Here is a 144,179-nt window from a genome sequence, read left to right as displayed (position 1 = left end):
CCACACAGGCTGTGCAAGTTACTTAGAAATTATTCAGACTGGAAAGTACTTATGTTAACTGCAGCAAAGGAGGTGGAAGCCTTTGCTGTGTTATCCTGTAAAGCTCATGTCCATTCAACAATAATGAAAGCAATGCAGTCCTTTACCCATTATACTGTATACATTAGTCAACTTCTAGACATATTAACCTAACAGGCTACTTATAATATACAAACAATATAGCAATCAATAAATTTTGTGCCAAAAGGAAGGAAAGCTCTAATTCTTTCCTCTTATTTTGTCTATTTATAAAATGTCACTTACTTAATGAAATTGCATTTATCACCACAATTGTTAATAACATTTTCCAATCTTATATCCAGAACTGAAGACATCCAATGTGGGGGAAAATATAGTATAGATTTCAATTACATGATTTTTCTTAAAAAAAATAGAATGCATGGTAACTTCAGATCATCATCTAGTTCAGATTTTTAATTATTGAATTCTAGTGATAACATTACCAGAATAATGTGCTTGACTATCTGTTCATCTAGCCTTGCTACTCCTAACTCATAATGGTAATGATAAGTAGTTGACATCTGGTCTGAGCAGGTAACTTTCTATTTTGCAAAGGACTTCATCTCAGTTTTCTGGAAAAAGAAGATAGTGAAAGGGTATTCTTAAAAAGCTTCTCTGAAAATCATGTGGAATTATTGTTATCATAAATTATTGTCTTTTTCAGAGATGCTCATTTGGATGGTTGCTACACTCTGGAATTTCCTGGACAAATTTTTAGTTATTTTAGTCTGATTTCTGGCCTGAAATTTAAACATCTTGGATCAGTCTTGGGCAGTCAACAGTTTTATTTTTCTCCACTGAGTAACTGTAACTTTGATTTCAGTCTATTATGCCTTAATAGTTTCATTCTGATGAGAATGATTTTTAGATGGAAAACATGCTTCAATCTACAGCAAATTCTATCAAATTAACTTGTTAATGTTAAATGCTGACGTGAGTTGCACAAAACAGCTATCATCAATTGAATCTTACGTATCAACTGCAAATCACCTAGAAAGATATAATCTTACTCTTTTAAGGCAAACATGTTGTCAAATCTGGTTTATCGGAATTTGTATGTGAAGCTACCTTTGGAAGATCATTCTGAAATTAAATTTATTACTAAATTTACAACAGGTGTTTACAACAATGTTTAAAACTGCTTCCAAACCTTTTCATCTGTAAATCTTTAAATAATAATGAAGAGAAGGGACTGGATAAAATCACAAAATACAAAAACCTGCAAATAGTAGAACAATTTTGGCAAAAGAAAGCAAAATAATACCAATAGTGATAGGCGCCTTGGGTGCAATCCCAAAACATCATCAATCAGTTGCAAAATACAGTTTTACTTGGAACAGCTTACATCTTGGTCTGATACCTTTAAGATCATCACACATTGGGAAGGATTTGCTAGGTGGATTAAAAAAAATCAAATCCAGACTTCCAGTTTGCCATTGTGGCCGCCGCGGATAGTGGAAGGTGAGCTCCATCTTCCGCATTCGGTTTCGCTCCACTGGGGGACCCTGGAAAGGGTCGAGAGTCACCCTGTAGGGATGACAAGCAAGGAGGGGACCCCTGCTTGATCGTGGGAGGGCAGTATCCCTTCCGCTTGATCCGGGGCAGCCCTCTAAACTGGCAGACAAAAGACTGGCCATAGAAATATAGCTTGCAAATTTACCACCAGGCACTTCTAAAGCAGCACGGATGAGACTGGGTGAGATCTGAACCTCTCTTCAGTCCTAAGTATTTTCTTTTCCTGTAAAAGCTTCCCAAAGTATCTTCCCCCCTGTGAGGATAGAGGGAAGGGAACTTCTATCCCACCCTCTAAGAATAGCGGTGACTGACTTTCTAGAGGAGTTAAAATACTGAAAGAATAACCTTAATCTAACTGGATTTATATGCTTCTAAAATTTGGGGACCAAAAGATTTCTTATCTTTACTGAAGACTTTGGTTTTTATTTATAAAAAAGAAATAAAATTGAAAAAAGGATTATAAAAATTTTGGATTTAAAAAACCTTAAATGGCATTGGTGACATCTTGTCATTGTCTACAGGGGGCTTGGCTTGAAGCCCAGTCTACAGATAAGACTTTTTCAACCTTGACAAATATCAGCTGTGAGAAGCTCAGCTGTGTTCTATACTCAGCTATAAAATTATTTAACACACCATTAAGAGAATATGGATGAAGACCAGGAACAGATTCCTTTCATGCTGAAAGCAATACATGAAACCATTTTTTCAGCTTGTGATGAAATAAGATGCTACAGAAAAGAGCAAGATGTCAGCCTAGATATATGAACCCAAATTTTGACTACAATTAAAGAATCAACTACACAGAAGATAACAGAAGAAGAAGTGGAACAATTAAATACTATGATAGAGGATTCAACTGACCAACAAATACAGCCAATGGGAAATCCAGAAAAGGGACTGACAACACTGAAAATGGAAAAGACTTTCCAGAAGAAGAAACTTGAGGAGCAAGAAGAACAGACCAAAGGGAAGACAAACGTATCAGGACAACTATGGGGATCTGGAATAATAGAGAGACAATTCACTAGCCCTTCCAAAAAAATGGTAACTGGATGGTCTCTTTTATTTCAAATAATATATATAACAACAGAGGGAGATCTATTTGATGAGTTAAAAGCACTAACATGGAAGGCGATCTGGCAAAGGAAGAAAGCCAGAATAAGGCTGAAGAAAATTGAGGTTTTGATTTATTGGAGAGGATTTTATATTACTTATTAAAATAGATATATTCAAATAGACAAGATATATATTTTGAATAATAGATTTTGTTATGAATTGAGATAAAGAAAATTTTGGTCACTTAAAACTTGGAAGTATAAATATTAAAAGTTAAATTTGAATATTGATGGGAAATTAAAAATTGGGGAGAACAAATAAATAGGATATTGATTGTCTATAAAGACTGAATGTAAAAGTAATTAAAATACGTATAAGCTAAAAATTTATTGATAAATGTAATAAACATGTTTTTACTTAGTTGATATAATAAGAACTGTATTGGCTTAAATATGAGACATTAGATATTAAGGGAAAAGAGAGGAAATATTTGATGTTGAAGTAGGGGAAATTTTGGTCATTAAATTTAAGACATTTGGAAATTATTTGAAAATAAGGATGCTATACTGTATTATTAACTAGATGATGTAAGATGGTGGGAAATAGAACATACTCAAATAAATAAGTTGTGTACTGTATCTTGAATATTAGACTTTGTTATGAATTGTGATAAAGGAAACTTTGGTCACCTAAAACTTGGAAATTCTATCTCAGATGGTGTTTTTGCCATACAGCTTCAGTTCATCCATGTAAAGGAGGTGGAATAGTCTGGCAGATGTTTCTGATATTTGATAGCCATGGCTATCAAAAATAAAAAATAAAAATAATAAAAACAACAACAACTAAAGCTGGTCACACAGTCAGTCACATGTTCAGACTGGATTTGATTTTTTTTGTAATATTTTATTGATTTTTCTAATTTTACATTTCAGTATTTAAAAAGCAGTGTGGTGGCTGGGTTAATAGATAATTCAATAACATACAAAATCTTTAGCACAAATCTCATGTTACCACATCAAATATTTCTTCTCTTTTTCCCTTGATATCTACTGTCTCATATTTGAAATAATACAGTTCTTATTATATCAATTAAGTAAAAATAACATTGTTACATTTATCAATAATTTTTAGCTTATACATATGCTAGCTGCTTTAACATTCAATCTTTATAGAGAATCAATGTCCTGTTGTTAGTTTTTTTTAGTTTCCTATCAATATTTAAATTTAACATTTGGTATTTTTATAGGTGCCTTGAATCTACAAGAAGCAAACTGACAACCTGTGCAACTTGCAAAGTAAAGATCTTATATGGCCATACCGTGGAAAGCCCATCACTGCTCAGGTTTCAGCATTCTGGCCAGCTTCAGCATTCTGGACCAGCTGAAAGTTCTAGGTGGTCTTCAAGGGCAGCCTCAGGTAGAGTACATTGCTGATTGAGCAGCCATCATTTAAAAGTATTTATACAGAGGGACACGGTGGCTCAGTGGGTTAGGACACTGAGCTTGTCGATCAGAAGGTCAGCAGTTTGGCGGGCCAAATCCACTCATCCCAGCTTCTGCCAACCTAGCAGTTCAAAAGCACATAAAAATGCAAGTAGAAAAATAGGGACCACTATGGTGGGAAGGTAACAGCGTTCCATGTGCCTTTGACGTCTAGTCATGTTGGCCACATGACCACGGAGATGTCCTTGGACAAGCACTGGCTCTTTGGCTTTGAAACGGAGATGAGCACCGGCCCCTAGAGTCAGAAACAACTAGCACACATGTGCGGGGGAACCTTTACCTTTACCTTTATACAGAGCAACTTTCCCCAATCTGATAGTGCCTCCAGATAACATTTTTATTATAGCTAGGCAGCATCCATGATATAAATACTTCTTGAATCTTGGTCCCAAACATGTGTGATTTCAGGACACTTATGAGTTTTATCTGTATATGGATGAAGCTTAAAAAGAAATTATTTTTAAATAAACTAGAATACTAATGGATGTGTTCTAAAATATCATAGAAAGATATAGCTGACTGCTGCTGCTCTGTCTCTGAATTTCTACCAGGTCATCTCCTGCTTCCACCCTGATTCTAAATGCTCAGATCCAACATAAAAAGCTAAGATTCAGTTAGTTCCGGCCAGAGCTGCTATGTTGTCATGAAAATTTAATTATTAGATCACTGTGATTTTTACAGAACATATCATGCAGAAGCTACTGCTTTTATTTCAGTTTATTGACATGAGATCACCTATAACCTATCATCTATTGCTCTAATAGCCTGACGTTGTTTAAATAATCCCATTGTTCATAGGAAACATGCCAGCAGAAATAAGCATACAGACAGAAAGTGGTGTTTTGAAATAAAAAAGTATGGATATATTGCACAAGTGTAATACAAAACAAATAATTTGGAGCAAATCTATGCTTTTTTGCCTCCTCACTTTTGGAAAAATCAAAATCTGAAATACATTTAAAGTATACACAAAATTACTGAACATCCAATTAGGTGTCTAAATTATGCTGAAACTCTTGCACTAACTAATTTAAAAGATTTGATAAGCAGAAGTATCCCAGCAATGAGTAGTGGAATTTGTTTTCAAGTATTTCTTTTGAATTCTTTGAAATTGCAGTTGCTATAACTGAAGATTAAAATATGTGCATCTTTTAAAATACTTTTTAAAATCATAAAAGCATACTTTTATCAATAGAACTTTCACTTTCAGATATATATTTTTTTAAAAATCCCATTTCTGATAAATGCCACAGAAAGGGTAGCATTTTCTATTTATGTAAGCACAAAGAGTACTATAAATTCCTTTTTGTCATACTTTCAAATGAGTAACGATCTGCTAGCCTTTTAGGATGTAATTTAAAAATCATTTGTCTTGTGTAAATAATTAGAACTCTACTTCCTCTTCAGGTAAAGTACAGTCTTCAAGAAAAGAAAACTGCTAACTGTAGCTGGGTTATACTATTTCACTGAGACTGAAAATAATGTAATCTAACACCTCCTATTTGGCACATTCATAGTTCAAGCTAAACAACTGTTGGAATTTTACAGATGGTTGGATCATTTAAATGGCATAATGTTGCTAAGAATATAACCTATAAGGACATAATAGGGGAAAGGTTCTTTGCAAAAGTCCTTGCTTATTTCTCCACAAGTTATATGGATGTTCTGTGAAAGACACATACCATGATTTATTGGTTTTATTTCAGTTTTAGACCACCCTTCACTCAAGCCCCTGAGTGATGTTCCAGGAACTTTAACACTAGTTTGAAAATGGAATACAAGGACAAAGAACCCCATTCTAGTCAGCAAAGGGAGGCCTCTCTTCTGAAAGCTCATATCTCATGGTGTGGCTCTTAAATATCCGTCATTCCTTTATTCTTAGAAACTCCATGACTTCTTCTATAGTTACAATTCATTCCTCTGCCCTCAAATTCTCTCCAAGTGTATAAACATCTACGACTGGTTTAACACATGTCTAAGTTAGAAATTTCTACTCGGGGGAAAAAGAAGTGCAATAAATAGCAAGAGGGACAGGTATGTACCTGCTCCTCCTTCACGGTTTTACTACAAAAGGGGAAAGCTAGGTGCTTGTACTACTGTCTTACCCTGGCCCCTCTCATATTTATTTCTAAATAGATGAGAGAGCAATTGAAAGTCTCAATGTCTCTTCTGTGGAATTTTTGGTATAAGATTCGAGGCTGAATATAGATCTTGGCCTATCTCTCAATTAAGAATTTTCTCTCATGAGATGGCATATTGTTAGTCTTACTGTCTCTGGATTTTGTTATTTTTAGTATGAAATTCTTATTGGGACGGGTTATTTCAAGATGCATCCTGCTATATTCTGTAGGTAAGTGGATCCATTAACCAGCAAAAAAGGTCACATCCCTTGTGCAGCCATGGACATGTCCTTATTGCACCTATTATTCTGAACATGATCAAGCTTTGAGTTCTTCAGGGCAAGAGGAAGAAAAAAGGTTTAATTGCTTGTATGGTTTTGATGTTCAAGCATCTAACCTGTGGAATGAATTGGTTATAGTAATATGAATGGTGCTCCTCCTAGCCTTGTCTTAAACTTGCTCTGTCTTTACAAAAGAGATGAGAAGATGTGTTTGAATTGCCAGATAAGAGACTTCAAGTTCATGGCTGCAGGAATCCTTTGCTCTCTTTTTCTAATGAACTTTCTCTCTAGCATGCTGGATTCACATTATATCTGCTCTTTGGGTACTGTGACATGATTTAATTATCTTTGTACACACTGGTGGTTTTATTGCAAGGATATTCCGGAGACATCACTGGCGAAATCCAACACTTTTCTATTTTACAGCTTTGGCAATGGTTACTAGTATAATAGCTAAAAAATATTGCATAGTGGTAAGTCCCTCTTGTAAAGGATCCACTCTCTTTATTTTGAAGGGGTAGGATTTAAAAAAAAATTAAAAAGGAATTGATTTTAAATAGACTTTATATTTATGCACACAGAAAGTTAGCTTGCGAACCGTGGGTGAGTACTGTAATGGAGATATAATTGCGATAAGCGGTAAGGCTGAGCCTTAAAAGAGTGGAGTCCTGCCAAAACCAAATTGTCATCCATCTGGGAGATAGATAATATCAACCTGAGGCTTGGGACTTTTTGGAACCTGTGGCTACATAGTTTGTTTCTTCAAGAATGCTCATGTTTTGAAAAGGAAAAGACAGCGAGACAGAGAGATTTCGAAAAGAATAGAGGACCAGTTCCTCCTGAGTTTCTTTTGGAACCTCTGCAAATGACTCTTCATAAGGGTGGTGCCATGACAATATAATTAAGGAATAAGACATGACAGCCAGCGATTTCTGGATTATTGCTGCATGCCTAAGGTGGCATTATAGGCACAAAGCAGAGGGAGAGTGGCTTTAATCACACAGTAAGTGCAATGATAATCCCTTTGAAATGTGCTGTCTGAAGTGCCTTGTTGAAATGGAATTCAGAAACAAAATGTATTAAGGAAAACAGACAGACTGGTAAATTCACTGTGCATTAATGCTGACAAAGCCTGAGCTTCAGCATCAGCCATTGCAAATGTTCCATTTGGGTCAGGTTTCCATAATTAAAATGCCTCCACAGGCTGATATGTGCGTTTTCTTTAAGTGAAGCAAAATTCCCTTCCATAGCTTTTGATAATTTCAAAACTAGTTTTGTCATTGTTAAACCCTTTAATTGAATTTCTTTTAACACTTATTTGCTTCTTTGAGATCTTATCTACTGTTGATGTGTGAAAAGATTAAAATAAGCTTGTGTGATAAACATGGTGGTAAAAAGGGAGTGAATTGTATCAGTAGGGAACTCTGATCTGGGGTTGAGAACAGACTTTCCAATATGTAGGACTAAATTTTCTATTATCCCTAACCAGCATGGCTTTTTGAAGGGAGAATCCAATTTATTTACCAGGAGTGTAAGGTATAATTGGCTCTTAAGATTGTTTATTTTTTAAATTTTATTTATTTGCTTGTTTGTTACTGCCAACGGCCCTCCTCTGGAAATTTGGAATATTTTTTCTTCTTCCCAGGCCAAGAAGGGATTGTGATCTTTTTAGAGACCAGTAAATCTGTCACTGTTTGGCAACAGTCCTCTATTTTTGGAAAGTTTATGTGCATCAGTTTCATAGCCCATTGTCAATGAAGATGTCTGCTAACTGGTGCAATTGTGGTCTTTGTTTCCTTCTTAACCACCAGAACTGGGAATTCAGGAATGATCTTCAGGATCAAGAAAACTTTGATACCACCAGAATGCTGAACCACTTCAGTAAAATATTTGGTAACTGCTACTAAAATATTTTCCTTGGTACTGAGAAAGGGGCATGAAATGAAGTTGTTTTCTTATGAGAATGGCTTATGAGAAAGAATAACTCTAAAAACAATGATTCTTTGAGTTTTCCTTTACTGTTTTGTACTAAATACTGCATTGCCAGAATATATTTCTGCAAAAAGTTTCCATGTGCTAAAAATAATCCTTCACTGTCTTTCTTTCTTTGGAGGGCTTTATTTTACTTAACATTAAATTTGACCCTCTAGATTTTTTGTCTGCTTGTGAAAAAGAAAACTCTACTTGTAAGCATTTTAAAAATCTTTTGGAATTTCTTGTATTTTTTTTTGTATTTTTAAAATTTATCTTACTTGTTGCAAAGTGACTGCTTGCTTCCTTGATTTACAACCACAATTGAGCCCAGGTTTTATGTTGCTAAGTGAGAAATTTGTTAAGTGAATTTTGCCCCCTTTTACAACTTTTCTTGCCACATTTGTTAAGTGAATCATTGTGGTTGTTAATTTAGTAACATGGTTGTTAAGTGAATCAGGTTTCCCCTGGGCTTTGATTATCACAAGGTTGCAAAAGGGAATCACGTGACTCCGGGACATTGCAACCATCCTAAATATGAACTAGTTGTCAAGCATCTGAAAGTAAATCACCTGATCATGGGGGTGTTGCAATGGTTATAAGTATGAAAAATGGTCATAAGTCACTTTTTCAATGCCACTGTAACTTTGAACAGTCCCTAAATGAACAGATGTAAGTCAAAGACTGCCTATACTGTCTTTCCAGATCTGAAAAAGCAAACAGCCCACAACTTATTCATGATAAGAGCCTTGGTGGAGCAGTGGGCTAATGCCTCCTTAAGTAACACCAGCTGCCTGCAATTAGTGCAGGTTCGAGTCCCACCAGGCTCAAGGTTGACTCAGCCTTCCATCCTTCCGAGGTAGGTAAAATGAGGACCCAGATTGTTGGGGGCAATTAAGCTGACTTTGTAATAATGCCGCTTGGGGTGTGTGTGAAAGCCCTAACAAGCAGGCATATAAATAGAATGAAGGCTACTGCTAAGCTTGTAAAGCCGCCCTGAGTCTTTGGAGAAGGGTGGGATATAAATGGAATTAAAATAAAATAAAATAAAATAAATAAGCTCTCCTAAATTTTCTACATCTTCCTTCTTTCCAATTGAATGAGATCAGCCTCTCTCCAAAATGTACTATTTTTTTCTCTCTGAACCATAGCATTACTTTTCCTGTACCAGTTACCTCTAGGTCTAGGAGGTAACTTTGGGGTCAATGCTTGTCTTCAGTTTTTTGTTTCTTTGGCTTCACCTTGAAGCATCATCTTTCCTTCTACCCTTAACGGTGTCTCTTTAACACACTGTTTAAAACCTTTAAAGGACTGTATTTTAATATGGTTTCCACTTAATGACAGTATTTAGGTTCCTATCAGAGGACTGTATTTATTAATGCATATGCACTGGTTTGCTAATCCAGCTAGACTGTGATAGATCCTTTCAGAGATGGATTTGAAAACCCAGGAGTGGATCTTTTTAAACATTTCCCCCCCCCCCAAAAAAAGAGCTGACACTGAAAAGTAACATTTGAAAATGCTTACCTCTGGGTATACTGTAAGTTGGATTCACTTGTTCCTTACTGATATTTCACCCCTTAGTTCTAGCATCAGAATTGACCAGGAATAGAAAAAAGATTATTTCAGACGGTTCAGAGAAGAAAACAAATGGTTCCCTTACCTTTTTTTTTGCATAAGCTTTATGGAAATGTAGGTGTTTAATTTTCTATCTCTCCACCTATATAAGAATAAAGCTGGATCAGAGTATCCATAGGGAAAGTCAAAAGCAGTTTATGTGTGCAAGAGGACTTTTCTGCTTGTTCCCTGTAAGAGCTAAAAACATTCGAAGCTTTTCTGTTTGTGTTTCAATATAAACACATCTAATTTTGCATTTTAAACAATATATTAGCTGAAACACAGCCCTCTTTTAAAAATGCAAGAATATAAGAGTTCTCCAATTGTATTTATAAAATGCAGATATGCTAAAACTTGTAAAAAAAACCTGGAGAAACTGTATACAAAAATCTTTATAATAAGAAAAGCAAATAGACAAAATCTCAATGCAAAAACAGAATTCATTGAATTTTTGTAATTAATATTTCCTCTTTTTGAACTTCTTGCTGCATAAATGGTATCTTATACTTTGTAGTTGTAATGAGATAAAAGTTTTTAAATATAATTTCTTAAAGATTTTTTAAAATAAGATAAAAACTAATAGAAGCTAATATAAAGTGAGAAAAACAAAAGAGAAATTTAAAAAGAGCTAAAGTATAATAAAGAAGCAGTAAAATGAAAACAGAAATGAAAGAAAAAAATATACCAAAAATAGTTTCTGCTCTTCTTTATAGCAGTTATAAGTACAGTTATAAATTTAGCTCTTCCTCTCTGGTTGCAACATAACTCTTCTTTTTTCTATAATCTATTCTGTCTAATCATTAAAAACATAAATGTTCATTTTTTTTCTGTTTCACACAAGAAGTTTATAAGGGTCTTCCAGTGCACAATCAGTGTAGTGTGTAAAATTGGACCATGACAGATTATTGCACTATTGTCTTTTTGCTGATGAAACAACTCATCGGGTTCCACCATTTTCACCAACCTTTTGTCCACTGTGGGTAGTATCAACTTTGTGCAGCAAGGGATTCAATTAATTTTCAGTTGGGAAAATTACAAGCAACTGGGAAAAACTGAAATTGACAGAGTTACCTCTCTTTGCTGAAAGGCCAAATGTCTTTTGTATTAGATGTAATATATTATAAATATGCAGGTAGATTCCTTATGACTATAACAGTGATGTACTGCTTTACTGTAGTGGTGAAATCTTTCACTGCTAAGCTATGGCACCAGATCAATTCCGAGGAGGTTTTGACTCACATTCAAAAGGATTCATCTTCCCTTATTTGTCTAAGCTATCCAAATATTGCTAAACTGCCAAAGAACTTGTAGAAAGTTAAATAACCACCAAATGTACTTGGTAAGAAGGGCAAGTTACATGACAGAGTAAATGCTGCACTCATCAGGCTTGGTTCTGATGAGATGGGCACCTACATTTGATTACTAATTAAATCAGATGTTAGTTTGAAGAGAGAACCATGGACATTCCCTAAAATTTGAAAGGTAAAACATCCTTCTTTATAAGGAGAATGATGCCCAGAGCACTTAGCAGGCCCAGAATGCTCAGAGAAAAGGGGTGAACAAAGCTTTCTCCCTGATTGTTGATAGGAAATAATTGATAATCCTTCCAGTTATTAAGTCTAGGTCACCTATAAAGTAGATACTATTTCACATTGTGCATAGATAAATTGATGGAAGGAATCAGCACAATAATACGGTTAGTATGTAAATTAAAAACAATACATTAGTAAAAAAAACTTCTCAAAACATTTCAACTTTTTAAAGTTTTATTTCAGGTTTGGTGGGGAAAAAATCATTTTACAATGTTAAAATGAGCTATGGGACAATGAAATAGTTTCAGAAGAACAGTCACCACCAATTTCTTGTAGCCAGGATAGTTAATATTCAGACAGAAACATTATTATTCTAGTAATAAGAGAATCTGACTTTTTTAAATCCTATAACTTTGTTTTTCATAACTGAGCTATCCTGTCCTTGAATCCTATTTTTATTTTTCCTGCGGTAGTGTGTGAGAGACTGAAAAGGGCTTCTGAAAAAATGAATCTCTAACCAATAGCTGGCAGAGCAGAATCTTGCATGAACATTGTGCAAACTGAACAACAGTGGGTGGATCTATTTTCAAGCAATACTCCTTTCATGTGCTTCTTACTAAAATCCCTTTCCATTCAGCTTCTGCACTGATCTGCATGTTGTAACCAATTATTCTTCCATGAATCTCCATTTAAATGCTTCAAAACACACACTTAGGTCCAGTGCTTTGCTGTTTTGCAAAGAATTGCTCACAGTGTTGAATCTGATGACTAGACAATCCTTATCGCCTGCACTAGGCCACGGTAATCAGATCTTTTTTTTTTTTTTGAATCACAAAAACTGAAGCATTCCACGCAGGAACTATAATTTGCCCTCTGCTGATGAACAGTATTTCATTTATGAAATAGGTTCCATGCATGAAAAAGGGGATGAAAGGACCATCCCAGGGTGGTCAGGGTTCCATTAATGGTGGAGAAAAAGTTCCTGGGAGAATTTTCATAGGGCCGTCTTTATAAAAATTCATGCTTATGAAAATTCCACTGCTTGGAGATTAAAAGGCTTTACGAGGAAATAATGCTTTTCTTGTCACTGTTCTTCAGTGGAAGAATGAGCGCAACAGCTGGAAGGCATATGCACAGTGTTTACTGGAGCGATTCTTACACTTTCAGACAGAAGGAAATCCTGTGCGGGATTGGAAAGTGCAGAGAACTGTCACCAGGGAATAGGCTGTCTGTGTATCTCTGTGAAATGGATGCTGAGCGGACTAAAGACTCTGCAGTAAGCACTTCCTGCCTGCTTTCCATAGCGAATCAAGATCCTTTTCTCCTCTCTCTCTCTCTCTCTCTCTCCCTCCTTTAAAAATTAAATAAAGTTTGGGAGGGCTTACATTTCAAATTCAGTGATAGTATCTCCAAACTGTCTAGAAGAGTCAGGATTTACTTTGCATCAGACTTCAAACTACTTTTTATTTTCACTCCAGGCAAAAGACAATTCAGAAACATTTGCCCCCTCCTGGGTTGTCAGATTGAGCTTTCCAAAGTAAGAGAGCATTTGATGTGCTCAAGGTATCAGGGTTGATTTTGTACTTTAATGAGGAAAATACCCAGCAAAAACACTACACTGCATTATTGGTAACACTGCATTGCTTGGCATTGGAATTTAATCACTAATAAAGAGCATGTTCATTATCCAAATCGTGTTAAATCAAACCAAGCATGCTTGAGAGCAGTTTCAAAACTAATTACTGTCAGTTTGGCTTTTGCCAAAATAAAGTATTGAATAGACAAAGTGGTCTTGGGGGGGAGGGTGTCTTGAAACAATCTCTTCTCTTGTTTTGTTGTATAGTGTCTTTCTGTTCTAGAATAATTAAAACTTCAAAAGCAGTCTATGGATACTGAAATGGAGAAGGAGGAACATGAACAACAACCAAGGGAGGATGGAAGTACAGAAGAAGGAGGGTTAAGTAAACCATTAGTTTTTAATTTAAAGTAAATAATTATGTTCCTAAGTGCATTGATCATTCCTGGCAGCTGTAAATATTGTGCATTGATCTGAGCTCTTCTGGTCTCAAAACACTGACTTTTTTAAGTGGCAGAAAATACGCTTATTATTTCCCTAGCAGAAATGAACAATGGGGGAAACCCTCTTCTTGGTTCTCCTTGGAATTGGCTCAGTATTAGGCATGATCTCTGTAATCATTTCCACATTGTTGGTATAATACATCTTCCATCAATGACTAGGGACAGTAAAACAAGCCTTTTTTTAACAATATACCAACACATTAATGTTTAAATAAGAATATAGGATACCATCAATTCTTAATACAGAAATGATCTGGGCATATTCAGAAATAGCATTTGAAATTCCAGGCTTTGCTATCCCAACATAATCAGAGGTATGAGTTTGGGGAAGGCTGTAGTCATAACTTTCTGCCAGAGAAAGATGATTTTCTAGCAGAAAGGTTTTCCCTTCTCCCAAAGCTTCCATACTCCCATTACTGTAAGGGATCAAAGATCTCCCATACATGTAGACATGTGTGGTAGGTATGGAGGGAAGGAGGAGAAGAGTAGGATGGAAAGGAAAACATCTCTTTCCATGAGTAGGTATGTATCGAAACACAAGTAGCATTATTAGGGAAGGACAACTGAACAAACGGGGATGAAGTAGTTGGACTTATTTTTATACTGAAACAAAAGCATAGGGAACATATTCAAGGTGCTGGTTATCACCTATAAAGCCCTACATGGCCTGGGTCCGGGTTATTTGAGGGAACACCTGCTGCCGGCATCAAACGCCCTTCGCCCAGTGCGCTCCCACAGGGAGGGTCTGCTCAGGGTTCCGCCGGTGAGAGATTGCCGGCGGGTGACACCCAGGGATAGGGCCTTCTCGGTGGGAGCGCCTGCCCTCTGGAACCAGCTGCCGGTAGAGCTGAGGACTGCTCCCGACCTCCGATCATTCCGCCGGGGCCTGAAGACCTGGCTGTTTGAGCTCTCGGGCCCAGGCTGAGGAGAAAATTTTAACTGGGGTTTTAATCTACAGGGTGAATTTAATGCTTTTTTAATTGGTTTTAACTTTTGTATGTTTCGATTTTAATTCCCTGTAAACCGCCCTGAGTCCTCAGGGAAAGGGCGGTATACAAATGCAAATATTAAATTAATATTAAATTAAATATGGAATAGTGCTTATTTGTAAATACTTATTTACAACAGGTAGAAAATGAATGGATGCCATTTGATTGCTACTTACTGACATTGATTCCACCATCAACATTCATGCTACCTAATACATTTGTTAAGTAGGAAATTATGACATTGATATATTCCTGTCATGAACCATAATACATAGGGCATTTAGATCAGTGCTTCCCAGCCTTGCCAACTTTAAAAAGTGTGGACCTCAACTCCCAGAATTTCCCAAGTGGCAAGCTGGGTGAGGAATTCTAGGACTTAAAGTCCACACATCTTAAAGTTTTCAAGGTTGAGAAACACTGAGATAGACATAACTATGCAATATGCAGCAGTAATTTTTGAGACATTTCTGCTGGTACCGTATAAGTGCAATCAAAGAACAGTTTTATGTTAAGTGTACTTAACATACATTCTATTCTACTACTACCTTGGAAACTGATATTCTGTGGCCAGTATATTACTAAATAGAATGAATCTGCCGTGAGCTGATATTTTGAGTACAGGAGCTCTGTCCTGAAGTACTCTAGTACAGGGCTTTTCAACCAGTGGTATGGGTACCACCTGTGGTACATTGGCACGTGCCAGGTGGTATGTGACCATCCTAGAAAAGTGGTAGCGGGGAAGGGGAATGAGCTGAACTGTGGCAGCACCGCACAAGCTTGAGCGAGAGACGGCTGGAGCTGCAGGGCTGTCAGGGCTCAGCGGAAGCGCCAGGATCAGTGCCAGGCTGCAGCTGGAATGTTGCAGCATCTTCAGGTTCTTGTGATTTACATTCAGATGCTTGGCAACTGATTCATATTTATGACGGTCACAGTGTCCCAGGGTCATGTGAAGTGACCAAAACCTGCTGCAACCACCCAGCAGATGGGGGGGAATAAAAACCAAACCTCCCCCCACCCCACCTGCCAATCCTACCAATCCTCAACAGAAATGCTCACAACAATGAAAACCTCGGACAGGAGGAAAAGCGCAGCTGGGCAGGCAGGCAGGTGTCTTGCTCGGCTGTGGCTTGGGTGGCACTTTTTTCAGTGTCATTGTAACTTTGAATAGTCACTAAGTGAACTGTTGTAAGTCGAGGAATACCTGTACTTTATCACTTTTTTCCTTTTTTTTTCATCATCAAGTTTTTGACACCTTGCTAGGCGACTGGTAGTACTCGGATGTTGCCATATCCTAAAAGTGGTACAATGGGTGAAAAGGTTGAAAAGGCCTGCTCTAGTACAGCAATCAGAACTTAAAGAGTCTTTGACAAAATACCTTTCTTTTTATATACGGTATTCACTTGCTGATTTGGATAATGCATACAGGACTACAGCCATAACAAGTGATAGATCCTAGTTGACCTAGGCTGATCTCCAAACAACTAAGCAATATCTGGATAGTCTTTGATGGAAAAATACTATGGATAAAGTCTAAATTGGGAAGTTTAAAACAATCCTAGTAAAAGGCCGAGACAAAGTTCTATAATGTTATCAAGAAAATGCCATGTCCATATTCATGTGGTCCACCAGAAACCAAGCTCAACTTAAGATTGTCTTTATGAATTTTTTAAGGTCATATATTCCTTTGGACAGTGTTATGTGAGATTTCCATGGACAAATCAGTGGTGGGAGTGAATGGGTTGGTTGTCACCACAATTTAAATATCTGATTAAATATTTTTAGATTGCTGTCAGCTCTTCATTTATATGATTGTGCTTTTTCCTTAGCTTGGTTTTATAATTTGTATACCATTCCTATTATTCAAAACAATGAAAATCAATCCTGCCTGAGTTTTTACCACTTCCTTCAATGAGACGTTCTTATTCGTAAATATTTCATGGCTCCGTAATCAGATAAGGCCCATTTTGTGTTAGGCTTTAAGTTAAATAGGCTAGTCTCCCACCCAACAAAAACATAATCCAAGCTATGGATTGCCAAGTATCCAAGGTTTTAAAACATATTAATGTGACATGGTGATATTAATATGGATGTAGGTATCTAGTTTCAACCTACAAAGCAAATCATGAAGCAGAAGAACAGAAGTGCTAAACTCTGAATAATTGTAAGACAAGCAGCACTTGTTTATACAAGTAAGTTAAATACTACCTGGATTAATGTATTGTGCTTTGAGCAAAGTACTTTAGTCTTTACCTGGAGTTTTTAACTACTAAACAATGCTCATGTATTAGTCCAATTGAAAGCACTGAAAAACAGAAAGCATACCCACTGATTGCCAGCTCCCTTGTTTTTCTTTACAAGATGTTATACAACTGCAACCAATTGTGGTACTATTCCAGTAAGTCCATTCCATTTCCTCAATTCCTCCCCAGTTTTATTCTACATCCCTTTGGCATTGGTCAGTCAGTATGCGATAGCTATGAGTGTTCTCAGCATCAACTTGAATGCTTTTGAAGCCTCAGCTTTCTTTATACTTATACAAACTTTAGAATTTATCCAAATGATCTACTATTACTGTCTAAGATTGCTGTTTATTTTGTTTACATAAATAGTGGTGTTCTTTGCTTGAATCAGAAGCAGAGTCTGCATTGGTAGAGAGTATAGTGGGGCAATTGTAGACACTATTAGCCTGATGAAAAAAATGCCAGCTTCTCAGCACTGATTTCAAATGGGAGATGTGTGTGTGTGTGTGTGTGAGAGAGAGAGAGAGAGAGAGGGAGGGAGGGAGGGAGGGAGAGAGAGAGAGAGGGAGGGAGAGAGAGAGAGACTATATCATGTTGCTGCCATCAAATTACAGTCTGGATTTTTTGCAGTTTAGATGTAGAATTCTTCTTGCTTATATATATGCTGTTAGATAGATGAAGGCAGACTGCCCAATTTAAGTATTAAGTGCTTATTTCTGTAATTTTTTATTCCTGTATTTTCTTATTGCCAAACAAACCAAACAAAAAGCTCGTACAATTAAAAATCCAACTCAATAAAATTAGCTTAGAATTCAATAAATCAACATTACCTTTTAATATAACAAACACAACAATACATTTAACACAATAGCCTGAGATAATAGAGTCCATGTTCATCCACAATAATTTAAAACAAATAGTATTCTACAACCTTTAGCTAAATAAGGGTAAGATGAAACTTCTAAACTCTATATTACCCTTTATTAATCAAGTAAGTATCTTGGAATCCCTTTTAAAGACCATCAGACATTCCCAGAGACAAACAGAGGAAGGGAGCTGATTCCAAAGTTGTGGAACAAGATCCCTAAATATTAGCAATGCTATCTGTAGAATCAATAACCATCAATAAAAGAAGCCAAAACTGTGGGTCAAGGAAACTGCAGCAATCTGGGAACCCTAAAAATAGTGGAATAACTCAGAGGGTAGGAAGGACAATGAGGCCAAATTTGTCTTAGGGAAATGGGAAGATGTTCAAGGGGAAATTTTAGTTAGCTATTCAGTCAACTGACCAGGCCTTGTTCTTGAAGGGCCAGAAAAAAAAATTGATAGACTTGACAATCATCAGTGCATCAAATACACTGGAAGCTCTCATCATGAACCAAAATACCAAAGGGAAAGTATAAAAGAGTAAACACAATAGGATCACAGTACCTGAAAGAATATTTCTTCTTATACGTTTCAGTCTGCGTCTTTCTCTGTCTTTCTCTGAGTACTTGCATTTGGGTAGATCAGTGTTTCTCAGGCTCAGCAATTTTTTTTCCCTTGATACCTGGGGAATTCTGGAAGTTAATGCACACATATCTTCAAATTTCTGGGGTTAGTTTAGACAAACTCTGCAGCAAGCGGGAGATCAAACAGATTCCTAACCAACCTAGCCGACAACTTTATCATCCAAAAGGTGGAGTAGAGAATTAGACGTAAAGCCATACTATTCTAACTAATAGAGAAGAAGTGATAGAGGGATTTGAAGTTGCCAGAACCTTGGGTGAAAGTGACCATGTCATACTGAAATTTAATATAATGCAAACACTAGCAACAGAAAACAATCCAACCAGTGTCTCGAACTTCAAAAGAGCTGATTTTAACAAACTGAGAGATAACCTAGGAAATATCCTATGAATGAAAATCATAAAGGGGAAAACAACCCAAGAAGCATGGGAAACTCTGAAATATGTGATCATAGCCCATAACAGCACAATATCACTGAAAAAGAAAAATAAGAAATTCAAGAAGAAACCAGCATGGCTGCACAAAGATCTCTCTGACAAACTGAAAGACAAAAAGGACAAATACCAAAAAATGGAAAGAGGGGCACATAACAAATTCCAATTATCAGCAGACAGTCAGAACATGCAAAGGTGAAGTCAGGGAAACAAAGGATCAGAACAAACAAAGACTTGCAACAGAAATCAAGGATAATAAAAAAAAAGTTTCTTCCAACATATTAACAACAAGAAAAAAGTTAACAAACAGAGCTGATATGGTTCCCATCTTCAAGAAAGAAACTACAGACCAATCAGTTTAACCTGGAAAAATACAGGTTAAGATAAAAAAACAAACAGATCTGTGAACAATTAGAAGCAAACAAATTAGTAGCCAGCATGGGTTTTTTTAAAAACAGATCATGCCAAACCAATCTTATTTCATTCTTTGATAAAGTGATTAAACTGGTAGATCAGCGAAATGCTGTGGACATAGTATACTTAGATTTTAGTAAGGCATTTGATAAAGTAGACCACAACCTGCTCCTTGGTAAGCTAGAAAAAGGTGGAATAGACAACATCACCGCCAGAAGGATCTGTAGCTGGCTGGCAAACTGTACTTAATGAGTAGTCCTCAATGGCACCACATCCACATGGAGAGAAGTAAGCAGTGGTGTACCACAAGGTTCCGTCTTAGGCCCAGTACTCTTCAATATCTTCATCAATGACTTAGATGAGGGGATTGAAGGGGAACTCATCAAATTTGCAGATGACACCAAACTGGCAGGAGTATCCAACACCCCAGAAGACAAACTCAGGATCAAAAAAGATCTTGACAAACTTGAACAATGCGCCCTATCCAACAAAATGAGTTTTAATGTGGAGAAAAGCAAAGTTTTACATTTAGGCAGGAAAAATCAAAGGTACAAGTACAGATTGGGCGAGACCTGGCTTAAAAACAGGGGGACATTGGAGACCTAGTGGATGATCAATTAACCATGAGCTAGCAGTGTGCAGCAGTGGCCAAAAAAGGTAATACAATCCTGGGTTGTATAAGCAGAGGCATAGAATCAAGTTCATGTGAGGTATTAGTACCGCTTTATAAAAACCCTTGTAAGACCACACCTGGAACACTGCAGCCAATTCTGGTCACCATATCACAAAAAAGATGTTAAGAGTTTGGGGAAAATTCAGAGAAGAGCAAGATGATCAAAGGCCTGGAGACTAAAACATATGAAGAATGGCTGCAGGACTTGGGTTTGGCTACTCTAAAGAAAAGAAGAGGGCACCAGAGGGCAGAACAAGAAACAATGATTGGAAACTGATCAGAGAGAGAAGCAACTTGGAATTAAGGAGAAACTTCCTGACAGTGAGGACAATTAACCAGTGGAACAGTTTACCTCCAATAATTGTGGGTGCTCCATCACTGGAGATTTTTAAGAGACTTGACAGTCACTTGTTTGAGATGATATAGGTTCTCCTGCTTGAGCAGGGGGCTGGACTAGAAGACCTCCAAGGTCCCTCTCAGCTTTATTCTATTCTATATTAAGTGCTAAGTGTGACATTCTTACTCAGAAAGTCTCTTAGATAAAGTTAGGTTTAGGGTTTTGCTTTCAGTTAGTTAAATATTTGTAGTGTGTGTGTGTGTGTGTGTGTGTGTGTGTGATTTTCAAATATTTTAATATTTGTTGTTGTTTCACTATATTTTTGTGTTTTAGTGTTGCAATCCTCTCTTCCCGTGCGAAGCCAAAGTGGTTCTTCTGTGCCATAGAAAACTTCTACCCAGAGCCTTGAACATTGTTTCAAGATTTCTGCCAGTGGAGTTGAGAAATTATAAACTACTAAATGTCTAAAAGAGTAACCAGGGGAGATGTGATAGCAGTTGTCCATTACTTGAAGGGCTGCCACAAGGAAGAAGGTGTGAATTTATTCTCCAGATCATCTGAAGGTAAGACAAGGACCCATGGGTGAAAATTTTGCAGTGAGAGATCCAAATCTGAAATAAGGAAGAATTTCCTGATTGTGAGAACTATTAAGCAATGGAACACCAATGCCTCCTCTGAAGTAATAGGTGTCTATCATTGGACGTTTTAAAAAAAGTTGAGACAGCCATTTCTCTGCAGTTGTCTGAAGATTCCTGCACTAGGCAGGGGATTGGACTAGAAGATCCCAAGGTACCTTCCAACCTTATAACATTTTGATTCCATGCATTAAATGAAATGATGCTGTTAATTCAATCTCCGTTTGCCCTGCTCTATGCATGTGTTAATTTCTGACCATTACTTTTTGATAGATTGTGGCCTTTCAGAAAACCAGCCCAAGTACATTTCTCAGCATAAAAAGTTGTGCTTTTTATGATTGATGTTATATGTTTGCAAGAAACACATATTAGGGTTATGGACCAAAAGTATTTATCGAACTCAAGGTTGGGCACGCAATTTGTTGCCTCCGCGATGAATAAGAAAAATGGAGTGGTTGTCTACGTTAAAAGTACTCTAACAGCGGAACTAATTGAAGTAGATAAGCAAGGAAGATATGTTATGATAGATTTGCTGTTAGAAGGTAAAAAAAACGCTTCTAGTTGGACTGTATGCTCCTAATCAACAACAAACTGATTTTTTTAGTTTACTTCACACAAAGGGTTACCCAATTGGATTATAAATAGTTTATTTTTATGGGGGACTGGAATGGTGTTTTGGACGTACAGATGGATAAGGCTGGTTCTTTTAAGCGTGTTCCGAGTCATGCCAGATTGCCTAAATCTTTTTTCGAAATGAAGGACGATTTGGAACTGCGAGATATTTGGCGTGACACACATCCACATGAAAAGGATTATACTTTTTTTTCTGATAGACATTAATCTTTTTCCAGGATTGATTTTATTTTGCTGACTAATGATTTTTTTTCTAGGATTAAGAAGGTAAAGATCTGCGCAAGAACTATTTCTGACCATAGTCCAGTTTGGTTAGAGATCAATAAGGACAATAGGGATAGGCGCTCGTGGCGCGTAAATGAGAATTTGTTTAGAAATCAGAGAAATGTGGAAGAATGCAAACAGCAGATGAAGGATTTCTTTGCAATTAATATGAATAAGGATACCTCTATGGACATGGTTTGGGATGCTAGCAAGGCCTACATGAGAGGGGTGTTGATATATATGAATAATAAACGTAGACGTACTTTGGAAGCTAGAAGGAAAGAACTGGAGAATGAAATTAGGGAAAAAGAAAAGGCCCTAATCATGAACCCATTGGATGTGAAGACTAAGGAGGTTATTAACCTACTAAGAGGACAATTTGATAAGTTGATGGCTGATCAAGTGGTAACCAATTTACAGTTTGCTAGGCATAATACTTTTTGCAATGCTAATAAGCCAGGTAGATGGCTAGCTTACAGACTAAGGAAAAAGCAAAGGGCTTCTAATATAGATAAAATTGAATATAAGGGAAAGGTTGTGTTTCAACAGGACCTTATTAAGGAAGCTTTTGTGGATTTTTATTCTAAATTATATGCTAAGGAGAAGATTAATGAAAAAGATATTGATGTATATTTGGAGAATGCTAGCATCCCGGTTCTTACGCAAGCACAAAAGGAGGAGATTAGTCAATTGATAACAGAAGAAGAAATTCTTATAGCAATTAAGGAATTGAAGGTGGATAAAGCGCCAGGTACGGATGGTCTGACTGCGGCTTATTACAAAAATTTACAATTGGAGTTGATAAAGCCGTTAAAGGAACTGTTCCAGACAATTCAGAGAGGGGGAAAGGTGCCTCCGTCTTGGAGAACTGCTTTTATCTCTTTGATTCCGAAGGAAGATCAAGATGCTACTCAAGTAAAAAACTATAGACCGATATCACTTTTAAATACAGATTACAAGATATTTGCTAAGGTGTTGGCTAACAGATTGATGAGGGTTCTGCAACAGGTGATTCATGGGGATCAAACTGGGTTTATTAGTGGTAGGCAAATGAAAAATAATGTGAGGCATATAGTGGATGTGATAGGGTTTTTGGAAAGGAACAACCAGATCCCTGCGGCGCTAATTTTTCTAGATGCTGAAAAAGCTTTTGATCAATTGAATTGGCAATTTTTGATGAAAGTTTTAGATAAAATGAATTTTGGGGATAAATTTTTGCAACCAATTAGGGCATTATATCAAAAACAAACTGCCTGAATAATAGTTAACAATAGTTTGACTGAAGTATGTAATATTGAGAAGGGCACAAGGCAAGGGTGTCCGTTATCGCCTTTATTATTTGTGTTAACATTGGAGATATTACTGGTAAAAATACGGAATTCGGAAAGAATTAAGGGTATACAAATTAGAGATCAGGATTATAGATTGAGAGCGTTCGCAGATGATCTGGTTGTTACGGTGACCCAGCCGGAGAACTCTGTTGTGGATCTGATGGAGATAATAATGCAATATGGGAAGGTTTCTGGATTTAAAGTTAATGCACAAAAAACTAAAATTCTGGCCAAAAATATGACAGTATCGCAAAAGGCACTTTTAGAAGGATTAACTGGATTTGAGATTGCTAAAAGGGTCAAATATTTGGGGGTGTTTTTGTCACCCTCTAATACAAAGTTATATAAAAATAACTATGAAAAATTATGGGGAAAAATTAAAAAAGAAATGGAGAGTTGGGAAAAATTGCAATTGTCTTTGCTGGGAAGAATCGCAGCAGTGAAAATGAATGTCCTGCCTAAATTTCTATTCTTATTTCAAATGATACCGGTTCTTAAAAAAGATTCTAATTTGGAAGAATGGCAACGGGGTATCAATAAATTTGTTTGGGCAGGGAAAAGGCCACGAGTTAAACTTAAGATTATGCAGGATACTCGTGAAAGAGGTGGTCTCAAAATGCCTAATCTTAAATTATATTATGAAGCTGCTGCGTTATCAGGAATAAGTGACTGGATTAATTTGACACAAGAGAGATTATTAAATCTTGAGGGCCATGACTTGTTATTTGGCTGGCATGCATATTTGTTGTATGATAAGAAGGTAGATAATGTATTTAAACTGCATATTCTAAGACAGGCATTGTTGAGAGTTTGGAAGAAGTATAGACATAAGCTAGGTTACAAGATGCCACTGTGGGCAATTCTAAAACACGCAATAGAAAACATAAATGTTGGGTTCAAACATGATGTGACTATGTATAAGGAGATTTTAAGCTTGGAAAGAAGTGTTTGGTGTTCAAAATCATATAACCACTTGCGAGATGAGAAGATTGTTCAAACTTGGTTTCAATATACTCAGTTACGGGCCAGGTGGAAAGAAGATCAGAAAACTGGTTTTGCAATGACTGACAAAAATTTGATAAAGCAAATTAGAAATCAGGGTCCAGCACATATCAAATGAATATATCTTGCATTGATAGAAATTGACTCTGAAACAGAACTTGTTAAAGATTGTATGATAAAATGGGCCCAGAATATCCAAGAAGTTATTACAATGGACACGTGGGAAAAGATCTGGGTGAGGAACGTAAAATTTACACAAGCTCAAAACTTAAGAGAGAACTTTTATAAAATGTTTTATAGATGGCATTTAGATCCTAAAAAGCTTGCAAGTATGTATCCGAATTATCAGCCAAAATGCTGGAGGTGTGGTGGTGAAGATGCAACATATTTTCACATATGGTGGACCTGTAAAAAGGTTAAGGCTTTTTGGATAAAAATTTGGTGGAATATGCAGAAGATCTTCAAGCAAAGGATAAAGTTTTGTCCGCAATTGTTCTTGTTGGGTATAATTACAGATGCTACTGTTGTGGACACTAAGTTGATGTTGAATTTAATTACAGCAGCAAGACTTTTAATAGGTCAATATTGGAAGAAGGAGGAACTGCCGACTATAGAAGAATGGACTTTAAAGGTTTCTGACCTGGCGGAAATGGCAAAGATCTCGGCTTATTTGAAAGATCATTCGCAAGAATGTTATATTATGGAGTGGAAAAAATGGATTGAATATATCCAGAACAAATATGGGACTAAAAAGTTTCATTTAGCATTTGAATAAGTCTTCCTTTCTATTTTTTTCTTTTTTTTCTTTTTATATGTAATATTAGTATTGCTTGTAGTTATCTTATATGAGCTAGAGAATGATAGTTTTAAGAATTTATTGTTGGTAGCATATGGATGTTTATGATTGTTCTTTGTTTTTATACCTTGTACTTAGCTCTGGGAAGTCGGGGGGGAGGGGGAAAGGGGGGGAGGGGTAGGGAGGGATAGGTAGGGGTGGGGGGAGGGGGGATTGTTAAGGATAAAATGTATTTTAAAACTTTTCAATTAAAAAAAAAGTTGTGCACCCTTGGGTTAATCAATGAAATAATCTATTTGATTAATAGGTATTCATCTCTCCACAGACATACATTAATCTTCCTTCATAACTTTGGACATTTACCATGAACAAGGCAGAGTTGAACTCTGTAACCAAGAAAAGAAAGGCTTGTTTTATATTGGCATTCTATCATGATTCCTTTTCCATTAAACTGCTGGGCCTTGTGCCTGGGAAAAGAATGAAATTTGGCCAGCCCGTTCATCTACCTTTGGTTTTAGCTACCCTTGGACAGTTTCCAATTATTTATTTCTTGGCTTGAATGTCTGGATTATGTCCCAAGCCTTGCAAAACCTCTTTCTTAACCACTATCATCATTCTGCCATCTTGATATTTACTTGTGTGGTGGCAATATGCCATTTCAACACACTTTTACTTGAACTACACATTTCTGAAAACAATTTTCCTTCTGAGTATTCGTTCATGATCTTAAGTAATATGCATAGTTTTGCAAGCATTGTTTTCTCAATAGAATGTGTTTTACAGATTTTTAAAAACCAGAAAACTGCATTGCAGCATGCATGTAAAAACTGTGTTTCAAGTCCTTGTCTTCATTCAAGAAATGTGCTTGAATCAGGTTTTAATTAAAATATAAGGAATTTTATTTCCAGCTCTGTTTCTTAGAACACTGAGCAAACATTGATAATTTGTGCACCACTTGCTTTGGATCAGTAATTGGTGCAAACCTCCAAGGCCTCTCCGTGGTGTGCTTATGCATGTATGAAAGACATATGTCTTAACAGTTTGAATAATATTATAATAAATTGTGAATAATGGTTTTTGTGTAACATGCAATTGTGCTAATAAATGACCAATGGGAAGAAGCAGTCAAATCCAGAAGTTTACACTGAATAGAATTCAGCAGTGTCCTAATATTTTTAAATAAAAAGCATGTCTTTTTTAATAGCTGCAGAACATAAAGATGACATCCAGTGGAAACAAATGTTATAGAGAAAAAGAAACACTTAGCAATGGTCATGTTTCATAGAAGTATGTCAAAATAAATTAAAATAACTGTTCAGGATAGGAACTTTCTTTAGACATTCGGAATATATTTGAAAGTTCCAGTCTGAAATATGTCAAAACCTTGCTCCAGTAGGTCTTTAGGGATACTCATAAAATTATTCAAAGTAATCATTGCCACTGTCATTGTACATTAATCAATTTAAACATTTAGATTTAAAATCTAAGAACAGTTTTTTTTATTTGTAACATTATTTAAAAAACAAATATTTATAAATACTTGTAGTGTGAAGAGCCACACTGGAAATCAAAGGAAATATTTCTTCCTTTAGAGGTATTTTAATTACAGGTTTTAAGTAAATAACTATGTGATTATTCAATAAAACACATTCCTCAACTCAGATGCCTAGAACTGGATAACAATCGTGAATTTAATCTTTATTTTAAATATGTTAAAGGCATTTTTCTGTTATTGAATTTCTTTTTCTGCTTTTTCTCTTCAATTTAAGACAATACAATTACTCTCAACTCATGAAATATTGTTCTTATTGTGGACTGAATTTTTAAAATAATTTTTAAAAATGAAAAAGTTCATACGTACAGGGGAGTTTTTTTGAGCAATTTTTTCAGAGGGATAAATAATATGTCAAACAAGTTTTAGAAAATGTATTTATTGCTGCAACTAGTGAGCCTCCAGAAACCTTGGTAAACTACAGAGGACATTTATTATATTTTATAGAACTGATTGGGGTTATGAATATTGATGTTTGAAATTGGGAGGAACTTTTTTAAACTGTGCTAATTAAATCTCAACAGTTTTTGTCTAGAGTTTTTTAATTTTTAAGATTAAAAAATAAAGAAAAGCAAGGGCCCTCATTTTTATAATCAAATTAATAATGTAAATTTGCATTCTAGTACCGTACCAGTTTATCTAGAAACCCACCACTCTGAATCATTATGGATATTTGTTCAGAAGCAAGCCCAATTCAGTTTAATAAGATTTCCTTCTAAATAACTGTATTTAGGACTACAGCTTTAATTAAATTTCCCCAGAGAGAGTATGATTTAGACCTTAAAACTGACTTCCTTTAAACATTCTTTTAGTGAAAATAATGGACTTAAATATTATACACTGTTTTGCATAAATGAGATATGATCAGTTCCATGCATTTCTAAGTAATACCATAAAAAAATGCAGAACATCAAGTGCAGAATTTCTTCTTAATTATCTTACATGGTAGAGTTCACTTTTGTAAGAAAATGTAGCATTGTGTGGGTGAATAATTTCACATTCCAGTATACTGACATGTAATTTATAATACTGTAAGATACAGAATAAAACTATACCTATATTAGAGATAGATCTTATTTATCTTGAGTTTCTACAAATACGATTGTAAGAATCAAACAAAAATCCAATAGTCTCATAGTAAAATAGATATTTAACTAGCCTGGGAAAATAACTCTCTTACCAAATCAGTGAGACTCAGAAATCTTGAGCAGAAGAAAAAGAAAGATTTTATAAATTGAGCAATAAACAGATTTTAAACTTCCTGTAATCTGTAATTTACTTCTGTTTCAGGATTCTAGTCTGTAGATCCAAAGTTTTAAAATCAGAGAACTGGTTTGGAAATCAAGTTACAAAGTTAAAACATATAAGCATCTAAAATTCTTGACAGTTATAGAAGTAGGTTCATTCCTGTGTGAATTGGCAATCTTAAACTTGATATTTTCTCATTAATGCTGAAAATTTAAAAATTCTAAATATGTTAGATAATAAAATAATTCCAGATTTATGCTTGTTTTTTACCTTGTCAATTTCTCATGGTCCCACTAACATTCTTTTTAACTGTGTGTATGCTTATAGATTTAATTTGAATCTGGGCAGAATTTTTTGATATATAACTCCAAAAGTGAGTGTTAAAAAAATTAGTATGTTGTGAGGTTTCTCTGTAGAATATTTCTTAAACCTCAGATATGAATAGCTAGTAAGTCTAAAAGGCCTTGTATCGGGTATATGAGAAATGCTTTTGACACAATAGGGTCAAAAAAGTTAAAGACATCTGTGATGGTTATTTTGGGTGAAATGCTAAAACACATTGCAGGAACTTCAACTTTATGACATTCAAGAAAAATGGGAAAATGTTGCTTTGGTAAAATTATGACCTGTTGTCAGGTATATGAATTAGTAGCTTTCACATTCAGATAATCAATCTCGACCTTTCCTTGAAATTTGAAAAGTTTTCATACTGAAATGGTAACTGTATTTTAACTGTAGCATAATTTCCTTTTTAAAGAAACCATAAGTGTTTTAAAAATAAAGAGCTGAATTTCCCAATGGAGCAAATAACCTTTTTTTGCTATATCAATTATTCTTCACAATATTTTTGTACCATTTATGCTGTTTTATATGTATAAAATGGAATATGCAAACGTTTGAGTCTTGGAAGCACAGTATTTTTAGTTTTAAGTTTTCTTTTTGCAGAGATGAAGGTTGCAGAGGCAGAAAATAATGAAAAATGAGCGGGACTGTCATGCAATTTTTTTGCTTGCTTTTTTCCCCTGACTTTTTAAAATAGTGGGTTGACATTCTTTTATATTTTAAATTATGTTAAATTTATTTTAAGAAAAACATTAAAATAAATCAAATAGCCCTAAGTTACAGGCAGAAAACTTTTGGTTGATTGTTAGGAGAAAAAAATCTAATAGTAATATCCACTGGATAGTGAAACTTACTACTCAGAAATGTTGTAATATGCTTTATTCACCGGTTGTGTTAAAGCAGAAACTGGACACTAATCTGTTAGGTATGCCTTAAGTGGAGTTCCTGTATGGAGCAGGGCACTGAATTAAGGGCTAAAAGGTCCTTCTGATCTTTATGGTTCTATGATTCTGTGATCCTTTGTTTGTTGTGTGTAATCACATAAAGTTAATATAAATAAGAGAGTAATATTTAACTCATCTTATTAATCATCAGTTAATGCAACTGGTAATACAGTTTGGTAGTAATATTTTTAAATATCACTCATATTTTTTGCTTTTACTGAATTTTGATTTTAAATGGTTATCTTTTTAGTGGAACACTTTTAAAAAAAAGAATGGATTGTGTAATGTATTGGGCTTTGTCTTGCTTGGAATATCACGTGGGGTTAATTGCTGGAAGGTTGCTTAAGCAGGGAAGCTGGCTAATGGCTCCCAGCTCCTCAGACAACCCATCTCCAGCACCACCATTGCCTGCCTCTAGGGCGGCAATAGGTTACTTCAAACCTATTGGCCGCCACCTAGAGGCCAGGGTATAAATTGCTGCATTCGCAGCCCTGTATCTCAGTTCAGTTCCTGCAACCAAATAAACAATGATCTTTGCTGAACTCACTTGCCTCGTCTCGTCAATCAGAATAAGGATGAGGAATCTCTGGCCCTCCTCCAGAAGTTGCTGCATCGTAACTCCAAGCATTCCTCCCCATATAATCAAGAATTCTTAGGAACTGTATTTGGTGGGCCACAGATTTCTTATGTTTGTTCTAGAAAATGGTGCCTGTGATAGTTCAGTAAGGCTCCTTAGTTGAGAAGTGGATGACTGACTCCAGAAAATAACTAGGGGATATTTTGAAGCAGGCTTTCAGTATTCAGGGTCAAGGAAAAAATAACTAACAATTCACATTTTTCACATAGTATTTGGGTGATTCTATTTCCAAGAACTCTAAATACTCTTTAGTGGGAAAGGCAATGCTTTAGTCTTTGATATCATATTAGATAAGCAAAGCATGATGAGACATAAATGACAAGTGCCGGGAGCCATGACCGAGAATTAACAGCTCTCCAGTTAGTAGAGAGTGAAACAAATGTGATCTTCAGGATAATTTAAGCAAAAGGAATTAGTGTCTATTCTTTCCATGTGAAATAATTGCTTATGTAATGCTTCTTTCCTGCAGGGATGTCACCCTCTTGTCCTGAGCAAGACACTATCATCTGAGTAGCAGTTCTTATAACAATAGGAGTCATGCCCTTACTAGCATTCTGGCAGGCCACTCTAGAAGAATCAAGCTGTTTTTGAGATGAGTCTTAGAAATAGTTTATGCTATATCAGAACATTTAGATGGCAGCAGGCCATCCTTATGTGCAACTCATGAAGTATGAATATTATTTGCCTTCCATTATTTTTTTAAAAATTCTAAGCAGATAGAAGAAAGAAGGCTGATCAAATGCTTGACAAGCTACCTATTTATGATGGTGGTAACCTTCAAATTGTAGAGATTAACTGTGTGGATAGTGTTGAGGTGTTTGATGTCATGGTTAAGACACCAGGCTAAAAAATCTGAGACTGAGTACTTAGGAATGAAGCCAACTGGCTGACCTTAGGCCAGTCAAAATCTCTCAGCCCTAGGAAGCAGGCAATGGTAAACCACTTCTCCAAAAACTTGCCAACAAAACCACAGGGACTAGTCCAGGCAGTTGCCAAGAGTCAACACTGACTCGAAGCTACCATTCCCCCACTCAAAAAATACAAAGGTAACAGAACTGCTTGGACTCTAGCAAATAATTCAAATTATGTAATGATGAATTATGTCTCAGTCCCACTATTGTTGTCATTGGAGTTTTTTGGTCATATTTTATTCTGACCTATCTTTCAAAGAGGGATACTTGTAATTGTGCCAACAGGAGTATGTGAACTTGTTTGCCAACTTTGCTCACTTTTCTGTTTAGGAAAAGTGAAGAAGGATTAGTTGCATAATCAGAGAGCAAATCCCATTGTAGGGATAATGACAGATTGTGTTGCTGGTGACTGTTCTCATTTCAGGTCACCAAGCTAAGTTTTTTTAAACCTAACTCAGCCTTTCTCAATGGGAAATTTTGTTGACAAAGGCATTTCCAAAGATTGCAGTGGATAAGAATTCAGAGATTTGGAAAAGAAGACTAGAGGCAAAGAAAAACCTGTTTCAGGAAAATGACCATCTCTAAAACGATAGCTTAGAATCTTTAACTAGGACTATTGTCCTACGGTTAATTTTTATTTTGTCACTGTGTGTTGAAATCCAATATATTTTTCTGTGTTTGTTTCCTTAACTAGTTTATTAACATGAAGTGAGTTTCTCCCTAGAAAATGGGTGATGACAATAAGAACTACCAAGACTGCCATCCCTGTTGCACAGTCCCAGTTCCAAGTACTCCTTCTTCTTCGAACCAGGCTCCAATGGGGCCATGACACCTTCATCATAAACTGAAAAGACTATGTGCAAATCTGTGCTCACCAAAACAACTGAGAGAATCAGATAGCTGGTATGACTTGAATAGTCTATGACCCAATTATCAGACCAATGATCAAGTCTATTTAATGGGCCCTGAGACAATAGAGGCAGTGAAACAAATTCTAGATGCTAGCATATTCCACATCTCCTAATTACCAAAAGCAAGGAAAAATCCAACCAATCAGGTTCATCCCAGGTGTCCAACTGCGATATTTCATACATCAGCTAGATCATGTCAATATGATCCACCCCACAAGGACAAGCTTATTAACAGACAAGCCTATGTTTTCAGTGTGGAGAAGAGGAACATTTTAAGAGGAATTGTTCTGAAGTAAAAGCCCAAGTAGTAAGCCAGGATGAGTCTAAAAGCACAAGCCAAAGAAACCTTCCAGTAAAGCCTTTTCTCAATACAGCATGGATGCTACTCCATAAAACAAGTGAATATGGTAGTGGATGAACATCCAGTAATGAACAAGTACTTGAACTATGATCTCAACAGTGCATACCTCACTTGTAAGGGACCTATGCTAGTGAAAAGTGTTTGCCAAAGGCCAAGGAGAAACCATCCTAGTTAAACTTCCTTTTCAGTTGAAAAAAGAACAGAGAGTTTGCAGTGATAAAAGATCATCTTTTTGCCTTGTTATTCAGGGAAGATTTAGCAGAATATGTATAATTGTTCCTTTTAGTGGGAGACAAGGATCAAGAGAGCTCTTGAAAAGCAGGGGCATGCCTGTTGGCAATTCAATTGGAGTGGAGGAACCAAATCCCGATTTGGGTTCTTTCTGGTAGATAGTGGTTCTCACAACAGAAGATGGTTTACAAAAATAACACATTTTCCGGGTGAATTGGAAAAGGTGGGGGAAAAAATAAAAGGAAGCATGAGAAAAGTGCTACTGTGGAAGCCTTGTAGGTAATTATAAAATTGTATGGAAACTATAGTCCTTTGAAACTAAGAATGAGATTAAATGTTAGATAAATGTTCTATCTCATTTCTCCTGAATGTAACAGTACCCTGGCCTGCTAGACCTTCATCTTGATAGATGTGCATGTTTGTAGAAATGTGTGTGTGTTCCCCCACACATGCGTGCTAGTGATTTCCAACTCTAGGGGCTGGTGCTCATCTCCATTTCAAAGCCGAAGAGCCAGCACTTGTCTGAGGACGTCTCCATGGTCATGTGGCCGGCATGACTAGACGCCAAAGGCACACGGAACGCTGTTACCTTCCCACTGTAGTGGTCCCTATTTTTCTACTTGCATTTTTACGTGCTTTTGAACTGCTAGGTTGGCAGAAGCTGGGACGAGTAACAGGCACTCACTTCTGTTATGCGGCACTCAGGATTCGACCCACCAAACTGCCAACCTTCTGATCGACAAGCTCAGCGTCCTAACCCACTGAGCCACCGCATATATATATATAAAACTTATTTTTTTTCAAACTATTTTCTCTAGTTCTGTCCACCTCAGCAATATTGATTTCCTTTTTTAGAATAGAATAGAATAGAATAGAATAGAATAGAATAGAATAGAATAGAATAGAATAGAATAGAATAGAATAGAATAGAATAGAATAGAATAGAATAGAATAGAATAGAATAGAACTGGAAGGGATCTTGGAGGTCTTCTAGTCCAGCCCCCTGCTCAAGCAGGAGAACCTATACCATCTCCAACAAGTGACTGTCTAGTCTCTTCTTAAAAGTCTCCAGTGATGGAGCACCCATGATTTCTGGAGGCAAGCTGTTCCACTGGTTAATTGTCCTCACTGTCAGGAAGTTTCTCCTTAATTCCAGGTTGCTTCTCTCCTTGATCAGTTTCCATCCTTTGTTTCTTGTCCTGGCTCTGGTGCTTTGGAGAATAATGTGACCTCCCTCTTCTTTGTGGCAGCCCCTCAAATACTGGAACACTGCTATCATGTCTCCCCTATTTCTTCTTTTCTTTAGACTAGCCAAACCCAAGTCCTACAGCTGTTCTTCATATGTTTTAGGCTCCAGGCCTTTGATCATCTTAGTTGCTCTTCGCTGAATTTTTTTCCCAAACTCTGAACATCTTTTTTGTGATATGGTAACCAAAATTGGCTGCAGTGTTCCAGGTGTGGTCTTACAAGGGTTTTATAAAGCGGTACTAATACCTCACATGATCTTGATTCTATGCCAACCCAGGATTGTATTAGCTTTTTTGGCTGCTGCTGCATACTTCTGGTTCATAGTCAAGTGACCGTCCACTAAAACTCTAAGGTCCCTCTCACGGTTGCTGTTTTTAAGCTAGGTATCACCAATTCTGTACTTGTACCTTTGATTTGTCTTGCCTAAATGTAAAACTTTGCTCTTCTCCACACTGAAATTCATTTTGTTGGATAGGGCCCATTGTTCAAGTTTGTCAAGATCTTTTTTGATCCTGAGTTTGTCTCCTGGGGTGTTGGATACGCCTACCAATTTAGTGTCATCTGCCAATTTGATGAGTTCCTCCCCTTCAGTTCCCTCATCTAAGTCATTGATGAAGATATTGAAGAGTACTGAGCCTAAGACTGAACCTTGTGGTAACTCACTGCTTTCTTCTCTCCATGTGGATGTGGTGCCACTGTGGACTACTCATTGAGTACGATTTGCCAGCCAGCTATAGATCCGTCTGCTGGTAATGTTGTCTATTCCACCTTTTTCTAGCTTACCAAGGAGTAGGTTTGTGGTCTACTTTATCAAATGCCTTACTAAAATCTAAGTATACTATGTCCACAGTATTTCACTGGTCTACTAGTTTAGTCACTTTATCAAAGAATGAAATAAGATCGGTTTGGCATGATCTATTTTTAACAAACCCGTGCTGGCTACTAGTTATAACTTTGTTTGCTTCTAGTTGTTTGCAGATCTGTTTTTTTTTATTATCTTTTCTAGGATCTTCCCAGGTATTGATGTTAAACTGATTGGTCTATAGTTTCCTGGGTCTGTGTTTTTCCCTTTCTTAAAGATGGGCACCACATCAGTCGTTTTCACATCCTCAGGTATTTCCCCGGTGTTCCAGGATTTTTGAAATATGTGGTGCAGTGGTTCTGAGATAACATCTGACAGCTCCTTCAGAACTCTGGGATGCAGTCTGTCAGGTCCCAGTGATTTATATTCATCCAGGTTGGATAGATGTTCTCTTACCATTTTCCTGCTTATTTTAATTTTTGTTTCTACTTTGTCTTTTGCAGTGGGTTTTTTGGTATGTTGGGTTGTAGTTTCCTTTGGTGTGAAGACTAATGTAAAGAATGAGTTAAGCACTACAGTTTCCTTGACTTTTTTCTTGTTGTTAATATGTTGGAAGAAACTTTTTTTTTATTATCCTTGATTTCTGTTGCAGGTCTTTGTTCATTCTGAGCCTTTGTTTCCTGACTTCATTTTTGCATGTTCTGGCTGTCTGCTGATAATTGGAATTTGTTATGTGTCCCTCTTTCAATTTTTTGTATTTTCCTTTTTGTCTTTCAGTTTTTCAGGGAAATCTTTATGCAGCCATGCTGGTTTCTTCTTGAATTTCTTGTTTTTTCCTTTTTCAGTGGTATTCATATAGTGCAACTCCCTCTCCTCTTTTTGTAGACATGTTTCTTTTGAACAATTTGTATCCATCCATCAGTCCAGACAAGAAGGATGTGCAGAGAGTGGTGAGGATGGCCGAAAAGATTATTGGCAGTTCTCTCCCTCCCATCCAGGGCACAGCACAGAACTGTTGCTTGAGCAGGGTCGATAAGATTATCTGAGACACTACACATCCTCTTCACGACATGTTGTGGTTAGATGAGAAGCTGGTTACCATGGTTATTTCTTGATTAGATATAACTTTTCATATAATTGAAAACTTAACTAATGGTTAGGTTATGGCTAAGCAACTACTAATCTTCCTCCAAACAACATGGGTTACTATCTCTAAAGCAAAGCTATGGAATATAGCTATACATTTCTATAGTATATTCTGTCATCTTCACTTACATTAACTGCAGCCAATAGTAGTTTCCTGTGTTATCAAAGATGTGTTTTCTGGGTGACTGCCTTGCCCTCATTAAGTCACACTTAACATGTTATGTAATAACAACCATTACCTAAGTACTTCACAGCATTGTTGTAAAAATCACATATAACAACCTGGGGGAAAAACCAACAGAGATGAGAACCAGTGAAAGCTTAACCCAAACATTTCAAGCAAGCTAGTTTGTGGGCATCTGTTGCTCACAGAACCTCTGACTTGATGAAGACCATAACTCAAGATGTTGCCAGCTTCTTTTTTAGACAGCATTGAAGGCAAACTGGCGATTCTAGGAGAAATGAGAAGAAACCTGCAAGACTTTCAAAGAAGACCATGTACATGGTTTGGGAAGTTTATTCTTGGGCTATTTGTTTTTCTTGCTGCCTCTAAACTTACAGGAATCATTGTAATGAGTAGTGACATACCATACTTTTATTTTCAGCGGCACTTAAATTTGTTGCTGAAACAGTTCTACATAAGAAAGGCATAGTCAGAAATTTCTGCTTGGGTTCTCATAATTTACTAGAGTAAACAAACTGTCTAAAACCACAAAAAGCCTACCCCTCAGACAGAGTAATTTTGGAACAGCTAAATATCAGAGCACATCTCAGCCAAGTGGCTGGTTGGTGACTCAGAGCACAAAGGGAGTTTTTCAGCAAGCCACCAGACAGGACTAGTATGCAAAAAACCCCAAAATTTCTGACATTGTTACAGATGGCTTCTGTTATTATTCTCAACCTACAAACCTGAGGAAAGATATGTTAGTTTTGACATTTAATGATCAGTCTGGGACTCCCATTTAGAATCAGATTTTCAAATCAAAGCATATATTTATCATCTTGTGCTGGTGCATGCCTTAGAATAATTAGTCGAGGCACTTTGCTTTCTTTGAAAATGAGATTAGTTGATTTGGTCAGTGAATGGATGTCACCAACTGCCATCATTACTCAAATCCAAAGTTATTCAGGATGTTGCTGTTTCATTGGCTTCTTGCTTAGGATTTTGAACTCCTCTGCTGCTTATGAAAATCACTTCCCCTCTGTCTCACTTCCATTTCTTTCATGCATCTTTGTCACAGAGACATTCTGAGTGCTTGTTTACACAACCACCTCCTTTACTATTCAAAGAATGGTCAGAGAGAGTGTAAAATGCACTCAGATTGTGGCCAGGGCTAAAAGTAGGGTTACACTTTCCCAGAGTTTTCAGCCTTCTGAAGGCTGATTGCTAACACAGAGCACCATGTTATAAATAAAAGTCTATACTATACAGCACATGCATCCAGTATTCAAGCTCACAGGCAAACATTATAGAAATCAACTTTTTTCTTTTATTCCAATGGTTAACTTAACTTAGAGATATTTTAATCAAAATTAAACATTTTTCAAAGTCCCAGTTTTTCTGTGCCAGATTGGAGTGTGTATTTAATCATTCCACTCATATAAATGGAGTTAAAAAGATTTGAACTTTGACCATATTATGTCGCTTTTGCCCTGTGAAGCCTGGTGGGACCCTTAAGGCAACAGAAGCTGTACATCAATGGAGTAGAGCAGGGGTGTCCAACCTTGTAACTTTAAGACCTATGGACTTCAACTCCATGCTGGCTGAAGAATTCTGGGAGTTGAAGTCCACAAATCTTAAAGTTCTCAAGGTTGGACAGCCACAGTGTAGAGGCTGAGAGCTTGCAGTGAGGTAAGAGAGTGGCAGCCATCTTCACCTTTACTATATAGAAAGTGAACAGTTGGTGCCAATTCCAGGTATAAAGGTGATCTACACATGTGGACTATTTTTTTCTTAAATCCTCACTTTCAATGAAGCAGAAATTCTTTCCTTTCAACAGCCTTCTCTGTCTTTAAAAACAACTAGTTGTCTTTGCATCCATAAATCAAAGGTAATTCTTTTGGATATTAACTGTCTTTTTTCTACCCTGGGCCCCCAGCTTCTAGAATGATTTCCAAGAAGGCATTGTTGATGATTTCGTACAATCTTAGGGAGATCATCTATCTCCTTGCTGGACACATTGGTTGGAGCTATTGAGAGGTCTGTATTACCTGGGCAACATTTGATGCCCACATGTCACCTTGAGTCAAGCTGATTGTGTAGTATATAAACTGCTGCAATTAATAAATAAATATTTGGAAGAGTGCAGATTTCTTATCTCTGCTTCATAAAGTAGTATGAAAAGAAGGAATCAGGACAATGTTCTCATTTAGTAACTCTTCTTTCCTGGATAGGGCTCAGGGCTGTATTAAAGCAATATTTCACCCAAACTAATACTAAGACTGAGGTCAACAATTTTATTTCACTTGTCTACACTTAAGTCTGAAAGGAAATGGTGCCCCACCCCAAGAAAAGACCATCACTTTATTTAGCAGGGCTTGTAATCCTCTAGTGTAACATGAGTAATAATATCACATTTCATACACTATAACTAGCAAATTACCAAGACTGATCGGGGAACTCCTTGGAGAGAATAACAATTTACTACCTAGTTTAGAACATTTGTCTAATCCAAGGTGCATATTCTAGGAAAGAAGTAGAAAAAGGATTCATTTGTCAATTATATTGTGAATAACTCTATTCATTACTGCAAAAAGTTGTCCTTTATCAACACATTTATTTGATATTATAGCAATTTAACAGAGGGGACTAACATATATAGACAGCTACACAGAGAAAAAAGAAGCAGTGTCAGTTTTCCAGACAGCTGTTCAGGAAAAATAAACAGTTATTTCCAATACAGAGAATAATCACCTCTCATTTTAACTTCAGCATATTTTATAATTTGATAACAATACCTTCTGGCAAAAAGGAAAATTCTTACACAAAGCTAACTTTATTCAGCCTTCTGCTTATGAAAGGCAGGATTTATATTTGGTGATGAGAAAATGATAGAGTGTTTCTGTTTCCTTTTTTCTCAGGTGGACATCAAAGTTAGTTCAGTTCTCATTTTGAATATATGGTCATTTAACCATTGTTTTAACCAACTTAATTCCACAAATGAAAATTAAAAGAAAATGGGGTCAAGTTGGGTACATTTTACCCCTCCATTGCCACATAGAACTGTTTGTATGATGAAAGGAATTTTAATCCACAAATTTTACATCAGTTTTCCTTAAGCTGGTGCCCTGAATGTGAACTGGAGCAACAGGTCCCAAAATTTACTACCAAACTACTTCTTTAAATGCCAGATCATGATAATCTATAGTTTGCTTCAACTCTGAGGCAAGGCCCAAATCCATATATGGGTGTCTTTCATACGCAGACACACAGACACACCTCTGTTCCAAACACCTCTTGAGCAGGAATTCAGTTCAGTTTTAATTTTACTATGGCCTTCAGACAACAGAGGTAAAATAGAGGAGGGAGAGGAATCCAAATAAAGATAAACAAACAGATAAAGCAATCCATCTTAAATCTTACCACAACTTTAGCAGGAATACCAAGAGAAATAATGTGAATTTCTTCCTCCTAATGATCTGTTTGTGGATTGCTGGTTTCCCACTGTGACTTTTAAGTGAAGTCCCTGGGAATCTGTTTCTCCACATTTGAAACAAAACATTCAAGGAAAGAAGAACATATAGATACATTTGCAATGGTAAACATTTTATTATAAAGCTTAGTGATCCAGCTGTTGCAGGAAGTGAGGCATAGGTAAAATATAGCTCATCATCTCTATCATCTATCTTTCTATATCTATCTATCTATCTATCTATCTATCTATCTATCTATCTATCTATCTATTTATCTATCATCTATCATCTATCTAATTTATTTATTTATGGTGTACCTTTGCTCCAGGAATTCAGAGTGATTTATTGCCATAAATCCTATAATTAGGTTGGGCTTCAAGAGAATGATTGACCCAATCATTGATGCAATGTGTTTCCATGGTAGCGACTGGGTCTATGGTTCTGGTCCAACACTGTGCAGCATTGCACCAGACACTGGGTTGTGTCTGCGGAATGTGCAAAAATGTTCCCAAATCAAAACATTTTGAGCTTGAAACAATTTTCCTAACTTAGAGCATTACAGGAATGGTTAGAACAGTATTAGAAAATAACTGATAGTTGGAATTACACGTTTGGAGTTCAAAATTGTTAGAATTTAAAACATTTTGCATACCATGTATGTCTGTATTTGCATAAGTGAAAACAGTCAATGCAATGGAAACCTAAAAATAAGAATGATATCATAAACACTATGACCAATAAAAATATAAAATAACAACAAATCTAGATATATCTTTATGTTTGACAAAGAGCCTAAAAACTGCCCCTCCCATTGTTTGCATTGTGCCAGAAACTACTCAAGACATGCCACAGCATAATGGAAGGTTGGGATTTAAGGCCTACTGAAAACTTCCTTGCATGCATCTTTCTGGCCTTTTCCAATTTTCCCATTTTTAGAAAGAGCCTGATAAACTATAAAAAGGCTGGATGGGAATATGAGGTAGATTGCTCTCTTTCCCCCACCCCACTCCCCTAAGTCAGAATGGGACAACTCACCACGGCAGGCTCACCACAATCGGCTCACTTCTCTTATAAATGGCAATAAGTGAATCGAGAAATACAAGAGTTACACTAATATCAAAGAAATAGTGGAATAGAATCATTAAAGAAAAGGTGCTAAAAGAGGGACAAAATGAATTTTGAATGACAAAAATTAAAATAATGTTGAAGAAACCGTGGTGGATAACATTACAATTATCTTGCGTTCAGATACCCTGCGTTGAATTGTCCCATGCAAGTTGGCCATGGCAAGTCACTGTGGTGAATCAGCCGTGGTGAGTGGTCCCAGACTTCCTGCCCCCCCACCAAGTTATTGTCCTGCTCTTGCTTTGAAGGGGAAATCTTGGGCTATTTTAGGCCTCAAGAATGTTATCTCTGACACCATATGATTGCTCTCTAAACCATTATTTTTGTAAATATTCTCATTAACTGTATTGTTAAATATATTTTTTCAGATACAGTGGCACCTTGGTACTCATTGTTAATTGGTTCCAGGAGATGTGATGAGTAAGAAAAAAAAGAGTATCAACCAAATTTTTCCTGTAGGGAGTCACGAGGCAGTCAACACCGACAAGTTCTAGTTTGTGCACTGAGTACCAAACAGACGATGAGTACCAGGACAACATTTTCACATCACAATGTGTTTTGTACCAAATTGGATGAGTTTCAAATCAGTTGACACAATGCCAGGGTAGCATTGTGTATATTTTAAAGGCCAACTTATAGAGTATAGGTTTGATGCATTGTTTCCAATAGACTAAGTAGACAACCTTTTTGTATTTTAAATAACTGCTTATACTAATAAAACATTTAAGTTTCTGGGTAATAATACAGTATATGAAGGTATTAGAAAACTCTAGGAAACATCAAAGTATAAATATGCTAAAAAAATAGAGAATAAAATAAGGAAGGGGTTCGAAAAAACTCAGTATGGACTAAGCATAATCAATAAAATGTGCTTTTTGGTCTTGGTGGCAAATGTTCCTTTGGATATTTGTATTATACACTTTTGTATCATCTTGGGTTCCGAGCGTAGGCTGAACTATCCCAGAAGTCTCTGCAGTGCACTGGGATTCTATGGCAGATGATCAGAGATTCTTTGCTTGCCAAGCAGTCATGCAAGTGTTTACTGAAGATCAAAATTTTGAAAACCACTAATGTCCAAACAGATTTTAAAAGCATACTTTTTGAAGACAGGCTTGGAATGAAATTGTTGTCTTACATTGCCCTGAAGCACTGTGACTTGATAATATGTAAATATATGAATCCAAACGATGTACTAGTTTGTAAAATTCTGCTTAAAAGTCAGCGACTGCACATGCTTTTAAATGCAGAATACAGTTGCTTTTACAACCCACCAAGAAATGTATTTTGGAATAATACAGGGCCATGAAACTAGTATAGATAAATCTTTTATTTGCTTCTCACAAGTTCATGCATTATGAGAAAATTATGACTTATTTTGTCACAGTATAATCTTTTCTTTTCTTTTTTTGTTTTGCTTACAATATCCTACTAAAGTATTTTCCAGATGTATATTGTATTCATGCTACAATACACATTGGTGATTTCTTTTTTTTTTTAAGCCTTAGTTTAAATTGTGATGCCACAATGGTCAAGGGAATGTAAATTTAATAGAACGTCCTGACTCCAGCCAACGATTTTAAATACAGCCTTGAAGCTATAAATTGAAATACATTATTTACTGGTTCTTTTGAAAGGAAATAATGGCTGGAGGGTACTTTGCAGGATTTAGCGTAACTTTTTAGATGGAAACTGGCTGTATGTAGCTACATTGTGAAAGTTCAAAAAGATCCTGCATACTTTTAATTGAAGAATACAATTCTTTTAATAATAATATTTGCACAAATAGGTAATCTCTTTAGTGACAATGGCAACCCAGGTAAGAAGACAGAAGGAAAGTAAAACAGCTGTGCAAAAGTTTCAGAGATCTGTGTTTAAATAGCCTCTCTCTAGTCTAGCCCCTTCTACCTACTTCTCCAAAATAACTCATCATTTTTTTAAAAAAAAAACTGTTTTTAGCACTGCCTAAGTTGGGTGTTGCAGGGTCAATAGCTTTCATTTCATTTATGGAATTCAACATTCTTTGACTTTGCTGTTTTGCACTGCAGGAGTTGAACACATGCTGCTACTATTTATTCACTACAGGTATCAGTTCAAGAATTTTCTGGGCCGCCTGCTTCAAACTGATAACTACTGCAAAGACCTTTCAAAGTGTGGAGTGACAGCTGTCAGACTGCAGTGCCTTGTCAGCTAACAGTATACCTATGTTCACTCAGTTATGCAAGGAAACCCATAGGAGTATTCACGAAACTGACAGTTGCCAGATTGCAGTGGCTTATTAGTGCTCTGCTTGAAAACATAACTTGGAAGCAAAAGAAGATGGACAGCTGTCATACTCTAGTATTTTCTAAGCATCGTACTGAATTCAAATCAACTGGCTTTTTGACTAAGAAAACTAGCGAAAGGCATATTTACTCTGAACCATTAAGATAATGTCAGCACTGTAAATATCTCCAATATAAAGATGTTTCTTTCAATTTTTTTATTTTCCCTCAAATGGTAAAAAGGTGCATCACTTCTGCTCCTAATTTTTCAAGATTTGAAAAACTCTGAAATCATAGTCATGAATTTTTTGTATCCAATTCATGGCCTTGTGTCTTGGTCCTTCTGTTGATCTGCTGGAGAAAGCCTGGGCCTAGTTCATATCAGGAGCTTAACTAAAAAGCCAAGATGGTTTAAGTCTTATATACCGTAGTTTGTAATCAGTGGTGGGATTCAAATATGTGAACAAACAGTTCTCTGTGTGGATGCCTCTTCCAGAAGTCCATTCTGGGCCTGGTAATAAAAAATTAGCTACCAGTTCTGCTGAACTGGTGCAAACTGGCTGAATCCCACCACTGTTTGTAACCCAGATGTTTAGTAAGTAAAATGTTGCCGAATTATGGAAAAACTATACATGGCTTAATTTAATCCATCAGACATTTTAAATAATATTTCAGATTATTTTTATATATTTTATACATTTTCATATTATTTAAACACACCATCATCAACTGGCACATAGAATGTGTCTGTCACAAGATTAAGTACTTTGCATTGTTTATAATCCTAGCAGATTGGCTTGGCATTTTCCTAACATTTTTATTATTCATTTTTTTTATTTCCTACTTTTTGGTTAATAGAAATGATATGCAGAAGCAAATATACTTCTGTAAGTTTAAATAAATATTATAATTATTTATCTGTATGTGTATCTATATTATAATATAGTGCATTCAACTGTATATGTGTGGTATGAAAAGTAAATCAATATATTGTAATACTATGCAAATCTTATGGCTCTTCAGTTACCACTTGCAGTGCAATGTTTGTTACCAGTTCAGGGTTGAAAAACCCCCAGAGAGTTCTTTGCATTTCCTGCCTGATGTTTAATTTTTGTCCAGAATTTTACACCCCTGATCTGGTAGCCCAAACTTAACCTAACATACCACACATCTCCAAGGAACGTCCAACATATACATAAAAAACTACTGTATTACAGATATTTTTGTTTTGAAAGAAAACAAGAAATCCACCCATTTCTTGTCTATATGCAATTTTCACATGTTCATCAATCCATTCTGTCTTTTTCACCATTATTGTCTTTACAGTAGAAAAATATACATGGAAATCCATACATATATATTTAAGCACCTTTTAAAAATATATATACATTTATACCTACATTTATCCTAAAGTATGAATTATATATTGTGACATATGTAATATGTCAGATTAAAAAAAATGCAGCACAAGATTTAGACAAGCAAAACCCAAATTTTATTTATCTTACAACCTGCAAATAAATTTAGATGGGAGATCCTACAGTGGACTTTATAAAGATAGGATCATTTAAGTCTGCTTGATATGAGTGTAGTCACATGCTATGCATACCCCTTTTGTTGAAGTTATATGCCTGTAAAAATACTTAAATTTTATTGGAAGAATCTATTTCATAGTAATTGGTAAATGCATTGAAAAACCCTGAAATTAGACAGCTGAAACTGCCAATGCAGAGTCTGGATACAAGGAAAAGAGTCTATGCTGGCATGCAGTTTTATTAAGTGAGATGTGATATTCTCCCAACCAGCGTTTGTATTGCTCTCACAAAAATCTCTTTTGATCAACAATGCATTAGCTTGCCTTTGCTCTGATCCTCCACATGCATTTTTACAAGCTTTAACCCCATTTCCCCATTTCCTTTTTTGGTTCCATTGGATTTTGATTTCATTTCTTGCCTGAAATGAAGAAAAATTGTAAGCTGTGCCATCAGTGATACGTCCTTGACTATGTATGTACACATACCTACACACACACACACACACACACACACACACACATATTTATATTTACTGTATGTATGTATATATGTATATATATATATATATATGTATATATATATATATGTATATATATATATATGTATATATATATATATGTATATGTATATATATGTATATGTCAAATACTTGTTAACTATTTAGATTACCTTGCTAGGCCCCAAACATGGGACAAATCTTTATTTCCTGTTTCAGCCTATCTTGAAGGCCATCGAACAGGCAGTAGTCACACCGGTGACAGCTCATATATTTATGTAAATTACTAACAAAGAATTAAGGGAGACTGATATCAGTCTCCCTTAATTCTTTGTTAGTAATTTACATAAATATATGTATGTGTGTGTGTGTGTGTGTGTGTGTGTGTGTGTGTGTGTGTATATATATATATATATATATATATATATATATATATATATATATATATATATATATATATATATATATATATTAGTTTTTATAAACCGCCCTTCTCCCGAGGGACTCGGGGCGGTGTACAGAGGAAGGAAGAAGTATACAGACCGAACAATAAAATAATAAGAAACACTAATGAACACAAACTGGGACCCCAATTAACGCTATCATGCCAGGCCAGCCTGCTGGAACAAAAAAGTTTTTAAGTCGCGACGGAAGGTACGGAGGTCAGGGGCCATCCGGATTTCGGTAGGTAAGGTGTTCCAGAGGGCTGGCGCACCCACTGAGAATGCCCTCCCCCTGGGGGCCACCAGCCGACATTCCTTGAGCGGTGGCACCCTGAGGAGGCCCTCTCTGTGGGAGCGCACAGGACGGTGGGGTGCTGACATCGGCAGAAGGTGCTCCCGTAGGTAGGTATATATAAAATGTTTGTTAAGTATTTAGATTACCTTGCTAGGCCCCAAACATGGGACAAATCTTATTTCCTGTTTCAGCCTAACCCAAGGCCATCCACAGGCAGTGGTCACAGTAGTGACAGCTCATATTTGTGTAAATTTTTTGGATTGCTAACAAAGAATTAAAGGGAGACTGATATGCATTTCAAACTTATTTGTTCTCATCAGTCAGCCATACCTTTCTGAGATTCAAACCTGGGCTGATTGCACATTAGGCAATTGTTTTAACCCCTAGGCCACAGGCTCTCTCTCTCTCTTTGTTAGCTGAGAAGCAAGGGAGATATGTGTTAAATGTTTGTTAAGTATTTAACCTGCTTTTCCACTACTGATAGCAGTGGCAAGTCACAGTCTTGGTCCTTTCCACACTAGCAATTTATAGCATCTAGAGCAGTGTTTCTCAAATCTTGCCAGCTTTAAGTTCAACACTCAGAATTCCCCAGCCGGTAGGGGAACCCTTGACTTGCCAAAATAAAAGTAACGAGCACAGGCTTTGTATCACTACAGGGATGGCTGAGGAATTCTATAAAGGTACTTTAAGACAGTGGCCCCAATCATTTGGACAGCAGGGACTGTTTCCATGGAGAAAGATTTTTCTGCAGACCAGAGCGGATATGGTTTTGCAGGTTGCCTGCATCCCGCGGATGGGACTTTGCTTGTTTGTTCGGTCGGTTGCTGGAATGCCGGACCAGTGCTAGTCCACGGAGCAGGGGTTGGGGACCCCTGCTTTAAGTGATGGAAACATGGCCAGAGGCAGCAACTGTCTCCACAAACACAAAGGAAAATCCTCCATCTCCACACAAGGTTGCTGCACACTCAATTATTTTTGTACATTCTCTTCTTTCCCAGGGATTCTCTGCTCCAGTGGAAGCAAGAAAAAGGAAGGAGGGGAATATGATATTTCAATAGATGTGTGCATGTGAAAATGAGGTGTTTGTACAAACATTTAACTAGAGGCCCAGGCACCTAGAAGCATGAAGGAATGTAGCCACCAACCTCTGACAATTGACAATTGGAAACAAAAAGGCTGTAAAAAAATCAGTGAGATTTCTTGTAGGCATCTTGGCCCAACCCAGATTTCCAGTATCCTAGCCTCCATCTGAAATGTTTGCACTGTACCTCAGAATCAAACTTTTCAGTCCAGTCTCTCATTTCATATGCCCTTGACTGGTTCTTATCCACCATGTTGTACAACTTTAAATGAGATTAGCAGAACTACAAAAAAATATTTTGAATCAACTGGACACCTCCATTACCTCTTTTCCAGAGATGCCTGTGAGAAAATATGGGTAGTGGCTCAGACGTAGTGGTGAGGGAACTGTATTGTAAACTATCCATCCATCCAAACCACCTTTCTTCAACTGCTTCTCCTTCAAGCCGAGCAACCCAATGGATCCATTATTGGTAGTTCATTACTACTGAGGCAGTTTGGTGCATAATATCAGAATGTTCTACAATTGAAATTGGTAATATTGTCAGTGTTTGTTCACTGTTCCCTATTGACTATAAGACCTTTGTAATCTACTAGAGACCGACATCTGAGACATTTTTCTCGTTCATTGACCAGCACATTTTTCTGACTCCCTTTTACACCACCAACTGATCTCACATTCTTCAAACAAAAGCTAAGCATGAGCTAAGAGTAGCCAGGATGGTTGGATAACTCTATTTGTTTTCCTTACATTTAAAATCTAAACTCATTTTGTTTAATCCCAAATAAAAACACACATATATACACAATGATAGAATGAACACCACAGCTGTATCTCTAACTGCGGGTCCAGAAAGTTTAGTTATTAAGTTGGTTGATCTTAAATTCATAATAGAACTTAAATAAAGAGTGACTTACAGGCAGCTGTTTCTAATATTGAGTCCCTACCACACATGAAAGGCACATTATTTCTGCTGCAGCCTCTCTACCCTTGGGTGTTATCAGCTGAACAAGTTTTGAACCCACCTAATGCATTTTGAGGTAGCTTAAGTTTATTTTTCTTTCAATAAAATAAATGGTTTTGTAATTAAATTTCTGCACTGACTGTGCTTAATGGCCACATTGACAAGTGCTAATGTATGGGAAGAGAATGACTTTGAAATGAAACATGCTGTTTTCCAATCTGCAAGCAATTTTGCACTGAGGCCATCTAAAAAATCTTGTGCCAGTGAAACATTTTCATTAATCTGCTAGCTTAATGCATGCTGCCCACTCAGCAGTGGAAGGACCGTTAAAAAAATGAGGGGAGGGGGGAAGAGAAAGAGGGAAAGAGAGACAGAGAGAGGGGGGGAGAGGGAGGGGGGAGACAGCGTGCACAAAAATATCATGAAGTGAGCCGTTGTTTGAAACCATTTTGTGGTCCCTGGCAGCAAGGACTATGGAAATTTGCTGACTTTACACCCTGAAATGTTGCAGCTGTCTCTATGGAAGCTGGTAGCTTCAGCTCTTGGCACTCATTCAGCTTCCAAATGCCCTTTCTGCTTCTCTCTTCCCCATCCACCCTTAGTTAAATTTATTTCTGAATAAATCTTCTCCTCGAAAACTGAGAAGAGCTATTACATATGTGGACTTCATTTCCAAAACCACTTCAAGTCATCAAGATGCATGTCAGGCCAGCTCTTCTGTTTATGCTGCATTCGAGGCTAAAGAGCTCAATAGCACAAAATTCTGGCAACCTCATTCTCTGCGTGCACATACACACCCGTTGTCTCACGCAATTACCTTAATCTAGGCAGCAGCAAATTTCAACTCATGCGTGATTTTTAAGAATTCTAGACAAATAAACACGTGCAAGGATCTGCTGGCATTCACCAAATACTGTAAACTTTGCTTAATTCTCTGGCCACTAGAGGGTTGGCTTCAGCAACATTATCGTAATAGCAGAGTCTTTAGGAATTCTACTGCTAAACACCTTGGTCTCTGAAAGAAAACTAATGTTCTGGCTGAGAGATTTGTTTTGTCTGACTTTTGCCTCTGTCACCATCGGTATCAAGTAACAAACTGGAAAGCTAGGCAGTTACTGTCCCATCTTTGACAAAAACTTGCTTTTGTCTAGGATCTGACATCTAGAACAGGCTACATGTGGCCTTCCAATCAGCCTATTAGCAATGGCAAATAATCAGGGTTGATGGGAATTGCAATCTAATTAGGTTTGGAGGGACATGATCAGAGAGGGAGGATTTGATTGGAATGGCAGCATTGGGGGTGGTGTGTTTTTAACCTTTCTCCTATGTGCCATTTCCCCGTGATAAATAATAGTCTTCCATCCATAAATGTTTACTTTCTGTTTCCCCTGCAGGGCAAAATGCAGAGTTACTGTTCAGATTTCTGTATTTCGTCCCACAAGTTAAGCTAGAAAAGAGTGGGTTTTTTTCACTCAGAACTGTATGGTCTGTGTTCCCTTCTCTCCTGACTTCTACCGATTGTCAGGTTATTTTTACAGCAAGGCTAAAGCTTGGGGAATGTACAGTAGAAGCATTTGCCTTTGTTCATTTTCATTCTTGTTCAGTACCCCTGGCATAGCTGTTAGAAGTGCCAAGGGATCATCCAATCCAATTCTATTGCTAGCTCCCGAGGCCTGGGTTGCTCTGAAGCGGCTTAATCACATTCATACCCTGGATGCTGTCAGAAAAAAAATGTGCCAACATTAAGCAAGGTAGAGATATAAACATGTCAATGGTTGTAGTTTTTCAATTGTTTGTTTTGTTTTTGTTTCTAGGACAAATCTAAAAAGAAATCCTGAAAAAATATAGACCATTTTGAAAGGGAAGAAGCAGGGCTTTTTTCCCCATAGAACGCTCAGAATGGCATTCCGGCACCTTTTTTTGCACACACAGAAAAAGAAAAAGCTGAAGTAAACTGTTCCGGAGAGCCAAATTCTCCTCAGCAGCACACCAAGGAGGCAGCCAGATTGCAGAGCAGCAGAATGCATCGCAGCGACGGGCCTTCAGATAGCTCAAATCGAAGGAAACGCATTCTGTACGGGCTAATTCAAAAGTGGGAGGGTAAGAAGGGCCAAGTGTGAACAGGTTGCCTAGCAACCTGCTTAAACAAACTTTCAGCTCCTGGTGCAGGACACCTTACCTTTTTTAAGCTGGGAAGTTGAAAAAAATGCTAAAAAGAAGGCAATAGAGTGCTATCAAGGAAAATGTATGGATATAGCCAGCAGACCTTTAAGGAACCTTTATTTTTCATACACTGTTCAAATTTTGTTTTAATGCCATGGTGATACACAATGAAATGTAGTCAGTCTTTTTTTTAAAACCCAAAGCATCTGTTCGTTAAATACAGTATAACAAAGTTTTGGATGATGGAATTATTTTTTATCTAAGGATAACTAATGGTAACAGCTCTTAAATCTGTTATTTTGTTTTATTTTTGCACAAAAAATTGTATAATTTGCATTTGCATTCATTTACATTTAGAATATGTTGTTAAAATGTATTGGTGTTGAAATAATTACTGCACACATATACCTAAAACCAGTTTATTGCATTTGGCAATTGTACTTAAAAAAAATCTCATTGTCAACCAATATAATTCATTTAATTTGAAATCAAGTGAAAAATTCATTTAAATTATTTTATTAAAACAAATTAATGGCAATTCTTTTATAAGAAGTTGCCTCAAACAAAATGAAATTTAAATACATTCTGCATTGTGAATGCTTTCTATTGCGTTCCTTAAATACCATACTTATTCTTATGCCAAGAGACCTTGAGTATTTTTATGGTGATCAATGTACCAGGAAGATAAGGAAGAATGCTTTGGAAGCATAAGAACGTAATGGCGTTTCTAAATGTCCTACAGTAATGCAAAAGAATAGTGCATTAAAGACGAATCGGATTTGTGATGTGTGCCATGTGTTCAATTAATGTAGCTTGCACAGCCCTGCCGTATAGAGCGGGCCCCACTGCTCCCACAGCACCAGGCGTGCTGGCTCCAGCCCCAGGGGGCAGCCCGCAGCAGCAGCACCGCCCCCCCTGCCTCCTGCACCCGCCAAGATGAGAGTTCCGGCACCTTTTTTTTTTTTTTAGAAAAAAAGCACTGGGAAGAAGTATTCCAAATTTCATAGAAGTTGATGTACAGATTTTCAAACTATGCTCCCTTGAAATAGGTTTTTTTTATATTTCACCAAGAAAGTATACTTAGAGGAAAACTAAATGCTGCCAAACTTAAACAGAAATCTATGATCACAGGGAAGGGGAGGCGAATATGTACCCCCCCTCCCCTTTTTAACATACATAACTTTGTTTTGAGACAGATTACACTTGGCAGTGGAAATGGTTCCTATTGTGAGCAATATCCTTGGAATATTTCAGACCGATTGGCTGAAAGGGTTTTTTTGCGGCATGAGAAAATGCCCCTTCCTGGATGTGATGGAATGGGCTGGAAGGAAAGAAGTGCAAGAGGGTACCTCACTGGCCATTTCCACAAAATGAAACTGTTGGTGAGTCTATCAGGTAGTCAAGGCAGCCCACAAGGCAGCAGCATCTACCTGTTCAAGAATAAAAGCTGAGGTAAAAAAGGCAGAGTGAACAATAAATCAGCCTCTCTTCCAGGCCTCTCCATTCATCAAGAAAGATATTGTGGCTGGATGAGCAGAACTGCAATGTCCCTCAACTTTGAAAGCAAAATTGTCCCCACTTAATTCTTTCTTCCCCACCAAACCCAATGAAAATGTATTTTCCTTTATGGTATGGTATTGCAGCATCAACATTTGTTACATGCTATGGCTCCCAAGCTTTGAGTTGAGTAGGATCAACATTTGGACTTTTAACTAGTAAATATCAAATGATTTCAAATTATTCCAACCCATATTAGAAATGGACTTTGAATCTGTAGTCACTATTCCCATATACTGATATTAAATTATGATTTATTATTCTGCACCTTTTTGATGGGGTGACTGGCACAGTTGAGAACAAAATCCTCGGAAGAGTGGTCTCAATCTGGCTACATAATATTAACAAATAAGCAACAAAGAGGAAAATTTGGGTGTACGTATGAAGCATGTAAGCTCAAGTTCTTGCTTTCCCAATGGAGATTGATAAAGTATAAATATGTAATGTCTACCATCACAGAAAGCATAATGCTGTGTTAGAGACACACCTGTAAGGATATGTGGCTCTACAAAGTATTTCAGCTGGATTCACACCCTCTGCAATCTGAAATCTCTGGGCATCTGCAGACAGTATAGGCTTTGTGTTCACCAGAAGTAGCCTGTTGGATTATTTAATTACAAACAGCCATAAACTGCAAACGTTGCCTTTTAATCTCAGGAAATTAGAAGAGACATGAAAAAAGGCAAAGCAAAGAAGAGAGATTTGTAAGCAAAACGTGAAATTTTGACTAATCATAAATAATAACACATATGGTCAGTTTCAAATGACATACTTAATCTACTCATCCATGTTGGGGCACTTTCCTGTAATTGTAGAAGCCCATAGATTTTGCCTCAGAGTCACAAAATCAAACCAAGATTCTGAATGTCTTGTACTGTGCCTATTTTTTCTCTTTGCTACAATTCATTTTATTTTGTAGATGTGAAACAATGATGGAGAGGTGGTTCAGAAAAAAAAAGCATGGGACTATCAACAGATCAAAATATTTTAGCCTCATTTTATTTGTTTTTTATCTATTTAATCAGATGAATTATACATTATACATTCATACACCAGTATATGACAAAATGGTTTTGATGCCATTTATGGTTGTGTTGTTGTTGTTGTTAGCTGCGAAGTCGTGTCCGACCCATCGCGACCCTATGGACAACATTCCTCCAGGCCTTCCTGTCCTCTACCATCTTCTGGAGTCCATTTAAGCTCACGCCTACTGCTTCAGTGACTCCATCCAGCCACCTCATTCTCTGTCGTCCCCTTCTTCTATTGCCCTCGATCTTCCCCAGCATTAGGCTCTTCTCCAGGGAGTCCTTCCTTCTCATTAGGTGGCCAAAGTACTTGAGTTTTAGCTTCAGGATCTGGCCTTCTAAAGAGCAGTCAGGATTGATCTCCTCTAGGACTGACCGGTTTGATCGCCTTGCAGTCCAGGGGACTCGCAGGAGTCTTCTCCAGCACCACAGTTCAAAGGCCTCAATTCTTTGGCGCTCAGCCTTTCTTATGGTCCAACTTTCACTACCATACATTGCAACTGGAAAGACCATAGCCTTGACTATACGCACTTTTGTTGACAGGGTGATGTCTCTGCTTTTTAGTGTGCTGTCTAGATTTGCCATGGCTTTCCTCCCCAGGAGCAAGCGTCTTTTAATTTCTTGGCTACAGTCCCCATCTGCAGTGATCTTAGAGCCCAGGAAAATAAAATCTGTCACTACCTCCATTTCTTCCCCATCTATTTGCCAGGAATTGAGAGGGCCAGATGCCATGATCTTGGTTTTCTTAATGTTAAGTTTCAACCCAAGTTTTGCACTCTCCTTCTTCACCTGCAACAAGAGGCTCTTTAGTTCTTCTTCACTTTCTGCCATTAGAGTGGTATCATCTGCGTATCTTAGGTTGTTGATATTTCTTCCGGCAATCTTAATTCCAACTTTTGATTCATCTAGCCCTGCCTTTCTCATGATGTGCTCTGCATATAAGTTAAATAGGCAGGGCGACAGTATACAGCCTTGCCGGACTCCTTTCCCAATTTTGAACCAATCAGTGGTTCCGTGTCCAGTTCTCACTGTTGCTTCTTGACCCGCATATAGGTTTCTCAAGAGACCAATAAGATGGTCTGGTACTCCCATCTCTTTAAGAACTTGCCACAGTTTGTTATGATCCACACAATCAAAGGCTTTAGCATAGTCAATGAAGCAGAAGTAGATGTTTTTCTGGAACTCCCTAGCTTTCTCCATGATCCAGCGTATGTTGGCAATTTGATCTCTAGTTCCTCTGCCTCTTCGAAATCCTGCCTGCACTTCTGGTAGTTCTCGATCCACATACTGCTGAAGTCTAGCTTGTAGGATTTTAAGCATGACTTTACTAGCATGAGAAATGAGTGCAATGGTGCGATAGTTTGAACATTCTTTGGCACTGCCTTTCTTAGGAATTGGAATGTAAACTGATCTTTTCCAATCCTGTGGCCACTGTTGAGTTTTCCAAATTTGCTGGCAAATTGAGTGTAGCACTTTTACTGCATCGTCTTTTAAGATTTTGAATAGCTCAGCTGGAATACTGTCACCTCCACTAGCTTTGTTGTTGCTCAGCTTTTCTAAGGCCCACTTCACTTCACATTCTAGGATGTCTGGCTCCAGGTCAGTGACCACCTCATTGTGATTATCAGGGACGTTAAGCTCATTCTTGTATAGTTCTTCTGTGTAATTTTGCCACCTCTTCTTAATCTCTTCTGCCTCTGTTAGGTCCCTGCCATTTTGGTCCTTTATCATGCCCATTTTTGCATTAAACGTTCCCTTCATTTCTCCAATTTTCTTGAAAAGATCTCTGGTCCTCCCTATTCTATTGTTTTCTTCTATTTCTTTGCACTGTTCATTTAAGAAGGCATTCTTATCTCTTCTAGCTATTCTCTGGAATTCTGCATTCAATTGGGTGTATCTTTCTTTTTCTCCCTTGCCTTTGGCTTCCCTCCTTTCCTCAGCTATTTGCAAAGCTTCCTCAGAAAGCCATTTTGCTTTCTTGCATTTCTTTTCCTTTGGGATGGTTTTGGTTGCTACCTGTTGTACAATGTCACGAACCTCTGTCCATAGTTCTTCAGGCACTCTGTCTATCAGATCTAATTCCTTAAATCTATTTGTCACCTCTACTGTATATTCAACAGGGATATGATTTAATTCATACCTGACTGGCCTAGTGCTTTTCCCTACTTTCTTCAGTTTAAGCCTAAACTTTGCAAGGAGAAGCTCATGGTCTGAGCCACAGTCAGCTCCTGGTCTTGTTTTTACTGACTGTATAGAGCTTCTCCATCTTTGGCTGCAGAGCATATAGTCAATCTGATTTCTGTGTTGACCATCTGGTGATGTCCATGTGTAGAGCCGTCTCTTGGGTTGTTGGAAAAGAGTGTTTGCTATGACCATCGTATTCTCTTGACAGAATTCTATCAGCCTGTGCCCTGCTTCATTTTGCACTCCAAGGCCAAACTTGCCTGTTATTCCAGTTATCTTTTGGCTTCCTACTTTAGCATTCCAATCCCCCATGATGATAAGAACATCATTTTTTGGTGTTAGTTCTATAAGGTGCTGTAGTGCTTCATAGAACTGGTCAATTTCATCCTCTTCAGCACTGGTGGTTGGGGCATAGACTTGGACTACTGTGATATTGAATGGTTTCCCTTGGATTCGAACTGAGATCATTCTGTCATTTTGAGGATTGTATCCCAGTATTGCTTTTCCTACTCTTTTATTGACTATGAAGGCTACTCCATTTCTTCTGAAGGATTCTTGCCCACAGTAGTATACCTGATGGTCATCTGAATTAAATTCACCCATTCCTGTCCATTTTAGTTCGCTGATACCTAAGATGTCAATGTTCAGTCTTGTCATCTCTTGTTTGACCACGTCCAGTTTTCCTTGATTCATGGATCTTACATTCCAGGTTCCTATGGAGAAAAAATCTTTACAGCATCGGACTTTCCTTTCACCACCAGACACATCCACAGCTGAGCGTCCTTTCGGCTTTGGCCCAGTCGCTTCATTCTTTCTGGCGCTACTAGTACTAGCCCTCTGCTCTTCCCCAGTAGCATATGGTTGTGTACAGTGACCCAAAATGGGGGTGTGATGTGGTGGTCACATCATTCAACGGATGATTTCAGTTTACTCTTCAGTTTTCATATGTTTCACACATCAAGAAAATGGAAAACTGGCTGTGTGGTCTGAGGGAGCTGTTGTGGGTCATGTATGCACACAAAAGAAGTTCTGGGGCAGCCTTAACATGCCCAACCTCTCCCAAAGTATTGAAAACATCTTACCACTTATTCTTTGACTATTGACATTGCTATTCTAAATGAAAGAACGTCAAACTGTGAAGGAAATGCCTTGTATGAGCAATGCAGCCGCTACAGAGCACCAATCGCCTGCCTGCAGTGCAAAGCATTTATGGTGGCACTTGAGGGTGTTCACTGACCTCCATTATTCTGCAGTGATCATCCTAGTGGGGAAGAAGGGAAAAGAATTGACATTTTGGTGTGCTTCTCACAGGGACTACTGCATTATAAGCTTGATAAACTTTTGAATTTCAAAGATGAATAATTTATTTTATTCATCACGCAACTAAATCTGTATATAATATTTGCATTTACACAAAGCAGTAAGGCCAGGAGAAATGAATACAGGACTTTATTTTTAGCTTATTCATACATCTCTTTGAAGACACCATCTTTGAATGTGTCTTTTAGGGTGCTCTAAAGATTAATTTGTCAGAAACTGTGATTTCTGAATTGCATTTCCATTTGATGCATTTGATCTAATGATCTGTGCTTATGTCCTCCCATAGCATATTCATCTTAGAAGAGAGGTCTCATTTTCTAAGTTAACAACTGCTATCTAGCTATTTCACTCAATGAAAAAGAAAATCAATTAGCCCAACCAATTTATTAACTGAACATGATAGTGCTAATGTTCATGTTCCTCAAATTGAACATTAGGAACAATTGTCTCTAACAGGGCTGGCCTTGCCATTGGCACAGTTAGTAAGAATCGCTTTATAGTAGGCAGGTCAAATTCCTTGATAATTGGTCCCCTATGAATTAGAGATCCTGAGCCCTGAAAAATGTTTATTTCATTTATTATTCCTGTGTTTTCATTCCCTCAGCTGGGGAGAAATGAATTATTTCTGGCCTGGGTATCAAAATAACCTATTTGGACATGGCTACAATGCACTTTGACTTTTGGGAAGGCACCCCATTGCTAGTCTAACCCAAACAGCCCAAATGCCTTGGCCTGGCACCTAATGAGCAGCATGTGGAATGTGAAGAGACTGAAGAATTCCTCTACCTGGTAACCATAAAACTTGAGCATTAATTTCAGTTACAGAAAGCTTTAAAGATGAAAATCCAGTCTGAGTGTAAAACAGTAACGTATTATTACCATTTTATTTGATTAATGTCTTTTTACTTTATCACAGTCTCCATAACCTTTCAGTCCCTCAGGCAGTCTTTTAATGTTGCTGCTTTCAAAACGAGTCACTATGTATAATGTGCATACAGTAAATTACCATCATTAATTTTTTTCTCCAATGTTTTATGAGGTGTGCTTATTAAATGAAATGGTGTGTCTGGCACTGGAAAATCTCCTGTGCATTTTTTTTTCATGCTTCCTTTCTTTTGGCAAGTCCAGGCAGAAGAAGTAATTTTCTATCGGCCAGGCATACTTTTCCATGCTTTGGAAGGGATTTATCACATCTTCTGGAAGGCCTTACGACTTACAAGTACAGATTTATGTTTCAACTCTTTGTGCCAAGTATTGTCAAATCCTAACATTTTTGTTGGCAGCTTTTGTATCTCTCAGCTGAAAAAGGAGTTAAGTTAGATCATTTTTGTCATAGTGCTGTCCTCTAGAGCTCTCTGAATAGCTGGAGTGTCTGTTTTGGCACACCCTGTTTAGGCTCTCTTTCCAGGGCTATCTGCCATGCCTCACATCCTTGACCACCAAAAATTTGTATAAAAATATGCATTCATCCAGATCAGCTAATGTTTATATTTCTGCATTTTGTGGCTTTCAGGCCCCCTGTAGCCTATCCTGCATTGCAGAAGCACAGATGACTTCATTCTCAGAGCTTCCACCTCCAAAATCCAAGGTTGCAGTTAGTTAAATTTAAATAGAAACCCAATCTCTCTCTCTCTCTCTCTCTCTCTCTCTCTCTCTCTCTCTCTCTCTCTCTCTCTCTCTCTCTCTCTCTCTCTCTTGCCTTTGTCCAGCTAGATGGCAGTATATAGCTAACATTGGCTGATCTTAAAAAGCTAAGCAGGTTTAGATCTGCTTAGTATTGGACGAGAGACCACCAAGACCCATAAGCAATGACAAACAGCTGTGTAAGAGAATGACACAAATATGTTCAAGAAAACTTTACCTTTATCTTTCCTTTTGGGGGGCAATAAGCCAGTTTTACCACCTTTTACTGGAAGGACATGTACTTTTACCATGCTATCCTATTGCTATCACATCTGAAATGTTATAGCTCTGCAGCTTCTTCACAGAGCTCTACATCTGCTCCCTCCAAGAAACCAACCAGTAGGAGAAGGAAGCAAAAAGATCATGTGTGTCCCTGTGTGTCGGTTGGGTAGAGAAACTTCTTGATATGTTCTTCTTATATGAAGTTTTGCCTTTCTACTTCTCTATATCAATGAGTTGTCCCTCCAAATCTATTCAATGATTGCTAAAGCAATACCAAAACAACATTCCCAAATGCCTGAAACAAGTGGGTAAGCTTGGAAAATTTCTACTCTAGTGAGGTTCACCTCCTTGCCACTGTTTCTCCTGTCCAATCCCCTCCTATGGCTAAAATTTCTGGTTGTGAGACAGTCCAAACAATGCAAATCTTGCTTTCAGAATGAAAAAAGGAGGAGTTTGTGCAAATCAGTATATCTTACATCAAGCCTTCTGCCTGGAGTGCCAGTATCACACATTCACCAGAAAGATGGTGGAAGAAGGCAGGCTGGCAGCTGCATTAATTTGATTTATATGTTTAGCAATAAATCCACTCCATCTCATGTGAGAGTATTCAGTGTGCTGATCTCATCACCGGTACATGGCATATAGTTTTAATTCATAGGTAGATAATAGGACTGGCTTCACTTTTATTTGTTTGTTGTTTGTTGAAATGTAAATGAGTCACTTGGAGAGTGCACAATGTAAGGCTTCTAGCATACATACTGAACAGGGTAGTAAATGCTGACGGTTAGTGATCATGGGACAGTTGCACAAGGCCACTGGGACAGAGTGTGGCACTCTTGGCAGTTACATTTTCAGTGGCAATAGTCATTCTTTTTATGATGTAAGGGGGCTAGTGCCTCCAAAATGTAATGTCCTTATGAAGAATAAGAGCCATATTAAAACAGAGGATAATCTCAGCTGCTCTGAATTATGCAAAATATGGCTCCTAAAAGTGACTTCAGGAGAGTCTGTAAGAGCACTCTTTGCCCAAAGAGTCAGCCAAAACACTGTCATGCTGGGCTTGCAAAAACAGCAGAGTAAACTATTTATTCAGGCCATAGTTTATCCTGAAATGGAAGTGTTTAACAAATTAATTTATCTTTTGTGCAGAATAAGAATGCGGTTTCTTACACTGCCTCCTCTTCTGGGCTCTGGAAGCTGCAGGTCTGAATCTGAATGTTGATAAATGGCTACCAGATAATAGTGATAATCATTATTTCCTGGCCAAGGCCAATTTTTAGCCTCTGGATGATCCATGGGCAAGGAATTGGACAAACTCAGAAAACCTTTTATCATTATTAAAAAGGCTGGAGCCTCAGCTTGAGTCTCCCGCTTTCTTCTTACCATATCTATATTCTTTCCTCTCATTCTTCCTGGATAATTTGGAGTCTGTCAGCCCAATTTATTCTGTAGATCTGTTTGGGGGATAAAATGAGAAGGGACACATATCCACTTCCCAATAAGCTATCTAGAGAGCTTGGATTAAAGTCAGGATGTGTCTTTCTTTTATAATGTTCAAAGAAAGTCTTTTTAATAAGAACTCTGCAGAATCACACATCTGCAAATGGAGGCCTGCTTCCACGTATCTACAAATGCACATCTTTTTTGTGTTTTGTATCTTTTGTTTTCATTAGTTTAAAAAAACAATAAAAATGCATGTAAAAAATACGTATTAGATCCCATCTTTGAGATCTCTATTCCCAATGCATAGTCACATGGAGTTGGGACTAAGCTTCTCCATCTTCCACATACCTGTTTCCATATGGTGAATGTTTCTGAAAAGAGATGAGCCTATTATGCTTTCAGCACTGGCTGGATGGGAATTATGTTGACCTCTTACAAGAAGCCTTTTCACAGTTTTCTTTCTACTACAGAGGGAGCAAGGTTGCAGCCATTTTATGATCTTATCCCATAACTGCAGCAGACATCTCAACAGACATAATTGAATGCAGACATTGTTGTCGGAAACCCTGGAGAACTGCTTGCCAATCAGAGTAAACAATACAACTAGATGGACCAACAAACTGACTTGGTATAAAGGAGCTTCTTACCTTCCTCTCTTCAAAAAATACTTTCTCTCTCCTTGTTAATGACACTAGCACAATACTGAATCATATCCTGAACTGAAGATATTGATTGCTGCCCTGTAGAGATAGGCATGTGAAAGAATGAGAAGGAAGGAGTAACTTATTTGATCCTTTGGTCACTGCCAGCACATAAAGGCCTGATATTTTTAGAGAACCATGTGGCTCCAGTTGCTTTCTGCATTCTCAAAATTCTGACATTCTTGGTAATGAAAGAAGGAAACTCTTGTGTGGTGAGAGAGGAAATGGGAAGTGATTCACTTAAAAAGATTTCATGCTTGACTCTAAGAGAATGGCCCAAATACTGACCTGTTATGGAGCACAAATCCCAAGAGGAGCAGAAGTGATATTTTAGCGGTGTTAACTGTCTTTCTATAAACTCTCAGGCTTTAGTAGAAATTGGCAATGTCAGATATTTTGCTATTGCAAAACTAAATGTCATCATTGTTTATTTTTCCATGTCAGACTCAACTTTTGCAGGAAGGACTTGATTTTTGCAGGACAGATGCAAAAATCACTTTTGCCAAGGTTTCTATTTTAAGCGAATCATGGAGGACATTCAGCTTGTCTAACCCAAATTGCAGTTTCACTTCCTGAGTATATTTTCTGATTATATCTTATGTCTGCTTCTTGTTCATAGGTCAGTGTCATTCTCACAGTTCAGACTGAAATCAGTAGCTATCTACTATTTAGACAGATGTTCCTTAGGGAAGACAGTTGGTATGTATGGCTTAGTGATGACAAGGATGTAAGAATATATGAAGAACTCTGCTAGATCAGAACTTTGCCCAGCCCAATGTACTTTAGATGTTGAGTCTGCTGGTATGGCTTATGATAATAGAAAAATGAAGCTGTAAGCCAGTAACATCCATAGTTGAATTCTTTTTCCACATGGGCTAATGGGATGCCTTCAAGAATTCACAAGGTGTGAAAACATCTAGGGTTGGCCTGTCTGTTCTAATTTTTTTTTTAATTCCATTTATATCCCGCCATTCTCCGAAGACTCAGGGCGGCTTACAAGCTTAGCAGTAATTGACCCTAATTCTCCAAGATATCCTTCTTTCCCATTTATCACTGAGACAAAAGCTATCTCTAGTCTTTAGTTCTACCCAAGCAATCTGTGAAGATGGATATAGTTTGAGTGCTATTATAAATTATGTTATTGTTACCAATACAAGCCAAAGCAAAGCATGGTGCCCGACCTGCGCTCCTTCCGGCGCGATCTAAAGACTTATCTCTTCGAACAAGCTGGCCTGGCCTGATGGGATGGGGTCGGGTTTTATTATTTTTAATGTGTTTTAACTTATTGTAAGAGCTGTGGGCATTTTGTTTAATCTCTTTTAATTTTTGTATTTTGTCTTTTAATATGTACTGCCCTGTTCACCGCCCTGAGTCCTTCGGGAGAAGGGCGGTATACAAATAAAATTAATACTAATACTAATGGCCAGGTTTATTTCTTTTCTTCCTCTTCTATCTCACCTTACTTTTGATAAAGTAGAAGGAAAAACGTACCATCATTTTTTTTAGATAACGGTGAGTTCTTTTTATTCTTTTATTCTGAGATATAAATCTTAACAAGCTCTGGTAGTATACGCACACAGTTACAAGAATGCACTAGCCACCAGAGTCATTGCAGAATGCTGTTTTCTCATCAGTGAGTATGCAAACATTTAAAAACATCAGAAAGATATGCTAGAAAAATGGCCATCTTCATAGTGTGACCCATTTTCATTACACTACAAGATGCAACTAGATGTAAAAGATGAATGGTTCTCTCTTGTTATTTTCTGGGCCTGCTAATAGTATTTATTTATTTATTTATTTAACTGGAATGTCAAAACTTGAAATTCAGTCTTCTGTGTGGTTATGGTTCTCTTCCTATTCTCAGAATAGTTTGTATCACTGTGTATACTTCTTTGGAATTCCATGGGAGTTTGTTTCTTATTAACATAGGTAGGATTATACTACAACCAATGAATATTAACTGTGAGTGAACAAGAGCAAAGAAGACTAAATAACTATGCATAAGCTTTCAGAAAGAACCCTATTGGTCACTTTAGCTCCCATCAATTAAATAGTGTCATCATGTGGGTCCAAGGAAGTGTGCTTTTTTGTTACTGCCACTCCCCTCTACAGCATCTCCTCAGAGATACATATGGCGCCTGCTCTCTTGTAGTTCTGGAAAACCCTTAAGACCTTGTTCCCCAGACCTGTTATTAATTGTGTTTGCGTGTTCTCTATTGCATTTTGTTATCACTGTTATTTTTAATTTGGATTGTCACATTTTGTTTCATATTTTTATTGTTTGAAGTGTATATCTGGATGTTGTAGGTCACTTGGAGGCTGTTGAAATGGGTTGCCATATTAATAAGAGTGTCTCTCCCATAAATACTGCTAAAGCACATTGATTTGTGCTTAGATTGTAAGCCGCCCTGAGTCTTCAGAGAAGGGCGGGATATAAATGGGATTAAAAAATAATAATAACATTGTTGTGATATGTAATTTACAGAAGCCCCTATTGAATCAGTTATCACCTGGGTCAACAAGAATCACACTAGGTGTTTGGACACCTGGACACCTGATGACAAATAGGCTACAGGACTCAATACTGTTGACTGAGCAACCAGAGCCAGCAGCTGTAGGACTACTGGAAGAAAATATGTTTACCAATAGATGCCTTGGGGGCAATCCCAAAATATCTGGAGCATCAGCACTGACAAAATCACCGCCAGTCAATTGAAAAAGGCAGCTTTCTTTGGAACAGCATAGATCCTGTAACTATATCTTTAGCACCATCAGACAACAACATCTGTCTATCCTAGGTCCATGAGATGGACATGATGGTTGAAAAAAAAAGCCAAATTCAGTCTAAACATATGGCTGACTTGTTGGTCATGAGTTAGATACAGTGATAAAGCAATCATCACACTCTAAAACCCACTTTAGCAAATCAATTACTGAAAAGTCAAATGTCTGCCTTCCTGAGAATATACCTGCAAACAGAAGGAAAACTTATGTACCTACCCTTGGATAATACAAAGCTTTTCCTGACAGCAAAAGATCCATAAGGTTAAAGCTCAGGTCTTTCAGAATCTTGGAAGCGATAATGGCCACTGGTGCCATGGAAGCATTGTGCCAGGTTCTGAAGAGGCTTGGGGCAGATCCACTGTTTGTATGAAACTATAAAACAACTATAGCAAAAAATGGGAATGGAAGGACCAGTAAATGTGATCTTTCTTACTAATGAAGGTGTGTGAAGAGGCATTTCAACTTCAAGTTCTCATTTGACCCAGGAACTGAAAAGCTAACAGAATCCATATGTTGCAAAATGAGATTATCCCAAAAGATTGCATATTTTGAAGGGAAGACATTTTCTCTACTTTGCTTTATTTTGCTGATAAGTTCAATCAGTAATTCTTTATGCCACACACGTATCTTGACTGTGACCAAAACATTTGTTAATTAGCAGACAGATTTGTTCCATGGAGAAACTGATCTGAAAGGGACTTTTTTCCCTCTCTCTATTTTTTTTGGGGGGGAGGAGGGGAGGGAGCAAAGTATGTACTTTTCAGCAACCTTTGTATTTTCTCCTTTTCCTATTCGAAAGTATGCAGCATATTCCTTAGCACTCCATTTTTTTTGTATTCTCCTTTTCAAATTAAAACACAAATCTTTCTTTTCTAGAAAAACAACAGCACCCCAGAAATACTTGGGGGGAAAAACAGGAGAAAAGATGGGTCCAACAAAAAAAGTATCCACAAGAAGCAGAAAGGAGTTTATGCAGGCTATTGAAATAGCCGAGACCTCTCTTGGGCACCACAGAATATAACAGAATATAACAGAGCTTTTATGAGACCTTGACAAGCATTTTTATTTTTTCACCCAATATTTACCAAAAAAAAAAGGCTTGGGTACAAAGTTGCTTTTCTTACATTCAGTATTTGTTATCTTTTGAAACCATATCTGCTGCTAACAAGTTTTCTAAGAATATCCGACTTGTTTATTTTGTGCATTCCAGTCTTTAACAAGAACCTTTTTTTTGCATGCTAGTTTTTTCCAGTTTAAATATGACTCTCATAAACATTATTTGTGAATTTCATTAACCTGGAGCCCTGTCCTCCAAAAGAGCCTCCATTGTTGCTCTAAAGTTATATGAAACCATATATTGTACTCTGTACAAAGGGGCTGGGGTAGGAATTTCTCCTTCTGTAGAAGGCTAAAGTTAAAACTTTGTTAAAATAAAATGGCTTTTCTCTGATTTTCTTCGTGATGAGGAATGCCACATTACAGCATACCAGGATCAGAATCCATCCACAGAAACTATGAATCTGGTTCACAAATCACACACTGTATGCCTTAATTCCCTATGGCAGGATGTAGGCCTTAGGCAAACATAATAAGGAATCAGCCTTCCTAATTTAAAAAAACTGCAATAAAAGGAAGGAAGGAAGGAAGGAAGGAAGGAAGGAAGGAAGGAAGGAAGGAAGGAAGGAAGGAAGGAAGGAAGCAGTTTCCTGCCCAGAAGTTTTAAAAGATATCAAAATAGAATATGGAACAACTTGTCCTCAAAGGTGCATGTTCTTCTCCTACTTCGCTGGGTTTTATTCTTATGTCTATACAGGTGATCCTCTTTCAGTGGCTACAATTGGGACTGTGTTGGGAAACTGCCAACACAGCTAGGCTGATAGGAGGAGTCAAGCAAGCACGTTGAACAGCCACAAGTGGCATAAGTTTGAATTCCCCCAAGATCCATGGAGCCTTATTTGGTCATTCCCAGTGGAAGGCAAACAGTCTGGTGAGACTCTTATAACATAGATAGTAGACAATAAAGCAACTGACTTTTGTTATCCACCAGTGGTCTGGTTGCTTACTTTGGAGAGACTGGCTCCCAACCATAATTGGTACTGTTAAATGTTAATCAATCAGAATAGAGCTGGAAGAGACATTCAAGGTCTTCTAGTCCAACCCCCTGCTCAAGTAGAAGACCCTATACCATTTCAGACAGATGGCTGTCCAGTCTCTTCTTAAAAACCTCCAGTAATGAAGCACCTAAAACTTCTGAAGGCAAGCTGTTCCACTGGTTAATTGTCCTCACTGTTAGAAAGTTTCTCCTTAATTCCAGGTTCCTTCTCTCCTTAATTAGTTTCCATCCATTATTTCTTGTCTTGTCTTCTAGTGCGTTGGAAAATAAGTTGACCTCCTCCTCTTTGTGGAATACTGGAATATTGCTATCAAGTCACCCCTAGTCCTTCTTTTCTCTAGACTATCCATACTCAGCTCCTGCAACTGTTCTTCATATGTTTTTTTCTTTGGGCCTTTAATCATCTTAGTTGCTCTTCTTTGTACTTTTTCCAAAGTCTCAATATCTTTTTTGTAATGTGGTAGCCATATGCTTATGATCTTATTTTGAATAGAATAGAATAGAATAGAATAGAATAGAATAGAATATTTTTATTTATTTATTTTAATTCCATTTATATCCCGCCCTTCTCCGAAGACTCAGGGCGGCTTACAAGCTTAGCAGTAGCCTTCATTCTATGTATATGCCTGCTTATTAGGGCTTTCACACACACCCCAAGCGGCATTATTACAAAGTCAGCTTAATTGCCCCCAACAATCTGGGTCCTCATTTTACCTACCTCGGAAGGATGGAAGGCTGAGTCAACCTTGAGCCTGGTGGGATGCGAACCTGCACTAATTGCAGGCAGCTGGTGTTACTTAAGGAGGCATTTGCCCACTGCTCCACCAAGGCTCAATAGAATAGAATAGAATAGAATAGAATAGAATAGAATAGAATAGAATAGAATAGAATAGAATAGAATAGAATAGAATAGAATAGAATAGAATAGAATAGAATAGAATAGAATAGAATAGAATTCTTTATTGGCCAAGTGTGGTTGGACACACAAGGAATTTGTTTCCAGTGCATAAGCTCTCAGTGTACATACAAGTAATAGTGATAATCATGATCATATACAACATGAAAATATATTCGTCATAAATTGTGAAATACAACACTTCATCATAAATCATAAGATGCAACACTTAGTGATAGTCATAGAGTACTAGCTAAGCAAACAACATAAATCATACTTGGGTACAAACCCCCCCCCAATATAAATTGTAAGATACAAGCAGAAAAGTTATAGTCATAAGAAGATAAGGAGAGGTAATAGGAAAGATGAGGAGTATCATAAGTAATACAGCTTTACTAAGTAGTTTGACAGTGTTGTAGGAATTAGTTGTTAAGCAGAGTGACTGCATGGGGGAAAAAACTGTCCTTATGTCGTTCTGGTATGCAATGCCCTATAGTGTCGTCTTGAGGGAAGAAGTTGAAACAGTTTATGTCCAGGATGTGAGGGGTCTGTAGATATTTTCACAGCCCTCCTTCTTTCTCGCGCAGTATACAGGTCCTCAGTGGAAGGCAGGCTGGTAGCAATTGTTTTTTCTGCAGTTCTAACTATCCGTTGAAGTCTGTGTCTGTCTTGTTTTGTTGCAGTGCCAGTCCAGACAGTTATAGAGGTGCAAATGACAAATTCAATAATTCCTTTGTAGAACTGTATCAGCAGCTCCTTGAGCAGTCTGAGCTTTCTGAATTGGCTCAGGAAGAACATTCTTTGTTGTGCCTTTTTTATTACATTTTTGATGTTAGGTGTCCATTTTAAATCTTGAGATATTATAGCACCTAGAAACTTTAAGGTCTCTACTGTTTATACTGTGTTGTCTAGTATTGTAAGCCTACTAAAGTCTATTAAAGTCAGCTTTCCTTTACAGACATATGGAGATCTCAAATGTGAGGACTGGTCATAAAGTTAATTTTTTCCTCACATAATTATAAGTTATAGTTATGAATTGTCACTAAACAAGGTAGTCACTAAAGAAGGACCATCTGTATTTATTAAATTTATATGCTGCCCAACTCCCAATAACTCTGGTGGCTTACAAGAAAAAAAACAGCTTTAAAAAATGTAAGAAACAAAAATAAAAAAATAAAAGATGGCAAAAAATGACAACGATGACAAGAACTCATTCACCCTTCCCAAAGGTCTGGGATAAGAGCCCCTTTGGAACACCAGCAGGGTAGAGGCCATCTGGATCTCAAATGGGGTACATTTGGATTTCAGGGAAAACCTCATTCCAGAGGAGAAGCACTGCTATAAAGGTCACGTGCTTCCAAGGTCCTGGTCAATGATAGTTTGTTAATTGAAGGGAACACAGTGTGACAATTCTGCCAGATCAAATCATCCAGGCAGATTCTATGGGAAATGAGTGGTACCTCAAGCAACCAGGCTGCATTGCATGAAGGGCTGTATAGGTAACACCAGTTTTATGAATGGCAATCATTACAGCTTTTTATGTTTTGAACACCCTATGCAAATAATTTGTTTCCTCGAGCATCAGATTACCTTTATGATGAGTTGCATAATCTAATTCACTGATAAATAATTCAAAACAAATAAAGAACACATTATATGTTTTTCATCTCCTCTTAAGGCATTGGTCAGGAATCCATTGCCTTCTATTTTGTTAAGCTACAATACATTATGTTTCATCGATGATATACTTGTTATGTATCCAAGTGAAGGGAACACATACACACTTACGTAGCAGTCACCACCAGGGGGCGTTGAACTGTAACTGTTTTGGCGGGAACCCAGTTTCGGCAGGAAACAGAGGTTCAAACCGATTGGCCGGCTGCTCACCTGGCCAGGTATAAAAGGAGGGCAGGTAACCCCTATTCCCTAGTACAGTCACTTCCACCGAATAAAGATCTGCCATGCTGTACTCATCGCCTCGGCATCCTTCCTGCTCTCCAGAACCCACTACACAACAATACTGGTCTCTGACTATAATAAAAATTTGATTTAACCACTGGACAATTAGTTCAGTAACCTGAAAAGTGGAATAACCATCTACTGTAGTAACATGTTATGTGGTTTATGACGTTCCAGCTAAAAAGAAACAGAAACTGGGTTGCTTATCAATGACCTGATTTAAGGCAAAGTTTCAGGAATACCTTCAAATCATTGTAAAATATTATATTCTGAATTGCATATACTGATATACTGTATCCATCCTGACAGAAACAAGTCAGTTTTCATGTCCAGGTAAGTGACATTTGTTGAATCAATTTCTGGCAAATGTAAAAACCAGATTCTGGAATTTCATTCCCTCCTTCAACATTATTTCTAGCCTATTTTCCAGTATTAACTGTGTCATTTTCAGTCCTCATACCGAATCAGCCTGAATTCTTGTTCCTGAATTATAACAACAAACTCCCACTGCAACTAAGGAATCTGCATTTCACTGGATAAAGATCATGGACTTTGAAGGGACTTTTCCCCAGCTTCTAATTTAAAAAAACACTGATAAGAGTTCATTAAAATGTCCAATTAAATGTGTGGAATAAAATTGAGCGGGGAAAGGAAATAAAGTCTCATATTTCACAGATTGATTACTAGGGGCAGTATTAATTCAGGTTGCCCCTTGAATACATATCTTTCCTCAGAAAAGGAAAGGCAATTATCCATGAGGAAGCAGGTTACCATGTAAGACTGGCCTTCCTGAATGTTGTCTTTGATATCCCAAAACATGCTTCTTGCCTCTGCACTATGCCAATCATTTGTTTCCAACCTTTCCTTACAATCCATAGCCTTTTTGCTTATACTTTCCTCATGTTCAATCATACAGGAGAGGGATCTTTCAACTGGTAGGCAATGCATTTCTACCACCTGAACAGAGACTTCTGATTGATGAAATATCCATTGGGACTGGAGGTAAAGCAGAAGAATGCAGTTTGTTGCAAACTCATTGGCATATAGATTGAGCATATAATAACTACTTGATACATACAGAAGTTCTGTTCTTCAAATCTCTTGGAGCTGAATAATTCACATTTGGTAAGCTTAAGTTTTTATGCAAAAGAAAGTTAGGAGAACTACATCATGATTCAACCTTTCAATATTTGTCAAAATCAGTATTAAAGTAAAACACTAACAGCAGAAAGAAGAAATAGAAATAACAAATAAACTATCTGTGTAGTTTCTAGAATAATGTGTTTGAGATATTCCTTACCTTTATTACTGTGTGGATACCTAAAAAGGTGAAGATAGCAGTGACTAATCTTCATCATGATAACAGTGTGAAAGGGGAGAACAGTGGTTGATATTTCCTATTGGGAAAAGAAAGTGAGATGAGGCATGTGGTTTTTGAGCATTTTCTTCTGGCTCTGATCTTCCAAAAATTCACCTTCTTAGTGGTCAGGTAACATGTCCTGTATGGGACCTTATGCAGAATTTCTGCTTTACTTTTTGCACTTGCATTTACAGCTTTCTCATTTTACCCAATGGTGAAATCATAGATTAGTTTGACACAAGCAAACAAACAAACCCAAAAACCAACCCCAACAATATTGTTTGATTCTTCTGGAAATTTATTTATCACTTTAATTTTCTTTCCAGGGTCATCATGGACTTAGAATGCTTAGCAACTTACTTCTCAATTCCGAGCATACACTTGGGTAACATTTTAATCCCAATAAGATCAGACATTGTGGTTGCTTTCCTGCAAATCTTTTAAGAAGCATTTATTAGCACTAAACCTCAAATTTTGCAGGTTGTGGAAGGCAAATTCATACACAACGAATGTCCTGCAGATATTAACTTTCACTTCATTTGCCTTCCTCACTGCAAATACTTTCTGATCTAATACAGCATAAACCTACCAGGGCTCACTGTGATAGAAAAAAGTTATATTGCCAGCCTCCCTAATGATGACAATGGAAAAATCTGTCCTGTTGCTATCCTTAAATTTAACATTTTCCTTTTTTATATATATATACAAGTTTTATTGATTTTTTAATATTTACATATACATGTATTTGTGAAGGAATATGGTGGTTGGGTAGTCAAAATAACAAATAACAAGTTGTAAATAGTTCAGGTTGCATCAATAGGGATTACCTCTCTGATTCCCTTAATTATCACATGGTCAAAATAGTCGAGTTAATACACTTCTAGTTGTAACCTAATCAATTAACAAAAATTTCAATATATTTTCACTAATACATATCAATATCCTGTTTTTAAATTTTATCTAATTGCAATAGAATATTCTACAATAGCCTATAATATACAAAAGAATGGTTAATTTTTGGGTAACCCACAATTCCCTATTTCAATGAAGAATAATTCTCTTGTCTACAAAACTTACATTGTTCATTACAAAACATTCTTATGTTTTACCACTAAAGTCTACTTTTCATCTAAAAAAATCATCAATTATTAGAAAGATATTTTTGTCTTAACCGTTCAACAATTATTAAAATACTATCTTTTATATATAAAATTCTAGATTCTATAATAAAGTTCAAAAGTAACAACTAATATATTCTATAAGTCGTCTTAATACAGCATAAACCTACCAGGGCTCACCTTGATAGGAAAAAGTTATATTGCCAGCCTCCCTAATGATGACAGTGGAAAAAACTGTCCTGTTGCTATCCTTAAATTTAACATTTTCCTAAACAGGCTTCCCTTGTGTCTGATTTGATTAACCTTCACATTTGTCCAGAGGGCAGTGTAATTTAAAGACAAGTGGTAGAGCCATATGGCTGAAGTAAAACAGATTTGGATGGCTTTACAGCTTGGATGGGAGACTGCAGGAAAAGTCCATGAATACTGTTAGGCTGGGAGAAAGTGGGAAGAAACAATGGGAAAGCTGGGGATGAGTCCTGTGAAACCTCAAAAATGGCAACTCAGCACAGCTGGGGAGGGTTCTGTGGAAAAGTGCCTTAAATTCATTGGAACTGTGGTTGAGACATTCCTATTATACATAGTTTCCAAGATTTTATATTTACCCCAAACTAGCATAAGAGACATAGTACACTTAGTATACTATGGACATACCATACTATACTTAAATTTCAGCAAGACATTTGACAAAGTAGACCACAACCTACTTCTTGATAAGCTAGAAAACATTACCCAGATGGATTTGTAATTGGCTGACAAACCATACTCAACAAGCCATCCTTAACGGTACTACATCTGCATGTCTACATGGAGGGAAGTAAGCAGTGGAGTACCACAAGATTCCGTCTTAAATCCAGTACTCTTCAATATCTTCATAAATGGCGTAGATGAGGGAATAGAAGGGGAACTCATCAAAGTTTCAGATGTCACTAAGCTGGCAGGAATAGCGAACACCCCAGAAGACAAGCTCAGGATCCAAAAAGAACTTGACAGACTTGAACAGTGGGCCCTATCCAACAACATGAAATTCAATGTGGAGAAAAGCAAAGTTTTTACACCTAGACAGTAAAAACTGAAGGTACAAGTACAAGTGAAGGTACAAGTGAAACCTGGCTCAAAAACAGTAACTGGGAGAGGGACCTTGGAGATCTCTTAAATATGAGCCAGCAATGTGCGGCAGCAGTCAAAAAAGCTAATACAATCCTTGATTATATAAACAGAGGCATAGAATAAAAATCATGTGAAGTATTAGTACCACTTTATAAATCCTTAGTAAGACCACACCTGGAATACTGCATCCAGTTTTGGTTACCACATTACAAAAAAGATGTTGAGGCTTTGGGAAAAAGTGCAAAGAAGCGTTACTAAAATGCTTAAAGGCCTGGACACAAAAACAAATGAAGAACGGTTGCAGGATTTGGGTTTGGCTAGTCTAGAGAAAAGAAGGACTAGGGGTGGCATGATAGCAGTATTCCAGTATTCCACAAAGAGGAGGGGGTCAGCTTATTTTCCAAAGCACCAGAGGGCAGGACAAGAAACAATGGATGGAAATTGATCATGGAGAGAAGCAACCTGGAATCAAGGAGAAACTTTCTGAGAGTGAGAACAATTAATCAATGTAACAGCTTGCCATCAGAAGTTGTGGGTGTTTTATCTCTGGAGATTTTTAAGACGAGACTGGACAGTCACTTGTCTGAAATGGTATAATGTCTCCTGCTTGAGCAGGGGGTTGGACTAGAAGACCTCAAATGTCCCTTCCAGTTCTATTCTGATTGATTGATTGACATTAATGAAATCTGCATCACTCTTTCTAGCTACTTGATAGACAGGACTTTATAGAACCACTTAAAATGAGCTAAGATACAAGGCTTAGCTTGTCCTACTAATTAGACCTGATGTTTTCATGTTGCCTCTAGAACTGTAAACATCAAATTTATTCACTGTTTTAAAAATATTTTACTTTTCTGCAAGCTGCTAGAACAATTCTTTGAACGTTAGTGTGGGTTCACTTAAAATAAATACATGTTTTAAATAAACAATCATGCACCCTGGGTGCAATACAAGGCACAATTCTTTGCTAAGCAATGCTTTTCTCTGCCAGCGTGATCATTAAAGCATAGACATTTTATTCAACCTAACACACTTTTCTGTAGCAGTCTTTCCTAAACTAGTGTTTTCTGGCTGCATGAAGATTACAGCTCCCCAAATAAAATTATTTAAGTGTCATTAAATGAACTAATGATGAAGTATAATAATCAATACTAGGCACCTTATTAATGGCCATAATGAATTCAAACACATCCACTTAATCACATAACATATTGTTTGCATTATTATTTACGCTTCATGACCCATATTTTCTTGTCATCATCATCCAGAGGATTCTGTCCTTTGAAATTCAAATGTTTTCTTAAGGCAAATTTTGGGTTTTACTGCAAAGTCAAGCTGTCCTCTTCTTTCCTAATGAGCTACTTGTGCGTTGGTGTCCCCAATCAGTGTAAATATTGTTTAAGATGAACATAGCAGTTGGCATACCATAGAGGAGAGACCACCAGCAGAGCATTAAACAAGTACAGATGTGATCGTCAAGCCGAAAATGAAGACATTCCTGAAATATAAGCGTGCAATTGCAAAGGTATCTGAGGCTCAAAAGTTGTCATGTTAGGGGGGGAAAGAGCCTCTGACAAATGGCAATTCTAAATAAATAAGTTACATTGAGAAAATGCAGAAACTCACTTCCTAAATTACTGGCATTCACTGTTGTGAATTGCAAAGAATGGCATTATTTTTAGTTCCATTAAAGTTTAACTGTTGTGCATTTGTAGACTATTTTTTTGTAAGGCCAAGCATTTCATGGCAATAATGAAAACTAAAGCCCAGCAATTTAAAAAATAGTACAATAGATAATGTGATTATTTTTAAAGAAAAAAGAAAAAAGGCATTTTGCCATAAGGAAAGAAAATTAATCACTATACCATCCAATGACTTTCCAAAAAATGGGGCTCTCTACAATTCATAGAAGTTCCAAGTTTAAGAAAGCTACTCATGACATGATAGGAATATTCTTTTAGCACTATTTGAACTTACGACACTGCATTTGGAGTTTACACCCTCAGCTTAGATTTCAGCAATAAATGATTAATGTTCACCTGGGAACAAACTCTTCAGTGTTATTCTTTCTTATATCTCCACTTTGTTGCAAACCTGGGTATCTGAATGGCCTTCTAGTCAAGTGTAGAACTGACCTTGTATGTTCAAAGAGAAGGCCTCTGAGGAGTCCAACCCCAAATGAAATTAAAGAAGGTAGCGCAAGTATACACTGCCTCTCTTCTGGGGCATCTTCCCTCCTCAGATTTGAAATGATTTCTCCTTGACAGTTTTCTAGAACAGTGTTTCTCAACCTTGGCTGCTTGAAGATATGTGGACTTCAACTCCCAAAATCCCCCTGCCAGCTTTGGGAATTCTAGAAGTTAAAGTCCATACATCTTCGAGCGACCAAGGTTGAGAAATACTGTTCTAGAGCACCCTAAAGATGGAATTCTTCCATAGGGCTTCCAATGGTTATTGGTATAAAATGCTGGGCTTTAGTGGAATGTTTATTCACTACGTTGGATTTAATGTAATCCAATCAGATTTATCGAACTATGTATCCTAAGGATTTAAAACGAAAATAGTGAAATGAACAGTATTTTGATCCTATATTGTGCATTCAACAAAGTTTGGATAATCAAAATAATTTTTAATTTCAAAAAGTTGCAATACTATTTTTACAGTTTAATGTTTTCTCTCTTCTTGCTTTTAAATTGCAAGTCACTTTTTTCATTTCCAAATCAGACTGTTTTTAAAATTTTGCTGTATATTTCATACTGAATAAGCGCCACATAACGTTTGGAACCAACTTCAATAAAAAACCATTAAATAATCAACAATAAAATGTATTTCTAAAGTAAGACTGTAAATAAATAAAGTTGTTTTTAAAAGGCTGTCTAGACGGATATTATTCTTCAGATTCCTAGGTGTGACTTTTCCACACAAAGTTATATGTCTTTTGAATTTCTAGGGAATTTTGTGAGTACATAAAGAAGTATATTTTGTCTTCAACCCATTCGGGTTCACTTGAAGGGCATCATCAAAAGATGTAAGCCAGTCCCAGGCATTTGCAACCAACTGAGCACCCAGGTCTTAATGGGGTCATCTTGTTAGGTACATGACACCCTATATCAAGAGAGGAGCCCATTTTAGAAAAAGAATAAACCCTTCACTAATGTCCCCTAATGAAGAACAGGTAGAAGAAATGGCCAGCATACATCCCAAATTATTGGTAACAAGACTAACTGTGACATATTTTTTTTCTACTTATATCATTCCTGCTTTCATGGCTAGAGAGATCCTGAACAGAGCTGATAAGTCGCACAGTTTCTCTACTCTGCCTCTTCAATATAAGACTGCCAAAGAGCCATTATAACTAAGCAAATATATATTAAGTGTAATTCTTACATGCATTATACTGTTCAAACAGTACGACAAATCAGATCTGAGGAAGAAAATATGTTTATGTTTATGCTATTGGTAAATAAAAAGTGTTCCTTTCATATCTTGTTGTTGTTGTTGTTAGTTGCGAAGTCGTGTCCGACCCATCGCGACCCTATGGACAATGTTCCTCCAGGCCTTCCTGTCCTCTACCATCTTCTGGAGTCCATCTAGGCTCACGCCTACTGCTTCAGTGACTCCATACAGCCACCTCATTCTCTGTCGTCCCCTTCTTCTATTGCCCTCAATCTTTCCCAGCATTAGGCTCTTCTCCAGTGAGTCCTTCCTTCTCATTAGGTGGCCAAAGTATTTGAGTTTTAGCTTCAGGATCTGGCCTTCTAAAGAGCAGTCAGGGTTGATCTCCTCTAGGACTGACCGGTTTGATCGCCTTGCAGTCCAAGGAACTCGCAGGAGTCTTCTCCAGCACCATAGTTCAAAGGCTTCAATTCTTTGGCGCTCAGCCTTTCTTATGGTCCAGCTTTCACTGCCATACATTGCGACTGGGAAGACCATAGCCTTGACTATACGCACTTTTGTTGACAGGGTGATGTCTCTGCTTTTTAGTGTGCTGTCTAGATTTGCCATGGCTTTCCTCCCAAGGAGCAAGCGTCTTTTAATTTCTTGGCTACAGTCCCCATCTGCAGTGATCTTGGAACCCAGGAAAATAAAATCTGTCACTACCTCCATTTCTTCCCCATCTATTTGCCAGGAATTGAGAGGGCCAGATGCCATGATCTTGGTTTTCTTAATGTTTAGTTTCAACCCAAGTTTGCACTCTCCTTCTTGTTGTTAAATGTTTAGAATGAATAATCTCTGGGCCAATACTTTTTTTTTCTTCTGTACTCAGGTAGATGCTGTACCTTCTAAGTCTTTCATTCACTTCTACAGGTAATCTAAATGTATTCTTAAGCTTTTGCTGATGGTAAGGAGAAGAAAACTGGCAAGGAACAATAAGGAAGAGTGTGTGAGAAAAATGGCTCTGATTCTGCCAACAAGCAATAGGCTGGCCCCTGCATGAATAGATGCACTGAATGTGGTATCTTGAAGTTAATGAACTACATCTTCCAACATCCCTCTCCATTAGCTGTGATGAGTGAAGCAGCAGGGAATTGTAGTTCAGCAAATCTCTGGAAGGCCACACATTGTATACTCATGTTCTACAGATGATGTTTATAGAAAATTTTCCTTGATGGAATTTCTTTCCACTCTTGCATACAAAAGACTGAATTTATATACATGGAAAAGTAACAAGAGAGGTCCCTACCTAGTTCTCTCTTATACACACACACACACACACAGAGAGAGAGAGAGAGAGAGAGAGAGAGAGAGAGAGAGAGAGAGAGAGAGAGAGAGAGAGAGAGAGTGTTAATAGCCAGCAGAAACCAGAAGATTAGTCTTGATATTGGTGCCACAGTTTGTGCTATAGTGAAGAGATAACATTGTTGGACTTGGAAAGAGCTCTAAATCAGAAATGCAAAGTCCTCAGTATGATTCTGTGTGGTCAAGGTTTAACTTGCTTAAGACATTTTATACAGATTTATGGCAAATGTGTATCATCCTTTTTGCTTTTTCCCCTTGTTTAATTTTAGTTGTTTCTGCTTCTTACTGTTTCTGATTATATTCAGTTTTGGATTTTGTTTTTGCTTCTCTTTTCTCTGTTATTAATTAAATCAAAGAAAATGGATTTGGATCATGGCTATTGTGAGACAACATAAAAGATCAGATTCATGTAAGCAAACATAAAGGATCAGATTCATGTAAGCAGCAGGCAGTCTTGCCAACAAGCTTTACTTGGTTCTGTTTTTTAAATATGTATTTATCTGTAGGTGCATGTATACTGTACCATCTATTTTTATTTTTTATATTTTAAGCACCTAGAAAGGCGAACAGGAGTCAAATGCAACTCAGACACATGGACTGGTCCAAGTATATTAATTTGAGATTCAAAGCTATCCTGCCTCTCTACTCATCTGAAATTAATAAAACACATACAATTACATGATAGTATAGCTCAGACAGCAGCCCAGGGCTCAAGTTAATCAAAAGAGCACATGTTGAATGCACACAAGTTAGTTAGGGTTAATCCACTGAAGATGATCTCCTCCTGGTTCTAATTAATGCAGGTGATAGATGCAGAAGGAGAAAATAGGAAGGAAGGATAATGCTGTCCTGATGGAGAATCATACATTTAATTGAATTTGCAAGACTATTCTTGGGGGCAAATTTCCCATTTAAAACTGAGACTGAAATCTTAGGGTGCTTAATCCAGGAAACTGAAACCCAAAATGTTTGAGAAAGATAGAAATAAAATTAGTCAGTACCATTATACATGTAAACAAAGGGTGGAAATTAATAAATGGTACCATTCTCTTGGCATAAATCTGTTGTGCCATTGCATAGAAAACTGTCCCTGAATTCTAATGCCATAATTTGGAATTTTAACATATAAAATGTAAATGGTATCATTTTCTCATCTCCTGCTCAAGATTTCAACAGAGTGTATTAAAGCCAATCCAACTGATTTGGTGGGGTCCACAATTTTACTCTCATATTCTCAATTCTAATATTAATTGTAATTGGTGGAAATGCGGGGGATGTGGCCCAGTGCTCTTCAACATCTTCATCAACGATTTGGATGAGGGGATAGATGGGGAACTCATCAAATTTGCAGACGACACCAAGCTGGCAGGAATAGCCAATACTCCAGAAGATAGGCTTAAGATACAGGAGGATCTGGACAGACTCAAACACTGGGCACTATCTAACAAAATGAAATTCAATTGTGAAAAAAGTAAGGTTCTACATTTAGGCAGGAAAAATCAAATGCACAGGTATAGTATAGGTGGTACCTTGCTCAATAGTAGCAACTATGAGAGAGATCTCGGAGTCCTAGTGGACAATCACTTAAATATGAGCCAGCAGTGTGCTGCAGCTGCCAAAAAAACCAACACAGTGCTAGGCTGCATTAACAGAGGGATAGAATCAAGATCACGTGAAGTACTAATACCACTTTACAATGCCTTGGTAAGGCCACACCTGGAATATTACATCCAGTTTTGGTCACCATGATGTAAAAAAGATGTCGAGACTCTAGAAAGAGTACAGAGAAGAGCAACAAAGATGATTAGGGGACTGGAGGCTAAAACATATAGGGAACGGTTGCTGGAATTGGGTATGTGTAGTTTAATGAAGAGAAGGGTGAGGGGTGACATGATAGCAGTGTTCCAATATCTCAGGGGCTGCCACAAAGAAGAGGGAGCCAAGCTATTCTCCAAAGCACCTGAAAGCAGGACAAGAAGCAACGGATGGAAACTAGTCAAGGAGAGAAGCAACCTAGAACTAAGGAGAAACTTCCTGACAGAACAATTAACCAGTGGAACAACCTGCCTCCAGAAGTGGTGAATGCTCCAACACTGGAAGTTTTTAAGAAGAGACTGGCCAGCCACTTGTCTGAAAAGGTATAGGGTTTCCTGCCTGAGCATGGTGTTGGCCTAGATGACCTCCAAGGTCCCTTCCAAATTATTATTATTATTATTATTATTATTATTATTATTATTATTATTATTATTATTATTATTATTATTATTACATCTAGATCAATGTTTCTTATCCCAACAACTGTAAGATGCACAGACTTTAATCCCCCACTAAGCATGGGAGTTGAATTCTGGGAATTGAATTCTGCATATCTTAAAGATGTTGAGATTAAGAAACACTGATCTGTAGGACATCAGATGTGGGAAAAGCTGATATAGTTGACCTGGATTTATGCCCTACAGTGTTCAGAAATTTTGAAGAGCCCCAACCCTCTTTCTGATGTGCAACAATCCAACCTTATGATTTTAAAATTGTCATCATTACCCACAGCAGAAAATTTTGCGATCAACCAGCACATTTCTAGATTTCTTTGGCTGAAAAACAGAATTTAGATATAACATACTGTATGAGTAGTCCTTGACTTATGACCACAATTGAGCCCAAAATTTATGTTGCTAAGTGAGAAATTTGTTAACTGAGTTTTGCCCCATTTTTGCAACCTTTCTTGCCTTTCTTTGTTAAGTGAATCATTGCAGTTGTTAAACTAGTAACACAATCGTTAAGTGAATCTGGCTTCCCCACTGACTTTGCTTGTTGGAAGGTCACAAAAGGGGATCACATGATCTCAGGGCACTTCAACCATCATAAATATGAACCAGTTATCAAGTACTCAAATGTAAATCACATGACCATGGGGATGCTGCAACAGTCATAAGTGTGAAAAATGGTCATGTTACATTTTTCAGTGCCATTATAACTTTGAATGATCATTAAATGAACTGTTCTAAGTTGAGAACGATTTGTACATAAATAGCACCTTTCTATAGTAAAGAAAAAAAAACAGACTTTCCTCCAGTTAAATACAGAAGCCGCTTGCAAAGGCACCAGTCAGGTTCCTCCACTCCCACATTCAATCTCAGAAGTGTTCAGGACTATGACTGATATTATTTTTTTTATTTTTTTTTTATTCCATTTATATCCCGCCCTTCTCCGAAGACTCAGGGCAGCTTACAAGCTTAGCAGTAGCCTTCATTCTATGTATATGCCTGCTTATTAGGGCTTTCACACAAACCCCAAGCAGCATTATTACAAAGTCAGCTTATTGCCCCCAACAATCTGGGTCCTCTTAATTTTCAACTAAATTGGGTACCTTCTACTCCATTGCTGAAAGCTTTTCTCATTCCTTATATGAAGAACAATCTGATTTACAGGAGCCTGACCAAGAAGAGACATTGCATAATGATCCCTCCTTTGTGACCAAGATAATTTAATGCTTGGAGCAGAACCCAGATAGATCCCTTTTTGCTAAGGCTGGTAGTTTAGAAGTACTAACAGAACTGATTCTATTATATAGCAGGGTTGAAGCTTCCTGCTGTAGGAAAGACTCAAAGGAACGGAGTCTTTCCTACAACAGGAAGCTTCAACCCTGCTATATAATAGAATCAGTTCTGTAAATACACAAGAGCATCTACCATTCCTTTATAGCACACAGAAGCCCTCTGCTCCGTTCATATGTACAACATCCAAGATGAATAAGATGGGTTGTGCCTAACTAGTACTGTGATGGGGTCTTTAAAAATGTCATCCAACATTGCTCTAATAAAAATCCCCTGAATCAAGCCCACTTAATTTTCAACTAAATTGGGTACCTTCTACTCCATTGCTGAAAGCTTTTCTCATTCCTTTATGTTTGTATGTTGGTAAAGCGGGAAGGTTTTTTTGTTCCTTGAACGGGTAACTTTTCGGCTGATAACTCCCTCTGCTTTTTTCATGTTCTTTACTTCGGGTCCTTTGTTTCAACTTTCAGAGTGTCTTATGAAAAGCTTTCAGTTTTCTCGTGCATATATGTATAGAAAGAGAAGCTGTTGAATAATTTGCCCTGTTTTTCAAGTTAGTGATATCTCCTTGCTCAAGTGGAGGTATCTGTTTCTGATTTATTAACATTTGATCCTCTGGTTTCCTGCCATTGATCAAGCCAAATACTCAGCTCAACTGATGAGTTTTATATGAAATCTGATATTCCAGGAAGAGAGAAAAGCGAGTCCCATTTTAATATTTTTCAATGCCCCAATCCATGGCACACATAAAAAAGCCAAAAATAATGGTTAAACAGTTTGAAAAAGGTGACAGAGAAAAAACACACTGACCCATAAAGTAGTTGGGCACTTGATTCCTGTATATTGTGTATATGCATTTACACCCACACACCAAAACATGGCCTTACTCTTCCACTGAGTGACTGTCTGCCATTCAATCCTGAGTTAAGTTGCGGTCAAGAAGGTCACCTCTTTGGCAACATCTGCATTTGATCAGTTCACACAAAACAGAGAACCTTCCTTGTCTTCCTACCCTGAAGTAGTTTAAGAGGCCTTCCATTACAATTCTTGATTCACTGCAACTGCTGTCTCTGCCTCTGGAAGGTTTCCCACCAGCCTCCCACCCCACTCTGCCTCCACCTCTCAGGAATGGCTGAGATGAAAATCCTCTCTAAAAAAATAAAACATTGGTTGGAAGCAGGCTGCCTTGCTTTGTAGTTGCCTTCCACTTCCCTGTCCCAAAAGCTTTAAGAAACCCCACAGGTTTATTAAAATGCACTGTTAATTTTCTTGCAAAGACAACAGCTTTGTTTACTTCTACAACATTCTGAGGTAGCTTCAATTGACAGTGGGTCCCAAAATGAGACCCCCAGCACCTCTAGCCAGCTGTCAGGCTCAGTGCTTCACTGAATCAATATGTAATTATTTTCTCTAGCTGCCATGCCTTTCCTAGATGTCTTTTAGAATTACAATGAATTACTTTAGACAGCTGTGACAAATAAATTCTATTGATGTTATTAATATAAATTCTATATATACTGTATCATGTTATGTTATGTTATGTTGTGTTGTGTTGTGTTGTGTTGTGTTGTGTTAGCAATAGTATTGATGTTATTAATAACAATTCTATTGATGGTATAATCCACCAGGAGCTATTAATGGATGAAGGCAGGTTACTTGATGGGTGCACTCAGCCCAGAGGTCTTTCAAATATGGAAACCAGCTACTGCCTAAATATGAACCATGCAGATATCATGCAGCCTCAGTGACTCCATAATTAGAATGCAGTATTGCGGGCAAATTCTGCTGACTGCCAGCAGTTCGATTCTATTTATTTATTTATTTATTTATTTATTTATTTATTTATTTATTTATTTATTTATTTATTTATTTTATTGCATTTATATACCGCCCTTTCCCTGAGGACTCAGGGCGGTTTACAGGGAGTTAAAAATCAACCATACAAAAGTTAAAAACCAATTTAAAAAAGATTAAACCAACCCTGTACTATTAAAAACCCCAATTAAAATAAATTTCTCCTCAGCCTGGGCCCGAGAGCTCAAAGAGCCAGGTCTTCAGGCCCCGGCGGAATGATCGGAGGTCGGGGGCAGTCCTCAGCTCCACTGGCAGCTGGTTCCAGAGGGCAGGCGCTCCCACTGAGAAGGCCCTATCCCTGGGTGTCATCCGCCGGCAATCTCTTACCGGCGGGACCCTGAGCAGACCCTCCCTGTGGGAGCGCACTGGGCGAAGGGCATTTGATGCCGGCAGCAGGTGTTCCCTCAAATAGCCCGGACCCAGGCCATGTAGGGCTCACTGACTCAAGGTTGACTCAATGTTCCATCCTTCTGAGGTCAGTAAAATGAGGACCCAGATTGTTGGGGGCAATATGCTGACTCTGTAAACTGCTTAGAGAGGGCACTGTGAAACTGTATACAAGTCTAAGTGCTATTGCTATTATCTCACTTCTATTATTGCTGTCTGCTAATGACAGGCTAATTTGTTGTTTGGAGTTTTGTTCAACTCAGCTCTTCAATGTAAGAGCAATAGATGACAAAGTCAGATGCAGAGACATCTGCAGGGAGACTCAAAAACACCAAAATAGCCTCCTCACCCAGATGAACAAACTTCTGGCCATATAGGTATGGGGGCTGTCTTGACATTTTTGACACATACTACTTGCAGGGATCTCCATTAGAAACAAAGGGCTGAAGCCAGAGTTTCTGTCACACCAACAACACACTGATAATTACTTTTCTCATTGAAATATGAACATCTCTCATGCCATTATAAGACAAGAATGGAAGAAAGACACACAAACCTAGGGTTGAATCCTAAAATTTGCAGCATGCAGGACTTTATCACTTAACGAAAGCTTTTCTATAAACTGCAGAAAAGTCTCTTATCAGATCTGCAATCCTGAATCTTTGGCAGCAGTCCATCTACTCATGTATTACTCATGACATTCAGTTATCCTCTTTTTCCTCTTTCAACAACCATTTACAAAACTGCCTTTAAAAAGAATTCGCCTAAATCTGCATGCATTTTTATGCATACTTGTTCCAATATGCAAATTTTTGTATACACATTCCTTGGAGGGGATTTTATACTTTCCTCTGCACATTTTAATGTGAACTGAGCTGTAATAATTTTCTGGGAAAGGGATCAGGGAATCACCATGCACAACTTGATAAAAATGTCGTGCCAGATGCTATAAAAAGGCAAACTCCATCCTTGGGATTTTTAGGAAGGAAATTGCATGTACAACAAATAACTACAATAAAACAATATCTTTATCTTTCTGTACATCTATGGTGAGACTACATTTGGAAAATTTTGTTCAATTCTGGTCACTGCATCTTGAACTCACATTAAAATGATAGAAAAGGTGCGGGGAAAAAAGGCAAAGTGATAATTCTGATCACTGATTACATCTCCTGAATAAGCAGTATGTCTTAAATACTAGTTGCTGAGAAGAGACAATAGGAAGAACCTATCATGCTCCAGTTCAGGTCTGTGAACTTTTCAAGTGCATTTATTTAAACAATTTTTTATAAAGAAATTCACTTTTCTCTTAAAAGAAGCATTTTGTGCATAGTTTTTTTAAATTGCAAACTACACCACAAAATATTGAAAGTAAGGAATTCAGCAGGTAAGCACATTCCAGCAAAGGTTCAGGTTTATGAAACAGGAAAACTCCTCTACACACCACAACTAACAGCTACATTAGTCTACTGGGATGTCAATCAGGACATTTATAAAATGAATCCAGAAAATTGGAACCTGCATAATTTTGATTTTGTACATCACTCATTCATATGGCTCAGACTATCCCCTCCCCTCCCCAAGCCATCTTGTGTGCATTAACAAAATGCTTCCTCCTGAAGTCAACCTCTTGTTCTTGTATGTATGATTGCATTAAGATTATTTGGGAACAATGTTCTTCCACTGCAGACAGGCATTTTTGTACCTGATTAAATTACCCAGTAAATAATATTTATTGATTTTTGACTGAAGATATTAAAGCTAAAGTATCAAGTGGAATAAAATGCTCTGGTCAGTAAAGTTGATAAAACAAGGAAAATAAATAATATCTTTTTTAAAAAGCGTCAAGAATGGAGTTTAAATAATATAAAAATTATTCTACATTCTATATTTCTACATTTTTCAAATACACAGCAATAAGTTATTTGAATTTTATGCAATTAAATTGAGAAAAGGTAACACAGTATAATGAACAATGATCTTTGTTTAAATTTATAAAGCAAGCTAAAGCCCCCAATAAAGGATAAAAATGGTAGAATTATATTAAACAAAAATAAAATGAGCAGCAGATTAAAAATCTGGAAACTCCTAAGCACTTAAAACTCTCTAGAAGCATTGTAAAAAAAATCATCTGGCATTGAATTGCAATATAAATACCAAGAGTTTTTCTGCAGAGGACATTGTGCAAAGGAAGTGTCGCACTCAAGAGCAAGGTCTCTCTTGAAACCAGTCAACGCCTTACATTACTTAGATAAATTTACATGGAGAAAACCTCAAATAATCATCTCTGGGTCTGAGCAGATAGCATGGAAGTTCTCTTGAAAAGAACTTCAAAATAAAAATGTTAAAATAAACCTTTTGAATCAGATCTAGAGGCAGAGCAATAATCAGAGCCAATGGAAAGCATAGTATGATTCTGCTCTCCCACTTAACAGTCTAGTTCAGGGGTAGGCAACCTCGGCTCTTTTATGACTCATGGACTTCAACTCCCAGAATTCCTGAGCCAGCTTGGCTGGCTCAGGAATTCTGGGAGTTGAAGTCCATGAGTCATAAAAGAGCCGAGGTTGCCTACCCCTGGTCTAGTTGCTCTACAGTACTTCAGATTGATTACAGTTTCCAGAATGTTTTCAGATTTGCCTTGGTTGGAGGCATGAATCCAATGTCACTGACTTTTCAGCACCCCATGACCATCTCACCAGCAGTAGAGTGTAGATAAAAAATTTAACAATTTACTCTGGCCTTATCCCTCAGCCTGCTCATTGTCTATCAGATTGCTAATCTCAGATCATTTCCTTCTGCTGTTCTGGTAAGAAGTTGCTAACTAGGTGCTAGACTTTGCATGTCCCTCTAATGTATTTCCTGTAAATAGATCTGCTTTCTGTTATAATTATGAAGTCTGCTTCATTGATCCGTCCTTGTGTTAAATTATGTCAAGAAAGTTCACAAGCAATGCTTCAACCTCCAACAGTCTTCATATGCAACATAAAGCAATAATTTCAAATGAAATGTTGCCAGAACCATTTCAAGGCTATTTATGGCCTGATTGAATAAATAGCTGAAAATGATAAAAAGGTTGATGGGTTCTTTGTTAGCCTGCAGATGAACTTTTGAATTAGATGCCAGCACTAAAAAGACCCTTCCTTGCTCTTTTGACAATTGTCTATTTCAGGATTAACCTATTTAAGAGAAAGATTAACATCTTGTGTGATTTCTTCATTGATCTTTGCAGACCTGCAGTGGTGTTTCTGATGTAGCTAAAACATCACTTTTCTAATTAAACAAGGGGAGTTTTCCATGTATCATAATGGTATTAATCTTTTACATTGATAGTCACTCAGTATGTGAACAATGATTTCCAGAAACAGGTTCTAGTTAATAACAATAAAATTGCATTATAATCACACTTTTTAAACATTAAACTATCAAGTGCTCTGAATATGTAACACTGGATAAAGTTCCTATAATACTCAATACCTGGGAACATACGTATGCTGTATTTTAGATCATTAATTCAGCCCTGCTCCCTCTGCCAAATTTTAAGTAGTCTTAGAGGAACCAGGTAAAGCTTTCAGCTGTTGAGGAAGCATCGCCACTGAACCTTTAGACTGAATAACAGTGATTCAGACTGGCAAATAAAATAATAAAATTAGTGCCAACTATTTCTGGCTACTTCATCATCACAATGATATTTTGATCAGCCATGTCTAGTTATGATTTTCTTTTCTGACCAAGACTGTCTCTTGATGCCAAGGGAGGGTTTTTTTTTCAGTTTTTTCAACATCTCAATTCTGGAACTGTCTTCAAAGCAAAATTTGACTGGTCACATCTGCAATGGTTTTAGGCAAGCATCCAAGACATTTTAAGCTTGCCAATTTTTAATGGTTTTTTAATGGTTCGTTAATCCTCATTTTCCCCTTTTAAAGAGATCCTTAAAGTAATTTCTAAAGTTTTGTTAATTGTATACAATCTTTAGGGTATTGTGATACATATTTATGAAAGTAAACCACCACAAGGCGCTTCTTAGGGCTGAAATAATTTGTAAATACGGTGGCGATAGTGTTTAAGGTGCTGGGCTAGAATCCAGGGGACTGTGAGTTCTAGTCCCATTTTAGGCATGAAAAATTGCTGGACAACTTTGAGCTAAGTTTCTCTTTCTTTCTCTCTCAGTCCAACCTACTACACAGATTTCTTGTGGGGAACATAGGAGGAAGATATTAGATATGTTTGCCAGCTTGAGTTATTATAAAAATAATAAAGCTGAGATATAAATAAATAAATAACAGATAAATAAAGAATACTTGGAATGGGAAATAGAGATATTTATTTATTTATTTGTATCCCACTTTTATTATTTTTACAAATAAGGTGGAGAACATATCCAACATACCTTCTTCATCCTCTTTTCCCTAACAACCTTGTGAGATGAGTTGGGCTGAGAGAGAGTGACTGGCCCAAGGTCACCCAGCTGCCCTTCATGGCTTAAGACAGGACTTGAACTCATTGATCTCCTATTTTTCAGCCTGGTGCCTTAGCCACTAGACCAGAAGTGTCAAACTGCTGGCCTGTGGGCCAGATGCGTCATGTGGAAGCCATGCCAAACTCAGCTCCAGCAAGGGGGAAAAAGTCGCGATACATCGTGAGACGTCACATGACGCAGTGAATTTGACACCCCTGCAGTAGACCAAAAGATTTCTTGGCTGTCTGCCTAAAACCATCACAGACGTGACTAATCAAATTTTGCTTTGAAAATAGTTTCATAACTGAGATGCTGCTACTGAAAAAACCTCCCTTGGCATCAGGATTATCACAGTTTTGGTGTTTATGAGATGATGCATGTTCATTCTCTTTAGAGAACCAGTGAGAATGAACCTGGCATCTGTCTAGATACATGCAAGGAATTTGTTTATTTATTTCACTAACATGATTTCCATTTTGCCTGCTTTCTATGGGATCGTGGAAACACTCCTTCACCAATGTTTCCACAAGATAATGACTGTCCCCAAGTTATTCGGAGAGCTGCTATGACTAGGGAAAATTGAAGGTCCTATCCTGGTCCAATCCCAAATGGACTGGCTCCAAGTGGGAACAAAACTATCTCAACCTTATTTGTTCATGGTAGCTTTTATAGAGAAAAGTTTTTACATGTTGCTCTCTCCTTCTGAAGAATGGGAAGTGTTTTGTGGCTAGCTGGGCAACTTGCCAGAAGACCTACAATTTCTGTCTGGGCTAGTGTTTCCTTTCTTCCCCATGATTTAAAGCCTCAGAAAGCAATGCAATGTAATACATTCTGGTACTGAACGTAGCTTGTGAAGGCTCTTCAGAAAGTTCTGCAGGCATCTCCCTACAGACTTTCTGGAATAGCATCAGTCTTTTGATCTGGTTCAAGCTGCATCTTGCTTTTAGCCACATCTAATTTGTAGTGTACTCCTGCCATGCCACTCAGTGGAGAAATGTAGTCTCTAGACCAGCGTTTCTCAAACTTGGCGGAATTCAATGTGTGGAATTCAATTCCCAGAATTCCCCAGCCTGCCATTTGAAGTCCTCACATCGTAAAGTTGCCAGAACTGAAAAATGCTGCTCTGGACCAAAGAAAGGTCACTTGTAATTGCATTCAAACATATATTAATCCCTGCTCTTGTCAGAGTGCAGTGCAGCCCTTGTCTTAGCCCATAAAAAAATGCATGGTACAAACTTGATGTAGGGGATTGGTGGCATTGGGGGAAGATTCGCACCACCTACTTCTCTCCTAATTCAAGGTCAGGCAGAGGCAAATGTCCTTTTACAGCTCTGTGATGGGAACTGTTGTAAGGAAGGCCTTCATAGGAAGAAATTGCACATTAAAAGAGGGAGTGGAGGTATAAACGGAAGACCCTGGGAGCTAAAGATCTGTTGTATGCTCTGAGTTCTAATGTTACCTGTGTCTTCAAAGACGTCAAAAATCTCTAGTGAGCTGTCTTTCTTCCAAAAGGAAGGGGAAAGCAGGTGTTCTGCCCAGATTACGCTTCGTTGTCTCACAACTCAGAATGGCCTCTGTGAAGTCATTCATATTCCTCTACATTTGTGGGAAGAAATAGAAGTTACCAGGGACCTAGGATTAATAGCAAAAGATAAAATCCTGTATCCTTCTTTATCTTTTCTAGCATTTGTTAAGTGAAGCTGTCAGCATGCTACCAAAAGGATGCACTACGAACAAAAAAATTACACACATCATGATAGCCCCACATCTTACTTCTTCTCCTTCTCTTCCTCCTCTTCCTCCTTCTACTTCTCCCCCTCTCCTTCGCCTCACCTTCCCCCTCCCCCATCCAAATTTTCCAGCTGTTCTGTTTTTATTTTTTATATTGTTGTAAAAATTGATTCATTATACTGTTTTGATAAAAGGTAAGCATAACACTGGAAAAAGTGCAGATTCTATACTTTGATGTACTTTGAAAATGTGTTCTGTATTTTCATGCTGACCACATAACAATCATGGGAAAACCATGAGCTAGATGATTGAGAATCTCCATAGATAATGCACATAGTGTATACACATGAAGAGTAGCAACAATGTCTGAGGGGAAAGAGGGAAATCAAGTCATGTTCAGACCAATCCAATATGCCTATATAAATAGATAAGTGACTCAGGAACTACTGCTGTAGTTAATTAACTACTGTAAGCCTGCAACACAGCTCTGTTGAAGCAATATATATATACAGCAAATGTATAAATAATGTTAACAGTGTTTATTATTGTTTATGTCCCCCTTTTATTGGTTTCATTCCATTTATTTGGGCTTGTAGCTCACTGGAAGAACAAATGCTTGCTGCTAGGACAGGACTGGTGTCTTTTCCTGTTAAAAATGAACAAGTGGCAGAAGATGAGGCAAGCTTTGTCATTTTGGGAAGTGGTTATTCTATCAAAACCTACTTTGGCTGTGCATGTATGGTACAAATGACACACTAAGCTACCATTTCTCAGGTTTCTCCTTCCCAAAGTGAAAAAAAAAAAGTCATTAGAGAATGTACCCCCCAGATCACTTTCTGCCTTTGTGGCCAATTAAAAAAGAAATTGAATTTTCAGAGAAGCCTTGTTTTCATGGAACCTGCCTAGGTCATCATTTCTGTCTTGAAAGAGAGAAGGGGCAATAAAAGTCTTGATCAGCTGTTCAGATGAAACAGCTGACCAGAGGGAAGAGTTGTTTAAAGAGTTTAAAGAGTTGTTTAAAGAGTTTAAAGAGTTGTTTAAAGAGTTGTTGGTTAAAGTGTAAGCATTTGCAATAGATGAGGACAATGGGAGAAATGAGTAAATGTACATCATGATGCAAACTCCATCACTTCTATACTTGTAGGTAACATTGTGATGCAAATTTTAGTGTGGTGCTTATTTCTTGAATTCACAACACACATTTCATAAATTTGGAATTATTGTGATTCAGAAGGGGACAAGTCTTCATTGTAGCCTGCTTACAGGCTCCTTATGACTATACTAGGGAGAAAATTATACAGTTTTCAATATTGAGCTAAATTTTCTGATTTTAAATACAGCAAGCCAGTTAAGGCAGGCAGTGACCCAAAACAAGGATTCTTGAAGAATTCCTTCTCTTTCACACCCATGGTCCAAATTTAGGAATCCCTTGGGTTGTAGGAAATGACCTTTATAATAACTGTAAAAAGCTGTTCTTGTCCGACTGACATTCAGTACTTGAGATAATCAGTCTTATGGGTGGTTCTGCCCTTTACAAGTCAGCTTGTTTGTAGATGACTAGGGCATGTACATGAGATACCCAGTTTCTTCTGCTAATTTATTTTGGTTTTCTCTTCCACTTCTCAAGAAGTCCACTTCAGCTTCCCAGTTTCTTGCTGACAGCTCTCTTCAGCTGTTTTCTGAAATAACTAACACCTGGCAGTATTTGAATGATCAGTTTGCAAATGCAGCAAATGAGCAGAGCTAAAGTTTCTCTAAGTGTGGCCGTGATGGAATAGTATTTCATTTCATTATATTACATGCAATCCTTCACATCCCTAAATGTAATCATTTGTGAGAGATTGACACCTCCAATTTGCTTATTCTGTTTTGGAAGGTTGGGATAACCTAGCCATCAAGAGATACAGTTAGTGGAATCTCTGACTTGTTGGCATATCAAAGATCAGATGCTGCCATCTTTTCAGAAAGCCACCAAAACTGAACTATTCTGCAGGGCTTTGAACATTTGTTGTTGTTGTTTTTATTTTATTTGTATGTTATCCATTCTTGAAGGCTCCGAGTGACTGTTAATCATGAGTATCATAAAAATCTCTCCCCAAATAATGAATAAACCCACCTCCAAAATGACAAAAAAAATCCCAACAGTATTACAGTCACATAAAAACAAAAGAAATATACAACAACGTTTTTCTGCCAGTTCTCCCAAATCAGCACAAAACGTCTTCCTTCTGAAACCTGATGGAAAATCTCCTTTGACTTTTGGGAACCCAAGAAAGAAAAGTAGATTGGATCTCTATCATAGAGAGGCAGGTCCGAAGCAAGGGGATACTTTTGATATTGCCAGCACAGGATTGGTGCTGTTGGTGTGCATTGTGATTACAGTTGCTATTTTTACTTCTCTTATGCTAAAATTGTACTGATGGTTTTAGTGTTTTTGCTTTAAAATCTTTTGCAAATGTAAATAGCCATGAACTGTGTGATTTTTATGGTACATAGCTGATTAATAAATAAACAAAGCTGGATTCACACAGCATGCTTGATAAACTTTGGTTATCCAGTTTGTGCATTGCTGTTTTAAGCTTGTTTTGTTTGGTGGGACTATTTGGTTACAGCCAATAAAGACATCTCTGCCGGATGCCCCAGTCTAAGAGTGATCCAGATCCAGAAACATCCCTAATTTCCTCCCTCTATCCAATTAAAAATTAAAACTTGGTGACTACTTTGGAAGAGTGTTGCGTGGAATCTTGGGATCCCAAATAGTACCTCTTATTTAAATTGCAGTTGTAATTTTTATGTAATCCTTTACCTATCCACATATCTCATTTAATGCAAATCTGTTTATTTTTTGGGTGGTGAATTGCTCCCCATCCCCACTTTTTGGCAAGTGTCTAGTAGTCTCTTTCATTTAGCTGCCATTTCATTCCGGCTCTGCAAATCAAAATCAAAACCGTTATTATAACCTATGGGCCAGAAAGCAGAGCAATAAAATACATAGACCTGTAACTATTAATAAAACTTAAAATCTTTAAATCCAAGCATATTAAGATACTAATTTCAAACTGAAGAAGTCTTTTTGATATTGGCTGTATCAAAGTTGGTTCTTTAACTCAGTTGTAATGAAGAATGAGCATTCTCTTGGAATATTTTTTGGGGGGGAACCACATTCACACACACACTCGCCCATAAACAGCATCACATTTAACTATTTTAATAAATTCTACATTATTCTGGAAAAAAATAGTGCTAGACAATCTTAAAGGCATTAAACCAGAGACATCAAAGAATAAATTACATTTGTTTAGTGGATTCGGGTCTGTTTTAGCTTATTAACCAATTAATGCATTATCTAATTTAACATGCTATTAGTATGCTTTCAATGAGGGTACTATTTGCAGATAAAACAAAGGTTCTAATGGGTCAGGAAGTTTCTTTGTCTGATCTTCATAATAAAAAACATGCTTCCACATAATTCTCTGTAAAGTGAGTTATCTCAACAACTTTGTTCAGAGGCTGGAGGCTTATGCTGTAAAACTTCAGAAGACAATAGAAGACTGCTGTTGATATTCCAACATGCAAAAGGAACAAATAAGACATGGAATGGGACACTTTCTAGAACTAAACAAGTATATATTACAGAAAGACCATGAAGAGGGCCAATAGCCTATCTAGTCCACCATGCAATGTCTCCTAGATGCAATCGGGAAGTTTGCAGAGTGTGAATGTGCATCACCTTCTTCAAGAATTACTCCCCAGCAGCTGGTATTTCAACTCTGCTACCTGTGATTTGAGAGATAGAAAACGGTTCAATGCAATGCAACACAACACAACACAGCACATAAAATAGCCAAATCCTTCATGAATTTCTCTATACCCCATTTAAATCCTTTTTAATTTGACAAGAATTGAAATAGAGCTTAATAGAGACCTCCAACTTTCATCTCTCCTGATAGTCTTCATACAAATAACTCATGAATTAATCTCTGAAAATGTGTCCCAGACTTCTGTACCAAATAATTACCACTTCATTCCAGTGCACACCTTTGCATGTGACCACCCAACTACAAATATTTATAGGCTACCAAGGCTCTAATTAATAAAAATAAAGAAGTAGAATGGGGTGGAATGGAGCTGGGTGGAATAGCCTGCAAATCTAGGGCCATATCTGAAACTTATTTTTTGAAGTGTCCCCAGATCCTTTCGGGTTGCATCAACAGAACATTTGAAGTTGTTTCTAAGATTTTGATTTATTTATTTTTCCTGTAACATGTGAGGAGGATGTGGTTAAAAAGAGTTCACTCTTTTCTTATTTTCTGTTTGGAGATCTTTTCTAATGTGTCATCCCAGTCCATTCTATTTAAGCTCTTCCAGCCCTCTTTGTTCAACTCTCAAGTGCAAAGGACAACAAGAATATTGGCCTGAACCCAAACACTGCTTGATTAATCACACAGCCTCTTCTCTCAGTGATTGATGTCTATATAAAAAAGTGTCCCTGTTATCTAAATTGAGGCCTTGAAATGCCCAGCAGTTTCTAAGCCAATCACCCACCTCATATTTATAAACAACGCTGGAAGATGAACTCCATGGTTTATAGCAAAAAGGGTCATCACTCATTTTTATCCCTCAGACTTGCTTTTAGCGATGCAATCCACAGATGCACATTTTAGGAAAGTTTAAAAATTCAAGTGCTTTTAAGACTTATTCTAAGGTACACATTTACACACAGGATCATCTGCTGAAAATGCAAGTGTGTTCTAAATTCCATTGTAAAGCTTCATGGTGGATAACTGGGGGGGGACACCCAAAGTGTGTTCCACCTGTTTAACAACTGCAGGCTGAAATGGTAGTTTCAGGTTCATCTTGCATTCTGTCAGAAGTTGTTCATCCTTTATTATTTCTCCCTATCTCCTACCGAGGGGGAAAATGGAGGAAAATCAACTGTGCTGGCTTGAGGCTGATATAGGGAACCAGAATGAATCTATGGATTCAGTCAACTGGCTTATTCTCACTGATCTTTGAAATATCTCTTCCCAGGTAGCATTTCCTGACTGTCCTAACAAAGTTAGGTTTGCAGAATTTCTGTCAGCCAAAATGGAAGCCAGGGAACACGCAACCCCCTTGTCACTAAGTCACTATTCTAAGTAGTGGCTGCTCTGCTCTATTTCAGCTGTTGTTGAGTGCCTAATAATGATATTAGATATTTATTTATTTCTGTATTTCTGTATTTATTTAATATTCCACAAATCTCATGTTATAAGAGAATTTGGTATCATAAATGTACAAGTCCTTGTGCATACAGGTTTGGCTGACACCATGTTTGCAGCATGATTTTTCTAACACTGTTGCCTTTTTTATGATTAACAACCATCTATCCATTCACTCATTTCAGAGTATCTCTCCTCCTAACTCCATCACGTGACATACAATGGGAAAATGGAAGACAGGGTTGCTTTGATTACTGAAGCACAGTTGGGAAACAAGGTTACAAGATTGCAAAAACAAGTTGCTTTCCTAAATCTAGTCAGCTGCTTGGTTGATCTGGTGCTTGATAATGCTTATATAGTTTGGATTCATTTTATTAAGACTTGTTAATCCTTTTCCTAAAGATGTAACAATACTCTTACACATTAAAAGGATAAAATTAAAAGCTTCATCATATGTTCCTTATCTCTTTTTCCTTAGGACAAAATAAAATGCTTTCCTCGTTGTTTTGAAATATCTGCCTGCATTGCTGTCCACAATCTTGAACAGATTATTCCAGTGAAACCCTGGCTATACGATTGCTACGTTATTCATGTCTGTAGTGTTTAAATGTATGTATTTCCCTTGCATAAATATATGTATTTGTTATCAAATTGGTATGAATTTCTTACCTGCTATGAAAATAAAAATATTTTCTACACAGCATCTAAATAACTTGTAAATATTCGAAAAAGAGAGCTAACAGAAATGAAGCGGTGTGGTTTAAAGGGGAAGAGGGCATCTATTGTGTAGTGGGTTCTTGGCCACATGGTCAGACAACAGACAAAGGACTCAGCATGGCAGCTCTTTATTGGTGGTAGTACTGAAGCGAACAAAGGGGTTACCTGTACCCCTTATATACTTGGCCAGGTGCACTGACAGCCAATCCCTTATTTGGGTTTTCCCGCCGAGCGCTTACCAGCCAATCCAGTTACAGTACAGCGCCCCCTGATGGTCACAATGAACTGCTGCTACATTTTATTATCCCCATACATAACAGCATCTTTAATAAGTTTATTTTTAAGAACTTTCTCCCAAACTCACTTTGAACAACCGCTGGCCCCATAGGATATTTCCTGTTGTGCTTGTAAAACAAGACTAGCAAAACTCATATTATACATGAAATTAGGCTGCTGTCGATCCTCATAGTGTTGTGGCAGAAAGGGAGGGAAAGGGAAAGGTCCAGAGATGGTGAGGAAACCCAGGCTTTCCTCAGGCTTCCTTCCCAATGGAAAAGAGTAAAACCTTGCTTCTTCTTTTTTCCTCCTTTCTAGGAAATCTCTTGATTTTCTGGAACAGATTACATTTTATTAATTTTCTATTTTCTCAAACAAGTGCCCAATAGGCAATGTGATGACTGAGTCCATTAGTAATTCTGTGGTACATATAAGCTTCTTCAAACTAAGTCCGATATTATACCCACCAGTACATCCTCTCTCCTTCTGGTAATAACCATTTTTCCACACTAAGCAAATACAATTCTTATTGTTGTTACTAAATATACAACTGCATATCAACATTTGTTATATTTCTCTAATAATGTCAATAATATCAATATCTTTTCTAACCAAAGCATATCAATTGCATTTGCACTCAATTTCCATATCCTATTTTTGCTTTTTTAAATTTTAGTTTTCCTTCCATGTTCCAAGTATCCCAATCATTTCTAATTTCAAAACAAATTATATTTGGGCAACCAAAAGCATCCCTAATTCAAAGTTCTTAGCATGTTCTTATTTCCTTTTTCATACCAAGATATAATATTCTGATTACAAATCCTAAATATCTAGTTATAATAATACTTCTATTTCTAACAATCTATTCTTAACCACATTCATATATCTAATTAATAATATAGCACCCTTTCTAAAAGGTCAAAGTTTCTGTTTCCTTCAATCTTACTCTAGCTTTCTTCCCTTGCCAACTAACTTTCCAAGTCAGTGCATTTGGATCATCAAATAATTCTTCCTCTGTTTTTGTATGTATTATTTGAAACAAGAAAAACAATTTAGTCAAAGTATTTTTTGGAAGAACTAGCCCATAGATATTCATTAAATTGCCTCCCTCCTTCTCCAGTTCCCCACAGTTCTGTTAACGGCTTTATCTTCCATTCCCTCAGCTCTCCTTCCTTGTCATCCAGTATGTTCTGAAACCTTGGTTTGTAAAATGTCTTTTCCATGTCCAATATTATTGTTGTGTCTTCTGAGTTTTCATTTATCTGAATCTGGTCATTAGTTTCTTCCTTTAGATTGTCAATGTTTGTGTCAGAATTTTCTTGTTTTCCTTCTATTTTCTGGGTTGCTGGTTCATTCTCTTTACTTGTTTTCTGAATTTGTAGATTTAAATTAGACAATTGTTCTTTTATCTCCTTTGTATTAGTTTTAACTTGATCACAAGCTAAAGCAATTGTTTTTTGTATTAATTTCAACATGGAGAGAATTTCTTTCTGTTGTTCATCAGTATTTTCTTGGTGATATGGCAAACTAAGGCTACTGGGAACAGATGTTAAAGATGGTGTTTTACTATTTAAAGCTGAGTATGAAACATTCATTTTATTTTATTTTTTTGTAAGTAGCCTTTATAAAGTTATCCAACCAACTAGCTGTTTCTAAACCTCCCCTAAGCAGATAGAAGTAGAATTCAAATTTTTCTGTCCAGTAAGGAATAGATCCTTTCTGTTCAGGGAGAAAAAAGAACCATTGAAGGATGTTTAACAATCAAGATTTATAATCCAAAATGTTCCATATATTTCTTCTATAAGAAAATAAATCCACAATACAGATTGGAACAGATTATTGAATAAAATGAGATGCCTTCCAAAAGATCCAAATGTTAAAGATGCTACAAATCTCAGAAGGTGTTCCAGAGCAGTGGGTGCAGGCACTTGGGAAGACCACAGGCCCCCTCCTTGGAAAGACACATAGGATAAACCTAGACCTGCTTGCAGGATCCAGGACCTGAGTCCTATAAGGCTTTACAGGAGATAACCAGTACTGTGAAGAGGACTTGGAAGCACAGTGATAGCCACTGAAGCAACTGGAGCTTTGATGTTACATTGCTAAAATTGCTATTTCCAGTTTGTGGATGGGCACTGCATTTTGGATCATCTTCCAAGGCAATCAGATGTAGAATGCATTGCAAGGGTGCAGTTGTGGGATAGTACATATGAGAATGAGTCACAATAGGCAATAGCTTGACATTTGGCAAGTATATAATTTGGCAAGTATAAAGGACAATTTAATTAAATTATATGTAGGGATGAAATCAATATCTCAGACAAATAAAAACATTCCTTAGACATCAATTAATACTTTTCCTAATTAGTGTATAGTAATAGTATCTGTAATGAAGTCCAAGGAGCCACAGTGCTGTGATTCAAATACAATAAAAGGGTTCATGTTACTTTACACTAGGTACTAAGTGATAACCATGATGTCATCCTTTCACAAAAGTGGAGATATAAAACACTGGTGCTGATTTTCCTTGCAAGAGCCCTCCCTCCAAAATTCAGCCAGTCAAAACAAATGATTTTTCTAAAAGTTTGTTAATGTTCTCATTCAGCCTTAGTTCACCACTTATTAACTGTGGACTACTTGAGTTTATTGAAAGACAAAATGGTATGCTACATCATATTCTCCAAGGACCTAGTTTTCATTTTTACACAACTACTTCTGGGAAATCTGAACTCCTCAGAAGAACTTTGTACGATAGAAGCTAAAATGCCCTCTTTATAAAGATTCACATTTGAAGTAACATTCTGTACGTAACCTAAATTTTACCACCCACATAGAAAAGAGAAATAACAAGATCTGGAGAATTCAACTATCTGAAAAATTCAAAAAGAGAACAAATACTTAACTTGTAATTGGGTTGGAATGCTAGTATAACTAAGTGGACTTCCCTAATTGGGGCACCTTTCAAATGAGTTTCAAATCCCTGACTTTCACCCTGGCTAGCAAATATTAACATTCATATAGAGGGCCCTTAAATTATGTAACTCTGATCTAAACAGCTTCCTTTCTTATATAAACTTGATTAAGATCTTTATTAAAGTTTTTTTCCAGGTGTCTGTTGCTTTCAGCAGATGCATTTTAATTAGGAGTAAGACTTTCTCTTCTACTTTTAGTTCCAACAAATGTACAATATATCTGATGGCTTTACTATTATTACTATAAACACATCAAGTGAAAGCCACTTTAATATGCACTTCAATATTTATTTTGCTTAAAGACAGCATCTTAATGAGCATCTTAATGAGCGTAATTCATTTTTTCAATTGACAACAGACTAGGTTGTTTTAAATGATTACATGATCTGTCTTAAGTCCTCTTTCCAATTATAAAAAAGCAGGATTACCAAAATACTTTAATATTATTAAATGCAGTATTCAGAATTTAAAACATGGGGCCCAGCAGGTAAAGAAAAGCTAGATAGCACATTAAATTGTCCTATCCTGGCAGTCCATAGCAATAGCACTTAGACTTATATACTGCTTCATAGTGCTTTACAGCTCTCTCCAAGTGGTTTACAGAGTCAGCATATTGCTCCCAACAATCTGGGTCCTCATTTTACCAATCTTGGAAGAATGAAAGGCTGAGTCAACCTTGAGCCAATCAGAATCAAACCGCCAAATTGCAGGCAGCCAGCAGTCAGCAGAGGTAGCCTGCAGTACTGCATTCTAACCACTGCATCATCACAGCTCATAACAGAGAAAAGATGACCACTACTTACACAATAGGGTGGTTTTATCTTATTTAATGTTATTTAGGTTGCAATTCAAAATTTAGTTCCACCAAACTTTATCATGTAAACATTTGTGTTTTACATGTCAGAGAATTTTCAAAGCAGCTTATTTATCAAATATATTATGTTTCCCCCAAAATAGAAGCCGGTCTTTTTTTTTTTTGCCTCCAAAAGAGGCACCAGGTCTTATTTTCAGGGAGTGTCTTTTCCACAGTCTCACCTCACCATGGCAGCGGCACCAACAGCTCCAGCCATCCAACCCACTTCTTCTGCAGCTGAAGGAAATGCCTCTGCAGCTGAGAATGGAGCTCCAGATTGACGCACGTGGCACCCCTGGTCTGCATTTCACTATCAGAGGCTTTCCAGAAAAGTTTCTGCAGCCAAGAATTGAACTGTGGATTGAAACTGTAGCTCAGTTCTCAGCTGCACAGGCCTTTCCGGAAGCCTCTGACAGCAAAATACAGGCCTGGGGGGAATCCAGAGCTCCATTCTCAGCTGCAGAAGCATTTCCTGAAGGCCTCTGATGGTGAAATGCAGTCCGAGACTCATTGCAGAAGTGGGCCGGTGAGACGAGACAGGTGTCACTTCATGGGAGGCCTGCCTGCAAAGGTAAATGGGTGTGGGGCGCATGGAGCAGCTCCACACCCCAACCCCCTCCTCTAGCTTCATCTTTAGGCGTGCGCCTCACCTCAAAACTAGGGCTTATTTTTGGGATAGGGCTTATATTAGGCCCACTCCCAAAAAATCAAGCTAGGGCTTATTTTCAGGGCAGGTCTTACTTTTGAGGAAACATGGTAGTACATTTTATAGTGTAAATAAAATAAATATAGAAACTGCATTGACTCTCTAACAGAGACTGTTCAGCTCAGAATACATCAGTCATATTACTACTACTACTACTACTACTACTACTACTACTACAAGTAATATTATATCTGGATGTTTAAGAAGTCTTCAATTTGTTCTGAATATTAAGGTAGATGCTATAAAAACATTTTGGAAACAATATTCCATTATCAATGCCAGTAGTCATATTAATTACACATGTGATGACTGTCTTTCTATGCAGTTTCCCAACCATGAAAGGCTGAAAAAACATTAAAAGAGGAATCTTGATTTAAGCTTGGAAATGAACCAAAAGAAAATATAGTTGATGCAGAAGTTCATCACCATTCTCTATCCCAATTATAAAAATCTTTCATTTATACCCTAAACAAACAAACATTGTAATTATGACATTCCTAGAACACGGATGGTAAGTCTGTGTTCCCGTAGGATCATTGCTAGTTTCAAAGCTTGTTGACACAGATGCTATATGTGCCTATAGTTACAAACACAGATCAAAAGAAAGGTAGCATATGGGGCAGACATGTCACACATTGCATAGCCTTAACAATATGGACATCACTTGTAATATTTTTTGTCTTGTCTGGATTAATGTCAGTTGATGGACCTCAGACAACACCTTGTTGTACTCAAACGCTGTCTTAGAATACTGTTAGTTTCACCTGAAATGGGGGGAACAACAGAAAAATAACAAAACAAGTTACTATGCCTTTATCTCTTTGCAGGGTCTTTTTATATTCTGAGAGGGCATTATTTTCAGAGAACTGTTTGCTCCTTCTTAGGAGGCTTAGCTGCCTGGTTGAAGACCTTCTCTTAGTATGGAATGTGTGTAAGGGGCAGATACTATGCTGTAACTCATACTGGATTGATTTGAACTTTACAGAGTTTGCAAGTAAAATTGTGTTGATCCTACATGCTTCTGGAACTTATTATCTGGTTTGTTAGGTTCAGATGGCTTTCCGATAATCGTAATCCAATTAGACATTTTGGTAATTATAAATGGGTACTTTGCGTGCCTCAGAAGGGAGTCATGTCTAAAAGCTAAAAATCCTACCCATTTGTATAACCTAGTGCTGTCCTGAAAAGAATCTCCACTTGATGTGCATTGTTTCAAGTTTTCACATACTTGAGAGATCCACACATTCATATTTGCTCATGCTTACAGTGGTAAACAGATTGTCTTGAAATTCTTGTTATGAATGAGTTGATAGGGACATCTTGCAATGTATTCAATTAAGACAATGGGTATATTAAGTTCTCAACTTAATGTAAATCTGAGCACATCCATGATTCTTCTGTTTTGTTAATAAACTTTATAGACAAATGAAGGCGAATATACGTGTCCCAGGATAATGTTGCAGGATCCAATCTGGATTGGTCACTGGGACCCGAGGTTTAGTTTTCCAAGCTGACACACACAATCAGGCACATACCACACAGAGAATAGCCTAAAGCACACACTCTGCTTGAGAGACGTTCCTGAGAATGGGCTCCAGCATGAGTCCAAAAGCTCTGAAGACTAAACCTCTGGTCCCAGTGAACGACCCACATTGGATCCTGCAAGCTTTGTAGGATCATTAGAAGAGACTAAGAGTCTTTGGATGAGGATGAAGCCACAGAGAAAACAATGGGAGGGGGGATTGCATGGCTTCACCTTCACATGTTGGAATGCTCTGACTTGGAAACATGTCCAAGATTTCTTGTACTGGCTCAAGAGAGAGTTTCTAAACTATGCCCCTGGCAGGGATTTAAATCTTCTCTGGCAAAATGTGAACAAACCACATTGACCCTGCTTATATCTCCTCAGACACAATGGAGTGCTTCACTCTGATCTTGCAGTATCATGTGAATGTTCTTTATAGTGTCAGGGATATTTTACCCAGCATACTTTAATACAATTGGCCACAGCCTGGGCATGCATCTGTGAAGAGATAGATCTTTGGCTGTGTTGCCATAACTGGTATCTTGACTCTTTCATCCTGCCCCTGGATATTCCCTAGAAAAGGGAATATGCTTGCTAATAAATACTATTCTAATCATTCTGCTTTAAGTCCTGAAAAGTGTTTGGATTCTGATAGCATAAAGCATACAGAGAATCAAGGGCTGGGCCCTGCTAATTTTTTTTCTTTGCATTTTTTTTATTTGAGAGGTTGGCTCCTGATATTGGTAATTTTGCACACATAGAAGAAAAATAGTATGATACTGTCAGTCAGCAAGAAACTGGGGGGGAAGAGGTATTAAGATTCAGCTATGAGAAGTGACAATAGCAGAGCAGTGTTTCTTTCTTTCTTTTTAAATGTGATACATGAAGATGTAGAGAACAAATCATTCTGGCTTTTAAGGAACAATCTTTATGTTACTGATATTCCCACAGCTACAACTCCAAAGGGCCTGCCTTTGAAAATTGACAGACAATTTGCTAAGGGGACTTTTTCACATCAGGCATAGCATTTTGGAATCATGATTTAATGTGCATTCATCTTCATAAAATTATGTATGGCTATGTAAAAGTGTCTCCATGCTTAAGTCATACTTCAAAGAACACTCATTGAACTCAGTTATACTTAGATAGGTCACAAAAGTTTAAGTCCATTGGTTTTAATTGATCTATTCCCAGACATTTATGTTTTACAAATACCATTGCAATTGTATAGACCCTACATATTATTAGTAGACGTGATTGATTATTTTTTTTATTGAAAAGTTTTAACATACATTTTATCTTTAACAATCCCCCCTCCCCCTCCCGTACCCATCCCTCCCTACCCCTCCACCCCTCCACCCCCCGACTTCCCAGAGCTAAGTACAAGGTATAAAAACAAAAAAAAACAATCATAAGCATCCATATGCTAACAACCATAAACTCTGAAATCTGTCACTCTCTAGCTCATATAGGGTAACTACAAACACTATTACTATTAAGTATACGGGGAAAAAAAGAAAAAGAGAAAAAGAAAGGAAGACTTATTCAAATGCTACATGAAACTTTTTAGTCCCATATTTGTTCTGGATATACTCAATCCATTTTCTCCATTCCATAATATAACGTTCTTGCGAGTGATCTTTCAAATAAGCCGAAATCTTTGCCATCTCTGCTAGGTCAGAAACCTTTAAAGTCCATTCTTCTATAATCGGCAGTTCCTCCTTCTTCCAATATTGACCTATTAAGAGTCTTGCTGCCGTAATTAAATTCAACATCAGCTTAATGTCCACAACCGTAGCATCTGTAATTATACCCAACAAAAAAAGTTGCGGACAAAACTTTATCCTTTGCTTAAAAATCTTCTGCATGTTCCACCAAATTTTTATCCAAAAGGCCTTAACCTTTTTACAAGTCCACCATATGTGAAAATATGTTGCATCTTCATCGCCACACCTCCAGCACTTGGGCTGATAGTTCGGATACATACTTGCAAGCTTTTTAGGATCTAGATGCCATCTATAAAACATTTTATAAAAGTTCTCTCTTAAGTTTTGAGCTTGTGTAAATTTTACGTTCCTCACCCAAATCTTTTCCCATGTGTCCATTGTAATAACTTCTTGGATGTTTTGGGGTGATTGATTAAAGTTTTGTAACTGATTGTCTTTTCATAAATTAAGGTTTTTTTAATGTTCATATTACTGAAATCTCAATATATATGTGCCTTTATTGACAAGACTATATTTGATGCCAACAGCACTATTTTTTTTAATCTTTTGGCAAGGGCCATGTTGTCAAAATAAGCCCACAGAAAATCAAGATTTGCTGAAGTAAAAATATAATGCTGGTAATCGAGAGCCAGTGATTAAGGCGAGAAAACCAGGAGACTATAATTCTAGACCTGCCTTAGGCATGAAAGATGGCTGGGTGTGTTTAGGCCAGTAAACACTCTCAGTTTAACCACTTGACAGGGTTGTGGTTGTACAGAAAATAGAAGGAGGAAGGAGTATTAGGAGTATTAGATATATTCACCACCTCAACTTATTTTTAAATAATAATAATAATAATAATAATAATAATAATAATAATAATAATAATAATAATAATAATAATAATAATATAAAGTTGGAAGGGACCTTGGAGGTCATCTAGTCCAACCCCCTGCTCAGGCAGGAAACCCTATACCATTTCAGGCAAATGGCTGTCCAGTCTCTTCTTAAAAGCCTCCAGTGTTGGAGCATTCACCACCTCTGGAGGCAGGTTGTTCCACTGGTTAATTGTTCTAACTGTCAGGAAGTTTCTCCTTAGTTCTAGGTTGCTTCTCTCCTTGACTAGTTTCCATCCGTTGCTTCTTGTCCTGCTTTCAGGTGCTTTGGAGAATAGCTTGACTCCCTCTTCTTTGTGGTAGCCCCTGAGATATTGGAACACTGCTATCATGTCACCCCTCACCCTTCTCTTCATTAAACTACACATACCCAATTCCAGCAACCGTTCCCTATATGTTTTAGCCTCCAGCCCCCTAATCATCTTGGTTGCTCTTCTCTGTACCCTTTCTAGAGTCTCGACATCTTTTTTACATCGTGGTGACCAAAACTGGATGCAGTATTCCAGGTGTGGTCTTACCAAAGCATTGTAAAGTGGTATTAGTACTTCACTTGATCTTGATTCTATCCCTCTGTTAATGCAGCCTAGCACTGTGTTGGCTTTTTTGGCAGCTGCAGCACACTGCTGGCTCATATTTAAGTGATTGTCTACTAAGACTCCGAGATCCCTCTCACAGTTACTACTATTGAGCAAGGTACCACCTATACTATACCTATGCATTTGATTTTTCCTGCCTAAATGTAGAACCTTACTTTTTTCACCATTGAATTTCATTTTGTTAGATAGTGCCCAGTGTTCGAGTCTGTCCAGATCCTTCTGTATCTTAAGCCTATCTTCTGGAGTATTGGCTATTCCTGCCAGCTTGGTGTCGTCTGCAAATTTGATGAGTTCCCCATCTATCCCCTCATCCAAATCATTAATGAAGATATTGAAGAGCGTGTAAGTAATGAGTAATACATGTCAGGAATAAATAAACAAAAATTTGTCAGGCATTATGCTTTTAAAGAACCTGAGTATACTATAACTACCAGTAGGTAAACATCATGGTTAGGAACACTGTTTTCCATTTCCAATCTTACTTTTGTTGGAGATCCTTATCCAATGACATTGACTTTTCAGCATTTCATGACTTACAGTACTGAACTCAAGGGGAGAGTAAAAGGTAGAGGATTTACTCTGTATCCTCTCATTATCACTCTGCCTACTCTTTATTGTTTTCTAATTTGAATCTATTTCCTTCTTCCTTCCTTTTCAAAGACATACTTTTTTCATTCTATCCTCATTCTACGGTAGGATTAATTACTTAGATGTTAGCCATTGCCTATTCCTACAGTACATTTTTTGTGAATAAATCACCTTTCTGTTATACTTTTAACACCTGCACTGTTAATCCAATTTCGAGTCCCAGGAATGCTCCCACACAAGCACCTGGGACACTTCAATCTCCAAACATCTTATCCTATGTGTAACTTTGCATAGTGGATTCAATGTGTCACTTAATTTGATTAGATTTTCTGCAAATTAATATAGGATTGTAACTTTCTTTAAGGGATGGGATTTGTAACACTTGCAGTGTTCTAAATGAGGTTTGCAGCATTCAGAAATTGAGCAGAGTGATCAGCTTGTTCATTTTATGTTTAACATTCTTGTTAATATGTCTGCATTTTTAGCAGTCCCCTAACATGGCCACATAACTGAATTGGTGTTTCCTATTGACACCAAAGTCCATGCCAATCCTACAGCTTTCTGACTGTAGCATGTCACAGACCTCAGTGGAAAGGCTTTGCCATGCTTTGGCAAGGACATTTAAGGTCCCCACTGTGCCTTGACAAAAATGTCCAATTTACTCTTTGTGCATTGCTTATTATTTTATTGCAGATTTTAAAAAAAAATACAGGCTCGTAATCAATTTTCTCTCCTGTGTTAGCAAACTTGTGTAGCAAGTATTGCATGGCCACATTTGAGCTTTGGTTTTTAGATCAGCTGTTTCTAAGCTTTGCATCTCAGTTCTTACAAGCTGTCCACCAAGCAGACCGATAGTGCTACTTTTAAAAAAAGACTATATTTCCACTTGGAGTTTTGGTGTAGCACTCCCAATAGTCCTGATGCTGGTAGCATTTCTAGCTGCCAAGCCTTGTTACTTCTTTTTGAGCTGAACTGCTTAAAATCTCAAATTGCAAAGTTTATCTTTTAGTGAGAGGAGATTCTTGAGCTATGAGAAGAAGGCAGTTTTCTTACTGCTGGGAACATCGTAATTGTTCTTGTCAAGAACCACCAATTCCTGTTTTGTCTCCCAGTTGCATGCCTCTCTACCCAGGTGACACAAAACTGTTGGAATGCCCTGTGTTTCCCCACTGGACTCCAAACTTGTAAAACTAGAGCAATTTTCTTTTGCTCTTACTATAAACTAATGTGGTGAGATAAGAGAAGAGGATGGAAGGACACTAGCCAAGGATTAGAGTATGTTGTATGTCCTCTTATTGGTCAGCAAAGGGAAGGTCAAACTGGTTGTGTCCATTTGTACAGTAGCTGCAGGACATAAAATTGATGCAGGGCATTGTGAGAATTACTGCAAGGCAGTGTTTTTCAATGTTATCAAGTGCACATTGTAGGTGATGATCAGGCTGAGCCTGAGGGAGGGGTCAAACTCGTCATCAGATTCAAGTCCCTTCACTCCCACAAGAAATCTAAGTCCAGCCCACCTTGAATTCCATTGACTCTTATGATCAATTTGTTTTGACCATTAGTAGTTCTGATTCTTGTAGAGAGCTAAAGCTTGCAATAAATCTATATATTTATTTCAACTCTCCAGACTCCTGATTTCCTACACTTGATATTAAGTTTAAGATATTGGACTTCTGCTCCTACATTTTGGGACTAACAGCATCAATTGACCAAAAAAGGAAGCAAGCTTCAAATTTACACATTTGCTATTTTCCTTTACCTAAAATTAAATATTTACATTCTCCCTTCATCTCTGCCTCCCTCCCTCTCCCTCTCTCTCTCTCTCTCTGTCCATGCACTATCTTTCTCAATATTTTATAATTAGGAGGTTCAGAAACTAGAGGCCTAAGATTCTCTGTTTTGCTGAGAGTAACTTGTCTTTCCCAAACATCTTGGAGCAGTATTGTAACTGATGTTGTCAGGAGCAACATAGGATATGGACTGGGTTCACAAGTGAGCACAGAATAAAATCTTTGAAAGAAGAGATAATATGTCTTCAGTTATTACACGAAATTGGGAGGTTAGGCTGATTTACTCTATTGCTCATTCCAAGATTGATTTCTAGTAGCAAGCTAAAGGTTGTTAGAAACAGGCAGCATTATGGCTTTTTTAAAAAAAATAATTGCCGTTGGGTTAATCTGGAACACTTTTTGGTAAAAAAAAATAACTAAAAAACAGGTTAAATCAGTTAACCTAATTTATTAAGCTACTCAGCATTTTAAACCCAAAGATTCATCTTTATTTCGCTGTTGTGATCCTGTTAATTGAATATGAATATATTTGTCTAATTAAACATATTAATCCATTCCATTTCAAAGTGTAAGTGTAAATAAGGAAGAATGTTAAGATACATTGAAAATATTATTTGAAAAGTGATTAAAGAAAATAAAAGCAGTTTTCCTTCAATACTGGTTTCAAAAATGTAATCAATTTGAATTTATTTTGTCACATTTATATGATTATCTATATGTGACTCTGATAGTGTACAATAAAATGAAGGATTAAAACATTTTGCAAACCCATTAAGACAATGAGAGGGAAGATGTTAACAAGGTTCTCCATTACCAGGAAATCTCCAGGCTTGTTGAAAAACACCACATTTTGAGAGATTTCTGGAAGATTTCTAAGAAGGATGATATTCCAGAGGGCAGGTGGCATGGCAGAAAAATCTCATCTCTTTCACACATGGGTCCCGCAATAGCCCTCTCCTACTGGACCTGATGAGATGGATAGATGTAACACCAGCAGGAAAAGGTGGTCCCTCAGATAACTTGAATAAAAATAGCTGATGGCTTTCTAAAAGAAGCTCTGCTCAGTCCAACTCAGTGGTGGGATTCAGCCAGTTTGCACCAGTTCAGCAGAACCAGTAGCTAATTTTTTGTTGCCCAAGTCCAGAATGGACTTCCAGAAGTGGCATCCACACAGAGAACCGTTTGTTCACATATTTGAATCCCACCACTGGTCCAACTCACCTGACAGAGTTGTTATTGTGGGGAAAATAGGAGAAGTATTGTGTATGTTCATCAGCCTGAGTTATTTATAAAGTGATAAAGGCAGAATTTTAAAAAAGTCAAATAAAATTTAATGCTCTGGTATAATATGGAAAAGTTAACTGTTGATATTCATATTGCAGAAGGGATAAGTTCAGTTTCGCTATTATTATCCCTTCAGAGTGATTTCATATAAGCCCATCTGAAAATGGAATAGCTTTGTTTTCAAATGTATTACAGAGGAAGAAAGTTCTGAACTAATGAAGGTCTACCCCAAAAGGAAGAATCAAGAGAGAGAAAGGATGACAAAAATCCTCTGTGACATGCTGCTTGTTACCTTGTCAGGCTAGGGTTGAGAATCTAGTCTTGGAAATGTCATCTTCCGAATAAAAATATGCTTGTGTCACATAAAAACCACAATGCAAAAAAAGGCAGGGCAGGGAAGAAAAAATATCAAATGAAAGGCTACCAAACTAATTGTCTATAAAAGAGCCTTGGTGGAGCAGTGGGCTAATGCCTCCTTAAGTAATACCAGCTGTCTGCAATTAGTGCAGGTTCGAGTCCCACCAGGCTCAAGGTTGACTCAGCCTTCCATCCTTCCGAGGTAGGTAAAATGAGGACCCAGATTGTTGGGGTCAATAAGCTGACTTTGTAATAATGCCACTTGGGGGGGGGCTGAAAGCCCTAATAAGCAGGCATATACATAGAATGAAGGCTATTGCTAAGCACATTGGTTTGTGCTTTAGATTGTAAGCCGGCCTGAGTCTTCGGAGAAGGGCGGGATATAAATGGGATTTTTTTTAAAAAAGGGAACCAACTTGTCGAATTACTTTAATTGATTTCCCCATCTTTACAAGCTATTCTCTTCCACACATACATAGACAACTCTCTCACATATAAATACCCACACACAACAAATTTCCCTCCCTTCTTCCAGTAGAAACAGCAAAGAAGGAGAACGAAGAGGAAGGAAAAAAAACAGGAGAGAGATAATGAAGGGATAACTACTCTGGGAAGGGATGGAATAAAAAAAGGTGGGGGGAGAAGAAAACTGGAGAAAGGAAGGTAGGGAGAGACCCTGTTTAATCTAATTAGCAGATACTCTTAACCATCAACTAATCTTTTTTTTTTTTTATAATTTTTTATTAAATTTATTATTTAAAAACATTGGACACAGTACCAGCGAGCTGACAAACCTTTTTGTCTACAATGTTTAAATATATATATATACATGTATATATGTACATCAAAAATACACTTAAATACACTTAGATTACAAATCGGTGAAATACCACAATATTTAAAACAGTGAGCTAGTCTGTAAAACCTAATAGAGACCTTTCTTTTTATCCATCCAAAGATACAATTTGTTCCAAATTCTATAATAGTCTGATTGATCTTTATTCTTTAATTCCAAAGTTAATTTGTCCATTTCAGCGCAATCCCAAATTTTCCTAATAACCTCTTTTTGTCCTGGGATCTCATTCTTTTTCCATTTTTGCGCAAATGATATTCTAGCTGCTGTGATAATATGGATCGTTAAGTATAGCACATCTTTAGGATATTTCTCTTTCGTGATTCCCAGCAAGAAAAGTTCTGGACTAAACTCCAGATCTTGTTTCAAAATTTCTTTCAGCCAAATCCAAATCATTCTCCAAAATTTTTGTGTTCTACTGCAAGACCACCACGTGTGGAAGTATGTGCCTATCTCTTCAGAACACTTCCCTAACCCTAACCCTAACCATCAACTAATCTATGGGCTTATCTTCAGAGGCCTCCATGCTTTTCAGCAGCATTGTCTGCAGGCATCTGAAGTTCTCAACCATTTCTGGTCTTTACTTTCAACAATTTCTTCTTTCCAAAAGGTACTTTTCCAAAAGACAACTGGACTTTCTTGGCTTTTTTTCTTTGAAAATGTTTTGCTTCTCATCCAAGAAGCTTCTTCAGTTCTAACTAAAGTTCCAACATAACTGAAGAAGCTTTATGAATGAGTAGCAAAACATTTTCAAGAAAAAATAATAATCCAAGAAAGCCAATTGATTTTGGAAAAGCACCTTTGGGACAACCATGACTTGCTTGACTGAGGATCTCCCAAGACAAATTTCTTCTTTCCTCATTCAAAGACAAGCAGAGCCCTTCAGTCTGCAGATTTTCCTACTGGGTGGCTGTGATAGTTATTTAAAGAATAAATAACTCTTTTTAAAAATGTTACTATGCCGGGGCATTCAGAAAGCACAAACATTTTTTTTTATTTTGTTATTTAATCATTCAGGCTGAGATGCTCATGGCAGCTTCAATTTCATTACTAATGTCTTTAGCCCTCACTCATAGTTCTTGTAACTAAATATCTTCCATCTGGCTTGACCTACTATCTACTCTAAATTTGGTTGTGCAATGGAAGTGCAGTTTATATTCTACTTAAAAAATAATTTACTTAACAGGTAATGGGAAACTAGCACAGGTAAACATGGGCATTTCCCTTTTCTTGTACATTAAAAAGTCACCTGAAAAGGAAAAAATCAAAAATGGAAAACGAAGGAAGGTAAGAAGTGGCCCAAAGTTACCCAGCATGGCTAAAGCAGGGCCTGAACTCATGGTTTCCTGCTTTCTACCCTGGTGTCAAGTTTCCAACATATGAGCTTTTCAAGTGACTCTGAGGCATTGTTTACCTTAAAAGTCCTTTATTAGCCTAATACACTGGCAAATGCTTGCTCGAAGGAAGCTGGAATCTGAAATCTCCGCCCCTTGCACAATGTATTAAAACTCAATTCTCCACCTTTCTAATTTTGTCATTAATCATATTCTCCAATTAATTTAAAGAATCAGTTTCCCTTCCATTAGGAAACCCGCCAAGGTCTTATCTTCTTTAGTTAGAGATGGCCTTGAAAGTACAATCCTCCTCTTCCCCCCCTCCCAACCTTAAACTCAATCTCTTAAAGCAATACACAAGTTTAACATATGAAATGGCTACTTCTTCATCTCTTGTCAAGCAATAACATTCGATGTTAGCAGCGTTGACACCTGGTACCTTAATTACTAGACCAAACTGGCTGTCTATGGAATGACATAATATACAAAATATGCTGTAACTTTGGAAAGAAGTACATAGATGTGATATTTATGTGATGATATCACCATATGTTTCCTCAGTTTGGTGCCATCGTGGTAGCTTCTGCAGTGTCAGGAGCTTACTGACTAAAGTTCAACAAAGAGAGAGAAGATATCACAATGCAGTTTACAGAAATGTGGGGTTATTTATACTGCACAATCAAAGTAATTCAATTTTAATATAAAAGGAAGAGTTGAAGAGGAAATGTACAGTAAAGGTGTGCAATAATATTTTCAAAAAGGGGGACAATGAGACCCAAAACACATTCCCACCAGCAATCAACATCCAGATGAGCATAGATTATCTCCAAGATTAACCCCAGACCAACAATCAAGAAGTAAATAATACCCCAATCAAGGAACTACCAAACAGCTAGCAGTAAACAGCCCAACCAAAGAACCTCCAAGAACACTCCCACCAACACTGGCAGGGCAAGCCACAGGTATGTCAAACTGCCAGCCCGCGGGCCATATGCGTCACGGCGAAACCACACCCACCCCATTGCCGGCAATGGTGAAAAAGTCCCAAAACATTGTGTGATGTCACATGACGTCACAAGTTTGACATGCCTGCACTAGAATATAAACTGAGAGCAAACCCCACTCCTTTACCAGCACTGATGGTGTTATCTAGTTTGAGTAATGAAAAGTCTGCAAGCTCAGAGATCACCAAGGAACCCTCTTTTCAACCCTGAGCTACCAATATTCTCCTTTATTGGTAAGAACATTTCCCTATTTTATAATTATATGCTTTCTTTAGTAAATTCCAGGTTACCTTTATTATTCATTCATTAAATTCACATTTTAGTTATCCATATTCAGAGGTATTAAAAAAAGTCCAAGATGGTGGTCACGACCACATGATCAGAGCCCCACCCTCTGCTTATGATCATTCTTGTGTATGTGTGCATCTGCTTGTACAGGCACATACAACAAGTTTGTATGTCATTATTCTGCTATTATTGCCTGCAGCAGGAGAAGAGGTGTTCTGTAACCCCTGAGCTGTTGACTCATCTATTGATCTGTCATAATCCTAATTTAAAATGATATTCCTCTGCTGCTCCCAGTCATAATTTTCAGGATGAAAAGTGTTTTTGGCAATGAAGAAACCATTTAAAAATGTTCTAAGTCAAGCAACCCCTTTTTTCTTTTAACGTCCCCAGCTACCTCTTTCTCAATTCATTCAGTGTGAATGGCAGATTCCTCCAGCGGGTCGAGTTTCACATCACCATAGAAACAAACGAAGAGGCAGTTTCATTAATCATTTAAAGCACAAGAAGTCTAGGTCAGTCTGATTGCTGCATATAGAGTATCATCCTAGCGCCACATGGGACTCAGTTGATTTGAATTAAAAAAGATTAAGCTGCCCCTGTGACGCCCAGCCCCATCAGTTTAAGTTCTCATGTAACAGTGGTCTCTGGAGCCACATGGATTAGGAGACTGGAGTTATGCACTTATTTTTCAGGACTCAGTGAAACATAAGAAGAGTGCAGGTGTCTGTGGGGGTGGGGAGGGAGGAAAAAGATCACATCTAGTTTTTTAGATTTGTTGCTGGCTCTTTTGAAACTGGAAACAATAAGTCAATTTTATTTCACCATTGACAGTTACCACTCTTTCTGGTCATGAAATGGAACATTAGTTAGCCAAGGCTTACAACTTGCCATGATTTCTTTGCAGTAAATTGACAGGAAAGCAACCAGCATGTTGCAGGTTTGGGTGGATACTGAGAATTTATGTAAGGTTGTGTGTGGCGTTTCTGCTTTGTGAAAGGGTAAATCATACATCACTATACTGATGGTATTTGAATTTTACTTGAAGGAAGATTTATGAACCCCAGGAAACTGACTTACAGGTAGCAACAAATCACTGTGACTATAAGCTTGTTGCCTATGTACAACTCCAAATGAACATCCCCACCCTCAAACTGCTCACCTTATTTATCGGTCGCTCCAGTACTTCAAAGAGCTTTGTATCTTATCCAGACTGCTTGATTGCCTCATTGAAATAAAATGTATCAAGGGGAAAGGTGCAGGTACAAAATAAATTCAAAACTTTTCTCCTGCAGGGTTTATAGATCCCTTTCTATTGGTTAAACTGCTGATCTGAAGTTTCTGAACTTCTACATCTATATTTGCAAAATTGCTATATGACATTAAAAAGTATCATAATTGTAAAAATCTGTTATCAATCAACCAATTTGACCTATAATTTACTATAAAAAAAGTTAATAGACACTTCAAACCATGAAAGCTAAACTTCAGAACTATCTATTAATAATCTATTGTTGTATTTAACTCGCAGAAGGTCCACAGTCTATTCTTTTATAAACCCACTACAATCATTGTCTCTGATCAATTCAGGATCAAGTACCATTTATTGATTCTTGATCATAAACATAGCTCCCAGTTTATCATCTTTATTTTTCTTCAAAATTATCTGTGGAATCTTTCCAAACCACTGCTTATCACTTTCTAAAAAAGGTCTCCATTGAGAATATCTCCACAATGCTTGTTGTTCAACAAATCTTCCCACAAATTGGGACCCAATGTATCAGTGGTCCTCTAATTGCACAGGATGTCCCCATTCTGCAAACTCCATCAGTTTTTCTGAAGAGGTCAAGTTCACTGAGCCTCCAATATTTGTGTTTTGGTGATTGAAATCCATGTCTAGGGATGCCAATATAAATATACTAAAGGAATTATTTTTAAAAATTGAAAAATATTTTTTTCTCAGTGCAAGCACCAGCAGCATAAGAACATTCTCAGTTTTTTGTGGATTCTGTTGCTGCTGTAGGAGAAATAAATTGCAGTAGATGCTACTAGAAAAGTTTGGATATTGTTATTAAAACTTTAAAAATATTTTTATTTGAAGTACATTGTTTTTACTTGGCTCCTACTCTAGAGCTGCTTTTTTTCCCCAAACATGGAATATAAGGCTGGAAATTGTATACATAACTTATAAAATTAAAAAGCAGTTCCATGCACCTCTACTGTTGAACTATCTCAGAGAATGGGAACCTCTCAAATCAGTGAAATTCCTGAATAAAAGTATACAGACGTTTTGAGGCCAAAAATGTGTTAAAGAATGTTGTGGTGAATAAGGAGTTGGACTGCTGCCGGAGAGGATTGCTCATGCCAAGAGTCAAGCTCCAAAAGGTGGCTGGAACCAGAACTAACATTTAAGCAATATTACTATGGTGATTTTCTCATGTATTTAGTTATTAACTTCTTCTGTCTCATTAAAAGCTCTGAAAAGCACTTCCAAAAGTGTAATGGGTCAGCTGTGGCCTGGGGATCCTTCGCTTCTTCATACCTATTGGTCATTGAGGAAGCCAGCAAAAAAAAAAAAAAATACCCCAACATTCTGCTTTATCAGTCTGCCCAGTAAAATCTTCCACTCCTCTCGTGGGATCAGAAAAAGAGGTGTTGATATATATTGTTCCACAGCATTCTTCTCTGCCTTTGTTACTAGATGATGATGGTGGCAATGAAAGTAAAATGGTTCTTTTCAGACCTCTGTTGTCCATAATGAGAAAAAGGGATTTCAATACTCCTATGCAAGGATGTCTTCAGGGGAATCAAAAAGTCCAGAGAGCTATCATAACCATGTAATCAAATCAAAACATGTGGAGTGCATTGTAGCAGGGGCTTCAATCACATGATTGTGGTTCCTGTCTTGATTTTTCTTTTACTTCACCCATGTGGACATCCTTGCCCTTATAACCAGTTTCTTGGTATTGGGCAAAAGGATGGGCACAGCTCCAATGCTATTGGGTTTTCAGACCTTACTTCACTCCATTCCAGCCATGACTCTTCTTAAAAACTGAGAATGTTAACAAAGTTTATATGGCTTTGGATAGAAATGGGTTTGGGGGAGTTGCCTCAAAAAATAGGTTTCTACTATGATTTCCTTGGATTCTTTCCTGGTCCCTCAGACCAGGTGATTCTTCAGCTGCAATAATATCTGACACTAACTGACAGTGCATCCACCAAGGGTCAACTAAACCACACCTCACCAACACTGGTACGGCAAGATACTGTATAATCTCCACACTCACTAGCACTGATGATGTCAGGTAATGAACTGTCCCCAACCAACAATCAACCTTAGAGAACGCCAACGAATCCATAAATCCTTTCTGTATTGCTTTGATTATTATAACATCAGAGCTACAATGATACTGAGAGGAGAGGGGAAGGGAAGGGAAGGGAAGGGAAGGGAAGTTTTTATTCTTGTATTTTTATTGTTGTATCTTTGGGGTTTTATAATTGTAGCATATTAATTGTTTTAAAATCGGGCAATTATTTAATTTCCTTTTAATATTTGTAACTTTGTATTTTATTCTTGCCCTGTGAACCGCCCTGAGTCCTTCAGGAGAAGGGCGGTATAGAAATATTATTAAATAAATAAATAAATAAATAAATAAATAAGAAGGTCTGTGTTAATGTCCAAGGAGGTAATTTGGAAAGAGGACTGAAGTCAGGAAATAGTGAGGAGGGACCAGTCCCTAAAAGGAAAAAAAGCAGGCACTGGTAAACTGGTCCATGCAGGAACCAGCAAGTGAGGGTTGTCTTTCAGCATGGATAGGAAGAACAAGAAGCAAGAGAATGAGCAATGAGTTGGCTATAATTCAGACTGAGCACTAGCCCAGTCCCATTAACCCCACCCCACCTCCAAAGCATGAACTGGAGGTTCTGAAGTTATTTTGTTCCTGTTTTGCAGGAAATGTATTAAGATTGCATCTTCATTCATTCTGGCCCTTTTAAAGAAAACTTTGTAGACTGAACTGTACCACAGAGTCCATGGGGGAATCTATTAGTCTTGATAACTGTTGAATAAGAAACAAAATATGATATCAAAGGCACTGTTGGATCATTCAGACTGAGATGAAATCCCTCCTGTTTGACTTAGGCCTCTGTTAAGTTCTTGCTAATGTGTCCTTGTACATTTTGATTTCATTGATGAGAATCCTCTAGGCAACTGTCAGAAAATATCCTGAATGAGATGAAAATGAAATGTTCTGACTATGTTCTTACTGCTAATAAACCACCAAGAGACTTCCCCTAGAAGGGGTAGGGGTGCATTTGTGGGGATTTAACCCTGCTAGCCTAATAATGCAACCCTCAAAACCTCAAAGTCTCTATGGCCCTACTTTGCTGTTATTATCATGAAAACACAATTTGAAACTAAATGCCCCTTACCTCGGTCCAAAAGCTCAGAAGGTTATTTTTCCATGAGAAATGTGTTAACCATTCCTGTACAATGACTGACTATTATTTGAAAATGAGAGTAATAGCTGATCGGAGTAACAGCCCATCTTGCTTCGGCCTAGTTTGTTTTGATTGAAAGTTGCACGAGGGTTGAATAAACTCAAGAGGACTGTAGTTTGCTCAGACAACTTGTGATAATAAATCAATTCAAGATGTTCAGGATGTTATTCCATGTTCCCTAAAATGTATGCTCTGGAAGACAGGCACTTTCATTTCTTTCCTCACATTTTTCTCCTACACAATCTGCCTTTCAGCTTGAAAGACAGTCCTCAGAGGAAGGGGCACAGAGATTTAGTACCAAGAGATCTATTGTCCCTGTCATCACGTACTCTGCTTTCGAGTCCCATGCGGACACCTATACTCTGTTATCCAGTTGTCAACTGTCTCTTGATGCCATAGCTGGAGCCAGTAGCATAACATTTATCACAACTTTTGGAAGCTAGCAATTACCAGGAAGATTGCTATGATGAAGAGAAAACCATGCTATTTTTTCCTGCCTCCCAATATTTCACATCATGGTTGCTGCTTTGCACTGAGAGTTCCTTATTTCCCCTACAACTTATGCTTCCTGTGGGTTCTCAGAAATTTGATCTTAGACATAGCACATCCTGGTTGTTGCTGTTTTTCTCTCTTTATTCAGCAAAGTGAAGCACCACAGGTTGATTCCAGGTGGCACTCTTTTCTGCTGTTCTAGTGTCTTCTTTACTGTTAATAGCTACAATATAGAGGTAGTCCTCAACTGATGGCCATAATGAAGGCCAGATGTTCATCGTGTCAAGCAATAACATACATCGGAAATTTGACACATCATAAGTCATGACAGTCATAAGTTGAGGTACCCACCTGTCTGGACCCAATTTTATAACTTTTTTTGTAGTGGTCATTAAGCAAACACCACAGTCATTAAGCAAATGCCATAATCATTAAGCAAATCCATGTATTTCTTTGGGGTTTTATCACCTGAAAGTGGCTGAAAAGGCTGGGAAGTAAAAAAATAAATTCATAAATTGTGGTCAAATGACTGCCAAATTCTGCAACTGACCATAAAGGTGAGCCCATGTGGTGGCATGTAGTCTGGAGGAGCAAGATGGAGGGCTCTATCCCAGACAGCAAAAAGATAGCGGAGTTTGGAACCTTTGGCTTGCAGGGAGAGGACAAAGGCAGACCTCCCCTAGAAATCATAGAATAAATCTAATAGTTATGCAGATGGTTGTTTGGGATAATTTCTGTCTCTAAGCAAGCAATAAAGAAACTATTCAGAAGTAACTCTACATGTTGTTCTTGGTTCTTTGGGCCTGAAAGCCAATTACCGGCTCAAAATGCAGTCATGTGACACTTGGTGTCAACTTTAACAATGAGCATAAACATGTTCTTTGAAGAATTTCCAAGCCTCGGAGTTCTGCTTTATTTGTCTCTGTCTGTCGGAACCATAACACTTGGTGTGTATGTGGGGTGTTTGTGTGTGGGGGTGGGTGGGTGGGTGGGTGGGTGGGTGAGGCATCAGAACTCTGGGACTGGTTCATAAGTAGCTTTTGTTGTGATTTCAAAAGGTCACTAAGCAACTGGTTATTAAGTGAGAACTAACTGTACAGTAGTAATTAGCAACAGCTTGAGTTGGGAGATATTTTGAATCACTTCTTTCTCCACTAGCAAAATAAAGCTTCCTGCTCTTGGTAGAGTCTACCTCCTAGTTTGAAGTGTTGGCTAAATAGGAATGTTGCTGTTCCTATGCTATACTTCTACTTCCTACTTTGAGATAAGAATGGGTAATTATGCTTATTATATTAGTATTCTTTCTCTGTCTTGATCTGGCAGTTGCACTCTCCACGTACTCTTCATCTTTGCACAAAAAACATACAGCTCAACTGCAACTTTCAACAGCTGTCTAAATTCACCTTGGTTTATCAGCCACTAAACTTCCATTTCTCCTTCTCATAGTTCTTATTGTTTTAGGTTTTCATCCAATTCTTCCCCTCTTTTCTTATTGAAAAATACTACGTAAAAGAAAGTTATGTGCACCTATTTTATCTTTCCAATAATTAGCTTCTACTTTCCAGTTAAAGATCTGTCTTCTGGGTACCATCTATCAAACAAAGTCATCTTCTGAGATTCAGGAATGATGCCCTTTTGGTTTTTGCACCTGTCCCCTGGAATGAGAGCCCCTCCAGAATTCTGTATGGTTCTCAGCTTAAAGCACTCTGTAAATTATTCAGAACCTGCTTTTCCTCCCAAGCTTTGCAGTAAGGTGGTTGTGTAGCTCCTTCTAGATACTTGAACTTTATTTAAGATCTGGTCGTTATTCTGGTCCCCTGGGTTCTTCTTTTTATAGGTATTTCTTGTTTTTAAGCCACTCAAATCAAGAACTCAGGCAGCCTCGAAATTTTAATTACTTAAATAAAATACTGGTTGGATACATTCATGATAGGACGTTAGATAGTCATGGGCAATATACGACTGTCACACTCTGAGCCCTCTTAAAAGTGAAGAATTTCAAGCATATGGATACTGAAATACCTTTGCCATGGAAATATCAATCTGTTATATCTTCCAATATATATTTTCCATATCTCCTATATTTATTCACTTGTAGTCACTCATGGAAATTGGACTATTACAATGCACTCTACATGGGGCTGCCCTTGAAGTTACCTGAAAAGCAGCAGCACAGACAATTATGCACACTCCTAGAAAAGCACATGTTACACCTGTGTTCCCCAAGCTGCAGTAGTTGCCAATTTGCTTCCAGGTCCAATTCAAGATGCTTGTTTTAACATTTAAAAGCCTTTATGGCATGGGACCAGGCTACTTTAGGGCCCATCTGTCCCTGGTAACATTAGCCCACCCCATTAGATCTGGCAGAGAAGGCATGCTGCAGGAACCATCAGCTATGAAGCTATTTTTAGTGAGTCCCAGAATATGTGGCTTTTCCCAGAGTTAAAGTGGGTGGCTATACCCATTAGTAAGAAATATGGTTTAGTGGGGCTAAAAGGCAATTTAAAAAAAAATCTTCTATGCAGAAAACCCTATTTTGTAGCAAATGATAGAATAACAGAATAACAGAGTTGGAAGAGATCTTCTACTCCAACTCCCTGCTCAACCATGAAACTCTATGTCATTTCAGACAATTGGTTGTCCAAATCTTTTCTTAAAAACCTCCAGTGTTGGAGAACCCAGAACTTCTGGAAGCAAGTCATTCCACTGATTAATTGTTCTGTCAGAAAATTTCATCTTAGTTCTAGGTTAGTTCTCTCCTTGATTACTTTCCACCCATTGCTTCTTGTCCTGCCTTCAGGTGCTTTCAAGAACTAGTTGACCCCCCTTCTTCTTTATGGCAGCCCCTTAGATATTGGAACACTGCTATCATATTGCCCAAGTCCTTCTTTTTCACTAAACTAGACATATCCAATTCCTACAACTGTTCTTCATATGTTTTACCCTTCATCCCTAATCACCTTTGTTCTCTCCTCTGCACTCTTTCTAGTGTTTGGAAAACGCCTTTGCACCATTGCCTGTCTTGGAAGCAGACAACTTTGGAAGATGTTTTTAAACTAGCTGTGAGAGCTCTGTAATATGTTCTAGGGTTCTTGGCTCTGGGATGAGACAGAAATATATGTTAACTCTCATCTTTCCAAGATTTCACAGATTGCTGGCAAAATTATGCACTTTCCTCAATTGCTTGTCTTCTTCCCCCCCCCCAAAAAAAAGTCCAGCCCACAAGAGTTCTATCTCCCTAGCCACTGTTGCAGGAATCGGAAGCCCAAAGAGGAAGAAAATGGCTGCCAAAAAAAGTTGAGTTTTAGGTGAAGAAACACTAGTTTGAAGATCTGCAGATTCCTGGCTGACAGAAGATCACTGAAGATGGAGAAGAATCGAGCTTTGAGGAATTATGTTTCTTCTACACAGAATCCTCTAGGGAAAGAGGATCTGAAGATCCATGCTCTGCTAGCCATATAAGATTGCCAGCGATGTTTATCGGAAGCACTTGATTAACTCTAAGAGAAATTTAGTAATAGCCATATATATAGTGATAGGCATACAGATAACGACTTCAGGAAAAAAGAATCCTTTGCAGGTCAGGCAAAAGTTAATGTCTTACTGTGTGTTTCCTCATCCCCCTGCTATGCACTAGTCATCATACCTCATGTTAGCCCTCTGCACAGAAGACCAGTTAGAGTCACAAAATGATTTATTGATTTACTGCATTCTAACCTATTTAAGCCAGTTAAGCCAGAAAAAGGAGGAACTGAAGAGTTGTTTTTTTTTTCATTTGTTCTGCATGCTACCTACATGTACAACATGCAAATGTTACATACTTTTCTAGCTGTAAAACTCTGAAAGAAAATTTTAAAAAATTTCTCTTGCACTGTTATAAATCATGGTTGTGGCTTTGTCAATTCAATAATGGAAATGTGGGAAGGGCTGGATTAAAGGAGACAAGCCTACTGAAGTTCTATAGTTAAATGCCTCCTTAAGTAACACCAGCTGCCTGCAATCAGTGCAGGTTCGCATCCCACCAGGCTTAAGGTTGACTCAGCCTTCCATCCTTCCGAGGTAGGTAAAATGAGGACCCAGATTGTTGGGGGCAATTAAGCTGACTTTGTAATATTGCCGCTTGGGGGGGGGTGTATGAAAGCCCTAATAAGCAGGCATATACATAGAATGAAGGCTACTGCTAAGCTTGTAAGCCTCCCTGAGTCTTCGGAGAAGGGCGGGATATAAATGGAATTAAAATTTAAAAAAAAAAAGACAAAGAGCAATGGCTGGCCTGAACCAGAAGGTAGATTGGGTCAAGTCTTCTTGCCAAGAAAAAAAACCAGACCTCACGTAAACTCTGTAGATATGCAGCATTTCATATGAAAAAAGAAACAATTTAGTTGCAATTCAAATACACTGAAGTTGAATCTGAAATAAATTGACTCAGCTCCCATACAGATTTTGCTATGAGGTTAGAAACTGACAGAGCCGATCTGAAAGCAATATTAAGTTGCAATGCTTAAATATATTCACAATTTAAATTTTCTGCAATGCCCAAGATGGAATGTATTGTTGGCAACATGGCCATATTAATTTGGCAGTTAGATACCAGATACCAAAGCACTGTTCCAAAACTCCTGTGCAAATAAGCATTCTAGAGATTTCCATTTTCTGTGAAGTAAAGGGATTTTGGTTAAAACCACATGTAGCTCTTGAGTAGTACTACTTAAATGCTGCTGTTGCTGTTATCAGTCAGATCAAAAGAGGAAGAGTAGAGACAGTCAGACTAATTTTATTTCATTAAGGGTAACTTTTTTTTGACCTTGTGGGCATAATACGTATATTGAAACATCAGCACAGCATTTAATTTAATAGTTTGTGATTTTAAGATTAGCAGGCTAATTAAAGAGTATATGGAGATGATCCAAACTGGCTCAAAAATCATGCTCAAAAACAGCTCATTCACAGTGCCTCATCAAACACAAATGTTTGTGCTACAGAATTTGCCACTGAATCTAGTAGTTATCAGTGTTTTTGTTAATTACTTGGATAAAGAAGTGGAAGGAATGCTTACACTGTGACACAAAGTTGAATGAAATAGATAAATAGCCAAAATAGGAGAAGGCAAAGTGTGAAAGCTTGGGAGCCAAAATTCAGCTTTAATAAAGGTTACAGAAAGCTAGTTGCTAGTACTCTGATGTTATTATAAAACATGAAGGTTCTGGAGGAGTTAGGATGGGAATGAGACTGAGTGAATTTATTTGCTTATAGAATTTGATGGGTTAATCTGTGGGTGCTGTAGTGCCATATGCCTCTTGTGGATTGACCATCCTTGTTCTAAAACACCACAAAATTTGAAATCTTGATACACTATGAAAAAGGGATAAAAGTTTAACAGAGGCAAATACATAATATTTTACTTAGAAAAAAATCAAATATATAGATATAGGATTAGGGGTGCTAATAGTATGCATAAAAAGGACCATTGCCTTCTATTGTCATACCTAGAGTTCTATATCAAGTTCAGAATACTACATTTTAAAATGTAGAAACAGACTTTAAAGCAGATTTTTTTTTAAAAAAAAAGGATGATAGTGGGACTCAACATTATGTTTCAAGAGAAAGATTAAGGGACCTGGGTATGCTTCGGACAATTCAGGGGGTATAATAGAACTTCTTCAATTTCCTGAAAATATTCTATACAGAAAAAGATTGTTCTCTATTGCTCTAGAATGCAGGACACAAAAAATGGTCTTAAATTATAGAAAGGCAGATTCCAGTTGAACATCAGGAAAAAGTTTGAAATTATAACCAGTTACAAAAATGAGATGGTGTGTTCCCCTTCATGGGTTGTGTACAAACCAAAGTTTGACAACCATCTTTTGGGGACAGTTAAAATGCTCCCTTCTAGCTATATGGCTTTGGGTTGCTCCTTCTAACTTCATACTTCATGCATAACTCCTCTAAGGACATTACTGGTAAGGCCTGTTTAGAAAAAGGATTTTTAAGGAATGACAGTAAAATGCTTTGAATTTCTTGTGGTTCCTAGCTACACTGTGATTTTTCAAGGACTTAAACTTAACTTAAATAATAAAAATTATTCTTTATAGTAACCTAAAGGAAATATTTGATTGAGAAAGTGGAAGTAATAGCAACATTGCAGAAAGTTTGCTATGCATTGTATGCGAACAAACGATACACAAAGAGAGTGCAAAATTGTAGAACTTGTGTCGGGAAAGTGAACGTTCAGTATGTACCGAGGTTAGTGAAGGGTACTAAGACCACAATGACTTTTTTAGATGTATTAAATATACAAGGAAAAGAATCTATACAGATAGCCCTTGACTTACAATAGTTCATTTAGTGACTGTTCAAAGTTACAATGGCACTGAAAAAAGTGACTTATGACTGTTTTCCACACTTACAACCATTGCAGCATTCTTATGGTCACGTGACGAAAATTCAGATGCTTGGCAATTGACTCATATTTATGATGGTCGCAGTCCCGGGATCATGTATTCACCTTCTGCAACCTTCTGACAAGCAAATTCAATGGTGAATCCAGATTCACTTAACAACCATGTTACTAACTTAACAACTGCAGTGATTTACTTAACAACTGTCTCACTTAGCAACAGAAATTTTGGGCTCCATTGTGATTGTAAGTTGAGGGCTACATGTATTTCAGCTGTACTGTACACATGGCAAAATGCTTATAGATAACAAAAAAAAGGTTACAGTTATTTTGGCTCATTCTTCTCTAATAAAAAATTATGTGCTCCTGATCTTCTACTCTTGAATGTTTCCATTTATAATTTGGATGAAGAAATGGAGAGAATGCAAATCTGTAAATGATGAAAAATTGGGTGGGATAGCTAAGAGGGGGAGTCAGTTTTGAGCAGTGGTTAAAGGCACTAAATTAGAAACCAGGAAACTGTGTGTTTTAATTCTGCCTTACTGTATTCACAAAAGCCAACTGGATGGCCCTGTGCCTGTCACTTCTTCTCAGCCCTAGGAGGAAAGCAATGGTAGAAAGACTACAAAGAAAATTGTGTGGCCTTGTCCATGTAGTCACCAGGAGTCAAGATTGACTTGAACACAAACAGAAAAAAGTTAATATCTTGGAAAATATTTAAAGCATACAATTCCAATAAATTAGACTGGTTGGATGAAAATATACAAAGTACAAAGTGCTTAGGAAACAAAAATCAAATACACAGCTATAAGAAAAGAAATAGGGCTAACCTTGTTTAATAATCTTATTTGTAAGAAAATATGTTTTTAAATGCAATGTGAATACAGACTCACAATGTAATATGGCTAAATGCATTTGAGGTTGCAACAACAGAAGTAATCATTCTTTATTCTGCCCATGTACTCCTGGGCAGTATATTTATAGAAAAAAATACGAGAAATTCAAAGTGTTTTAGAAAAGGACAATCAAAACGATTAGGGTTTTAGAAACTCTGAAGAGCAATTGAAGGAACTGGTTATCCTTTAGAAAAAGCACCAAAGAGGAGATATAATAGCTCTCTTAAAATAACTGAGTTACACAAAAAGGTTAAAAACCATTCTATTTTGTTCCAGAGTGAAGGGCATACAATAAAGGATTTAAATCAAAGAGGACAGGTTGCAGTGAATGTGAGGAAAAAAAGCTTCATAAGAGTAAAAAAACAGTTTGACAGTGAATCAGAGACACTGAGTTCCTTTCAGTGGATACATTTAAGGAGATATGTAATAGTAAACTGTCCTGGGTGATTTATTTGGAATCTTGTACTGGTCTAATTCTAACTCAATAATTCTAAGTAGGAAAAAACAGATATTTCTGAGGGAAGTAAGATGGTTTCAAAATGATAGGGCAGGAAAGAAAGTGGGATGGTTAGATTGGACAGAGTTTCTCAGGGAAAGGGAGAAATTAGATGCATTTGGTTGTAGGCTTACCTTAAACCTTGTGAAGCAATATTCCATCTTAACTCTAAGCTGTGCTCCATTCCTCACTAATTCCTCTTCTGGAGCCATCACGAAATTGTTCTTGCTCTCATGAGCCTACCTGCAAATTTAGATGAGGAAGAAGATTTCTTGCAATAAATTCTGTTATTTCCAATGGAATAAGGCACCATCTGGATTCACAGTTTTAACTATTTACAGTTATTTTTGCATCACTAACTAGCTAGATTTGAAGGAACAATTTGTAATAGCTTTGCTTTATCTATAGTGCTTTGATCTCTCAGTCCAAAAGTAGTTTTAAACAAAGCCAGATTCTTTTACGCCCCCCCACCCCAAAAAAAGAACAGTAAAGATGAACTAGCATGTGTTTCTAATAGTACTTTCTTCTTGGTGTCATAACTTAAATCAACAAGATGTGAACAGCAATTCTGTTATCACATTTCATTGGTTATCACAGTTGTTAATTTTTCATAATGAAATATCAGAAATTTATACACAATATCTCCCATTACGTACAACTTGGCTCTGCCATAATCAGAAGGCATAAGCAATAATTTATATCTGCATTTTAAAGCAATCCTAAAATGTATATTTTTATCATTAAAAATAAATCTGAGCAGATTGCTTAATCAACAGACATCTTTGTTTCATATGGTTCATTTTATCTTCTCCATGAAATCATAACATTATGACTTTGAATAGATCAACACAACCTGTGATGGACTATTAGTCATATTTTGTGGGCAGTCTAATGCTTCACAACCTCCCTAATTCTAGCAATACCAGCTGTTCAGTAAATTCAGATTATTAAAGCAAAAGGGCTGGCCACCTGTGCAAAACTGCCCCCTCCCCAAAAAAAAGGAGACAAAAGAGTAAAAGAAAAGTTGGCTATCCTGATTTATGTGGTAAAGTAGAAATTTATAAATACTGACTAGAAGTACAATATACTTTGTGATTGGGTAACTATATAAAGGTAAAGGTAAAGGTTCCCCCGCACATGCGTGCTAGTCGTTTCCGACTCTAGGGGCCGGTGCTCATCTCCGTTTCAAAGCCGAAGAGCCAGCGCTTGTCCGAGGACGTCTCCGTGGTCATGTGGCCGGCATGACTAGACGCCAAAGGCGCACGGAACGCTGTTACCTTCCCACCGTAGTGGTCCCTATTTTTCTACTTGCATTTTTTACGTGCTTTCGAACTGCTAGGTGGGCAGAAGCTGGGACGAGTAACAGGCGCTCACTCTGTTACGTGGCCCTCGGGATTCAACCCGCCAAACTGCCGACCTTTTGATCGACAAGCTCAGTGTCTTAACCCACTGAGCCACCACGTCCCTTTGGGTAACTATATACTTTTGTCAATTGTCCAGCTAAAACTATAGAACTTTTCTTTTCAATCTTTAGATTGGCGAATCTTTCATATTGTGGCACTGTCATCTTCTGTAGAAGATCTACTTTCAAGCTATTTTCATCTTCAAACTTCCTTAACAAAGTAAGACAAATATTTTAATTAAATGCAAAATGTTTTTGACTATTGTACATGTTTGTAGGACTATTTGCTTTGAGAATCAGAAACTGTATGGTTCTGGTTTAAAAAGTGATGCATCTAGATTTCATCACATCCTTATATTTTCTGTGGTGCTTTTGTGTAACCAGCTGTAAATTTTACAACTGAGAATCAATAAGCATTGGGTATTTTTCACCATTTTTATGACTCTTGGAAAACTATGAATCCCAATAAACTATCTTAATGTATGGTTGAGACCTGTCAATAATAGCTAGAAGGTGTTGTGCCCACCATTTTCATCCTTCTCCAGTACACCTTGAGTCTCAATGAAATTCTCCTGTATAAATAAATTTAGGTCTCAAAAGGGACCTAAAACAAGTATTCAGCAAGTATTGTGGGCCCAATTGGTAAAAGAAAGCTCAAGACTGTATTGGTTGGAAACAGAGAAGAGCAACAAAGATGATTGGGGGACTGAAGGCTAAAACTTATAGGGAACGGTTGCTGGAATTGGGTATGTGTAGTTTAATGAAGAGAAGGATGAGGGGGGACATGATAGCAGTGTTCCAATATCTCAGGGGCTGCCACAAAGAAGAGGGAGTCAAGCTATTCTCTAAAGCACCTGAAGGCAGGACAAGAAGCAATGGATGGAAACTAATCAAGGAGAGAAGCAACCTAGAACTAAGGAGAAACCTCCTGACAGTTAAAACAATTAATCAGTGGAACAACCTGCCTCCAGAAGCTGTGAATGCTCCAACACTGAACATTTTTAAGAAGAGACTGGACAGCCATTTGTCTGAAATGGGTTCCTGCCTGAGCAGGGGGTTGGACTAGATCAGGGCTTTTCAACCTTTTCACCCATTGTACCACTTTTAGGACATGGCAACATCCGAGTACCACCAGTCACCTAGCAAGGTGTCAAAAACTTGATGACCAAAAACAAAAAAAGGAAAAAAGTGATGAAGTACAGGTAGTCCTTGACTTACAAGAGTTCGCTTAGTGACTGTTTGAAATTACAATGGCACTGAAAAAAGTGCCCCCCAAGCCACAGCCGAGCAAGAAATCTGCCAGCCTGCCCGGTGGCGCTCTTCCTCCTGTCTGAGGTTTTCATTGTTGTAAGCATTTCTGTTGAGGATTGGCAGTGGGGGTGGGGTGATGTGGTGTTTGGTTTTTATTCCCGCCATCTGCTGGGTGGTTGCAGCAGGTTTTGGTCACTTCACATGACCCTGGGACACTGTGACCGTCATAAATATGAATCAGTTGCCAAGCATCTGAATGTAAATCACCAGACCCTGGAAATGCTGCAACATCCCAGGAGTGCCGGGATCAGCGCCGAGCTCCAGCTGGAGCCTGGCACTGATCCTGGCGCTTCCACTGAGCCCTGACAGCCCCGAATAAGTGCTGATCCTGGCGCTTCTGCTGAGCCCTGACAGCCCTGCAGCTCCAGCCATCTCTCGCTCAAGCTTGTGCGGTGCTGTCACCAGTTCAGCTCATTCCCCTCCCCCGCTACCACTTTTCTAGGATGATAGCGTACTACCTGCCAGGTGCCAATATACCACAGGTGGTATCCGTACCACTGGTTGAAAAGCCCTGGACTAGATGACCTACAAGTTCCCTTCCCACATTATTATTATTGTTGTTGTTGTTGTTGCTGCTGCTGTTGTTAATGTGGAAGAGGCCTTTATCCTGCAATGGGTAGACAATGGCTAAGATGATGGTGGTGAGGAGGAGGAGGAGGATAGGCAGATTATCAGCAAGATAATAGGAAGGGAAAGGGAGATGCTTATTATGCTTATTATATATATATATAATAATGTGTTTGCAGTTTTGAAGAACAAGTAATATGGAAAATCTAAAATCCTCACAGCTGTTTCCTTCAAAGCAGCTTGGAGTGCCACCATATTCTGTAGGAACAGAATACCCAAGAAATTTTCTTGTAAATCAAAATTCTGCATCTTGAGAAGCTTTCCTTTTAATTTTTTTCTAATTTTTTTTTCTAATAGTTGTCTCTTGACATTTCTGAAGCTGAAGAAGTTTAACAGGTTTTCCAGGGTCAAAAAATATGGCTGTAGACTTCCCTGTGACTGGGAAAAAAACAAATAAACAGAATAAGCCCATCTATATCATGCTATATCTCTATGAACCTATTTTATACTTATTTTTCCTGCCCAGTGTTGAACGTTATATGTCTATAATTTGAAGGTGCTTCTGACATAAAGCTCATCAATTTAATTTAATTTAATTAACAGTATTTGTTACAGAGTCGGAGGTGATGAGGAACTCAAAAAAGGGACAAATAATATTTATTAATTCAAACTGCACAATTTCTTTGGACCTCTTAATCCTTAGCTATGCAGCTTTCTAGAGTTATGAATACACATACACATGCATTCTGCTCGTGCACTTCAAACTCACTTCAAATGAACATTTTTCAAGTGTCCATTTGTGACAGAATCACTACAATAGATATATCAGGCCTCCACAGGAGGTAATGTGTCTTTGTTCAATCTGGCTGCTGGGAGGTTATCCTTAGGAACAGAATTTGGGAGGGCAAGAAGCTTCAATATAAAAGCTTTGTGGATTGTTTTGACTGCTAAACTAGTCCAAAAGCAAAACTCACTCTTCAAGAAATGTGTTGAAAGAAGAATATATTTCAATAAGCCTTTTTTCCCCCCTTTGGGCAAAATGTAATGCAAAAGGTTTCAGTCAACAAAGCTTTTTTCTGCAGTCCAAACCTTGAATCCTCAGAAAAGCTGCAGAGAATCAGGTCACAGCTTCTTCTCAACTTTCTGTTGCCCCTTAAGGTCAAACAGATGCCTCAGTAGAAATCCCCACCCCAAGTAATAGAAAATATTCTTATGTTTATATTTATCATTGGGGGGAGGAAAAGGGGAATGAGAGTACAATCTGCAAATTCTAAAAGTAGTACCATTATTCCATCAGAGACAACACTAGTACACTAAACAGGAGAGCAAAGCAGGGAGGAATTACACATATTTTATGCCTGTGGATGCACAGCAAACTAAGGCAGCTTCATTTATATAGAAGTGTACCTAGAAGAGTGATATTCTTATTGGTAAGGAGAATGAGCCCTTTGGAGCATGAGGGGGTTTTACACTTCAGAATGACATATCATAATGATCCCTAATGTCACTGTCTATTTACACATCTGTTTAACATTTGCCTACAATTACTTAAGGTTGTGTTATTGTTATTACTGTGCTTGTCATCATATTAATACAGCCATACATTTAAATTGATTGTAATTGCCAAATTTCCTGAAAAAGCTTGGTTTTGTGCAAGTATTTAATTAAACCATTGCTCTGAATTAAAAATAATTATGTAACTATACTCCAATATAATAATACACTTCTCTGTCCTTTGTCCCCTCCTCCCTCCATTCTTTTTCTTCCTTTCTCTGTGTAGGAAATAGGATTGGTTTAAAAAATCATATGTAGATTAAAGGTCAACTACTACATAATCAACCTGAGTCATGAATTTAAATTAACATTGCACATGAAACAGTCCTTCCTTCTCTGTTAAGCTACTTATGTTGCCTCCATTAGGGCTCTCCTCTAAATTCTGCTTTAAAATAAAATAGAGATACAGTATGCAATTTAGGGGGAGGGGATATGAACACTGAGGTGTGCCACAGGATGTAGGTTCTGAAGGTGGATTCCACCCCTCTTTGCTTGAGAATAAGCATTCTGTGCATCATAGCAAAAGTGAAATGAGGAGCAAAATGCATACTCCTGTCAGACACAAGAAATCAGGAACTAAGACTATTTGAATGAGTACAATGGAATTCAAGGGCTTAGGCTGGACTCCAAAGGGACTCCAAAATGATATCACTCTTGTCCCCTCCCTCAAGCTCAATCCGGTCATCTCCTACAATTCCTTATTTGAGCTTGTATTAACTGCTTAGTCTAACAGCCAAAGTTATCATCAAGAATTGCTGTGAAAAGACTATTTCTTTTGATGACCTTGAAGAAGAAGGGCTTAAAATGGAAGAAACCAGGGCTTTTTTTCTCATAGAATGCTCAGAACAGAGTTCCGGCACCTTTTTTGTATGGAACCTTGTAGGATAGGCAAGGCGGGTTGTATGACATGTGTGAGTTCCGGCACCTTTTTCTTATACAGAAAAAGCACTGGAAGAAACAAATATGAGAGTGTGATGTCTCTAATAATTTTTAAAGTCGTCTCCCTAATTAGATCCTAAAGCATATAAATGGTAGCTTTTTTGTATGTTCATTTTCCTTAAAATAAATCTATAGTACAAAATCTCCTTCAAACCTAGTTCACGTTTTTCTGAAGTAATTTACACGAAAGGCTTGATGTGCCATGATTTTAAAATAACACTGAATTTTCCAAACTGTTCCATCATTAACTTTTTCATGTTTCAGAAAAACACCCTATTAAAGGCAAAGGGATCACCATTGCCCATCATAAATAATTCTTCATATTCCCCACTTCTTCCATACTTTTCCAAAAATGATGAAAATATACTTAACTTGCAAGAAACAGTAGAACATCTTGCCTTTACTTCTTAAAATAGCTTACAGTACATCCAATAACTAAAAATACTTTTTCTCAGTTGCAAAAAAGCATAAGAAATGCTGGATTTAAATACTGAAATGACTCAAAGTAGACATTTCCTTTCTTCTAGATATAAAAACTAAGTAGGGGTTCTGTATCACTTACTGCCTGCAAATTGGGAAATGACTGCCAAATGAAGGGTTTACATTGGAATCATACTTTATTTATATATTACATCACGATATGGACCCTTCGTTATACTCTCATTGCAAGCCATGGCAAGACATTTTGACACCTTTTAGAAATTTTTACATATGGCATGTTGCAGCAATTCAAGCTATTAAGAGGCAAGAAATATATATAGATTAAACAATAGATTTTTTAAACAATCAAAGGAAATACTTGGACACTTGAGATAATGTATCTTGCCTACTTAAGGATATATCCACACTAGTAGACTGTCACATTTAATTTGATTTTTTAAAATCATTTTTGTTCTGTAGACCAGACTGCAATATAATGATAGAAGTGCTACTGAAAAAAGCAGTTGCACATTACACTGTTCTCTCTGACACCAATAAGGTTTAGGCTGTATAAAAGGTATCAAAATGCTCCAAGTTTATTATTGCCCCAAATATTCCTTTATATTTGGAAGTTCAGGGGTCTTTTGCTTTTCTGGGTTTTTAAACTAACTGTGTTTATTTTAGAGCTTATACTCCAGTTTTTCCACATCTCTGAATTCCAATCTCTGAATAATTATGAAGTAAATTTGTAGCAGTTAATGTCCAGGGGCTGCAAAAAGGAGTATTTGGAAATGAAAGATTTTAAGAAGTCCCATGACTAGAGAATCAAGAAATGGGGAGGACACTAAATAGAAGTGGCTGAGGGCAGATTGGTGTCTTCATGGACACAAACCCTAAGGTATAAGGGGAAAAAGTTGACTTTATTTAATGTGATTTAATACTCTGGAAAAACAGAAACATGAAAGATAAGAAAGTTCACTAAATGAAGTACAAGATGCACATCTCCTGCATGTTAGATTTTGTTTAAATTTTGCAGTTTGTCTAATCCTTGAAGGCAAGTAAGGAATTTCAATTCTTATTTATACCATAATTCTATTATGTGCATTGCTAATATCTTGTTTTAAAGGTGAAGATACGTGGATGAGACATATGGCTAAGGCCACCTAATGGATCATGAATATGGAATGGATGAATGTTTTGAATGAATGTGGGAATAGCAGCAGTACACTCAGTCATAGCCAGTGAAATTCAAATTTAGGTAATCAGAAATTGGTTTCTTAATTAGTAAAAACTGCCTTACTTAGCTTAAGCCTACTGATGTAAATAAATGCGACTTAACTGTTTTGATGCATTGATTTCAGTTAGTCTGTGTTAACACTCATTGAGTGGATCCCACTCATTGAGTGAAAATGCCCACATTATTTTCATCTGCAATATCAGATGAGTGAAACCTGTCCTTTTTGAGAGGCAAGTAAACCCATCTCATTGTTCTGTCATGGCGCCTTTTGAAAGCTGGATCTGATCCAGCTAAGGGGTAGGCATTGCAAGCTATGGCACTTATTTGTCATAACCTTCTTGCCTTATTTTTCCCAGTAAGACTTGATTAAGACTAATGTTGGCTGAATTGGGAATCTGTAATGCAGAATTCCTGAGTGCAACCCAGAAACCCAGAAACCAGTGGAAATTCATCTAGTGACTTTTACAGGGCACATATTCCAACTCCATATTCTTCATTCCACAATACAGTCCCAGCAGTGCCTTTTTCCAGACCTCAGTACTGCAGTTATCCTACTCAAAAACCAATCAAGTTATCAACTAGTGTAATAATGTTATTGTTACATTGCTAGGCCCAATTAATGTGCAGCCAAACAAGAGAATGAAATGAGATTGCCAAATATTTAATGAAACAAAAGAGAAGCGATGATTCTTTCAGAGTATCGTTTATCTCTTGTAATAGGCTCTTCTGTCCCTGTTAATTTGACATCTTGTTATTTTCCAAAAGCAGCTCCCCACCAATCAACATCCCCATGTAAGCCTGTTTCACTGATGAAATGGAACAGCCATATCTAACAGTGACATCTGGCACATGTACAAATGAAATCAGCTCGCCTCATTCATCTGACGGCTGCTTGCCAAGCACTCTGCAATGAAAGCATGCTAAATCTACTCTATATTTTGATGGTGAAAGATTAAGAGAGCATAATCCACTTGGAGTTTAAGATTTCATGCTCTGCTTCTAAACAATACATTTGTGTTTAGAAAGAGATTCACCCCCCCCCCCCAAATCTTGGTTTGTTGCTGGGGAGTGGGGAGACTGAAAGCCAACTTCATTCTCTGTTTTATCAAAAACATTTTAATCCAAGAATGCCTGTGGAGTGGACAAATCTCTTATAGGTCCATTTGATCCTGATCCTGTTACCTGACCCCCATGAGACCGAATTTCTTCTCTTCCCAGAGTCTTCCTCTCTGAATGTTTGGAAAGAACTGCACTACTGTATATGCACGCCCTTGGAGACTATGTACAAAGTTGTAATCTCATTTTTAAAACGTAAAACTTGCTTTTTTTTTACCCTAATTTTAAAAAATAAGCAAGTTGCTGCCAATGGCTGGGTTTTATCACTGTATGAAATCATCCAGAGATTTTTGCTAATGGGTTGTTCACTCTTTACTTTATTTTTTTATTGAAAAGTTTTACAATACATTTTATTTTTAACAAAACAAAACCCCTCCCAACCCCCTCCCCTCTCCCCAACCTTCCCCAACACCTCCCTCCCTTCCCCCTCCCGCCTCCCCGACTTCCCAGAGCTAAATACAGGGTATAAAAATACAAACAATCATAATCTACCTTATGCAAACAACAATAAACTATTAAATCTATCTCACTTTAACTCTTATAAAATAACTACAAGCAGTATAAATATCACATCAATACTTATTCAAATGCTCGATGAAACTTTTTAGTCCCATATTTATTCTGAATATAATCAATCCATTTTTTCCACTCCACAATATATCTCTGTTGCGAATGGTCTTTCAAGTACGCTGAGATCTTTGCCATTTCCACCAGGTTGGAAACTTTTAAAGTCCATTCTTCTATAGTCGGCAGTTCTTCCTTCTTCCAATATTGCCCTACTAAAAGTCTCACTGCCATAATTAAATTCAACATCAACTTAGTGTCCACAACAGTAGTGTCAGTAATAATGCCCAATAAAAACAATTGCGGACAAAACTTTATCCTTTTCTTAAATATCTTTTGCATGTTCCACCAGATTCTAATCCAAAAAGCTTTAACCTTTTTACAGGTCCACCATATATGCAAATACGTTGCATCTTCACCACCACACCTCCAACATTTAGGCTGGCAGTTCGGATACATACTTGCTAATTTTTTAGGATCTAAGTGCCACCTATAAAACATTTTATAAAAGTTCTCTCTTAAGTTTTGAGCTTGCGTAAATTTTACATTTCTTACCCAAATCTTTTCCCAAGTATCCATTGTAATAAGGTCTTGAAAATTCTGAGCCCACTTTATCATACAATCTTTAACGAGTTCTGTCTCTGAATCGATTTCTATCAATGCAAGATATATCCTTTTAATATGCGCCTGACCTTGATCTCTAATTTGCTTTACCAAATTTTCATCAGTCATTGAAAAACCAATTTTCTGGTCTTCTTTCCACCTGGCCTGTAATTGTCCATACTGAAACCAAGTTTGTACAATCTTTTCTTCTCTTAAGATATTATACGGCTTCAAATGCCATACATTCCTTACTTCACTCTTTAATTAAAGTCCACAGAGCTTACATTTGCCAAGGTTGAGAAATGCAGGCTTAAATAGTTCTTTTTTGAAACAAATCAACTGAAAAACAACCGCATTTTTCTCTTAAATCTCATGTCCACAACAGTAGATTAAAAAAACAAAGAAACCTGCATTTAAAAAATGCATATGATAGTCTTGATCTAGACAGTGCAATCATATGCCTAAAATTAAATATACAGTGTGACTACAAAGGATGGACTGAACAAAAGGCAATTTGCACATAAACAGAATCAGAACTGAATGGGTCTGAGGTTGAGTACATGTTCCATATAAATGAAAACAATGAGGAAAATGCCATTCACCCCTTCATTGATGGGATGAATTATATTTAGCAAAAAAAATGCTGGTGGAGGTAGAGGAATATTATTAATAAATCTCCCTTCTATCTTACTTCACCACAATCTTTTACTGCTTCTGTGGCTCCACTTTGCAGGTAAAGTGAACTGAAAATGAGCATTATAGGTGGTCTGTGAATATTATGAACTGTGCTTTATTAACATATGATAACTGCATGATATCTCCAAAAATGATCAGCCGCTCCCGGATAATTCTCTTGTTGCAATTCCACGTTACTTCTTCTTCTCAGGAATGCCTTTTGATAAATACTATGATAATGTACCTCTTTTAAAAAAAACTGTAGACACAGTGATTTCACAGCACTTTTCACAAGAACAAGCCACAAAATCTGCTAGATTGTATGCTTGTTTTTTTAAAAAAAAAATGTTCAGTATCCTTTAAAATACCAAATGTGTTTTTTAGAAATGAGAGCTCCTATACATGAGACTCACGCCTACTGCTTCAATGACTCCATCCATCCAGCCACCTCATTCTCTGTCTTCCCTTTCTTCTCTTGCCCTCAACCTTTCCCAGCATTAGGGTCTTCTCCAGTGAGTCCTTCCTTCTCATTAGGTGGCCAAAGTATTTGAGTTTTAGCTTCAGGATCTGGCTGGACTCCAGAAGATGGTAGAGGACAGGAAAGCCTGGAGGAACGTTGTCCACAGGGTCGCGATGGGTCGGACATGACTTCGCAACTAACAATAACAACAACAACAACATACGTGAGACTCTTGTGGAGCATTTATCCTATTTCTTTGCAGATCAATTCTAGAGGATGATCTCCAAAAACTAAAGCAGAGTGGGACTTCATTAATATTTCAATGAAAGACTGCTAGCATTGCAGGCTAGACTCTAAAGTTTTTTTAAAAAAAAAAAAACTTCAGAAGAAAGTAATGACAAACCGGTTCCATACTATTGCTATGAAAACTACTGGACATGTCCACAAAGTCATCACTGAGCTTAACTCACAAGAGATTTCATCGTCTTTTTTATCAGCTGTCAAGTATACTTCCTGCATAATATTCAGAATAATTGAAACAATTCAGATGAATTTGTTTTAACAAGCCAAAAGTCATCATATTATAAAAATAATATAAAATAGCTAAAGTGGGGGAAACTAAAGTGCTCGGGGGAAACATTCTGTGACAGTGAAAATATCATCACTTAAACCAAACCTTTTGGAGCAGAAGTTTCAAAACAAAAATACCCACACTGAAGGAGCATCCTTTCTTATGAACACTGCTCTCACCTTTCAAGGCAGAATCACCGCAGCAGGATTTTTGCTACCTCATGTTCATCTTCAATTGGGAAGAGATAGAGGCTTTTCAAGGGCCCAAGAATTGAATGGCCAAAACCAGCACTTAAACTGCAGTGAACCTTGCAGAATTGTAATATGAACCTAATGCCTGGTCCAGCATATGAGTCTGTTTGCCAGAGGCAGGGAGATTCCTGAATTAGATCTGTATGTGACAGGCCAACATTCCAACATATGATTAAAAGCAGGATGGAAAGTGAGGTAGCAGGAAATTAAGCATAACCCTTGACACATTCCCTCCCATACTTTACACACTCCTCCTCCCTCCCAAAATTTGTCTCCTCCTCATTCCAAAGCCTTTTTTGCCCCCAAAAGAAGTTGCAAGTTTGGCAAGTGGAGGATTAAAACAGAAGCCCTGGAAGAGTACTTCCTCAATTGGCCATGCAGAGTGTTTGTGATTATTCCTATACAAAATAGCTGGGATTCCTAACACTTTTCTGCTGGGTTTAAGTAGAATTCACATAGGACAGAAGCCTGAACAGCATGGTGATGAGCAATTATGTTGCTCTATTCAACAAAGTTCAAGTAACATTGGATAGTATTTTTATTTAAAAAGAGGATACTAATTAAAAACAAAGAAACAAAAAAGAAAACAGGCTAAGTTAACCCTCCTGATTCTTTTAACACCTGGTTTACAAAGTTTAACATTACAGGAAGAGAAATCTTTTTGGGGATTGACTGATATTATTTTCAATGAAAAATTATCATCTAATAACTATGTTTACATAAATGTGATATGTGTTACATTAATGAGAATAAATAAAAACAGCAAAATGTCTATAGGCAAGAAGTGATATCTTACAAGGCAATTATATTAATTCAAAAGAGATGGGATCTAATGTGTTTTCTACTCAAACTTCAAGTTTCATTAATCAGAGACAAGAAAAAATTGCAGCAAGGTTGATAGTAGAGTTAATTAGCTTCTGCCACCCATGAATTATAAATTGTATCTAAAAATCCACATCAGACTTGTGAAGGATCAAGGATAATAATACTTACACGAAGTTTCAAAATGGCCAATTGTGTCTCAAAATATTTGACCAAGCAAATTTGATTAATAAGCATATTTTACAAATAAAAAACAAAGAGGTTAAGAAATGTACTATGTTCCCTTAATGTGGTGCTCTACAGATGTTTTGTGATAAAAACTGCCAAAGTTCCTAGTCAACATGATGACTATATTCCTTATACATCTGAAGAGTCCCAGGTTGAGATAGTCTAAAAAAATTATTAGTACGAGGCCAGCGATTTGGGCAACCTATAGTGGAATTATTTTGGAATGTTTCCTTATTTTTTATTTGTTTGTTTGTTTAAAATTTATAAGCCAGTTTCAAAGCAGTACACTCACACACACCCTCCCAATAGTGAGCAATTTGGGCACCTGGGATCCTACCACCATAAATGCAACTCCATGATTCTTGTCATTCCCTGCCCTCTCTGGCCTCCATATTGGAAGGAACACTCCTTAAGCTGAAAGGATTTACCTATCGTTGAACAAACGGAAATCAGAACATTTTAACAGTCTTCTGCAAATCAGCTAAACACATGGACTGAATCTCTCTTCTGGTTATATATGCACCTTAGTTAAACAGACCAAGTTTTCCACATCTCCATGGACAGAAACTGCACTGCAAAATGGTGATTTGAGGCAATATGGTTTTTTTTTATCTTCATGGCTTAATGTAGCTATTTTACTATTTTCTGTACAATTTCCTCAAAACGCAAAGTAAGTATAACTGGGCCAAAAGTTTTACCTCTGCAAGCAACAGAAATGGCAGTAGATTGTTCTCCACATCTCCTTCAGCCCTTGGAAGCAAGGAAAAAGTAAAAATTCACCCTGATGGAAAACTAATGCCTGTCCTGATTGGAGAGAATAAACTCAATTCTAAGGAGAGATGTGCAGCGTTGCACTGTTAGTTGGTCAAAGGGCATTTTCAATGAGAAACGCAGAGAGTGTAAACCTCAGCTGTTTAACTAAAGTGGCGAAGTGCCAGTTCTGATACTTTTTGCTATAATGCACAAGCTAGCTTCCTGGTGCTCTGTCAGCTACTTCTCTTCAACTCAGAAGACTTCCCCTCCCAGCAGCTTCGCAGCCTTCACAGGCACCATCTATTTATACAACCTTGGCAGGGAAATGCCTGCCTCGGCATACTTGACCCAAATTGATCACTTTGTTATTGACACTGCCCTGGTACTTCCTGTATGCCTGGGCAAAGGAGAGTCTTAATCTTCATATGTCAAAATATAGAAATCAGCACAAACAGAGTGACTGTATGTCCATTTTCTTTTCTCGTTTTTTTTGCCTGAGTTGTCTCATTTTTTTCTTCATGTTTGTGTGGGAGAGATATCAAATGTATGTTATTTCAATTATCACTTTTATTGGTCTGCTTACTTGTTTGCTTATTAAATCTGTGCGCTGCTGAGTCATTCCAACTCTCAATAGGTTACAAGATAAAACGCAATATAAACCTCCACTGAAAGACAAATCAAAGTGAAAGCAAATACAACAAAGCCCTCATGCTGAAATCAAAATAATAAAAAGCAAAATTGTTCTCTATGGCCCGCATAATAGCAGAACCCAGGATAACTCAGGAAGTTAAAACTAGAAGTAATGATAACAATGGGGAGAAAGGAAAAGAGTAAAGATGACAAAGATCACATCCCGAACTTCCTCCAGAAAAGTTCAGCCTTTGTTCACTTCTAAGATCATCACCAAAAGAGGCCAGTGGCACCTAAAATAGGTAACAGTTACAAAGGATAGCTGCCAACTCATTGAAAACAATGCTTTCTAGCCTCAGAGTCACTCGTCTAACAAAGATGGCTTTCTGTCTTATGTATTTTTTCTCCAAACTTATTTGGATAGCTTTACTATAAACATCTCTCTTAAGGTGATCTATCCAGTAGGACCAAAAAGAAGGGCCTTATACACAGAGGTAAGATTGTCCCCCATCTCGCTTTTGAAAGGCCCTGAAAACATAGCTTTGCCAGTGGGCCTGAGGACCCTAGGGTGGTACAGAACCCATCATGTGTTGTTGCAGGGGGGGTGGGAGGTAGACGTTTAGTGGGTCTTGTACTTGAGGTTTTACTTCTATGAGCCATCCATAGTCACCATGAACGAGTCAGATGGCCTTACGAATTTTCTTAATAAATAAAGAATAAATCTTGTTTCAGTATCCTCTGCATGATATGGTGTAAAGCTGTGGTGTGATCAAGAAATGGAAACCAACTGAAGCTATGCAGGTAAAGAGACTGGACTATGCAGACCAGATCAGAATCAATTCTCAGAGAGAATGACTAAATTTCAATGTACAACATGCACGCACAACACAAGAAAAAAGCAGAGCCTTGATTGCACCATTGCAGCTGCCATTTTCACTTTTTAATCCTATCCTGTAGACATCCCTGTCTTGTTCCCAGATTAGTTAGCAATGATCATTTTCAATTCATACATGGCTTCAGTTTGTTACATCTGGGAGAAGACTGGGTAGAGGTTTGGCATTGTACTACATTCATTTTAGATGTACAAGCCCAGCTTCAGGGGGGAAAAATGAATAGACCAAATCTACTACGTCTTATCTTCCATATGCTAGCTAGAATCATGACACACTGCATTTCAGGAGATGGTTATTACTTCTGAAGTGAGATTTATTATTTTGCTGTGCCTGAGGGCAGCTAGAAACCATCACAATTAAAATGTAAACTAGCCTGCTAAGAATGCCCTGGCTGGAGCTGTTGGCAGGATTGCTTGTGAAATTGGTCAAGAACAATTCATCCATTTGAAAACATTAGTCCTGCACTTCTACCAAGATGGGAGACTGCATGGGGATTGTATGCCATGCCTTCTGCAAACGGCTGAGATGAAAGATGCCTTAAAGGAAATTTTGACTTAAGTACTATCCCAAAGATTTAAACCTTAAATTCATTCCGCCACCCATGTGGCTTTATTCCAAACCTCTTATGGCAATTTTCTTCCCCTGCTTCTTCCTATATCTGTTCTCTTAGATTTGGCATCTGCAGCCAATTCCAGCTTCCCTGGGGGTCTGATTCAACTTCATTAGAGCCATTGGTCTTCATAGGCTTTGTCCATAATACACTTAATTTAATTACTTGATTAACCAATTTTCTGGTTTTGCACTGCATAGTGAACCATAAACTAATCAGGTTGGGTTGGTACAACACCCTATTGTCCCCCTTCCATCACTTAAATTCTGTAGTCAAGCTTAACATCTTGTAAAACTGTAGCCACTAGAACTTTAATGGAACTAGTATTTTGTGGAACAGCATAAAAATTTCATTACTGGAGGAAAGGATATTAAGAATCTGCTATACCTACCAATAAAAAGAAATTATTGCACTTAATTCTGTTACTGATTCAAAAAGTTTTAACAGCTATTTTTCCATCTTCAGAGCAGCCTTAGCTGCCATAGTCATGAGATTGTGGAGGGATATAAATACCATCAATTAATCAATTGGATTAGTTGTTGTTGTCTTCAGGTAAGTCCCTGTGGACTCCTGGCAACTGCGTGGGCTAGTCCCAGCAGTTTTCTTGGCAGGATTTCAGAAGTGGTTTGCCATTGCCCCCTTCCTAGTTCTGAGAGAGACTGGCCCAAGGTCACCCAGCTGTTTCATGCCTGAGGCAGATACAGAATTTGTGGTCTCTAGCCTGGTACTTTAATCACTACACCAAACTGGGTCTCTAATAGTTACCCATGCTCTAATTAATCTAGTTCAAATTTCTCTGTAAGATAGCCTGTATTTATACAGTATAATATGGAATGGTTTAACGCTAAATGTGACTGCAAGAAAGGTTACATGTTAGCTTGCCTGCCTGCTTGTATGTTAGTCCCTTCTCCTGTTCTTTAGAGACTGACATTATTTGCAGCCAATCCAGGGGGGGGAGTTATTCAGGTGACTTAAATATTCCTTGGTTAGCAAGATTACAGGCATATCATTTGGGACATTTTAAAAAGTGAGGAATTAGGCAGTTGGTGTTTGGGGCAGGAAGAACTGGAGCAGCTTGGTCTAATGATGAGGCTTTTGAGATCACAGCTATGTATGGCTCCCTCTGACTATAAAAAGGAAGGAAGGAAGGAAGGAAGGAAGGAAGGAAGGAAGGAAGGAAGAAAGAAAGAAAGAAAGAAAGAAAGAAAGAAAGAAAGAAAGAAAGAAAGAAAGAAAGAAAGAAAGAGAAAGATGTTACCAAGTTGGGTAATGAAACATCTGCAAACAAACAAGAAAGCTCAGAGATGTAGGAGTCCATAGATCAACCTGGGCTACATATATTCTGTTCTTTTGGATTCTACAAAGTGCTGAATAACATCAGGTGCATATTTCAAAATGAGGTCCACAAAGGCCAAAGTAATTAAGTTTACTGGAATTGTACTAAATCTTCCACATCTGTCTGCCTGCCTGCCTATGTCTGTCTGTCTGTCTGTCTGTCTGTCTGTCTGTCTGTCTGTCTGTCTGTCTGTCTGTCTATCTATCTATCTATCTATCATCTGTTTATGGCTTACAGAATACAGAATACAACTTACAACCACAATTGAGCCCAAAATGTCCATTGCTAAGCAGATAATTGTTAGGTGAGTTTTGCCCCATTTTATGACCTTTCTTGACACAGTTGCTAAGTGAATTACTGAGGTTAAATTAATCATACGGTTGTTAAGTGAATCTGGCTTCCCCATTGACTTTGCCTGTCAGAAGGTCACAAAAGGTGATCATATGACCCCAGCCAGCAATCATCATGAATACATGCCAGTTGCCAAACATCCAAATTTTGCTCATGTGAACACTTATGACAGTTGTAGCAATTTTGTTAATAAGTGTTAAAAACAGTCATAAGTCACTTTTCCAGTGCTTTTGTAACTTCAGTCACTAAATAAATGATTGTATGTCAAAGACTATCTATATACAATCTGACCAGTGTTAAAGATGTGATAACATTTCTAGAAATAACCCCTGCATTTGAAATACCTTGAATTGTTGAAAGTAAAAATAGCATGTTTATTTTCAAATTGTCAGAATCCTAGACTATAGCTAAAACTTGACTCTTGCCTAGTTATTGCCCGTGTCCTGATATTTATGAACTCTCATCTACTTTTTGTTGTCTGAACTGATACCATTATGAGAATATTTACATATATTTCAACTTGTCATAATAGCACAGAAGCAGTAAACTGGGCAATGTCTATAAACAAAGTGGGAAGGCCACATGGATTAAATCTGAAGGAAATTGTTATTTATCAGATTGGTTGAAACCTCAGACAGTTAGGAAGAAGTATATTCAGAAGCAAAGGGGATGAAGAAATAAGAACATTGTAAGCCAGGCACCCTGATACTACCTTTGTGGATTGTACTGAAGAAACCCCATCATATTTTTGCTGGAACCTCAGTGAGAATTTTAAAATAAATATGCTATTTTTACTTTCAATAATTCAACAAGTTCATTAAAAGAGAGTTCTTTCTTTCTGCATTCTGTCTTCTTCCAAGCTTATAATACCTGATTTAAAAGTCTTCAAGATTCTGGAACTCATCTCAAAAGATGACATCAGAACTGGGAACAGCATTATCTCACCATGAATTTTGATCATCATCATTGGAAGCTATCTTCAAGATTCTTTACCTTGATATTATAAATATCCTGAGATGTTTCTGACATCATGAAGAAATAAAAATAAAATGAAAATGAAAACAAAACCAAAGTTGGTCAGTGACACAACTGAGGAATATAAATTTTATTAGTTTATATTAATACAGGTTTCATCTGTATTCAGTTTAGTACTTTTCTTACCATTGCAATTCATAAACATAATACAACCTGGGTCTCTTAGCATCTAAAGACACTCTGGACTAAATGGGCTGAGTGTGACATAAATACCCTAAAGGTAAAGGTAAAGGTTCCCCCGCACATGCGTGCTAGTCGTTTCTGACTCTAGGGGCCGGTGCTCATCTCCGTTTCAAAGCCGAAGAGCCAGCGCTTGTCTGAGGACGTCTCCGTGGTCGGCATGACTAGACGCCAAAGGCGCACAGAACGCTGTTACCTTCCCACCATAGTGGTCCCTATTTTTCTACTTGCATTTTTACGTGCTTTCGAACTGCTAGGTTGGCAGAAGCTGGGATGAGTAACAGGTGCTCACTCTGTTATGCAGCACTCAGGATTCGACCCGCCAAACTGCCAACCTTCTGATCGACAAGCTCAGCGTCCTAACCCACTGAGCCACCGCGTCCCTATGCTGTTAAACTATAATTCTACTAAATTATGGACAATATAGCAATATAGCCATTCATTTCAGATACCAGACTTTATTTTATTGCTTGGGCATTTTTCCAATTTGAAATTTCTTGAGTATTAACATTATGTTCAAATTCTTTTCTCTTAAACTGAAGGACAAGCAAAAGAATTTTCTCTTTTGACATAAAAACAAAGCAATCATATTTTCTAAATAATAATATTCATATGGATTCATAATTATTGTGAGACAGTTAAATGATTAGCATTCATCCTAACATGTGCTACTATCAAGTGCAAAAGAGCATTTGCATTTGTGATATTGTGACATGCATTTCATCAGTTCTTTGCCACCATGGTTTAAACTGGACAGTTAAGTGTGAATTGTCTTTGGTACATACTGTAGAGAATGGATGAATCAAATTACTGAAGGAGATGCTGGCCCTGCCTTCCAAGCAACAGAAAGTTGAACCTAGGAAACTAATATTAGTCAGACTAACATTAATACCTGGAAAGATTTTGATCAGATCTGTCCATAAATACTTTGGAGACAAAATATAGCTCACCATATATATTGATCTAATCCAGTTAGAAAGCTAATAATGTGGGGTGGATGGAATGTTTGTTCACAGCTAGCTTGATAAAATAGTACTCAACAGTTTCTCTTCGAAGTGGAGTGGAACTGATCCCAGTCAAAGCTCCAGCTGATACTAAACTAAATGGGATAGTTAATACCATAGAAAACTGAAACAGAATTAAAACGTATGTAGATAGGTTGGAAAACTGGCCTGAAAATTACAACATGAAATCTCATATATAAAGAAAATGCAAAAATGCAAATACACAGATACAAGATGGGTGGACTACCTGATTTGTTATAACTAAAAAAAGTCTTGGAACTATCTGATAAAAAGTCAAATGTGGTTTTAGAGTGCATTAACAGAGGCATAATTCCACATTCTGAGAAATAATATTTCATCCTATTCTACTTTGGGTATACTGATTTGGAGTTAAGTGTCCAACTGATTCAAAAGAGCTGAAATAGGTTCAATATGGCTCAAGAATAACTAGGGAGTGTAAATTAGGTGTTATGATATTAAAGAAAATGGACACATCAGTCTTAAATAAAGATCACTATGTGCATGTATGATATACAAATGTAATACAATGTAATGCTGGATCAGATCAAAGCTCATTTGGATTCAGCGTTTTGTTTCTCATAGTGGCCAACCAGTTACAAGCAGGAGGTGGAGACTTATCTCTCCCCATATTGTTTCCCTACAGCAGTTATTTGGAAATAAAACTACATCTTCAGAACTAAAAAGGTAAAGGTTCCCCACACATGCATGCATGCTAGTCGTTTCCGACTCTAGGGGCCGGTGCTCATCTCTGTTACAAAGCCGAAGAGCCAGCGCTTGTCTGAGGCCATCTCCGTGGTCATGTGGCCAGCATGACTAGACGCCAAAGGCGCACGGAACCCCACCGTAGTGGTCCCTATTTTTCAACTTGCATTTTTACGTGCTTTCGAACTGCTAGGTTGGCAGAAGCTGGGACGAGTAACAGGCATTCACTCTGTTACTCGGCACTCCAGATTCGACCGCCAAACTGCCGACCTTCTGATCGACAAGCTCAGCATCCTAACCCACCAAGCCACCACATCCCTTTCAGAACTAAAACCAGCCATTAATAGATGAGTCCTCCTCGAATTTGTCTAATGCTCTTTTAAAGCCACTGAAGTTGGTGGCCATCATCATGCCTTGCGGTAATGAATTCCCTAGGTTACGCTCCAAATTTCCCTGATCCTAGAGTTTTGAGAAAGGGAGAAAAAGTTCTCCTTGTATCTTCATACTATGCCTTATTTCATGCACTTCAACCATGTGTCACCTTGATATTTTTTTTTTCACTCCAAGCCAATGAATCCAAAAACTATGTAGTTTTTTCCTCACATGGAAGATTTGAGTATCCTGATTCATTTGGTTGTTCTCTTCTGACCTTTTCCCCATTCTAATCTTTTTTTTTTCCAATGTGGCAACTAGAACCAGAGC

Source organism: Vipera ursinii (genome assembly GCF_947247035.1).
Source record: "Vipera ursinii genome assembly, chromosome: 1".
NCBI classification, from domain to species: Eukaryota; Metazoa; Chordata; class Lepidosauria; order Squamata; family Viperidae; genus Vipera; species Vipera ursinii.
This window is presented reverse-complemented; position numbering follows the sequence as displayed.